The sequence below is a fragment of the Lampris incognitus genome, chromosome 18 (assembly GCF_029633865.1).
Source record: "Lampris incognitus isolate fLamInc1 chromosome 18, fLamInc1.hap2, whole genome shotgun sequence".
Classification (NCBI taxonomy): Eukaryota; Metazoa; Chordata; class Actinopteri; order Lampriformes; family Lampridae; genus Lampris; species Lampris incognitus.
The window spans coordinates 19,223,331-19,367,509 of NC_079228.1; positions in this window are offsets into that span (position 1 = coordinate 19,223,331).

Genomic DNA, 144,179 nt, shown 5'->3' on the forward strand with positions numbered 1-144,179 from the left:
GAATACTAGCCAATTCTGTTCAGAAGCAATTAAGCTGCTGCTGACAGACACGAACCTTAAGCTAACTTAAGTTTGTATGAGAGAGATGTTTGTTTTTTGACATTCATTGTGTGTGCAGTCGTCGAGGAACAATAAAATCAGTATCAGATGACTCAAAGCAGGATGTTATTCTTGTTCATACTGCATTTTGATGTGGGTTGTTTTGGTAATGGTGCTATTGTTGTTAGGAAAGGGCGAGTGTTGCCTCTCTGTCTCTGTCTCTCTGTCTCGGTCTGTCTCTCTCTCTCTCTCGCTCTCTCTCTCACTCACTCTCTCTCTCTCACACACACACACACACACACACACACACACACACACACACACACACACACACACACACACACACACACACACACAGAGTCAAATAGAATAAAAGCTTTTCGGCTTTAGTGAGACCATGGATTGCCAAGTCTTTAAAGATGAATCTTTCCACCATTTTATTTTTTTTAAACATGTTTTGAATGTTTTATTTTCCCCATCTTCTCTTTCGCCCAGTTTTATTTTTGGCCATAGAAGGCATAAATTATATTTTGGATTTAATTTTTGTCACTTTAGATATTTTGACGTTTATCATCAGACAGTCACAGTGATGCAACTTTTTTTGCAGCTCCTGTTCTGCCACTTGCAGAGACGACAGCATCGTAGCTAATCTAGCATCAAACTGGAATCTGTTTTTTTATTGTTTGTCACATTTGGCCACATGTTTCTCATATATTGTATTTGGGTATATTTACAGGATATTGTCATGGTCACGGAACGTTGAATCAGTTCATCTGGGCACAACGTTGTGTCCAGATGAACTGATTCAACGTTGTGTGATTTCCATACCTGGATTATTGAGCATGCATAAAGAGATATTGTCATGGGCAGTTGAGGGCCCACTAAGCACAATTAAACCCCTCCAGTCATTCTGGCAGTTCCCCTTAAAGGACAATGGATACCTCTTTTCTATGCACTGGAAAATATTCTGTTTGTTGCATCCAATGCAATTGTGAGTCCCCGTATTGGAGGAATTGCAAATAACGTGTGATTAATGGAACATTAGGTTGTTTGGTGTTTACAGTCCTTCACACCTCACATCAACAGTATTACCCTTTCTATGCATTGAATGAGCTTTGTCGTCATTTTGGATTATTATGAATTGTAAGCCTGCTGTTGAGTGTTGGCTGGGTTGTGTTGTTTTTCTGCAAACATGCCTGTCGTCAGGAGTTGCATCACCCTCATGTTTTTCGCTGACAATTTAGAAAGACTTTGTGCCTTGAGGATGCTGCCGAGATCTCTGATTTAAGGTGTGAGGGCAAAATTCTTAGTGAAGACACGTTTACTACAATGTGTGTGTTGTGTATTAATGTCGTGCTAGGATTGTGCCCACTTTATAGATTGCAGCACATTGTGGTGGTATAATATCAAAGGGTTGTCATGTCCTCATAAAACAAATGTTTTATTTTATATAATAAATATATATAATGATAATAATATAATAGGCTCCAGCATCCGCGCGACCCTGAGAGCAGGAAAAGCGGTTAAGATAATGGATGGATGGATATAATATATAATAATAATAATAATAGTTTTATATACAATTCTATTTATATTTATTATATTATATTTTATATTATATTTATTTTATATTTTAATTTATTTATTTATTTATGTATTGCCCTGTGATGGTCTGGCGGCCTGTCCAGGGTGTCTCCCCGCCTGCTGCCCAATTACTGTTGGGATAGGCCCCAGCATCCCTGCAACCCTGAGTAAGCATAAGCGGTTTGGATAATGAATGAATGAATATTCTAATTTATTTATTTATAGTTTTATTTCATAGTTCTGGGCTCCAGGTGAAGTAAGGAGAGCCCCCAGAGAAAATCTTACCTCGGGCCCCCTGTTGTCTAGAGCCAGGCCTGGGCATTACATTCCACTTCTTGATCCAAACAGGAAAGACGATGCTCTTCTAATGGGGGGGGGGGGGGTTCCACTGCTAGCTAAGCTTTCTGCCAGTCCTGTGAAATGAATGTTTGCCTTTTTCAACACATCCTGACTGTGATTAATCTTCACCCCTACACCCGCACTAACTGTCCATGCTGGGATCAATGACATTATGCGGAAACAATCAATCAAACTCTTGATGACAACAATTCTCCAAGGGGCAAATAAGAATCAGGATGAAGTTTCATTTTGTGGATGTCCTCTTTATTTTAATACTCAATGATATGAGAAGATACCAATTTATTCTACCCTTTAAACCATTCGAAACAGTTTTAGTCTTTCAAATGCACAAACATGTAGGGCAGTGTTGTTTCCCAACCCAGTCCTCAAGGACCCCCTATCCTGCAGATTTTCTTTGCAACCCTGAATAGGTACCTGTTTGTAGTTGTTCAACCAATCAGCAATGAATTATGTCAGATGTTGCTCACCTTGCATAATTAAGTGTTGTGAGATGATTGGTTGAGTAAGTGCAAGCAGGGCCACCTATGCAGGGTTACAATGGAAATCTGCAGGATAGGGGGGTCCTTGAGAACTGGCTGGGAAACGCTGATAGGGAACGAGACGGCTTGTGAGTTTCACATATCTCTTTGCGACACAATGCCAGATTAAGAAATTTCGGGCATCCGGGTGGCGTGGCGGTCTATTCCGTTGCCTACCAACACGGGGATCACCGGTTCGATTCCCCGTGTTACCTCCAGCTTGGTCGAGCGTCCCTACAGACACAATTGGCCGTGACTGCAGGTGGGAAACCGGATATGGATATGGATGTGGATGTGGATGTGGATGTGGGTGTGTGTCCTGGTCGCTGCACTAGCGCCTCTTCTGGTCGGTCGGGGCGGCTGTTCAGGGGGGAGGGGGATCCTCCCACGCGCTACGTCCTCCTGGCGAAACTCCTCACTGTCAGGTGAAAAGAAACGGTTGGCGACTCCACGTGTATCGGAGGAGGCATGCAGTAGTCTGCATACCTCCCCGGATCGGTAGAGGGGGGTGGAGCAGCGACCGGGACGGCTCAGAAGAGTGGGGTAATTGGCCGGATACAATTAGGGAGAGAGAAAAAAGTGGGGGGGTTAAAAAAAAGGTGCATAGATAGGCCGTCGTTTAACCAAGCCTCTCGTGATTACAAGCATGCATAAAACACACCAAACCTTTTGGAAAACGTTTTGTTTGTTTTTTAATAAATAACAATATTGTAACGAATTCGGGAGGCAGTCTGGGAGACCGTCGCCACAGCCGGGACGCGGACCTGTATCTCCCACTCCACAAGCGACAACGTTAACCAGTCGACTAAACGGTCCGCCCCGTTAGTCAGGGGCCAACGTGTCTACTTATCCATGCACGTTACAATATGAACAAAAATACTGTAGAATAACAAAAAATTAAGAATTGAACCGTGCATCTGCTGGAAATGGATATTTCCGTCGTCTTTCAGAATGGGCAAGGTCTTGAACCTGCAGTGATGTTAATGTGTCTCCAACGTGTTTTTCTTCACGCCGACGGATCGACTAGATGGGGAATACTAGCAGTTCAACTTTTCTAGGAGAATTTGGCAGCTTCAAGGTTTGCAAGCTTTATTTCAACTTGAAATCCATATCTTGATCTCCATCCTCAAAATAGCCCTGGTTACTGCAGAAGCGCCGGTGAGCAGACCTCTCCTTCACACCTGCAGAGCAGGGAACTGAAATCAATCTGAAACTACAAGTATGTTTTCTCAGGGTTAATCTGATCCACTCCCTCGCAAACCTTATCAAAACCGATCGACTTTTCGGTAATGACCAAATCGAATACATTTAGGTGTTTTTCCCCTCCAGCTTAAAAGTTAGATTGGACTGTATACCTGGGCTGTGTTCTTCATGTTTAACTAGCACAACAAGCCGGGTGACTTCTGCATACAGGCAATAGATAAACTTAGGAAATTGAGGCAAGCCGACACGAATTGAAGTGCGATACAAAACGCTAGTTGTCATCTCCGCTGTAATAAAGGGGAAGGCCGAAGGTGTGCTGAACTCCCCCCCCCCCCATTGGCACTTTTAACCATGCCGAGTCAAACCATGCCGCGCTGATGTGCGCTTCCATCAGTGGCGGTTGGTGACTCAAAACATTGGGGAGGACGGGAGGAAAACCAACCCACGGTGTCATGCTGTTTTATACTACTTATCTCTACTTTCTTATGTTAAGCAATAAAACAATGGCTTACAAGATTTTTTTTAAAAACAACATAATTTTATTTATATATTGCAGCAAATTCGGGGGGCATTCCAGGAACCGCCACAGTCGGGACGCGAACTCGTGTCTCCCACTCCGCAAGCGACGACGTTAACCAGTCTACTAAAACCTCTGAGCCGATATGAGGACCAACGTGTCTACTTATTCATGCACGTTACAATATTTTTTTTACATTTTATATCTTATTTACATATTTTAATTCAATTCCATCCATCCGTTTATTATCTGAGCCGCTTATCCGAATTTGGGTCGCGGGATATTATATTCTAATTATTTATTGAAATAAAAAGAAACATGAAAATCTGTAATTATTACAAACAAAGCAGAAATGAAGCGTGTTATGAGTTGCTCTGCCTCGCTTTACATGTTGGTAAATTATCTTCGTATGTGCTGTGAGGCCTGTTGTTGCACCCAGTCTTCCAAGAGCAAGACAGAAATAAAGCCTGGCTGTCTTCTTCGGATCGTGTAAGGTCAGAAGAAGTCTAGTCAGTAAAATATCAACACAAATCAAGCTTTGGCAGTTTAATAGTGATTGACAAAAGCACTGCGGGGGGGGGGTAAACTGAGCTATGAATACTCACCTTTTCTTTGGCTCTTGTAAGGTCGCGAGGCGGCATGGCTGTCGTCACTGATCGATAGAAAGAGGGAAACGTAAATCGTGAATGAAATTTGGACTCTACTGAAAAGGCCTAAATAAAATGAACATTTTAGTGATGTATTTAAAAGTAGTTTGAAATTTGCACGTTATAATTTCATTTTCTAATATGATACTGTATGACTATTTACTGCTTTACCGCCAATTCGTCACACTCATGTTCAGTGGTGGAGAACCTAAGATGAAATTTGGAAATTATAACTGGACTAACGCAACGTCAATATTGTATTCTGGCTGTTGATTGGTTAGGGAGGACGTCCCCCCCCCCCGTTGGAGGATAATTTTACGTGTTTTGGCCAATAACAGATGACACAAGACAAGATTCTTACGCGATATCATTGCTAAGCCCCACCCTCAAAACTGTGATTGGGTATATGAGTCTATGCTGGGTATCTATTGGGTATCTATTGGGTATATGCTGCTTATAACCAATTACTGTAAAATAACATGACACCGTGAGCTGGTTTTCCAGTGGTTTGATTGGGTACCAGCGCAGTCAGCTCCGCTGATTGTTTGAGTGTTAAAAACCAGGACTCACGAGCCGTGGGCTAACAACCGTTTTATAATGGACACCAGCGGGAGGCTTGGGGAGGTCGGACCTCCGTACAGTAATTTTCAATAGCGGTAGGGGGTGCTGTCTGGATTTTGACACGAGGGGATGATTTTTGTGACTTCGAAGTGTTAAAATAGTATTATCAGTATTTTTACAGGTTATGCTGAATATGGAGCTGTCAGGGAAGAGGAAAAGAGGAAGGCCAAAGAGGAGTTTTATGGATGTGGTGAGGGAGGACATGCAGGTGGCTGGTGTGACAGAGGAAGATGCAGAACGGATGATCCGCTGTGGCGACCCCTAACGGGAGCAGCCGGAAGTAGTAGCAGTAGTAGTAGTAGTAGTAGTAGTAGTAGTGGTAGTCTGTTAAATTTACATGTATCTATTTTTCTCTTTGACGTTTATTTTTCTCTGATATTTTAGGGAGGATTGTCCTCCCTTTCCTTAATCCTCTGGTTTCCTTTACCATTTTAAACGTGCCGAGTTGTGCCGAGCCACGCCCGAGATGGGCCATCTCCCAAGCGCGCCAGACCCGTCTCCAAGTGGGCTAGAGTGACGTCAGATGGGGCTTCATCTGTTCAGTGAATCGTCCATCCGCTTACACGGGATCGCCAGATCGAATCCCCGTGTTACCTCCGGCTTGGTCGGGCGTCCCTACAGACACAATTGGCCGTGTCTGTGGGTGGGAAGTCGGATGTGGGTAGTTGTCCCGGTCGCTGCACTAGCGCCTCCTCTGGTCGGTCGGGGTGCCCCCCGGATCGGCAGAGAGGGGGTGGAGCAGCGACCGGGACTGGCTCAAAAAGAGCGGGGTAATTGGCCAGATACACATTGGGGAGAAAAAGGGGGAATATTAAAAATAGTCTTCCATCCATTTCATCATCCGGTCTCCGTTTTTTAAGCAATAAGCGGCAGATGCCAAGCAAAATTGTAACATCCATAGGCGTTGATTTATTTGTTTTTGCCCGCGGGTGCCCAAGTTAAGTGAGGCGGTGACTGTCACACAATCGCTTTCATTGTGCTTGCTTTAGTAATTACCGTGATTTAGGCTTACTAGGCTGCCGTTGTCTGTCGGATGAAGACACAAACCGCAACGAAATGCGACACTGCTCTGCTACAGATTATAACAGGGTACACCCATTCTATCACATCCTTGATGGGTTAGTATGCTGGAGGAGCGCAAAGGCTGATGGGACTGTTAATGTTAATGTGGCGAGCCACATGGGACTGACTGGCTCGTAGAGGGTTGAATTGCCTCTGGTGATGGGCGGGCACTCCATTGGCCGATCAGTGACAATCAGGAACCGTGGACCTATTGGAAGGAAAGGAACGGTAGCAGAGGGCGGGACTTCGGTGACAACGGGGAGAAGGAGAACATGGCGGCTAACTACGGAAGACGGTGAAAGTGTGGATGAGAAGTTGATTTTTGATTGTGATAACGTAACCGAAAGGTTAGTAGCTGCAAAACGGAGTTGTGCGAGTTCGGGTAGGCTGTCGAGACACAAGGAAATGGACGACGGCTGCCGTGTTTGAGGTGAACGGACCGCGCTGCAGTAGGAGTGCCATCATCAGCGAATCTGTTCGGCAAGTTTGGATGTTTCTCCTTCCCGTTTCTCCACCTCCCTCCTGTGAGTATGCCCTGCCACTTGACTTCATCCACTTTAGCACCGGGTTTAAAGAGGAATTTGTTTTTAAAACAAGGCTTTCGGCTATTTTGCGGCGTGGCGCTGCGCTGTCGTTCTTCATCCAGCTTAACGGACACTGTTGGCGGTTTAAACGAATGGAAATTTACGAACTTTATAGGAGGGCTTCTGTGCAACGTCATCACAGAGATGCGTGCGCAACTAGGTGGCAGAACGCAGCTACAGCGCAGAGATTTTAACCAAGATAGAGCTCAGATACAGCAGCGACGACGCGCAGTTGTGCAATAAACTGCACAAACCGACCCCCTTTGGAAGGTTGAACATTTTCATTGTTGAGCCGCTTTGGTAGCTCTCAAAAGAGTATGCATCTCATAATCTTTTGAGCGCTAACAAAGCGGTTTTGCCCCCTGGCTGCGCACGCACCCAGTAATGTTTGTAAACAGGAAACCCGTCTATACGAACTGCAATAGCAAGGTGAAATGTATTGCTGTGAAATGTCTGTTTTATTGCTGGAAGTGCAGATTGAGTGAGGTTGCAGCCCGGGTTTGATGTAACATTCAAAGTCTGGTTTTCAGGGGTAATCAGGGCATTAGGGTTACATTCTGGAGGCGCAGCCTTAAGCTGCCTTCACTTTTTTTCCCCTCAATAGCAGAGTAACGCAGTTGAGGAAGGAATTTCATACTGGAAATAGGATTAAGGTTATTTTATTGTCTTGGGACACTGAAGAAGCTCGACCGGTGTGAGAAAACAGAGTGCATTTATTGATTTGAGTTTATACTGTATCAAGGTGTTTAGAGACACATTGAAGCTTTATTTTTCTTTCTTTTTTTCTCCTGGAAACTATCTACTGGGTTAAGTTTAAATAAATGTGTTATTGTTCCAGTTCTCCGTTCAACCAATTCTGTCTGCTAGCTTGAGAGAAAGGGGTGAGAAGCTGTGAGGTGGCTATACATTCACTTATAGGTCTATCCCAGCACACAAAATGCAACACCCCATTACGTCAGTAGTTTACCCATTACATTTTAATTGTGTTTTAGTGATGTTGTGTTCATGTTTTGGTTATTGTTGTGTCTTTTGTTTGGGGGTTCGACTCAGACTGGGTAGACGACCATTTTACTGACTGACTGTAGGACCATGACTAAGACTGATGTTCTTAATAGTGACCTGGGGGGGGGGGGGATAAAAGAGCACTCCCGGCATCGTGCAGTGAATGGAACATGGGAGCTGCCATTTAAAAAGAGATCTCTGCCTCTTGTCTCCTTCTGCGCCGGCTTGCCACAGTATTTACCTACACATTGGCCACAACATAACACTACGTCGCTCACGTGTATCTGCAGGCACTGTGTGTACTGCAGGTATCCCCCACCCCTTATAAACAGGGTTTTATAATGGGTGAGGGATACCTGCAGTCAGTTTAGACTGCAGGTATCCCTCACTAAGTTGAGTGATGAAACCTATCTGTCAGTGAACGTTGTATCCAGATGAACTGATTCAACCTTCTTTGATTTTCTTACCTGGATTATTGAGCATGCATCAAGACATATTGATTTTGCTGTTTTTGGCACCGTTCTCTCCTGTCATGGACTGTGTTGCAACAGGCAAGTTCTGGTTAAAGTTTTATTTTATGCTTTCTGATGCAGTGCTGCTTGTTTTTTTTAACTGTGTTCTGTAAGGTGTCCTTGAGTGCTCTGAAAGGTGCCCACAAATAAAATGTATTATTATTATTATTATTATTACTATCCATCTAACCATTATCCAAACTGTTTATCCTGCAGTGATCAGATGCCTACTCATAAACAGTTTTAGTGGTGACTTCAGGCTATCCACCAGTGTGTTTCTGTATTCCATTAAGCTGAGGTAAGGGTATGTCTTCTGTGCGTGTGGTATGTCCATGAGGGCTTTGGCTGTCTGGACAGTCTTGTCAGCCAGCCCGTTACTCTGTGGGTACATGGGGCTGCTTATGACATGCTCAAAGTCCCATGCATGAGCAAAAGCTCTGAACTGTAGCAAGGTCCATTATCAGTAACTAAAGTCTGAGGTATTCCAGACCTAGCAAACATGGCCTTCAGCTTTTGGATGACTGTTGAGGATGTGAGGTCAGTGATCTTCTCTACCTCAAAGTACCTGCTATAATAGTCAACTGCAACTATATAGTCAAAACTATTCCATGTGAACAAATCTGTGGCTATTACTTGCCAAGGTCATTCAAGGATAGGATGTGATAGCATTGGCTCCTTTGGGATGGAGCTGCATCACTCAAGGCAAATGCTACAGGACCCTACTAGTGCCTCTATCTGCTTACTCATCCTGTGCCAGAACAGCACATCTGTTGCCTGTTGCTTGCACTTTTCCATGCTTAAATGGCCTGTTTGTATGTGTAAAAACATTTCAGCCCTGAGTAAGCACGGCACAATGATGTTTTCCCCTTTTTGCAAGGTGCCATTCATCTCTGATATCTCATCCCGATGATTCCAATACTGGTTGATGGCAGATGGAGATTGTTTGTTTGACTCGGGCCACCCCGATAAGATAACCTGTCTCAATGCTCAGAGCTGCTCATCTTGGGCTGTAGTGGCTCTGATCCATGCCATTGTATGGTCACTCACTGGAGCACTGCTGATCACAATGTGTATTTGTGAGTCCATGCATTCACTCAGGGAGTCATCACAGCACTCAGTTGGATTCTTGGACTGAGTGTCTGCGACTGGTATTTGTTTTCCAGGCTTTTAAGTATTGGTGATATCATACATCTGTATTTGAAGTATCATCCATCCGTGTGGTGCTGCAGCTGCAAGGGGCTTCCACATGATTGGCTCTAGTGGCTTGTGATCAGACTCGACAATTACCTCTCATCCATACAGGTATTGGTGAAACCGCTTGCATCCAAAGAGCATTACATATACCTCTTTTTTGATCGGAGCATAGTTATCTTTAGTCCCATTTAGTGCCTTGGACACGTATGCAACTGGTTTCTCTCCTTGCAACAGGACTGCTCCTAAGCCACACCTTGATGCATCAACCTACAATTTCACATCTTTGGTGTGGTCGAAGTATGTAAATACTGGACCGGGCTCCTGTGTTAGAAGATCTTTCACTCGTTGGAATGCAACATCATGATTTGTGTCCCACACATCACTGTTTTCTTTTAGCAATTGCCAGAGCAGAGCTGTTGCCTCTGATAGTCTGGAGGCGAACCTGGAAAGGTAAATGGCCATGTACAGTATGGTCTCCAGCTCTGCCTTGCTCCTCGGTGGGGCCATAATCTTTGATCACCTTAATCTTCTTAGGGTCGAGCCTGATGCCTTCTTGGGTCAGTGTGTGTCCAAACTAGCTCACATCAGTCACACAGATGATGCTTTTGTCCTTGTTCAGCTTTATTCCTCTCTCTGGTTCTCTCCAGCATGCCACACAGGTTGGCATCACGCTACTCTTTGGTGCAGCCATACACTAAGATGTCGTCCACTATGGTGGCAATGCTCGGAAGCCCCTCTTAGGCCTCATTCACTCACCTCTGGAACTCATCCTGTGCAGATATGATTCCGAATGGGAGTCTCTTGAACCTATATCTGCCCTAAATAGGGTTAAACGTGGTTAGCGTGGATGACTCTTGGCTGAGTTTTATTGTCCAGTACCCGAACCTGGAGTCTAGTATGCTGACATACTGTGCCCCAGCTAGTCTTGTGTGATGTCGTCCAGAGTAGGGAGTGGACAGTGGGGTCTCTGGATGGCTTTGTTTAGGGGACAGGGATCTAGACAAATCCTAAGCTTTCCTTTTTTAGGCTTTTCCGCCACCACTAATATAGTAACCCATTCGGTTGGTTCGATGACCTTTTGGATAATGTCAATTGGATAATGTCAATAATGTAAATGTTTTCCATTATGTTTGAGCCGACCGAGCAAAGCATATGGGATGCAGCAAGGTGGGCACCCCACTGGTGTTGCCGAGGGTTCAAAATGAAGGCTACATTCTCCAGAAAATAGTCCAATCCTTCAAACATGTCAGCAAACGCTTCCATATTGCTTCTGTGTGCTTTTGGTTGTGTGTCAACTATGTGTATCAGTTTGACCATGTTCAGGTCTAAACATGCCTGCATGCCCAAAACAGGGGGAGCATTTGTGTAGACTGTGTAGAGGTCTAACATGACTGCTTTCTGTCTGTATCTGCATGTTAACCTTCAAGCTCCTTTTGATTTATGCATCTGTCCGTCATATCTGAAAAGCTTGCTAGCTGGTGGGCCTAGTGCTACATTTCCAAATATTTGGTGGGATGTGTTGGTTGGTATTATATTAGCCTGGACACCCGTGTGTCTATTATGAATGAATGAATGATGATTTATTTCAAACATGTAAATAAGCAAGATATAACATAAAGATAATCCATTGCCAATAATCTGAAGTGATCAACAAATCCACATGTCAAACTCAGCGAACAAATCTCTATATACATCAGATTATTGTTGACTTTTTTTTCTATTCTCTCCATTTTTTTATGTTTTGGTGGTGTCGTCTTCTTTTGGATATGTGTTTTTTTTGGTCTTTTGTGTTGCACTGCTGTGGGCTGGGAAAAATGAAATTTCGTCTCTTTTGTGTATGAAAGTACATGAATGAGATGACAATAAATTGATTCCGTCTATTTGTTACATGTTTGAAAAGCAGTAGGAGGAAGTACACTTATTTTTCCTACCCCTTATCACATACTCTTAAGTTAATACAGCTACTAAACATTACAAAAAGAAAAAAATAACAAAGAATATGACAATAAAAAACATATATATAATCCAGTGAATCAAGTAAATTCTTTGAGACAGTACAAACCTTGACAGTTGATGGTTGCTGATGGCATGAAACAAGCTTGTGCTGTCTCATAAAGAATTTACTTGACTCACTAGATTATTTTGCTCCTTATTTGTTGAGCACTTTCCCTACCATGGAATGTTTCTTTTAACAAAGTTTATTTTTATATATATATATATATATATATATATATATATATATATATATATATATATATATATATATATATATATATATATATATATACAAGGTCAAAATTATTAGCCCCCATTATGAAATCAAACAAAACTCTTAACTTTTCCATGGAAATGACCATAACCAAAAGTGTTTATAGTTTAATTGCTTCCAAAAGAACAAAGACAAAATCTCCACTAAGCTTAAGATATTTTAATGATGTGCTGAATTGAAACAAGAAAAAACAAAAATGACAAGGCCAAAATTATTAGCCCTCTGACAATTAATAGTCAATAGTGTAACCTTTCTGACTCACAACTGACAACAACCTCTTATGGTAGTTCCTAACTAGGTCGGCACATGTCTCTGGGGGGATCTAGCCCATTCTTCCATGGCAAATTGTTCCAGCTCATCCGAATTGCATGGTTTTAGAGCATGGACATGAACCTTGAGCTCCCATCACAGATTCTCAATAGGATTGAGATCTGGGCTCTGAGAGGGCCACTCTAGGACCTTGATTTCGGTGTCCTTCAAAAAGTTTTGGACCAACTTGGATGTATGCTTCGAGTCATTGTCTTGCTGGAAGACCCAGCAGTGACCTAAAGCTAGACTGGCAGCAGATTTCTTTACATTATCCTTCAAAATGTCAACATAATCTTCTTTCTTCATGATCTCATGCACCCAAACAAGGTTCTCTGTGCCTGAAGCAGCAAAACAGCCCCACAGCATTTTGCTCCCACCACCATGTTTAACTGTGGCAACGGTGTTTTTAGGGTTGAAGGCCTCTCCCTTCCTTCAACAAAAAAAAGCAGTATCCATGTGCCCAAACAGCTCATGTAGTCTCATCAGACTAAAGGACAGACTTCCAGAACTCATGCCCATGTTTCAGATGTTCACGGGCAAACTTCAGTCCGGCTTTGATGTGCTGCTGTGTGAGCAATGGAGTTTTTCTTGGACAATATCCTCGAAGCCCACCACGATGAAGAACCCTCACAACAGTCTTCCTTGAAACATCAAATCCAGAAGAGGCCAGTTCAGTAACAATCATCTTGGCAGAGATCCGGGGATTGTTGTTGACGTCTCTGACTATTTTCCTCTCCAAAGTTTTTGAAATCTTGCACTTTCGACCACGCCCAGGTTTGTTTCTAATCGAATTTGTCTCCTTGTACTTTGCAATGATGCAACGTACAGCTGTTCTAGACAATGTGAAACGCTTGGAAATGGCAGTATAGCCTTCCCCCTTAAGATGAGCCTCCACCATCTTCTTTCTGAGTTCAGACTGATTTCTTTACTTTTTGGCATGATGAAATTACTTCTTACCAAGAATTTAAGAGTAGTCCCTCCCAATCAAGTGTTCAAGTGCCACTAGCCCTGATCATTGGAGTCCCTTAAGTAAAGTTCAATGCTAATTTATTGCTCAGGTGTGGTTTGAAAGCTGATTGATTGGTCAGGTGTGTTTTGAAAGCAAAAAAAATTACGCGGGGGGGGGGGGGGGGGGCTAATAATTTTGGCCACCTCAATTTTCACTACATTTGGTATAAGGCGAAGCTGAAGATTTATTTTACATTCCAAAATGTACCAAATAGGGGCTTTAACATTGATGAATGTTTTGCTATATAAAGTTTTATGAATGATGCAAACATTGGGCAGAATTTTAGGGAAATTTTCCACAGTTCCTTGGGAGCTAATAATTTTGACCTTGACTGTGTGTGTGTGTGTGTGTGTGTGTGTGTGTGTGTGTGTGTATATATGAGTGTGTGTGTGTGGGTGTGCACACAGGGCGTGTGTGATGCGTCAGTGCAGTAATACTGGGGTAGTAGTGCTTGTAGTTAGTGCATGCTGCATGCTGCTTCTGCTTGCTACTCTCTGCTCTCAGCTACTGCCGCCGGCTAGCCCTCTTTGTGGGGGTGAAAAGAGGAGCCGAGTGCGTAAGTCTCCCCTGCCGGTAACTAGCCTCTCTACCGCCAAGACTCCTGCAGTGCCTCCTCGTGGCCACACACGGTAACTGGGTACCTTGCGGTCCCTGGCTAAACTGTAGGGGATCTCGGAGCTACAGTGGTCCCCAGAGGTCTAATGCGCAGGCCCATGTGAAGTGGATACGCCCTGGCATTGACCAACCACTGTCCCACTGCCTTGTGGGTAAGTGTAGGACGACAAAGGCTAGGGGAGCACACCCTGAGAGAAAAGCAATGTGCATGGCGGCGCACGATAGGCGGTCCTCTGACAGACTGGAGCTCCGGCAGCCTCCTGCAGCTGTGGAAGAGTGCTGGTCGTCTTGGGCTCCCCTTGCCACCAGATCCCACCCTCTCACAGTGAAGAAGTGCTGCTGGGACATGCGCACCCCCAGCGGCACTGTAAATAATCTCTTTGCGCAGGTATCCACCTCTGCCTCGGTGAGACCAGCAACCGGAATATGGATCAAAGTCTGGCGGCGATGGGGTGTCTGGTGACGGGAGCAGGTATGAATGCACTGGAAGCTCCTAATCAGACCCCTGCACGCCAGCGGCACAGGGCTATTCATGGTCGCCAGCAGCTGGGCTTGAGTGGCAGCTGCTCTCGGCAGACCCCTGTGTGTCTGAGCAGCCCTATTTAGGAGCCACACTGCTCACCCCAACTGGGGAGGGGCCTAGAAAAGGTGGCTTAAACATTGCCCACTCAAAACATCCTGGATAGGCTACCGCACCTATTGGGACATTCCACTCTGCGGGCGAAATAAAAAAAAGAAAATAATTCCCTTTAAACTGGCAACATGGAACATAAGAACTCTGCTGGACGTTAATGCCGAAAGACCTCAGCGAAGGGCTGCACTAATTGCAGCGGAACTCAATTGCTACAATATTGACATTGCTGCACTCAGTGAAACCAGGTTCCTGGATGAAGGCTCCCTGAAGGAGGACACCTACACCTTCTTCTGGAAGGGATACCCTGCAGGAGGACAACATCAGCATGGTGTGGGATTTGCAATAAAAAACAGCCTCCTACCAAGACTCACTGAAACACCGATTGGCATAAGTGAAAGGCTCATGTCGCTCAGGATCCCTCTGGCCAAGAAACGTTATGCCACCCTCCTAGGTGCCTATGCACCAACACTGCCATCAGAGGATGACGTAAAGGACCGCTTCTATCAGTCACTAGATGAGGCTCTCCGTCATATACCCAAGGAGGACAAGATCTTTTTGCTGGGCGATTTCAATACCAGAGTGGGGAAAGACAACAAGGTGTGGAGCGGTGTCATTGGTGGGCATGGCATTGGGAAAGTCAATGCAAATGGACTGCGCCTCCTAAGCCTCTGTGCTGAGCATGGCTTGACCATCACAAACACCCTCTTCCAATTAAAAAATAAGCACAAAACATCCTGGATGCACCCACGCTCCAAACATTGGCACCTATTGGACTACATCATTGTGAGACGTGCTGATACAAAAGACGTCTTACTCACTCGTGCAATGAGAGGTGCTGAGTGCTGGACAGATCACCGGCTCATCATGACCAGGCTCCAGGTGGAGGTACGCCCTGCTGTTCGTCTCCAAAGGTCAGGAAAGAAGAGGCTTGACTGTACCCGGCTCGAAAAGGCTGAGGTCCAGAACAATCTCCGCCTCTCTCTGGCTGAAAACCTGGAAGACATTGAGCTTCTCTTGAGCACGGATGATTCCATTGACAGGAAATGGTCTTCCGTGAGCTCCAGACTCTACAAGGCAGCATCCCAATCCATCGGTTACAAGAGCAGAAAACACCAGGACTGGTTCAATGACAACACAGGCACAATAACTTCCATACTCAAAGGCATGCATAAAGCACACAGTGCTGTCCTCAACAATCCCACATCAGCTACACTCCGGCAACAATGGCAAGCATCCAGGAGAGAGGTGCAGTCAAAATTGCGTGCCCTGCAGAATGAGTGGTGGATATCGAAGGCAAATGAAATACAATCCCATGCCGATAGAAATGATATGCACAACTTTTATGATGCAGTGAAAACCATCTACGGCCCAAGAAACTGCTCTGTCTCCCCCCTGAAGTCTGATGATGGTACCACCCTCATAAAGGACCAGAAACTCATCACAAAAAGATGGGCAGAACATTTTGAGACTCTTTTGAACCAGCCCTCCCCAACAGATCCCTCGATCTTGGATGAACTACCTGTCCGCCCCACCATCCAAGACCTTGACCTTCCACCAACCTTTGAAGAGGTTCATTGTGCAGTTAGGTCACTGAAAAATAACAAGACCCCTGGCCCTGACAGTATCCCTGCAGAGATTTTTAAACAGGGAGACTACCTCTGCACCCGTGCACTTTTCCTGTTCATCTCACACGTATGGAAGAACGAAACTGTCCCCTCAGCAGTGGAGGGATGCTAACATCATCTCCATATACAAAGGCAAAGGAGACAAGTCCCTCTGTGGCAACAGCCGTGGCATTTCACTACTGGCTGTTGCTGGAAAAGTCCTGGCCAAACTCATGTTACACAGGCTGGTAAAACACATCTCAGAGGAGCTGTTGCCTGAGTCACAGTGTGGGTTTAGAAGGAATAGGAGTACTGTGGACATGGTGTTCACAGCACAGCAACTCCAAGAGAAGTGCAGGGAGCAACATCAGAACCTCTTCATAGCCTTCATCGACCTGTCAAAGGCTTTCGACACAGTCAACAGGGACATCCTATGGAACATCCTCCTGAAGTTTGGCTGTCCTCGAAAGTTTGTCAACATCCTTCAAAGATTTCATGTGGGGATGATGGCACGTGTGACCATTGGAGGCCAGGAATCTGAGCCCTTCAGGGTGTGCACCGGGGTACGTCAGGGGTGCATCCTTGCTCCAGTTCTTTTTAACATCTTCCTCCTGTGTGTGACATTGCTGCTCCACAAGGAAATCAGGAAGGACAGTGGGGTTACTGTGGACTTCAGACTAGATGGAAACCTATTTAACATCCGTAGGCTCCAAGCGGTCACAAAAATTACATCGGAGCACATCATTGAGTTACAGTACGCAGATGACTGTGCAGTTGTGGCCCACACACCCGAGGCACTACAAGCTACGCTTACAGCTGCTGCAAGGGCGTATGGTAGGCTGGGGCTCTCTATAAATGTGACAAAGACTGAAGTAGTATGCCAGTGGGCATCTACTCCTCCATCTCATTCACCAACCTTCAACATCTCCGACAAACCACTTGCAACAGTGGAATCCTTCAAATACCTGGGCAGCTTCCTCTCTGACGACTGCAGCATCGACAGGGAGATGCAAAACCGGATTAAACAAGCATCATCCTCTTTTGGCAGACTTAGGAGAAGGGTCTTTCAAAACAAAGACCTCAACCTCCACACCAAAATATCTGTCTACTTGGCAGTTGTCATCACGACTCTCCTCTACAGCTGTGAGGCGTGGACCCTGTACAGCCACCACCTCAGGATGCTTGAGGCCTTCCACATCAGATGCCTACAATGCATCCTGAGGATAACCTGGCGTGACCGAGTACCCCATACTGAAATACTCCGCAAGACCAACTGCATCAGCATGGAGGCTACCGTCACCCAGCACCAACTTCGATGGCTCGGTCACGTCATCAGGATGCCAAAGGAGCGCTTACCGCGTAAAGTGCTGTATGGCCAGCTACATCTTGGCCGCCGCTTGGCAGGGGGCCAGAAAAAACGGTACAAAGACCAGCTGAAGACCATCATAAAGAAGTGCGGCCTGAACCCGAGCCAGCTGGAAGACACTGCCGCCCAACGCTCCATCTGGCGGCAGCTCTGTCAACAAGGGGTGCAAAACCTCGAGAAGGACCGCGGTGATCGACGGACCAGAAGACGTCTGAAGAGACATGAAGCCAGTACCACACCTACACCCCCAGTCAGTGATTTCACCTGTTCTGTCTGTGGCAGACATTGTGGATCGCGGATAGGGCTTTACAGCCATAAGAAGACTCATAAGTGACAGAGGCAGGATTGTCATCATCGGACACGACGGACAACCTAAAGCATATATATATGTAATATATATAATGTGTATAATGTAACAACCCAGAGATCACTCGGTGTCATATGAAGGAAAAGGAAAAAAAGAGTAATTAGGAATGTTTAGAGATAAGTAAAACTTAAACGGTTAACACAACTCTTCATCATCCCTATATAAGTAAAACTTTAACGGTTAACACAACTCTTCGTCATCCCTATATCTCTTGAAAATCAGACCTTTGTACTTCTTCTTGAACTGTGTCATGTTTGTACTTTGTTTGAGTTCCATGATTGAAATGCCCATGCTCTTCAAAGTTGTTCGAACACATAATTTATTGAAGTTTAATTTCCCTCTCAAATTATATTCCCCTTCTCTATCCGAGAATATTTTTTGTATATTACTTGGTAGTAGATTGTTTCTTGCTTTGAAGATTATTTGTGCTGTGTTAAATTCTACTAAATCCCTTAACTTCAAGGCACTTGACTTTAAAAATAGCTTGTTGGTGTGTTCACGATATCCTACATTATTAACTATCCTTATGGCTCTTTTTTGTAGTATACATAATGGTTGTAGGTTGGTTTGTAGGTTTTACCCCATAGCTCCACACAGTAGATCAGATATGGTAAAATACATGAATAATACAGATTGTACAATGATTTATGATCAGAATGTGACTTGTTTTTCTCATGACTGCAATGATTCTTGCCAGCTTTGCTTGCACATATGTTATGTGTGGTTTCCAGCAGATTTTTTGGTCTAGTATCACACCTAGAAATGTATTTTCATATACTATTTCTAGATGGATATTGTCTGTCACTACTTTTACTTTGGTATTTATTAAGTGATTTCCAAATAACATAAACTTTTTGTCCAGATTTAAGGTTAATTTGTTCTTGTCAAACCACCGTTTTAGTTTTTCCATTTCTATTGTGGTCACCTCCAAAAGCTGCTGTAAAGTCTAGCCAGAACAAAATATATTCGTGTCATCAGCAAATAAAACAAATTTCAATATTTTGGATAGCTTGCATATATCATTTAAGTACAGAATGAACAGCTTTGGACCTAAAAACAAACCCCTGAGGTACACCACAAGTAATATCCATGCATGACGATGTCTATTATAAATTTAAGTTTGTGCCTCTCTTTTCCTATTTCCACCTTTGCAAAAACCTTTTCCCTAGCTGTGTTTGCATGCTGTTTTGTGATAATATCAATGTACAGTTCATCTGGTGGCTGCTCGGTGCTGTCTGAGATGGCGTGCACCCTCTTGGGTTTGTATTTTGCCTGTCGTTGCTATGTTTATGTCCTACACACCTTGCGAAGTGGTTGAGTTTCTTGCATTTGTTGCATTGATGTCCATTTAGTGGGCATTCCTCTGCACGACTGTGTTCTCTCCCGCAAGCTCCACATTCCTTGCCCCACATAGCACTGTTACCACCAGTCCTGCTTTTTAATCTGTGCCCATGGCGTGTTTGGTTGGACGTAGACGATTTTCTGCTAATCGTGTGAGCAGACTGACTTACTATGTTAGCAGTGGAGCAAACCATTGTCTTTAATTGATGCTATGATAGCTGGTGTGAGCATGCAATGTCAATTGCCTTCTCCAGCATTAGGTCTGTAGTGTGACTTGGCAGTTTTTCATGCACTCTTGGTGAGTTTGTGGCAGAAACAATGTCCCTAATCATCTCATCACTATTAGGATACTTGCAGTCTTTCACTAGCAGTTTTTGCTCAGTAGCAAACTGGTCAAAACTTTCAGTCTCCTTGCATTTTTTGTGGGAATTATAACATACAAAAATAGGGTTTGCTTTGGGCATTAGATAGACTTCAAAACTGTCATAGTATGTTTTCAATACCTTACTCTGGTCTGTCATGAGAGGCCATGTATTAAAGACATCCCTAGTCTTCTCCCCAATCCATAGGAGCAGATAGCTGCACTTTTGCTCTTTAGCGTGCAGGGGGCCTGAAATCATCAGATCTACACATGCTGGCGAAACTTCCTCCATACAGCAGTCGACTAAGTTGGACGAATCCCAATCCATCCTTGGTGTTGGAATGCCTGTATTCTCCATCTTTTTTTTCATCAGGTCGATGTCTCTACTACTACTTCTTTCGGCTGCTCCCGTTAGGGGTCGTCCCAGCGGATCATCCGTTTCCATTTCTTCCTGTCTTCTGCGTCTTCCTCTGTCACACCAGCCACCTGCATGTCTTCCCTCACCACATCCATAAACCTCCTCTTTGGCCTTCCTCTTCTCCTCTTCCCTGGCAGCTCCATATTCAGCATCCTTCTCCCAATATACTCAGCATCTCTCCTCCACACATGTCCAAGCCATCTCAATCTTGCCTCTCTTGCTTTGTCTCCAAACCGTCCAACCTGAGCGGTCCCTCTAATATAATTGTTCCTAATCCTGTCCTTCTTCGTTACTCCCAGTGAAAATCTTAGCATCTTCAACTCTGCCACCTCCAGCTCCGCCTCCTGTCTTTTCGTCAGTGCCACTGTCTCCAAACCATATAACATAGCTGGTCTCACAACCATCTTGTAAACTTTCCCTTTAACTCTTGCTGATACCCTTCTGTCGCAAATCACTCCTGACACACTTCTCCACCCACTCCAACCTGCCTGCACTCTCTTTTTCACCTCTCTACTGCACTCCCCGTTACTTTGGACAGTTGACCCCAAGTATTTAAACTCAAATGCCTTTGTCACCTCCACTCCTTGCATCCTGACCATTCCACTGTCCTCTCTCTCATTCACGCATAGGTATTCCGTCTTGCTCCTACTGACTTTCATTCCTCTTCTCTCCAGTGCATACCTCCACCTCTCCAGGCTCTCCTCAACCTGCACCCTACTCTCGCTACAGATCACAATGTCATCCGCGAACATCATCGTCCATGGAGACTCCTGCCTGATCTTGTCCGTCAACCTGTCCATCACCATTGCAAACAAGAAAGGGCTAAGAGCCGATCCTTGATGTAATCCCACCTCCACCTTGAACCCATCTGTCATTCCAACCGCACACCTCACCATTGTCACACTTCCCTCATACGTATCCTGCACCACTCCTACATACTTCTCTGCAACTCCTGACTTCCTCATACAATACCAAACCTCCTCTCTCGGCACTCTGTCATAAGCTTTCTCTAAATCTACAAAGACACAATGCAACTCTTTCTGGCCTTCTCTATACTTCTCAATCCACATTCTCAAAGCAAACATCGCATCTGTGGTGCTCTTTCGTGGCATGAAACCATACTGCTGCTCGCTGATCGTCACCTCTCCTCTTAACCTAGCTTCTATTACTCTTTCCCAAATCTTCATGCTGTGGCTGATCAACTTTATACCTCTGTAGTTGTTACAGTTCTGCACATCGCCCTTGTTCTTGAAAATCGGTACCAGTATGCTTCTTCTCCACTCCTCAGGCATCCTCTCACTTTCCAGGATTGTGTTAAACAATCTAGTTAAAAACTCCACTGCCATCTCTCCTAAACATCTCCATGCCTCCACAGGTATGTCATCAGGACCAACTGCCTTTCCATTCTTCATCCTCTTCATAGCTGCCCTCACTTCCTCCTTGCTAATCCGCTGAACTTCCTGATTCACTATCCCTACATCATCCAACCTTCTCTCTCTCTCATTTTCTTCATTCATCAGCCCCTCAAAGTATTCCTTCCACCTTCTTAGCACACTCTCCTCGCTTGTCAGCACATTTCCATCTCTATCCTTGATCGCCCTAACTTGCTGCACATCCTTTGCAGCTTGGTCCCTCTGTCTAGCCAATCGGTACAAGTCCTTTTCTCCTTCCTTAGTGTCTAATCTGTCATACAACTCACCATACGCCTTTTCCTTTGCCTTTGCCACCTCTCTCTTTGCTTTACGCTGCATCTCCTTGTACTCCTGTCTACTTTCTTCATCTCTCTGACTATCCCACTTCTTCTTTGCCAACCTTTTCCTCTGTATAATTTGCTGTACTTCCTCATTCCACCACCAAGTCTCCTTGTCTTCCTTCCTCTGTCCTGATGACACACCAAGTACCTTCCTAGCTGTCTCCCTCACTATTTCTGCAGTGGTTTTCCAGCCATCTGGCAACTCTTCACTACCACCCAGTGCCTGTCTTAACTCCTGCCTGAACTCCACACAACAGTCTTCCTTCTTCAACTTCCACCATTTGATCTTCGGCTGTGTCTTCACTCGCTTCCTCTTCTTGGTCTCCAAAGTCATCCTACAGACCACCATCCGATGCTGCCTAGCTACGCTCTCCCCTGTCACCACCTTGCAGTCTCCAATCCCTTTTAGATGGCGCCTTCTACATAAGATATAGTCCACCTGTGTGCACTTTCCTCCACTCTTGTACGTCACCCTGTGTTCCTCCCTCTTCTTGAAATACGTATTCACCACAGCCATTTCCATCCTTTTCGCAAAATCGACCACCATCTGTCCTTCCACATTTCTCTTCTTGACTCCATACCTTCCCATCACCTCCTCATCACCTCTGTTCCCTTCACCAACATGTCCATTGAAGTCCGCTCCAATCACCACTCTCTCCTCCTTGGGTACCCTCTCCACCATGTCATCCAACTCATTCCAGAATTCTTCTTTTTCATCCATCTCACACCCAACTTGCGGGGCATATGCGCTGATAACATTCAGCAATAAACCTTCAATTTCCAGCTTCATACTCATCACTCTGTCTGACACTCTCTTCACCTCCAGCACGCTCTTGACATACTCTTCCTTCAGAATTACCCCTACCCCATTTCTCCTCCCATTCACACCATGGTAGAAGAGTTTGAACCCACCTCCGATACTCCTGGCCTTACTCCCCTTCCACCTGGTCTCTTGCACACACAGTATGCCTACCTTTCTTCTTTCCATCATGTCAGTCAGCTCTCTCCCTTTACCAGTCATAGTGCCAACATTCAAAGTTCCAACTCTCACCTCCACATGCCTACCCTTCCTCCTCTCTAGCTGCCTCTGGACATGCTTTCCCCCTCTCCGTCTCCTTCGCCCAACAGTAGCATAGTTTCCACCGACACCCTGCTGGTTAACAGTACCGGTGGCGGTCGTTGGTAACCCGGGCCTCGACCGATCCGGTATGTAAGTCTTATTTATGATCCGCATATTTGATTTGGCAAAGATTTTACGCCGGATGCCCTTCCTGACGCAACCCTCCCCATTTGTCCGGGCTTGGGACCGGCACTAAGGATGTACTGGCTTGTGCATCCTCAGTGGCTGGGTTTTCATCAGGTCGATGTATAAACATCATGTATCTCTGATACCATGTAATATTTGGGTTTTATCGTCACTATTTTGTCTAAATAAACAGAATATTCAGACCGGTTCCACTTCGCACATACATCTTTATTTTCACCCTGCAGCACACTGCGGTGCACATTGCTACATCATCAAGAGTAGTCAATTGGGCTAAACCAAAATATACCAAGGATATTACAAAACCAAGAGCTTCACTCTGTGCTTCAGCACAGCAATATGGACGCCCTGTAGAAATTATTGGCCACTGTTCTTGGTAGTAGCTTCAATTTTTTTTTTAACAGTACCCTGATCACATTGTGGCATGACGCTGAGATACTCCACAACTGATAGCCTGGGAAAAATACCTCTTGTCAGGCCAAATCCCAACTCAGAAGATAGGCTTTAAAGGTTTTAGATATCTCTTCGGTTTACACTGATGGCTGCTGATTTTATTTGTACTACTACTGGACATGGTTTATTAGTAATTTTGACTCATTCTGGACCAGTAAAGTCTTGGATAAAAGAAACAATATACTTCCTAATGCTACGAGGACCGGGCGGCTAACTTTGACCCCCACACATTTCATATCCACTGCAAAATCTAATGGACATGCACTAAGACACATCACCATTAGGTATTCATCTCTTGCACATGGGGACTTTTGTATTGCACCTGTTTTCAGCATACCTGTTTTTGTTTTGTTTTTTAAATTAAATTTATTTCTAGTTTTTCCCCTTATCCCATCTGATTAACCCAGTGGCATATGGTTAGAACTCTTGTCGAATAACTCCCCTGGTTCACATTTCCACGGGAAGGAGATAGTTGTAACACCAGCTTCCTTCAAACTTGTGTCGGCTGCTCTCGCTATTTTACACACTGAAGCCTCGCATGGATGCATCACCTTCAGGCCGCGAAGGAGACGAAGGGAGAATGCTTTCAGTTACTTGGCTGCAGGTGCCCAGATGGGCCAGAGGGGTCGCTGGAGAGCGATGAGTCCCCAAACACTACACCGATCTACACCCACTATCCCTCGGGTAAGGATGACCTAATGAATGCCTTACCCCGTGGACGCTCTGGCCGTGACCAGTTACGGCGAGTCTGGGATACGAACCTCCCAGCAACATGACGAGTGGATTGCAAGAATGGCGGTTTATTCCGCCCGGCCATCAGAGCGGCAGCATACCTGTTTTAAGTAATGGCAGGGCCTGTGCTCGTGCTTGTAATTTAAATGTTTTACAAAGACATTATTATAAAAATCCCTGTAACCTAGTCACTTTGAAGCCACTCCCTTCTGTGTACACCAATAGATCCTCAGAGGCTGACTGTGTTTAAGTTCTATAAGATGACCTTTGGTTTACTTTATGTAAGGTCCCTGTCAAACAAATTTTTCATCAGCACAGATTTTATGATGTCAAACACAGATATTTTATGTTCATCAATTGGTTAACATCAAAGGTTGGTCGAGTTTAAGTAGACCTCTAAATGTTTCTTTACCAGGCCAGGGTAACTGGTAAAGGTCAAAGAGTATTAGTCATTTAACAGCCATAAAAAAAGTGTCAGTTGCTCAATCATCTTATTGGGTGACTTGTCATCATTTCAGTTTCTGAGCTTAAAATTGGCAATTGTTCAGTTTTACTTTGCGTTGTTGTTTACACACTGCTAATTAAAACAGCACTTTAATTTAGAGCTGCTTTCATTAATTATGCTTAGTTATGATAGAGTTTTAATACCTGAGGACTTCATTATCCCTGTCTGCCTTACACTCTACTGATTTTATTGAGTCTTTTGGCCTTGTCCAGCCTGTAAGGAGGCCTACTCTGGACCTTGTGCTGTTCTCTGGTATCCACATTGAATTTGTAAAATTTATTGATAAGTGTAGCTGACCATGAGGCTCTTACTTTTTTTATGTTCCCATATCCCACTGATCACCAAAAACAGAACTCCATGTCTGTTCAGGTGTTTATAACTCAAACTCAAGACATGAAGTAAGAGTAACTAAGACAATAACCTTTTCTTGCCTCTTCCCCATCAATTCCTTTTGTGGTTATTTCCATCACACCTATCAAAGTCAAGCACTTAAAGTCAAAAGTGCTTCCTTGCCTCAATAAACCTACTTGCTCCTTTTAAATAGAGGAGTGTCATTATGGTAAGTGTAAATGGGGAATAATATGCTACGCGTCTTATGAGATGATGAAAAACTTAATATATGATAGCCTCAAAATGGTTAAAGACAAAATAAAGGCCTTTTTCTCTGACATGCTGGCAAAAAAAAAAACTAATGCAATCCAAAAGTGTTATTCAGCACTATCAACCACACTGATTGATTCTGTCTCTCATAACTTTAAGAGAAACTGTACAAAGCATAATGCCATGTGTTGCTAACCAATCTTCACATAGCGGTTTTCGATAGTCAGTCCTTATATCTTGTCTGTCACTAACTGCTCATTAGCCACTGTTGTCTTACCCCCTCCCCTCCACCCAAACAAGCCATTGTACAACCCTGCTTTTTTTTGCCCCCTATTTCTCCCCAATTTCCGCTTTCCGCTCTTTCTGCTTTGGGTATGGGAAGATGGCGGCACGAATTCATGTTTGCAGCGGCCTCACCCGGTACTGTCCATGCAGTGTCTTTGTCCACGTCTGTGTCTAAGTTTGTCTTCGTTTGATGGCTGGGAGAGCTGGCGCTGGATTGGCTGGGAGAGCTTGGTCTGCTGTGTCCTGTGGGCCCAGGGACCATGACTCTGCGTGGAGCTGTATCCGAAGAGGTACCGCCGAGGGTGGTCTGACAGGACGTGGAAGCGGGGCAGGCTAAGCTAACTGCTAGCCCATGCACACGAGCAGCTCAGATAACACCGAGGGCAGTCTGGCAGCAGTCTCGGCTAGCCTTGACTGTGTTTTTAGTGTCATTGTGTGGAGTGCGGGGAAGTGTGTCGAAGGTGTCTGTGCTGGTGTTGGATTGGCTGGGAGAGCTTGGTCTGCCTCGTCCTGTGGGCCCAGGGACCACGGCCCTGACCTGAGCTGCACCCAAGGAGGAAACACCGAGGGCGGTCTGACAGGATGTGGAAGTGGGGCAGGCTAGGCTAACTGCTAGCCCATGCAGACCGGCAGTTCTGACAGTCAACCTGGCTGGCATTCGTTCTCTTGGACAGTGATTTTTATTTTTTTTAGTTTAGATATATGTATTAGTTTGAATTTATGTGTTCTTGTAGTTTTTGGATATGTGTTTTTGTCTCTGTGTTGCACTGCTGTGGGTTGGGGGAAACAATATTTTCTTTCATTTCATGTGCGCAAGTGCATGAAATGAAATGACAGTATTTCTGATTCTGAATTGTATCTGGCCAATTAACCCACTCCTCCGAGCTGTCCCAGTTGTTACTCCACCCCCTCTGCTGATCCAGGAGGGCTGCAGACTACCACATGCTTCCTCCAATACACGAGGAGTCGCCAGCTGCTTCTTTTCACCTCACAGTGAGGAGTTTTGCCAGGGGGACGTAGCACATGGGAGGATCATGCTATTCCCCCGAGTTCCCCCTTCCTCCTGAACAGGCACCCTGACTGACCAGAGGGAGGTACTAGTGCAGCGACCAGGACACACACCCACATCTAGCTTCCCACCTGCAGACATGGCCTATTGTCTGTAGGGACACCCAACCAAGTTGGAGGTATCACAGGAATTTGAACCAGCGATCCCCATGTTGGTAGGCAATGGACTTGACTGCTATGCTACCAGGATGACCCTGTGTAACTAATAATTAAAGAAAAAATAGAGGCGCTTGGATGGCGTGGCAGTCTATTCCATTGCCTACCAACACAGGGATCGCCGGTTCAAATCCCCATGTTACCTCCAGCTTGGTCGGGTGTCCCTATAGACACAATTGGCCATGTCTGTAGGTGGGAAGCCGGATGTGGGTATGTGTCCTGGTCGCTGCACTAGTGCCTCCTCTGGTCGGTCGGGGCGGCTGTTCGGGGGAGGGGTGAACTGGGGGGAATAGCGTGAGCCTCCCACACGCTGCGTCCCCCTGGCAAAACTCCTCACTGTCAGGTGAAAGGAAGCGGCTGGTGACTCCACATGTATTGGAAGAGGCATGTGGTAGTCTGCAGCCCTCCCTGGATCTGCAGAAGGGGTGGAGCAGCGACCGGGATGGCTCGGAAGAGTGGGCTAATTGGCCAAGTACAATTGGGGAGAAAAGCGGGGGACAAATAAAAAAAAGAAAGAAAAAATAATTAATCTCGCATCCAATCACTGCATAACAGAGATAGCACTTCTTAAAGTGACACATGAATATTGGGGGTATTCTCTCTATGTTTGCCTCGATGCACTGGCATACTGTAAAGTGTGGGATTTAGTATTGCTAACCAATGAAACTTGCCTAAGACTGGCCCCAAAATACCTATCAGATCTCTTCACACCTTATAAACCTACGTTTAGACTGAGGTCTTTGGGACAGGCTGTTTCTGCTATCCTAAGGTCTAGATATATGACTAGAAGAGATTGGGCCATTGCAGCGAGAGCCCCCAGGCTTTTGAATGCCTTTCCCAAGGAACACAGACGAGCAAGCTCTGCATCTTCTTTTAAAAAACTTTTTATGGATTGCCCTTTTAATAGCATATACTTTTATGTCCTTGTTCTCATTTCTTCTTCGTTATATTGTCATTCTTTATTATTCCATCTGTTCTTTATTGGGTTTCTTTGAAGCAGTTTACAACAGTGGCTTTGAAAAGTGCTATGTCAAGAAAGTTTGTTATAACTAGTATAACTAGCATTGTAGGTATAGGATGTCAATCGACAATTTTTTTTTTTTTTAGCATAGACTGTATCCCTCTCAGCTTCCCTGGCACATGTGCACTTTCACCAAACCATGCACTTACCACAACTTCACATCATTGATTGACCGCTACTAGCGCTACAATATTCCTAGACCATAGATATATACACACAATGGCATTGACCACTGGATCGTGCGTCAACATCAACACTATGTTGGACCGGGCAAGACTGGCCTGTAAACAAATACAAGTAAAAATGGTAGCTGCAGTCTTTCTGGATAAAAAGCACTATAAAGTTTATATTTCTCAACTGATTTCAATGAGTCATTTTTATATTCCAGAGTTTAATATCTATGTGGTGTTAACCCAGCCACTGAGGATGTACAAGCTATACTTATTATATTACTACTGTAATATAATATACTCATAAATACAGTAAGGTGTAGTATAGGCTATTATAATTATTATTGTTAATAATAATGATAATAATAATTTGCTATACTGATGTACTATACTGTATATTGTTGTACTACTTCTACTGCTACATTGCAGTTTATACTTTATTACATTTTCCATATATCAGTTTATATATTCCATATTATTTATGCTACGCTACACATTTACTATTTTTTACCATATCATGTAAATATGTTATACTGCTTTAACACCTGAATTTCCCATCTGGGGATAAACAAAGGCATATCTTATTTCATCTTATAGGTGACTTTGTAATTGTCTGTCTTGGAGTACATCTATCCTTTCACTGCTATAAAAATACAGAAAGCAGACTGACTGCCAATGGCTCACTATTTGATTTGCATTTTCCAATTTTGTTCCATTTTTCTCAATGAATATTTCATTATTATTACTTCAAGATGCACTACTTCAGTTTTTTTTTTCAGTACTTCAAAGTGAAAGAGCTGTGTTCTGACCTGGAGCACAAGAAAAGCTAAAATGATGGAGACGTAGACAGAAAAAAGCCTTTTCTAAAATGTAAAAAACTTCCTACACTTTTCATGTAAATCAAATTATACCATATAGGAACATCTCCACAAGTATTAACCAAGGAAAATAAAGCTGTAATCTATAGGAACCCTTTAACTTGCTCTCCTGCTTCCTTCCTTTTGTGCTTTCCCTGCTTATGAATGTCTAGGTTTTGTGCTAAATGGTAGAAACCCAACTCAGGGAAGAAAAAAAAAAGAAAGAAAGCAGTGATTTCTAAATATACTTGGACTTGTATTTCATTGCAGACAGTATGAACTCAAGATATTTCATGTTTTGTCTGGTCAACTTCATTTTATTTGTAAATATACTTCCACTCCTGCCATTCAGGCCTGCAGCACATTAAAAAAAAAAAGTTGGGACGGGGCAATTTAGGGCTAGTAATGAGGTAAAAATATTTAATTATAATTAAATCATGATGTGATTTGAAACAGGTGGTGTCAACAGGTGATTTTTTTTTGTGATTTAGGTGCAAAAGCAGCATTCAGGAAAGGCCTAGACCTTTAGGAGCAAAGATCGGCCAATATTCACCAGTTTGCTAACAAAGGCATGAGAAGATTATTGAAATGTTTAAAAGCAATTTTCCTCAAAGAAAGATAGGAAGGGATTTGGAACTTTTATCCTCTACAGAGCATAACATAATTAAAAGATTCAAGGAATCTGGAGGAATTTCTCTGTATAAAGGGCAAGGGCGCAAGCCTAAGCTGTAAAACCGTGCTCTCCGATCCCTCAGACCACTGCATCAACAACCATCATTAATCTATAAGTAATATAACTACATGGGCTCAGGATTACTTTAGCAAACCGTTGTCAAGCACGACAATACGTAGTTACATCCACAAATGCTAGTTAAAACTTTGTTGTGCCAAAAGGAAACCCCCCCTTTTTTTTTTCTCCCCAATTGTACTTGGCCAATTACCCCACTCTTCCAAGCCGTCCCGGTCGCTGCTCCACCCCCTCTGCTGATCCGGGGAGTGCTGCAGACTACCACATGCCTCCTCTGTTACATGTGGAGTCAAAATCAAATCAAATCAATTTTATTTGTATAGCCCAATATCACAAATTGCAAATTTGCCTCAGTGGGCTTAACAGCAACACAACATCCTGTCCTTAGACCCTCTCATCGGATAAGGAACAACTCCCTAAAAAAAAAAACCTTTAACAGGGAGAAAAAATAGGAAGAAACCTCAGGGAGAGCAACAGAGGAGAGATCTGTCTCCCAAGACAGACAGCGTGCAACAGATGTTGTGTTTACGCAATTTACACAATACAACATTGAAACAGGATAACAGAATTATTTTGGACTTATAAAATTTATCAAGAGTCGCCAGCCGTTTCTTTTCACCTGACAGTGAGGAGTTTTGACAGGGGGATGTAGCACGTGGGAGGATCATGCTATTCCCCCCCAGTTCCCCCTCCCCCTCGAACAGGCACCCCGGCTGACCAGAGGAGGCACTAGTGCAGTGACCAGGACACACACCCACATCCGGATTCCCACCCGCATACACAGCCAATTGTGTCTGTAGGGACGCCCGATCAAGCCAGAGGTAACACGGGGATTCGAACCAGCGATTCTCGTATTGGTAGGCAACAGAATAGACCGCAACACTACCTAGACGCCCCTCCAAAAGGACAACTTATGTTAACCGTGTCCAGAAGCGTCGTCATCTCATCTGGGTTCAGATGCATCTGGGATGTACAGTCACACCATGGAAACTTGTATTGTAGTCAGACAAATTAGTATTTCAGGAGGTTTTTTTTTTTTTTTTTTACTTTGAAAGAAATGGACGCCATGTGATCCGGACCAAAGAAAAGGACCATCCAGACTGTTACCAGCAACAAGTCCAAAAGCCAGGGTCGGTCATGGTATGGGGTTGTGTCAGTGCCCTTGGCAAAGTAACTTAAATTTCTGTGATGGCACCATTAATGCTGAAAAGTACATAGAGATTTTGGAGCAATGTATGCTACCTTCAAGATGACATCTTTTCCAGGGATGCCCATGCATATTTCAACAACACAATGCAAAACCAAGTTCTGCACACATTACAAAGGCATGGCTGTTGAAAAACGAGGGTGCAGGTGCTGGACTGACCTGCCTGCAGTCCTGACCTGTCCCCAATAGAGAATATGTGTGAAATTTTGAAATGCAAAATGCGACAACGAAGACCTCATATTGTTGCACACCTTAAAAATTGTTTGCAGGAAGAATGGGACAAAACTACAACTGAAACACTCTTCAGTCACTAACATATTTTAAGTGTTATGAAAAGGAATGGTAACATTACAAAATGGTAAATGCTTTACTGTCCAAACTTTTTTTGAATAGGTTGCAAGAATCAAAATTGAAATGTGTTTATTAAAAAAAAACAATAACATTCGTGAGGTAAAACATCAAATAATATGGTGCTGTATTGTTTTCAATGTAATACAGGTCTAAGATTATTTAAAAATCACTGTTTTCAGTTTTAATTTTAATTTAATATGCCGTCCCAATTTTTTCTGAAGAGGGGTTGTAAATTACCTGTATTATGTGTTATCACCCTCCAATCCAGAAAGAGTCATTCATGCCTGGATGACTAATATCATCCAGGCTGAACTGCCTCTGACTGTTTGTACAGGTGTGCATGGGCTTTCATCTGTGTGTCTACCTGATTAACCACTGTGTTTTGGGTGTGTGGATGAAGCAAAGAAGCGAGAGCAAGAAGATTATTGGAAATCTTTCTCTGTGCATGATGATTTCCCCCACTACCTACAGACGTTTAAGTTGATGCGCAGAATAGTCAGGTGGTGTCATTAGCCTATTACACTCTTACCTGACCAAAATAACTTTTTTTCTGTTGTTCTGTGTAACTACTTGCTCGGTGGCTCAGTTGAGTTGTGGTGTCCCTCAAGGCTCAGTTCTTGGCCCCCTTTTCTTTTCTATATACATGCTGCCCCTTGGCCAGGTCATTCAAAATCATGATGTGCTCTACCATTTTTATGCTGATGACACTCAGTTATACATGCCACTAAAACCCACAGATCGTAGTGCCCTAGCAAATATCACAACTTGCCTCTCTGACATTAAATCCTGGATGTCTGAAAATGTTCTCAAATTTAATAAGTCTGAGGTCATTCTGTCGAGTCCTAAAAATTCCATCAGCCCTTTTGTTACTAATCTTGGTGGTCTGTCTGCAAAAAGTTGTACATGCTTTTATCTATTCTCAGCTTGACTTGACTTGCACTTTATTCTGGTATCAGCAAGGGCTCCCTCCACCGTCTGCAGTTGGTACAAAACGCTGCTGCTTGGCTCATTACCGGGACAAAGAGGCATGACCAAATCCCTCCTGTGCTTGCCTCCACACACCGGCTCCCTGTTATATTTCGAATTGATTTTAAAATGTTATTGCTCACTTTTAAGGCTTTAAATGTTCTTGCTCCGACATACATTTGTGATTTATTGACCTGGTATATATGCCCCCGTAGATGGAGCCCTGCTAGTTATTCCCAGGTCTGAATTTGTTACAAAGAGTGTTCGGGCCTTTGCTGTTAGAGCCCACACACTGTGGAACTCTCGTCCTGTTAAACTAAGACAAACCAAGTATCTAGCTTCTTTTAAATCTCATTTTAAAACTTTTCTCTTTATGAAAGCTTTTACAAATGTTTGATGTTTGTTTTTATTTTCCAAAGGAATTGAATCAAGTGCAACCGGACTTGGTATATATCCATGAAGACGTTTCGCCTCTCATCGAAGAGGCTTCATCATTTCGTGCCTTTCTGACTAGACCAAGGTAGTCTGACTGGCTGGTGATGAAACTCAGATATTTATCCTCTTTGGAGTAGTTATCAGAGCTATAGATGTCCATGGCTCTTTGTGTTCTGATGTTTAGCAAAGGGGTTGTAATTACCTGCACTTACCTGTATATGGACAAGAACATTAAGTTCACAAGGGAAGACGTAAAGAACAGCAGTTTGCCCTTCTTGGATTGTGACGTCAACATTGGGGAAGACAGGAGCCTCCACATTGGGGTTTACAGGAAACCTACACACACAGACCAATATCTACTTTTCGACTCACACCACCCTCTGGAACACAAACTGAGCGTCATCAGAACTCTGCAACACAGAGCTGACAATGTGCCCAGCAGCACTCAGGCCCAACGGGAAGAACACAAACACCTGAGGGGAGCTTTAAAAACCTGAGGCTACCCCAGTTGGACCTTTGTGAAAACTGCATCACGTTCCAAAAAGACCAGCCAGGTGAGCAATGATGAGAAAAGGAACAGAAGGAATAACATAGTTATCCTGTATGTTTCTGGGGTCTCCGAGAAACTCAGGAGAATTTTTAACAAACACCGCATCCCGGTATACTTCAAACCCAGCAACACACTCTGACAAAGACTGGTTCATCCCAAAGACCGTGTACCACACACCCAAAAAAGCAATCTGGTGTATGCTGTACAATGCAATGAAGATTGCACTGACCTATACATAGGAGAAACCAAACAACCACTACACAAACGGATGGCCCAACACAGAAGGCCAAACTCCTCAAGACAAGACTCAGCAGTTTATCTACACCTAAAGGAGAAGACACACTCCTTCGAGGACAGCAACGTACACATTTTGGACAGGGAAGATAGATGGTTTGAAAGAGTGGTGAAGGAAGCCATGTATGCGAAACTGGAAAAACCATCCCTCAACAGAGGAGGAGGTCTGCGACACCACCTATCTCCCACTTACAATGCTGTCATTTCATCTCTACCCAGGAGACTCAAGAAGCTTAGCCTCCAAGAACAACAGTCGGTCACTAACGGCTCCAATGACTCATGACCACTGAATGGAGCACTAATGAAGTCGAAACTAACACCCCCAACAACCGTCGCTGCTTAACATCAGATCACAAAGAGCCACGCATATCAATACCTCTGATAACGACGGGCGTGGCTAAACGTCCATAAACCTCCTCTTTGACCTTCCTCTTTTCCTCTCCCCTGGCAGCTCCGTATTCAGCATCCTTCTCCCAATATATCCAGCATCTCTCCTCCACATATGTCCAAGCCATCTCAATCTTGCCTCTCTTGCTTTGTTTCCAAACCGTCCAACCCAAGCTGTCCCTCTAATATAATCGGTCTTAATCCTGTCCTTTTTCATCACTCCCAATGAAAATCTTAGCATCTTCAACTCTGTCACCTCCAGCTCCACCTCCTGTCTTTTCGTCAGTGCCACTGTCTCAAATCAAAATACAATTTGTACTGGGCTGTCTGAGGCAAAAGACCTCATCAAAATCAATAACTTTTAGTGAGCAGAGCCAGACAGATACCATTTGCAAGGTTAAAACAATGCATGCCATCCACACTTTCAATTGTATATGATTGGAATCAGATGACATGCTGGCATGTGCAAACATGTAAACATTCATATATGTATATACATATAAGCAGACATATACTATATACCCTGCACACACACACACAAACAACATTTGGGCCCGCCTTTACCCATACAGCGTTATGGAACCAATATCAAGGCCATTGACATCCTGCCTCGAAGCTTTAAACCATCATAGATTGCAGATTTTACACTCATATATCATCCTTGTGCATGTGCTATACAAACTATTAACGTCACAGTTGAACGTGATTCCACCGCAGCCAAATCACTTAGTGAATGCTGTGAATAATATCAAGATCAAACCCCTTTGTTCCCTTCCAGAAGCGTGGAAATGTGGATTTAATCTGCATAAATAATGTTTTCATCTATCCAGTATTTGATGCTGTAGGGTGGTAGATTTGATCAAATTTGATTAATGAATTGATAGATATGAGATTTATTTCAATTTACCCCCGGCCTTCCATTTGCATTACTATCACCAATGCTTATCTTACAGTTCCTTACAAAGGTATGATGCTGACAGGTACATTTAATTGAGTTGGCTAACACAGAAGTTTAACACTTTTTTATTTTATTTGTTTGTTTATTTTTGCTGATGACATCTCTAAACAGACTTGATCATGACTAGACACATTAACACAAACAATGAATCTCTATTTTTCTGTCTCTGTCACACAAACACACGCACGCGCGCACACACACACACCCACATGCTTTTGCTGGTAGTCCGTCGAGTCCGATGATGACATCACTCCTCGTTAATGGTGTGTTCTTTGATGACTGTAGAGAATTCTTGATCCACAAGTTTTATTGCATGTTGGGCATATGAAGTCTTGAGTTAGCGGGGGCAGGCATGGTTGTGTGTCGCCTTAGTATTTTCTGTTGTTTTTGCACATTCCTCTCCCTTTCCAGCTGTTCTATACCTCTGTGGCAGATCTCCTGCCAGTTGGAATGGTTGACAGCAGCTTGCTCCAGTCTCAAGGGGTCGGTACAACACTTGTTCAGTGATGTTTTTAGCTGGTCTTTGTATTGCTTCTTCTGACCACCTGCGGACCGGCGGCCCAGATGAAGCTGTCCATATATAACTTGACATGACAGGTGTTTTTGAGGCATCCTGATGACATGCCCAAGCCAGTGCAGTTGGTTTTCAGTGACCGTGACTTCTATGCCCTTGCAGTTTGTCCTAGCAAGAATCTCACCATGGGGAACACGGTCACACCACATGATCCCCATGATTCGCTGCAGACACCTTATGTGGAACCGCTCCAGCAACCTTAGGTGGTAACTTTATGTGACCCAGGCTTCACAGCTGTATAGGAGAGATGTGATGCAGAAAAAATGGCAATTTTGGTGTGCAGGTGGAGGTGTTGGTTTTGGTAGACCTTACGTTGGACTTTGCCTAAGGCTACAGAGGCTTATTTGATTTTGTTGTGAATTTCGTGATCAGGGTTGCAGCCCTCAGAAAAAATGTTGCCTAGGTATTTGAAAGAGGGAACTGAGAGTGGTTGGTGTTCTATAGTGAAGACAGGCATAGTGGGTGGGGGGCTGGACCTCCATTGGCATAACACCTCAGTCTTGGTGGTGTTGACTGATAGACCCAGCCTGCTGTAGGCATTCACAACTGTGGCACGGATGGTTTGCAGGTCTTCTGATGTGTGAGCTACAAGAGCGCAGTCATCAGCGTACTGCTGCCCAAGGACCTGCACTGCTGACAACTTGGTGGTTGCCTGGAACCTTTGAATGTTGAAGAGGTTTCCATCTAGGCTAACGTCTATTGCGATCCCACTACTCCCTTCCAGATCTTTATGAAAAAGCTTTGTGACACATAGGAGGAATATGTTGAAGCGTACCGGTGCCAACACACACACCTGCCTCACTCTACTGCATAATTAAAGGGTGCCAATTCCTGTCATCCTATGGCCGCCTGTGCCACAACCCCATCATGGAACTGTGACAGAATGTTCACAAATTTGCTCAGACAGCCAAACTTTCTCAGGATTTTTCCAAAGTAGCTCCCAATTCATAGTGTCAAAAGCTTTGGAGAGGTCGACAAAAGCCATGAAAAAGGTTCTGATGTTGTTCGCAGTACTTTTATTGTAGCTGTATTATTGTGAAACTCATATCCACAGTATTCCTTTTCTTCCTGAAACCACTCTGTGACTCTGGCAGCAGATGTTCTGTCAAGTGCTTCACCAGCCTGCATAGATAACCTTTGCTAGGACCTTGCCTGCAACAGCTAGCAGGGATATGCCACAACTGTTGCTGTAGATGGACTTGTCACCCCTGTTTTTTGTACTGGGTGACAGTTTTAGCATCCCTCCATTGTTGGGGGACACACTCCTGGTTCCAGACCTGCAGGATGTACCGATAGATAATTCTTGTGCATGAGTAACATCCTTTTTTTTAGGAGTTCTGCTGAGATACTGTCACTGCCAGGGGACTTATTGTTCTTGAGGGAGTTGATGGCTGCAAGTGGTCAAAGTCTGGGATGGGCGGACGAATTGGCATTTCTTCCAGGATGGATTGGTTGGTTGGTGAGTGCTAGGGCTTGAAAATGTTCAGCCCACCTTGCCAGGATCGGCTTTTGGTCTTTCAGGGTTGTCAGTCTGTCCGCTGATTTTAAGGGTGTGATAGAGCAGTTACGAGGGTCATATATAGTCTTTATAGAGTTGTAGAATTTGTGCATATAATTTCTGTCAGCATATGATTGAATCTTGTGAGCTTTGTTCTTTGTGCAAGGTTGTTCGTATCTTCTTACATGCTGTTTGCCACTGCTGCCAAAAGATGGCAGATGCAGGGCAGTTGAGAGTAGCCCAGTGTGCCTTATGCATGGTTTCCAGCAGGGATATGATGATGTCAGAGTTCTCGTCAAACCAGTCCTGATGTTTTCTAGCTCTGTAGCCTATAGAGGCGATTGCAGCTTGATGTAGCAATGACGTTAGGAAGGTCCATTTCTGATCCATGGAATTGTCAGAACTCAGAATGTCCTCAAAGTCTAATGCCATCATGCCTACAGAGTGATGGAACTCATTCTGTGCTGCGGGTGACTTCAGTTTAGCACAGTTCAGTTGCTTTTTTATAGGTTTCTTGAAGATGCCGTGGGGGGTGCAATTTGATGTGCAGTTTGGTCATGATCAGGCAGTGATCCATCCAGCATTCTGCACCTCTCATGGCATGGGTCAGCAAGACATCAGTAGTTTCAATACATGGTGTTATGATATAATCAATCAGGTGCCAGTGTTTAGATCGTGGGGGTGCATCCACAATGTTTTGTATTTGGTCTTCTGTTGAAACAGTGTGTTTGTAATGGTGAGGTCATGCTCTGCACAGACTGTTAGCAGCCTCAGACCATTTTCATTAACCTGACCAACCCCATGCCTATCTAATACTCCACTCCATGTACCATTGTTCTTTCCTACCCTAGCATTAAAGTTTCCCAGAAGAAGGATCTTGTCCTTTTTTTGCGATACAATGAAGGGCCTTTTCTAGTTGCTGGTAGAAGCTGTCCATCACAACATTGTCAGATGGTGGTGTTGGCGCATATGTACTTAACAGAGTGGCATAGCATGCCTTTGTTAGGGGGATACAGAGGGTCATTGGCCTTTTACTTAGTCCAGTGGCATTTTCAGTGAGGCTGGGTAGAATGCTGTTCTTGATTGCCAGTCCAACACCATGCTGATGTTGTCCGCCAGGGGGATAGCCTCTTCAGAAAAAGGTGTGCCCTCCTCCTTCCTCTCTCAGGGAGCTTTCACAGGGTGAAAGGCTCCCTGGTTTTGCTGAGAGCAGCGATGTCCACATTGTAGCGTCTTAGTTCCTCAACAATCAGTATGGTACTTTGATGTGGTCTAATATCAAGGAGAGTCCTAACATTCCATGTTGCCAATTTGAATGGGATAATTTTCTTGTTTTTACCACAGGATGGAATTCCCAGTAGGTGCGGTAACCTACCCAGGAGATTGCTTGAGTGGACAATTTTTAGGCCACCTTTTCTAGGCCCCTCCCCAATTGGGGTGAGCAGTGTGGTCCGTAAATAGGGCTGCTCAGTCACATGGGGGTCTGCTGAAAGCAGCTGCCACTCAATCCCGGCTGCTAGTGACCATATACCCCATGCCACTGATGTGCAGGGTTCTGACTAGGAGCTCCCAGGCCATTCTACCCTACTCCCATCGCCAGACACCCCAACGCCAGATATTGTACACCATGGTCAGAGGTGGAGACCTATGCAAGGAGAGTTTTGGAGTGCCACAGGGGGTGCACAGTTGTCAGTAGCACTGTCTTTGCCATGACAGGTTGATTCTGGTGGCAAGGGTTTATACCTAGGATGACCAGTCACCCATCTTGCCTGCAGGAGGCTGCTGGAAACTCAAATGGCCGAAGAACTGCCTAATTTGTGTTGCCAAATATGTTGCTTTTCTCTTAGGGTGTGCTCCCCTAGCCTTTGTCTCAACAGACTACCCGCAAGGCAGTGGGGCAGTGGTTGGCCATGAACAGCCTCTGGGGACCACTGCAGGTCTGATATATCATGGTAAGATTGCCTGTGTCCACGAGGCGCCCAGTAACCATGTGTGGCCACAAGGAGGCCTGGCTGAGGTCTTGTTGAAGGAGAGGTTATGTACTGGTGGGGGAAGGCTTACGCACTGGGCTGCTTTCTTGTTCACCACAGGGGCTAGCCAGCAGCAACAAGCTGTAAACAAGAGGTTAGAAAAGCAGGCCGTAAGCAAGAATGTGTCTTCCCTCTAGCTACTGCACTACTGCACTAGAAGCATCACAACTTCCTGTGTGAAACGCACACACGCACGCACGCACACACACACACACACAAATTAGTATGCACACATGACTCATAATGGATAATGTTCTACAAACCATTTGGAGAAGTGTCAAAAGAATTCATTGGGAGTGCATCAGCATCGCACATACAAGTATGCACAAAACAAACACACAAAGCAGACAGAAATTGACATAGCCATCATATATAATGTGACAAAAACATTAACTGTCATTTAATGAAATTGCCAGATAACTTGAACGTTTTCCTCTCCTCCTCCTCTAGCCTTTCTCCTCATCTTTTGTCATGTCAGCTGTGTCTCCAGGGGACCTTTTCACTGACAGTTGAGAACATGGATGCCACAATGCACTAAAGTCACTCATTTCTCTCCCAAGCTGTCACTTAGTACATCCCCAAGCTCTGCTTTTGTGCCTACCTGTCGGATTTGTTGTGTGCTTGCATGTCTGTGTCTCTGTCAGTAGGACTGTTTAAACTTTGTTTCACCCACTGTCACAGCCTTCACCTCATTTTCTGTCATGGCTGCCACGACTGCTGGGTTGAGTCTCTACAGGAAGGTTTGTAAGGTCCATATATGGCCTCGTCTATAGAAACCTGTACCCATAGACTTACGCTCCAGTTTATGCACTCACTCACTTTGGTACACACACACACACACACACACACACACACACACACACACACACACACATGTTTAATCAAAGGCCCGTTTCTCCCTTTTGTCAGATTTTCCAAAGGGACTTCATTCTTTTTTTGAGGGGGGGGGGGTTCCCCCCTTTTTTCCCCCAATTGTACCTGGCCAATTACCCCACTCTTCTGAGCCGTCCCGGTCACTGCTCCACCCCTTCTGCTGATCTGGACTACCACATGCCTCCTCCGATACATGTGGAGTTGCCAGCTGCTTCTTTTCACCTGACAGTGAGGAGTTTTGCCAGGGGGATGTAGCGTGTGGAAGGATCACACTATTCCCCACAGTTCCCCCTCCCCCCCGAACAGGCGCCCTGACTGACCAGAGGAGGCGCTAGTGCAGCAACCAGGACACATACCCACATCTGACTTCCCACCAACAGACACGGCCAGTTGTGTCTGTAGGGATGCTCGACCAAGCCGGAGGCAACACGGATTCGAACCGGCGATCCCCATGTTGGTAGGCAACGGAATAGACTGCCACACAACCTGGTTGCCCCAAGGGGTGGATCTCATTCTTACCTGGTAAGCAGCTGAGTGAAGCAAATAGAATGTACTCTATTCACTTGTGTTGCTCTAGGGTTTGACTTCAGCAACTGGATGGACACAGTCATAATGAGCTTGGTGTTGAGCATGTTTTTCGGCGGCCAACATCATAGCTGATGATGCCGAAAGAAGAAGAAGAGAGAAAGACTTTTTTGGTTTTTTTTGAGTGATGATGGGTTGATGGAGTGTGTGAGGTGTGGTCAGACAATGAAACAACTAAAGTCAATGGCAATGAGGGACCAGTGAGAAATGGTGCAAGAAACTAACAAAAACTGATGGTATGTCTTCTGTTGAAAAGGAGCAGTTTGCTAGCAAGGCAGAAGAGGGCAGGATGGGGCAAGTTAAGCTGATGACCAGCTTCGTCAGTCGAGAGAAAGTTGACCTCGAAAATGACCTCACTTTAGGAAACATTTGAAATGTTACAACCAATGGGGTAATTGATGGGGTAGATTTAAATCCTTGCTTTTTCAAAACAAGCCCCAACCCCTACCTCATTGGTTGTAATGTTTTCTATCCCACCACTGGTTGCTGTTCATCGTAACTACCTACCCCACTGGTTGTAATATTTCAAATGTTTTGTGTCCTCTCGTTGGTTGCTATCCACCGAAATTAGGAACGTGATGCTGGGCAATGTAATATTTATTGACCGTGTATTTTTCTCTGTTGTTCAATCACAGTGGCAGCTGATGAGTGCATGACGCATGAAACAAGCTTGTACTGAAACACATTAAAGTTCTTTCCTACATCTATCTTTATATATATATATACACTACCGTTCAAAAGTTTGGGATCACCCAAACAATTTTGTGTTTTCCATGAAAAGTCACACTTATTCACCACCATATGTTGTGAAATGAATAGAAAATAGAGTCAAGACATTGACAAGGTTAGAAATAATGATTTGTATTTGAAATAAGATTTTTTTTACATCAAACTTTGCTTTCGTCAAAGAATCCTCCATTTGCAGCAATTACAGCATTGCAGACCTTTGGCATTCTAGCTGTTAATTTGTTGAGGTAATCTGGAGAAATTGCACCCCACGCTTCCAGAAGCAGCTCCCACAAGTTGGATTGGTTGGATGGGCACTTCTTTGAGCAGATTGAGTTTCTGGAGCATCACATTTGTGGGGTCAATTAAACGCTCAAAATGGCCAGAAAAAGAGAACTTTCATCTGAAACTCGACAGTCTATTCTTGTTCTTAGAAATGAAGGCTATTCCATGCGAGAAATTGCTAAGAAATTGAAGATTTCCTACACCGGTGTGTACTACTCCCTTCAGAGGACAGCACAAACAGGCTCTAACCAGAGTAGAAAAAGAAGTGGGAGGCCGTGTTGCACAACTGAGCAAGAAGATAAGTACATTAGAGTCTCTAGTTTGAGAAACAGACGCCTCACAGGTCCCCAACTGGCATCTTCATTAAATAGTACCTGTTAGAGCCTGTTTGTGCTGTCCTCTGAAGGGAGTAGTACACACCGGTGTAGGAAATCTTCAATTTCTTAGCAATTTCTCGCATGGAATAGCCTTCATTTCTAAGAACAACAATAGACTGTCGAGTTTCAGATGAAAGTTCTCTTTTTCTGGCCATTTTGAGCGTTTAATTGACCCCACAAATGTGATGCTCCAGAAACTCAATCTGCTCAAAGAAGTGCCCATCCAACCAATCCAACTTGTGGGAGCTGCTTCTGGAAGCGTGGGGTGCAATTTCTCCAGATTACCTCAACAAATTAACAGCTAGAATGCCAAAGGTCTGCAATGCTGTAATTGCTGCAAATGGAGGATTCTTTAACGAAAGCAAAGTTTGATGTAAAAAAAATCTTATTTCAAATAAAAATCATTATTTCTAACCTTGTCAATGTCTTGACTCTATTTTCTATTCATTTCACAACATATGGTGGTGAATAAGTGTGACTTTTCATGGAAAACACGAAATTGTTTGGGTGATCCCAAACTTTTGAACGGTAGTGTATATATATATTTAGTCCCTCCCCTTAGTTCAGGGATGGTCGTTCCCTCTTCACATAGGTGGCCTCCTTGACTCCCTGTCCATACCAGCTTTCCTCCCTATCAAGGATGTGCACGTCCTCATCTAAGAGTTCATCTGTCGCCATCTTACAATGCTGTGATTGCAACTATTCCCCAATCCTCTGTGAGTAGTACACATGGCCATAGTAACTCTAGTAAATGGTCACGTTAATTTGCATATGAAACTGATCGTTGTTTTCGATCGTTACTACTACTACTACTACTACTACTACTACTACTACGGTTTTTGGTCGTTATGCAGCTGTATTGTTTAAAAGGGAGGGGATACCTGCAGTCAGTTGAGACTGAAGAGGTCACTTAGATGAGTGATGAAAGGTTTCTCTTATTTAACGTTGTGTCCAGATGGACCGATTCAGCTCTCTGAGATTTCTACACCTGGATTATTGCGCATGCGTCAAGACATACGGACATTTACGTACATGCACCAGTCTGGCCTAACTCATGCACAAAGCAGCAAAAATAAGCTGGCGGAGGTGAACAAAAGTTTGGGGACGAAAGCTTTCTTTTCCAAGAGGGATACGAAATCAAGAGATGCTTCCTTAAGTGATGAAGGACACAGCACTGCACACTTCCTTCAGTAATGACACTGACATAAAGGAAACATTTTGCACATTGCGGGTCATTCTCACAGGCTGCTGCTTCTCCTGGGTATCAAACAGCGACAAGAGATTGAGAAGGTGTGAGACAAATGTTACTGAACAGTTTGACTATGGAAAAGTATTGGAGCCGAGCAGGAGAAAGCTGCAGGAAGGTGTGTGTTGGAGGGGGTTTCAGGTCTTTACGGGTGCGAGGCATGCTGCGAGAGTGGAGGGAGAGCGAGGGAGGGATAACAGACCGATGAGATGAGAGATATGGGGGGGGCATGTGAAGATGTCCATCAAAGGCCCATCTAACACCAGGCGCTGCATCCCGTCTCTCAAGCAGAGAAGATGGCGTCAAGAGAGAGCAGTGCTGTCCGCACACAAAAAAAGTAGGAGATGAAAATAGGGGGCAGGGGGAAGAGGAACCAGCACCCACTGGTTCTCTCTCTCTCCGTATCCCTGTCTTGGCTTCCCAAGAGCTGCCAATCACGGCTTGAAATCTTACATCATCTGCCTCATCTACCTTTTCCTCTCTTTCTTCACTCTTCATCCTAGAACTGACTTTAAAGTGCTACTTTTAATCCATAAAATACTTAATGGGCTCGCCCCTTCATATTTGTCAGATCTTATACAGCCTTATTTACCGTCTCGTGTCCTTCGTGCTCCAAGTGCAGGTCTCCTGTCTGTCCCCAGAGTTAAACAGAAGTCTGCAGAGCCTTCTCTTACCGCCCCCCTTCCTCTGGAAGAGTCTCCCAGCCTCCATCAGAGAACCTGACTCTGTAGACTCGTTCACATCTAATCTGAAAACCTGTCTGTTCTCATTAGCGTTCAACTAGTTGTCTTCTTTTGTAGTTTGACTTCCTTCTGAGCTTTGTCACAACTATCCTCATTTGGCAGGGTCTCAGTCTCAATGTATTTATAACTGTAGGTCTCTTGGTCTTGTCCTGCTGACGAGAGTGGTCCTAAACTTTTCTGAATGCATCGCACCATCCTAACCCTCTGTTTGTATCTCTGAGCATGTGTGCCCATGTTGTGCACCTGTCCCCCCCTTCTCTCTATCTCTAGCGCTCTCTTTCTCGCTTTCCAGGACAATTTCTCGTCCTTTATGGACTGTCCGATGACCGTGGATCATCTCTTTCTCTCTCTTTCGACCAACCGCCTGATGGCTCTGGAGCCTGTTTGTGATGCGTCCTGTCTTCCCTTGGACACAGTCCCACCCTCCTGAAGATCTATGCTATTGTTGGCGCTCATTTGAAATGGCTTTTAAACTATTTGTTTTAGCTGTGACAACTTCTGCATCACTCTCATCACGTCTCTCTGTGAACGCGGTGTCGAAGTCAGCCTCGCCTCTGTGTGCACGTGAAGTCTACTCCCTCTGCAGGGCTCCACCGAGCAGAGCTGGGTTTGTGGTGAGGGGGGTCCCACTGGCTCTTGAATGCATCTGTGGGGTTCCTGTCACTGTCTTGGATGGACACAGATTCACTGAATTTGCCTTGCACTCTCTTTACATATTACCCAGCACATTTAAATTTGCTTAATTCTATGCATTAACTTAATTTATTCTACAGTACCTTGCTCTGAGTTATCTATCAGGTTACATTATAATGGTTTTATTTTTGTGTATTTTTTGCATTTGACATGCATTGCATGTCTGTCCGTCCTGGAAGTGGGATCCCTCCTCTTTTACTCTTCCTGAGGTTACTCCCATGCTTTTTTCCCTCATAAGGTTTTTCTTGTGGAGTTTTCTCTCATTCGCGTTTATGGTCCAAGGGTAGAGGGTGTCGTGTTGTATATTGTTGTATATTGTACTGACTGTAAAGCCCTTGGGACTACCATGTGAATTTGGGCCATACAAATAAATGTGGCTTGACTCTTCATCTCTCATCGCTGGGTGCTCATGTTACTGTCTGTCCAACAGTGTTAAAGTTCGTGTGTGTGTGTGTGTGTGTGTGTGTGTGTGTGTGTGTGTGTGTGTGTGTGTGTGTGTGTGTTGTGGAACAACTTCTGAAGAACATTCTCCCTCTTTCCCTCCCTCTCTTGTCTTTTGCACGCACACACACACACACACACACACACACACACACACACACACACACACATTTTCTACGGGGTTGGTGTTCGTTACACAGGATGCCAAAACTAGGAGAATAAAACATTATAGGTCTGCTGTTTGTGGTGATTTGATCTGTTCATTTCAGCGACAAGCTGAACGGAGTTGAGTTAGAAAATTGGATTTTCTGTTTCTGGTGCCATTGATTCGGATTTGTGTTCCCGTGTGAATCCAGTCCATAAGATGTTCTTGTTTTTATTGCTATAATTGTGCTATTGTGCTATAATTGGAGCCAGACCTGGGAAGGGAGCTCGCTGACGAGCGTCTGGTGGCTGGGCCTTGGTCCAGGGGCCCGGTCGGGCCCAGCCCGAAAAAACAACAACATGGTGCCGCAACGCCGTGGACCCACCACTAGCGGGGATGAGCATTGGGGTAGGGTGTAATGCAGGCCAGGCGGCAGGCAAAGGCGGGGACTGGGGCGTACCAACTTCCGGCATCGCAGACTGGTCCAGGAGGACCAACTGGGTGGAGACACCGGGCTTGATCCAGAACCCTCTGGAGGGACTACATGTCCAATCTATCCCGGGAATGCGTTGGGATCCCCCAGGAGGAGCTGGAGGGCATTGCTGGGGTGAGGGACGTCTGGAGTGCCCTACTTAGCTTGCCGCCACCGCGACCCGACCCCCGAGAAGCGGCTGATGACAAGAGAGAAATGAGAGAGAATTGTACTACCACGGGTGAAATATGAACACCCGCTGACGACGCTCGGTGCAACGGTCCTAGTAGACTACGAGCAACGAGCGGATGGGGGATGTTTTACAAAGTGGTTCTGTCATGTTTTTCTTCCATAATGGGCTCCAATGGTTTCAATCCAGCCATGCATCACAGACTAAAGAGGATGGGTCAGGTATGCCTCTGTGGTTATCAGACATAAACAAAACGTTGTCTAACCACCACAGTAAATAGCGGCTCACTCACATTGTTTTATGCCTCGGTGTCGATCCACTGCATCTTCATTAGCGGTGCCGTGTAACTCAGATCCATTTTGTTTCATTTTCATCGCAGAAGTATAGATTTTGTCTGCAAGGCTCTCGTTAGCTTGATGGCCTTTTCGTAGTTTACTATCTATCATTCCTGTATGTAAATGAATGAGTTTTTCGTTTGCTTTTTTTAAAAATTTTCCTTTGTAAGATTACACAGATTGATATTAATGGCGTCTTACGGGCGCAGTCAAGCTAATAAGTCCGGTTTGAACATTTCTGAAACGTCTATAGGCACCAATCCAGTTTTCTGTCCCAATGGCCTCCGTCCTTATGAGAGCCCCCGTGACGAATAGCCTCCATCCACGGTGAATGAAAACCAGCCGTGGTTGTATTTATATATCTCCGAGTCGCTCTCTGAGATGAAAGCAGGCCATCGAGAAAGTCGTTTTCTTCTCTTGATTTTCCTCTGTCAAAGATCAATGATGGCAGTTGTTATGTATATGGAGGAGTTGCCTCACCCAGTACAGTGGCAATATTTATTCACTGAGGGGGCAGAAATATGCATTCTCTGATGCTTGTTTTACAACTTAAACCAATCATGTTTGTGAAAGATTGTGTTTTCCATTACACGTAATAGACAGATAGATAGGTGTAGATTTTTTTTTGGGGGGGGGGGGTTACCTCCCTTTTCACCCCCTTTTTCTTCCCAGTCATACCTGGCCAATTAACCCACTCTTCTGAGCCATCCCGGTCGCTGCTCCACCCCCTCTGCCGATCCGGGGGTGGGCTGCAGACTACCAAATGCCTCCTCCGATACGTGTGGAGTCGCCAGCCGCTTCTTTTCACCTGACAGTGAGGAGTTTCACCAGCGGGGGTATAGCACATGGGAAGATCATGTGATTCCCCCCAGTTCCCCCTCCCCCCCGAACAGGCGCCCCGACCGACCAGAGGAGGCGCTAGTGCAGCAACCAGGACACATGCCCACATCCAGCTTCCCACCCGCAGACAGGATAGATATATTGTTTTATGTTCCTCTTCAGCTAGAAATATATAAAATGAAACTTGATTGATTGACTGATAATAAACTACAACTGTTGGTGTCACTGCACTAAGATTTTTTGTGCAAGAAATAAAATTTGTATCTTGCAGTGATTTGATACATACAGTTAACATGATAATACTGCTGTAAATCATGTTATCCCGATGCTGACAATATATCTAAACAGTTGAGGGGACAGACTCCAACTGGGACAGGGATCAAAATTTCTGGAAAATAAATGGAAAATAAGTGTACTGAAATTTCTGACTCCCCGCTCAAATTAATATCTGTTACACAATATTAATTTTTGTGCAATGGATGATCAGAAAAAGTAAATATAGTAAACTAATTTGGTCAGCACGGTGGCCCAGTGGTTAGAACTGTTGCCTCACAGCAAGAAGGTCCTGGGTTCGAACCCCAGGCCGCCCCAGGTCCTTTCTGTGTGGAGTTTGCATGTTCTCCCCGTGTCTGTGTGGGCTTCCTCCGGGTGCTCCGGTTTTTTCCCACCATCAAACTGGCATGCATGTTAGGGTTAATACTCCTGCCTGTGTCCCTGAGCAAGGCATTGGAAAGAAGAACTGGAGTTGGTCCCCGGGAGATGCAGCTGCCCACTGCTCCCATACAATAGGATGGGTTAAATACAGAGGTCACATTCATTGTAACCTGTACAATGACAAAAATAAAGTGGCTTTAATTTAAATTAGTCAAATGAAACAGCAGTAGGCCAGGTGTCAAATTCATGCTAATAGTTCCTTCTCATTGCAATATGGCGGCATCTTTTTTACATCTGACATATTAAGATGTTCGTTTGCACAGGATAAGAAATAGACACAAGTTTACTACAAATTAATCGAGGGGATGAGATCAATGGGCGGCACGGTGGCGCAGTGGTTAGTGCGGTTGCCTCACAGCAAGGAGGCCCTGGGTTCGAGTCCTAGGGTAGTCCCACCTTGTGTGAATGTGTGTGTGGGCCCTGTGACTGCCTGCCGGCCTGTCCAGGGTGTCTCCCCGCCTGCCGCCCAATGAGTGCTGGGATAGGCTCCAGCATCCCCCCCCCCCCGTCCCTGAGAGCAGGACAAGTGGTTTGGAAAATGGGTGGATGGATGGATTGATGAGATCAACCACCTGCCCCGACAACATCCACTTCTGACGGATGTAAACTCGTTAAAACGGCCGAGAGACAAAGAGGGCAATTGGTAATGTAGTTTCATAATTAATTCTGGCTTTCACGTATTTGCGAAAGAATATGCCTTGTAATGCCCCTTTGGCACACAGTTATTATTGTTTGAATTATCCTGCAAGGTTACGAGAAGTGTATATCTTCTCATATGCAAATGAAAAGGTTGTGTTAAAGGTTTTTGCTAATTATGATCACAAATTGTAGCACGGGGACGTCCGATTAAACGTTACGGCAGGAGGATTGTTGTGTTTTAAGTTTTAATTGTGTGAGTGATGAGGAGAACCATGAAGTTCTTGGGGAATTACCGCAGTGTAAATGCCCTTGGCTAGTTATGTGCCTCTTTGAGTTTATGGCTCCCCAGTTAATCAGTGGTCGTAATGACTCTTTAGAAATTCTGTCTTGGTCTCTAAATCTAAAACGTGGCGTCCAGGAGAAAAATTGACAGCCCCCACGTATCCCCACCACACGCGCACACACACACACACACACACGAACACACACAGACACGCACACACACCACTCCATCCATAAACCCATCCATACTTACATCCATTAGTTAACACAATTCAAGTTTGGAGTGCTTCCCATTGGGTGTGAGAAAGAGTGGTGCCATGGACTGGTTGTCAGTCTGTTGCAGGGTTCACACATGTAATCATCTACACAGCCAATAGAGTTTGACACAAACATACACACACCAACATATCAACAAGCAATTTGGATTGATGGCAATAAAAGCTGGTTATGATGCCATCAAACATAAAGCAGAAAGCATCATGAAGAATTGTGAACAGTGTTAACCAAAACAAGAAAAAAAACGCTGTAAAACCAGATACCCCAGTAAGAGCCATGTAGTGAGAGTGTTGTGTCAACTCCGTTCTCTCCAATGGCCCATCTTTTTGTAGTAACGGTAGGTCGTGGAGCAACTAACTCCATGTTCCCGGATAAGCATCACTTCAGTGTTGCAGCAGAACAGACCGTTTGTGATGCACTTTAAAGGGTACGGCGTTTAAAGAATCAGATTGTGTATTATCAGCACAGCTGCATCAAATTAGCATGTGCATTAAAGCACGTTAGTGGATTATCCCCCACTAAATTAGTAGATTTAGGGAATGTTCACAGATTAGTATGGGATACGGGATCAGGTTAGCAACATATAACGTTAACCACAACAGCCTATTAATTGTAAATCACGTTCTCTTACTGCCATTTCATCCAACATTGTGGAATAACAGAAAGGGGCTTCTAGACATGATTTTTGTGGGGTGGGGGGACTTAAATATAACACTGGAGTGTGTAATTGTAGAGTTGTGGGTGGAGGTGGTGAAATGAGGATTTCCATTTTGGAGTAAAAGCTGGTATGATAGAGTTAACATTACACAATATTAAGGAAGAAAGCTTTTTCGTTTCCGCTCTTTTTTTTCTCCCCATTTTTATCCAGCCTTTTACCCCCCTCTTCTGAGCCGTCCCGGTTGCTGCTCCACCCCCTCTGCCAATCCGGGGACGGCTGCAGACTACCAAATGCCTCCTCCGATACATGTGGAGTCGCCAGCCGCTTCTTCACATCTGACAGTGAGGAGTTTCACCAGGGGGATGTAGCGAGTGGGAGGATCACGCTATTCCCCTCAGTTCCCTCCTCCCTCCCCCCCGAACAGGCGCCCCGACCGACCAGTGGAGGCGCTAGTGCAGCAACCAGGACACACACCCATATCCAGCTTCCCACCCGCCGACACAGCCAATTGTGTCTGTAGGGACGCCCGACCAAGCCGGAGGCAACATGGGGGATTCGAACTGGCGATCCCCGTGTTGGTAGGCAGTGGAATAGACTGCTACATTACCCGGGCGCCCTGGAAGAGAACTTTTTTTCTTTTCTTTTTTTTTTTTGGTGAAACATCACTATTGATATGGATTCATTCATTCATTATCCAAGCCGCTTATCCCAATCGGGGTTGCGGGGGTGCTGGAGCCTATCCCAGCAGTCACTGGGCGGCAGGCGGGGAGACACCCTGGACAGATCGCCAGTCCATCACAGTGATATGGCTTTAGAGGCATATTTAAGACTTCTAAAGAGTAAACAAAAAATGCAACTCATGGGTTGAGTGTTTTTAGGCGTTGTGATTCTGTTGACTGTTACCTGTCTATATTGTGTTGCAGCTCAGCTGATTTTGCATTGATGGCAAAAGGAGAGGAAAGATGGAAGACAAGTCAGATTGAAAACACAAGATTTGTTTAAAATAGGCCAGCAATTTTGAAAAATTAATTGTGCTAGGCTAAATGGGGAATCATACTAAATACTTAAAATATTATACTACTGTATTATATAAGTAGTCATCCTAAACAGGTGTCCCATTACTGTAATATATAAGTAATCTTGTTATGGTATATTAGTAACCTACTGTAGGAGTACTGGGGGCTGTTTGGAGGAGGAGCAGTGATGGCGCAGGACTGCTGTGTAACGGAGCATCACTGATGGTGCAGGTCAGGAGTACTGAGTGGACCACGAAGAGCTTGAAAACACAATAAGGTATATGTTTCGAATAAGCCAACAATAAGGACTCATACTAAATGTGTATTATACTGCCATATTATATAAGGAATCATACAAAATGTTTTACATTAATTAGATAAGTAATCATACTGAATATATAAAATCTATATTATAAGTAATTGTTTTAAGGATTCATACTGTAGTGATGCTGTATGCTGCAAATCAGGAGTGCTGCAGGGTGAGGACCAGTGATGTTACTGGTCAGGAGTGATGAGGACCAATGATGTTACAGGTCCGGAGTGCCGAGGACCAATGACGTTATAGGTCAGGAGTGGTGAGGACCAATGATGTCATAGGTCAGGAGTGGTGAGGACCAATGATGTCATAGGTCAGGAGTGGTGAGGACCAATGATGTCATAGGTCAGGGGTGGTGCGGACCAATGACGTTATAGGTCAGGAGTGGTGAGGACCAATGATTTCATAGGTCAGGAGTGGTGCGGACCAATGATGTCTTGGTCAGGAGTGGTGCGGACCAATGATGTTATAGGTCAGATGCACCAATGATGTCATAGGTCAGATGCCAATGATGTCATAGGTCAGGAGTGATGAGGACCAAGGATGTTACAGGTCAAGAGTGGTGAGGACCAATGATGTTACTAGGGAAGTCCCAAATACAATTTTTCGGGCTCCGGCGCTTCGGTAGTAATCGACAGCAAATATTCGAAGCTTCGGCCAACTATACCAGCAGCAACACACAAACGCCAGTATAACATACACATAACACAAATAGTCTAGTGCAACACTACTGTGCTCAAAGTGTCAGCAACATTAAAGTATGTGTGACGCAATATGCGGGCATTTTGCAGATCCATATGAAACTAATGCATCAAACACATCTGCATAATAACTCCAATTAATAACCTGGTTCCAGATTCTTTACAGCAAAGTCATGACAGCACATATAGCTATTTTCCAAACAATCCAATTTCAGCTCCTCAAACTAAATAATACCAGTGCAACTCTCCCCTATACACCACGTTTTCATGTGTGTCAAACACGGATGAAATCAAATCATCAGCAACTTCAACAATGACTAGAGAGCAAATAAAGGTTACCTTTCAGAAGCGTACACGGCAGGCAGCAAAGGTCTTGGCTGCAACCTTCAATTCTCTGGGCCAGTTCTGTTCTATGAACATCATTGCCAGTCCATTAAGTCTGTCTTGTTTCATTGTACTGCGGAGGCAGTTTTTTATTAGTTTCAACCCATTTAGACATGCTGTAGTATTTCCTTATCCGACTCCTCACATTGCATATTTTATTTATCGAAGACAATCAGAATTGGTTTGTCATAGGCTGCCATTGCATAAACAGTCGACCTCAACTTTATGCAAATGAGTGCGTCCAGCGCAACAGAACCGGCTCGTTCTGTTGCGCCGGCAGAGCCAGGCAGTGCTGATCAAACGTGAATCAATATTCTGTTACTGCGTTGCCTATTTCTCGCTTGACATGTTTCCAGAAGCATATTTCAGCAGACTCTTTATCTGTAAAATGAGAAAGTTTGTGACCCGGCTGCCATGTTGAAAACAAACCCAAATCAAGCCCTGCCCATCGGCCGGAGCATTCAGTACTCCGGTGAGGACACATCTGGACGCACCGGATAGTGTGTGTGTGTGTGTGTGTGTGTGTGTGTGTGTGTGTATACCTTCAACAGTGACACTACTTCTCATATGTAAATACGATATATATAAATACGGTGTAATATTTACAGCTAAAAAGTAATGTAAGTACTCTAGAGTTTCACACACACACACACACACACACATATATATATATATATATATATAATACTGTGTAATATTTACAGCTAAAAAGTAATGTAAGTACTCTAGAGTTTCACACACAGACACACACACACACACACACACACACACACACACATATATATATATATATATATATATATATATATATATAATACTGTGTAATATTTACAGCTAAAAAGTAATGTAAGTACAAGTATGCTAATGCTCCCTAACACTGCTCATGTGCAAACGAAAAGGTTGTGTTAAAGATTTTTGCTTAACTGTGATCACAAATTGTTGCATGGGGACTTTTGATTTAACGTCACAGCAGAAGTATTATTGTGTTTTCAGTTTTAACTGTGTGAGTGATGAGGAGAACAATGAAGTTCTTAGGGAATTACTGCAGTGTAAATGCCCTTGGCTAGTTATATGCCTCTTTGGGTTTATGGCTCCCCAGTTAATCAGTGGTCGTAATGACTCTTTAGAATTTCTGTCTTGGCCTCTAAATCTAAAACGTGGTGTCCAGGAGAGAAATGACAGCCCTCACGTATCCCCACCGCAGGCACGCACGCACGCACGCACGCACGCACGCACGCACGCACGCACACACACACACACACACACACACACACACACACACACACACACACACACACACACACATCACTCCATCCATACTTAGACCCATTAACTACTATATCCACTTAACCCAATTCAAGGTTGGAGTCCATCCCATTGGGTGAAAGACAGAGTGACACCCTGGGCTCGTTGTCAGTCTGTTGCAGGGTTCACATACGCCATCATCTACACAGCAAATTAGAGTCTTTATTTAGAGTTTCACACAAGCACACACACACACACACACAAGCATATCAACAAACAATTTGAATTGACGGCAATAAAAGCTGGTTATGATGTGATCAAACATAGGTAAAAAAGAAAGCATCAGGAAGAGTTGTGAACTGTGACCAGTATTCTCCAAAAAAACAAAAAACAAAAGAAAAATGCTGAGAAACCAGATACCTGAGGCAATCAAATATGGAAGGTAGGGGGAGTTCATAATATAGCGCCTCATCTATTTCCCCCTTATAACAGTGTTTCGCTCCTGTAGGTTTTTTGAGGCATAAGAAACATTAATATCAATGCCATCCGTGCTCCCTGCCGAAGTGCTAAGTTTTTTCTCCCACTTTAGCCGTGATTAAAAGCCAGATTGAGTAAAAAATGTCCAGCCCTTCTCACCCCAATACTGCATCTTAATTCGTATTTCCATTAATTCCCGCAGGAAGGCTGCCGAATTTCCTCTCACTCCGTTTTAATGGACGTTATTCTATAATGACTGTCTGTAGCCTGAGCCATGTGTGCGGCAAGTATTTGTGTTTGCTTGTATGGTACCTCTGTGTGATCATATACATGTACTGTAGCGATGTGCATGCGCTTGATATGTGTATGAGCGCCCTTAATGATGCATGCATATCTATACTTGAGCTAGAATGCAGATGTGCATAGTCTATTGAGAGTTACATACAGCCCCCCATCCATACCCCCACCCCGCCTCTGCAGATGTCTGCAAACAACACATCACTTCGCCTAATACATATTCCCCGTCTGCCCCTGGAGGCTTTATCAGCTAAACACCCTTCAGTTGGAGATCTCAGGCATAAGCCCATGTGTAAACTTGCACTGCACCTTGGAGGGAAAAGAGAGCGAGTAGTCAGCCACCATTTAAAAAAAGAGTTTAGGCTTGCTCTTTTGTAATGAAGATGGAGGAACTGCACTCCTGACAGCGTAAGTAGATTAATACGACTTCACTCCATTTGAGCTCGGAGCAGGAACCGCATTGTTCAAAGAGTTCTGGATGCTGGTGGTTTAAGGGCGAAGTGAAAGTGGATAGTGTTTTGGGTACCTGGAATCAATGCGAAAATAAGGTGTGTGTGTGTGTGTGCATGCGTATCCGTGACCAGATGAGCACGGGTGCTCGTAGGTGTCCGTCTTTATCTCCCGGCAGCAAGCTTTAGTCTGCGTGAATCCCTATGCAATCTCTGGCGGTTGTATATTCATGTGTGAGCCTTCAGAAATCTAATCTCGCAGTGGCAGTATCGGATGGTAGCGGCTTGCTGAGAAGAGGATGTATATTTTGTTAAGTCACAGTCATGACCCCCTGCCCTTCTCACTGGTGTTCATCAGGCCTACTGCTGAATTCTAATATCACTTTCCACAGCTGCCTCCACATCCAAGGTGAATAGCGGAGGAGAAAGACTATATCGGGAGGGCAGGGGGTCATTTTGTGAGTCTGCTTGTAGGCATCTGTGAGTGTGCATTGTGTGTTTGTATATACACGTGTGTGTGTGTGTGTGTGTGTGTGTGTGTGTGTGATTCCTACAATGTGCACCATGCTCACAGTCATGATTATATTGGATAACAGATAGGAAAAACCCTTATGAATATTTCTTCACTCTCTGTGTATCCGTATAAGTGTGTTGCATGTTTGTATTAATACATTTCAACAATAATGAATTTGTTTATTCGGAGACGGAGCTACTAAGAAAGTCATGCCTGGAACTGCTTTTGCAGACGGAGAGGCGAGAGAGCTGATTAGATATTGAAAAATAGGGTCACGAGCAGGACGGCATATTGATCTGAGAGGTGAAGTGTGGGTCGGTTTCTGGAAGATTTGCTCGGAGGGAGAACTCTAGATGTTGAGGTAAGACAACAAACATGTTCATGTTCGTGCAGAACGGGATTAAACATTAATGTAATGAACATCAATTTTATTTCAAAGGAGCAAAGCCAGAAACATTCTTGTATGTGTCATCACACTTCTTCCACAGTGTTGCAATGCTTCAGATACACAACTGAAAAGGGGTCCTGTTCAGTGGCAGCTGGTAACTCAAAAAATTGGGGAATGGATCATCTGGGTGGTGCAGCGGTCTATTCCGTTGCGTACCAACACGGGGATCTCTGGTTCGAATACCTGTGTTACCTCCGGCTAGGTCGGGCGTCCCTACAGACACAATTGGCCGTGCCTGCAGGTGGGAAGCCGGATGTGGGTATGTGTCCTGGTCGCTGCACTAGCTCCTCCTCTGGTCGGTCGGGGCGCCTGTTCAGGGGGGAGGGGGAATTGGGGGAATAGCGTGATCCTCCTATGCGCTACGTCCCCCTGGTGAAACTCCTCACTGTCAGGTGAAAAGAAGTGGCTGGTGACTCCACATGTATCAGAGGGGCATGTGGTAGTCTGCAGCCCTCCCCGGATCGGCAGAGGGGGTGGAGCAGTGACCGGGACGGCTCAGACAAGCGGGGTACTTGGCCAGGTACAGTTAGGGAGAAAAAAGAGGGGGGAGAATTGGGGAGGAGGAAAACCATCACACGGCGTCATACTAGTTGGCTACTTATCTTCACTTTCTTATGTTCAACGAGCATTTTAGCAGTAAAACAATGGCTTATAAGATTTTGTTTTTATTTATATATTTTTATTTTATATTTCATTTATATGGCAGCACGGTGGTGCAGTGGTTAGCACAGTCGCCTCACATCAAGAAGGTTCTGGGTTCGAGCCCCGGGGTAGTCCAACCTTGAGGGTCGTCCTCTGTGTGGAGTTTGCATGTTCTCCCCGTGTCTGCGTGGGTTTCCTCCGGGGGCTCCGGTTTCCTCCCACAGTCCAAAGACATGTAGGTCAGGTGAATCGGCCATACTAAATTGCCCTTAGGTATGAATGTGTGTGTGTGTGTGTGTGTGTGTGTGTGTGTGTGTGTGTGTGTGTGTGTGTATGTCAGCCCTGAGTGATGGTCTGGCAGCCTGTCTAGTGTGTCTCCCCGCCTGCCGCCCAATGACTGCTGGCATAGGCTCCAGCATCCCCGCGACCCTGAGAGCAGGATAAGCAGTTTGGATAATGGATGGATTTCATTTATATAGTTTATATTTATATCTTATTTATTTATTTATTTAATTTTTTACAAAATCATGAAAATCTGTAATTATTACAAACAAAGCAAAAATGAAGTGTGTTATGAGTTGTTCTGCCTCACTTTACATGCTGGTAAATTATCTTCGTATGTGCTGTGAGGCCTGTGTTGCACCCAGTCTTCCAAGAGCAAGACAGAAATAAAGCCTGGCTGTCTTCTTCGGATCGTGTAAGGTCAGAAGAAGTCTAGTCAGTAAAATTTCAACACAAATCAAGCTTTGGCAGTTTAATAGTGATTGACAGTAGCACTGGGGGGGGGGGGGGATAAACCGAGCTATGAATACTCACTTTTTCTTTGGCTCTTGTAAGGTCGCGAGGCAGAGTGGCTGTTGTCACTGATCAATAAAAACGGGAAACATAAATCTGAAAAAAGGAAATTTGGACTAAAGGCCTAAATGAAATGAAAATTTTTAGTGATGTGTTTAAAAGTTGTTTGCAATTTGCATGTTATAATTTATTTTCTAATATGCTACTGTATGAATCTATCTATCGCTTTACTGCCAGTTCATCGCACCCATGTACAGTACAGTGGTAGAGAACTGAAAATTAAATTTGGAAATTATCGTTGGACCAACGCAATGTCAATATTGTATTATGGTTGTTGATTGGTTAGGGAGGATGTCCTCCGTTGGAGCAGCATTTTTACATCTTTATGCATGATCAATAATCCAGGTAAGAAAAATCACAGAGAGTTGAATAAATTCATTTTCTGTGATCGTCATACAGGACTCTCGCATGGTGTCATTGATAAGCCCCTCCCTCAAAACCCTGAAAGGGTATTCACCAGCCTAGTCAGCTCCGCTGACTGGTTCTCTGATGTTGGGCACTAAATCCAGAGTTTCTGGCTAGACCCGCCCAAAGGGAGGTTCGTCCTCCCTTACGGCCATTCACCCCACCAGGACTCGAGCCGCTGGGGTAACAACTGTTTTATAATGGGCATCAATGGGAGGCTTGGGGAGGTCGGACATCCATACATAACTTTTCAATTGTGGTAAGGGGTGCTGTCAGGATTTTTGACATGGGGAGATGATTTTTGTGTTTGAAGTGTTCAAAGAGTAATGTTATCAGTAAATTAACAAATTAGTCTGTTAAATTTGCTTTTATTTTTCCCTTTGAAGTTTATTTTTCTCTGAAATTAGGGAAGCTGGTCCTCCCTGTCCTCAATGGACCAACTGCCTCTGCTAAATATTGGCTGCATCTGTCAAATGCCACTGCTAGCAGCAAGCTAACTTGCTTTTTCAACAATATTTGCTTTGGGAGTAAAAGTGAAAACCTACGTCCTCTAGTGGTCACATTCTTAGCAGAGGAGAACTGTCTTTCATCTCTCCATTAACCATCCATCCATCCATTATCCGAACAGCTTATCCTGCTCTCAGGGTTGCGGGAATGCGGGAGCCTATCCCAGCAGTCATTGGGCGGCAGGCGGGGAGACGCCCTGGACAGACCGCCAGGCCATCACACAGGGCCGACATACACAGACGCACATTCATACCTAGGGACAATTTAGTATGGCCGATTCAGCTGACCTACATGTCTTTGGACTGTGGGAGGAAACCGGAGTCCCCGGAGGAAACCCACACAGACACAGGGAGAACATGCAAACTTCACACAGAGGACGACCCGGGACGACCCCCAAGGTTGGACTACCCTGGGGCTCAAAACCAGGACCTTCTTGCTGTAAGGCGACTGCGCTAACCACTGCGCCACCGTGTCACCCCTCCATTAACCAATTTTTCGAAAAATTGTTACGAATCCATTCCAGCATTATTGGAATCACAGGCTTTTGGGGATATATACAGGAATGAACTGCAAATTAAATATGGATGCAGCGCTACCGCTACATACTCATGTATCACGCGCTGTGCATAGGGCATCCAGTGCCAAGGGGTCACCAAAGCAACCTATCGGCCATTCATCCATTATCCGAACCTCTTATCCTGCTCTAAGGGTCACGGGGATGCTGGAGCCTATCCCCGCAGTCATTGGGCGGCAGGCGGGGAGACACCTGGACAGGCTGCCAGGCCATCACAGGGCCAACATACACACACATTCCTACCTAGGGGCAATTTAGTATGGCCGATTCACCTGACCTACATGTCCTTGGACTGTAGGAGGAAACCGGAGCACCCGGAGGAAATATATCGCCCCCGTCTCCCTGTGGTTTGTGCCTGCCCTGATGTCAATGCTGCAGTGACAATTTCAGAAAGAATGGCACGCGGCAAAAAAAAAAGAGAGAAGAAGAATAAGCCTTATTTATATCACACCATTATGAGCAATGTTATAAGGTGCCTTGCACAGCAGTATGGCACACGGCCCCTTATATCTTATGAGAGACTGGCAATGGTCTTGAACCGGCTGATGCGGTAAGAAGAATAACGTTATCCAAGCAGATGTAGCAGAATGTATAATAAACTAAACTTTCATTTCATAGCTGAATTCTATCTGCATCATTTCACAGTCCGTTTAGGTTAGAGCGACTATAAAGTGCTGCTTTATATGCTTTAAAAATGTGTGAGCTCACTTCAGAAACATACCTAAGTAGCACATCACAACAGTTACATCCTGTAGCCCAGTAGTTGGCCCAAAGGTACTGGTACTGTGCTGTTCTTGTTCCTCTTATTATTGCAGCTGCAGCAGCAGTAGCAGTAGTAGTAGTAATAGTAGTAATAGTAGTAGTAGTATGTCTGTGAATGTTCTCATTCATCCAGGTCATGGTTATCCAAAGGAGTTGAATCAAGTGCAACTGGACTTGGTATATATCCGTGAAGACGTTTCGCCTCTCATCCAAGAGGCTTCCTCGGTTCGTGCCTTTCTGACTAGACGAAAGCTAGTCTGACTGGCTGGTGATGAGACTCAGAATTTATCCTCTTTGGAGTCGTTGTCAGAGCTATGGGCGACTCCAAAGAGGATAAATTCTGAGTCTCATCACCAGCCAGTCAGACTAGCTTTCGTCTAGTCAGAAAGGCACGAACTGAGGAAGCCTCTTGGATGAGAGGCGAAACGTCTTCACGGATATATACCAAGTCCAGTTGCACTTGATTCAACTCTTTTGGATAGTAGTAGTAGTAGTAGTTGCACAAAAATGTGCCTTATTACTGAAGCTTCTGCTCCATTAGTGCTATTTATCTGTGTACATAGTTGTTGCTGAATGCAATTGCACTTTTGATTTCTGTTTCTCTGATATTTTTTTATAGTAGTAGTATTTATAAGACAATTGAAATGTTGTCTTTTCATTATTTTTTAATATATAGGTTTGTATGCATTTGAAATGTATTGTGGATTATGGTTTCATTTAGATCAAGGAATTTAAGGTCTTGGTTCAGTTGTAGTATATTATTATTATTATTATTATCAGCCTATTATTGTGTTTTCATTTCCTGTATGAATATAAATGTAAAATATTAAGTGCAATTATGCTTAGGGCACTCCAATGGCCAGCAGCAGCCCTGTACTGATGGGTAATAAATTAAAGGAAAAACCTGAATGCTTGACCCCTACAGTGAGGGGGTCTGGGGTCTCTATTATGCTGTGGGGGGCATTTTGCTACCATGGTTTAGGTCCACTTGTCCCCTTAGAGGGAAAGGTAACTGCAAGTCTATACAATGTTTTTTTTTGAGTGATCACCTTTATCCTATGATGAGACATTTCTATACTGATGGGAGTGGTCTCTTCCAGGATGACAATGCCCCCCATCCACAGGGCACAAGGGGTCACTGAATGATTTGATGAGTATGAAAGTGATGTCAATCATATGCTATGGCCTTCACAGTCAACCCAATTGAACACCTATGACAGAGTTTATTAAAAAAAAATCCCTCTCACCCCTTTTTTTTTTTTTTTGGGTGATGTGTCTTCCTCAAGTTCGGGTCCTCTACCAGACGCCTGGGAGTTTGAGGGTTCTCCGCAGTAGCTTAGCTGTCCCTAGGACTGCTCCCTTCATGACAGAGACCTCAGATGTTGTTCCTGGAATCTGCTGGAGCCACTCTCCCAGTTTGGGGGTCACAGCCCCTAGTGCTCTTATTAGAGGAGGACATGAGGAGGGTTGGACTGTGGGAGAGGGATGCGTCAGACAGAATGCTATGGAGGGCAAAATCCGACTTGATGACCTCTGAGAAACAGGGAACAAGCCAAAAAAAAGAAAAAGAAGAAGCCCTTAGTGTTCTTATTACCACTGCGACTACTGTGGATTTCACCTTCCACATCCGATCTGATTCTTCCCTCAGCCCTTGGTATATCTGTATTTCTCTAGCTTTCATTATATATATATATATATATATATATATATATATATATATATATATATATAGTTTTTTTCTGAAACCGTCAATGGTGGTGTTATAAGTGCTCAACTAATGATGAGCGGAATATCAACACAGATACAGGAATAACAATTTTAATACATAGCAGTATAGGCCTGTTTCGTGTGCCACACACTCATCTGTTGCTATTGTGGTTCAACAAAGAATCATACAGTTTGAATTGCCCAGCGTCACACCCCTAATTTCGGTTGGACAGCAACCAATCAGATGAGGAAAAATTTAAACTATAACAACCAATGGGGTAGGTACTTATGATGCACAGCAACCAATGGAGGGGTAGAAAACATTACAACCAATGGGTTAAGGGACTGGGGCTTGTTTTGAAAAGCATTTAGTGACCAGGGCACTGCTGAAATGACGTACATTTAAAATATAACAAGGTAATTTATGTGAATTATATAGAGGGGTGCTGTTGGGGCACAGTTGGAAGGACAGGCAGTTAAAATATACTGACGAAAAAAAAAACAACTAATGAATGTCATATGTGTATCATCTAATGGGGGGGGGATTCTCTGGGATATTTTTCAAAATGGAGGGGGGAGAGAGTCTAATGGGGGGGGGGAGAAAATCCACAGAGAAAGCACTCATCCACCCTCCATTTTGAAAAATATCCCAGTGAGCATAAACAAGAGACTCTCATGCTTAACATTCAGCGAAGCCATCTTTAACGAAGCAGCCCCCCCCCATAACAGGAAGCCTTACAAACATGTGGATATGATTTCAGACTTAAGTACAAGCCACCACCAATTAGCGACAGCCAGCAACAACAACAAAAAAAGTGCAGCAGAAGGCGGAACATCACCTGGTATAACCCTCCCTACAGCGATACCGTGGCTTCTAATATTGGAAAACAATTTTTCAAGCTTTTTGGATGAGTGCTTTACCCCAGACCACCAACTGAGGGGAAATAGTCAACAGAAACACTGTCAAAATGAGCTACAGCTGCATGCCAAATGTTCAGCAGGTTATTTCATCCCACAACACAAGCATCATGGCTGAAGCACACACCCCCTCACCGCAATCAAGCACCTCCAACTGCAAATGCCGTGTTAAGACATCGTGTCCTCTTGAAGGAAAATGCCAGATAGAGGGAGTCATCTACCAGGCATTGGTGACAAGAGAAGACAACTGCAATGTGGACACTTACGTGGGATTAACAGAGGGCTCTTTTAAAATTAGGTTTAATGCCCATATGAGTAGCTTCAGAAATGAGCATGCAAAAAATGCAACGGCCTTAAGCCGCCACATTTGGTCATTGGTAGACAAGACTATCAGTTATTCTGTCTCATGGAAAATCCTTGCAAAGAGCAATGCATATTCAGTTAGAAGTAAGAGATGTAACCTGTGCTTGGCAGGAAAGTATTTCATTATACGCAGACCTGATATATCCACCTTGAATAATAGAAACAAATTGGCCACCAGCTGTAGACACCGAAAAAAATATCTCCTTTCTAACTATAAGTAAAATGTCTTTATTACCTCCCCCCGTTAGATGATACACATATTACATTTATTAGAGTTTTTTTTTAAATATTTTAACTGCCTGTCATTCCAACTGTGCCCCAACACCCCCCCAATATATGAGTCACATAAATTACCTTGTTATATTTTAAATGTACGCCATTTCAACAGTGCCCTGGCCCCTAAATGCTTTTCAAAACAAGCCCCAGTCCCTTACCCCATTGGTTATAATGTTTTCTACCCCTCCATTGGTTGCTGTGCATCGTAAGTACCTACCCCATTGGTTGTTATAGTCTGAATGTTTCCTCATCTGATTGGTCGCTGTCCAACCGAAATTAGGGGCGTGACGCTGGGCAACGTAAACTGTATGATTCTTTGTTGAACCACATTAGCAGCTGATGAGTGCGGCGCACGAAACAGGCCTGTACTGCAATGTATTAAACTTTTTTTCCTGTATCTGTATTGATATAATATATATATATATATATATATATATATATATATATATATATGGGCGGTACGGTGGCGCAGTGGTTAGCGCGGTTGCCTCACAGCAAGAAGGATCTGGGTTTGAGCCCCGAGGTAGTCCAACCTTGGTGGGTCGTCCCAGGTTGTCCTCTGTGTGGAGTTTGCATGTTCTTCCCGTGTCTGCGTGGGTTTCCTCCGGGAGCTCTGGTTTCCTCCCACAGTCCAAAGACATGTAGGTCAGGCGAATTGGCCGTACTAAATTGTCCCTAGGTGTGTGTGTGTGTGTGTGTGTGTGTGTGTGTATGTTGGCCCTGTGTGATGGTCAGGCGGCCTGTCCAGGGTGTCTCCCCGCCTGCCGCTCAGTGACTGCTGGAATAGGCTCCATCGACCCTGAGAGCAGGATAAGTGGTTCAGATAATGGATAGATATGTATTACATTACATTACAGTCATTAAGCCGACGCTTTTATCCAAAGCGACTTACAATAAGTGCATTTAACGTAGGAAATCAGGAGAACTACTAGTCATCAGAGGTCATAAGTGCATCTTCTCTCTAAACAAGCATCTAAGAGCAAAACCAGCGTTAAAGTAAAAGTGCAAGAAAGAGGGTTTTTTTTTAATGAGTGAATACAATAAGTGAATACAATAAGTGCTAAGAGCAAGTAACAGGGTAGTAGTTCTTGAAGAGGTGAGTTTTCAACCTGCGCCGGAAGATGGGCGGGGACTATATATATCCTTCTCCCAATATACCCAGCATCTCTTCTCCACACTTGTCCAAACCACTTCAGTCTTGTCTCTCTTGCTTTGTCTCCAAACCGTCCAGTTTGAGCTGTCCCTCTAATATACTCATACCTAATCCTGTCCTTCTTTGTCACTCCCAATGAAAGTCTTGGCGTCTTCATCTATTCTTCATGACTACTGGGATAGGCTCCAGCATCCCGTGACCCTAATTAGGATAAGCAGCTTGGATATATATATATATATATATATATATATATATATATATATATATATATATATATATATATATAAATAAAACCCTGCACTGAGGATGCAAAGCCAGTGCATTCTTAGTGCCGGTCCCAAGCCCGGATGAATGGAGAAGGTTGTGTCAGGAAGGGCATCCGGCATAAAACCTTTGGCAAATCAAATATGCAGATCATAAATCAGATTTCAATACCGGATCGTCAAGGCCCAGGTTACCAGGCTACTGTTGGCCAGCAGGGTGCCTGTGGAAATTATGCTACTGTTGGGCGAAGGAGAAGGAGAGGGAGGGGAAAGGCATGTGCAGAGGCAGCGGGAGAAGAGGAAGGGTAGGAGTGTGGAGGTGAGAGTCGGATGTGGTGAGGGAGGGCATGCAGGTGGCTGGCGTGACAGAGGAAGATGCAGAGGACAGGAAGCGATGGAAACGGATGTTCCGCTGCGGCGACCCCTAACAGGAGCAGCCGAAAGTAGTAGTAGGTGTAGATAAAACCCCCTATGGAGAATTCAAGCCATTTCCCACTGAAGTACACTGCTCAAAAAAATAAAGGGAACACATAAGCAATGCAATGTAGCTCCAAGTCAATCACACTTTTGAGATATCAACCTGTCCAGTTAGGAAGCAACACTGATTTGTGAATCAATTTCACCTGTTGGTAAATTGTCTAATTTCCACCAGGTGGAAATTAGACAATTTGCAAGACAACCCCTATAAAAGGAATGGATTTACAGGTGGTGGCCACAGACCATTTGCCTGTCCTCATCTTTTCTGGCCGATCTTTGGTTAGTTTTTCATTTTGCTAGTGCCCTCACCACTAGAGGTGGCATGAGGCGGTATCTGCAACCTACAGAAGTTGCTCAGGTAGTGCGGCTCATCCAGGATGGCACATCAATGCGTGCTGTGGCAAGAAGATTTGATGTGTCTCCCAGCACAGTGTCCAGAGCATGGAGGAGGTACCAGGAGACAGGCCAGTACACCAGGAGACGTGGAGGGGGCCGCAGGAGGACAACAACCCCGCAGCAGGACCGCTATCTGGTCCTTTGTGCAAGGAGGAACAGGAGGAGCACTGCCGGAGCCCTACAAAACGACCTTCAACAGGCCACTAATGTGCAGGTTTCTGCTCAAACAGTGAGAAACAGAATGCATGAGGATGGTATGAGGGCCCGACGTCCACAATTGGGGCCTGTGCTCACAGCCCAACACCGTGCAGCCCGATTGACCTTTGCCAGAGAAAATCTTGGTTGGCAGATTCGCCATTGGCGCCCTGTGCTCTTCACAGATGAGAGCAGGTTCACACTGAACACATGTGACAGACGTGAGAGAGTCTGGAGACGCTGTGGAGAACGTTCTGCTGCCTGCAACATCCTCCAGCATGACCGGTTTGGCGGTGGGTCAGTGATGGTCTGGGGAGGCATATCCTTGGAGGGCCGCACAGACCTCTACGTGCTAGCCAGAGGTACCATGACTGCCATTAGGTACCGGGATGAGATCCTCAGACCCATTGTCAGACCATATGCTGGTGCAGTGGGCCCTGGGTTCCTGCTCATGCATGACAATGCTCGTCCTCATGTGGCCAGAGTGTGTCAGCAGTTCCTGTATGTCGAGGGCATTGATGCTATGGACTGGCCTGCACGTTCCCCAGACCTGAATCCAATCGAGCACCTCTGGGACATCATGTCTCGTACCATCAGCCAACGCGATGTCGCACAACAGACTGTCCAGGAGTTGACGGATGCCCTGATCCAGGTCTGGGAGGAGATCCCTCAGGAGACCATCCGTCGTCTCATCAGGAGCATGCCCAGACGTTGTAGGGAGTGCATACAGGCACGTGGAGGCCACACGCACTACTGAGCCTCATTTTGAATCGTCTTGAAGATTTCCACAGAAGTTGGATCAGCCTATGTTCTCATTTTCCACTTTGATTTTGAGTATGATTCTGAATCCAGACCTTAATGGGCTAATGATTTTGATTTCCATTGATCATTCTTAGGTTATTTTGCTCTAAACACATTCCTCTGTCTAATAAATAAAGATTTTCAGCTGAAATATTTCATTCATCGAGGTCTATATTGTGTTTTTAGGTGTTCCCTTTATTTTTTTGAGCAGTGTAGATGCTGAGCATGGTGGGTTGTTTGCAGCCAAAATAATCAGTCGATTTCAGACGTAATAATTGGCCGTATTTTGCTGTTCCCAATAATTGGTCCGTTTGGTTGTTTCAGAGGTTTATCAGGTAGTTATAGTGGAAGGTAAGGTGGCATAAACTCAGATCTCTCCATCGATGCTGTCTCATTTGGGTTTAAGAGCTGGATTGAGGAGGCTGTTTATCATTGGCAGGCCAGTGTTATCGTTGGGATGGGTAGGTTAAGGGACACATGGAACAACAGAGAGATAGAGGAACAGCAGCAAAATGGTCTCAGCTTTTGGGGAAATGAAATAAGCATGGAGCTCGACAGGGGTAGGATGGGGTGTTAAGTGGAGGTGGGGGGGGGTCAGAGGGTTGAGGAGGAAGGCTGACCGTGGGGGAGGCCAAGTGAGCAGACTGTCCTGCTGACGACTGATAAGGATGAGGGCCCGTGGGTGGTGATACAAGCTGTTTGTTGGCTTCGAATAAAGTTCGCTCCATAAGGGGAAATGGGATGTATTCCTTTAAGAGGTGGTGTTGGTCAAGGAGAAAATATGGAAGGGAGGACGGGAGGGAAAGGAATGTCACAAGAGAGATATAGACAATGTACGGTTATTGTCAGTCTATTTACGTGAAATAATAAAATAAATTGATATCCCTTAGGTTCATATACATTCTGTTTTTGTCTGCTCACTTGAAATGCATGACTCACTCAACTTGTGTACTGAGAGGAATGAATGATACCATCACATTTGATCCAAATTTAATCGAAACCCGCCTGACACGGACCTCAATGGAAAGTTTTGTAGTATCTCAATTTTAAAAGCAGAAGTCTTCTTCTCTTGCTAAAACAAACAAAAAAACTAATTTCAGGCTGTCTGGGTGGTGTGGCGGTCTATTCTGTTACCTACCAACATGTGGATCGCCGATTCGAATCCCCGTGTTACCTCCGGCTTGGTCGGGCGTCCCTACAGACACAATTGGCTGTGTCTGCGGATGGGGAGCTGAATGTGGGTATGCGTCCTGGTTGCTGCACTAGCGCCTCCTCTGGTCGGTCGGGGCACCTGTTCAGGGGGGAGGGGGAACTAGGGTGAATAGCTTGATCCTCCAATGCGCTACGCCCCCCTGGTGAAACTCCTCACTGTCAGGTGAAAAGAAGTGATTGGCATGTCCATATGTATCGGAGGAGGCATGTGGTAGTCTGCAGCCCTCCCCGGATCGGCCAGGTACAAATTGGGGGGGAAAGGGGGGGGGATCAAAAAACAAAAGAAAACCTAATTGCAAACTATGCTAGCCCTTTGATTGACAGCATGCATGTGATTGATATTGGCGCTTGTCTTGTTCGGCTGCAGCGGGATTCAAATGTTGTGACAAAATAATTGACCAAAAATTTGAGTTCAGCTCAGTGACCCCATCTGGCTGTTGACTCCCTAAGCTGTATGGCACATGTGAATATGGGAAGTTAGCTGGTTGAGATCTGGTTATACTCAGTCATACTGAAACTCGGGGAGATGGGAGACCGAGGTCAGTCATCCTCCTGCAGGAACCCAATAGGACAATTCAGGGGTTGAATCAGAGGTCCCCTCAGCACACGCGGTATAAAGTGTATAGTAGGTGGTTCGACTGAATGATGTGGATGAATGGTGTCAAGCAACTTATTTTTCCAAAGTGAAATGAAAATGACCCTGAAGTAATTAAAATTTTAGCTCTGACTCTTTACTGCTTTTGTCAATCATCAAAACAAAACTATGACCTCTGAGAGACTCCCACCATGTTTGACCCCAAGCGCCTGGCAAAAAAAAAATTGTGGTCGTTATGTGCCGACGTCCTGAATGCGATACATCTCTGCATGTGCCTTCCAATCTGCTTTTGAGTTGGGAGAAATTTATAAATGTCATGTTACCGCCCACCAGGTCAGTCCGATCCACAAGTAGCCAAGCCCAAGCCCTGTATTAACCTTTCCTCGTTTGAACCCACATACACTTTCATCGAGTATGATGAGGGAAGAGGAGAGAGAGAAGAGGAGAGATAGCGTCAGAGAGAGAGAGAGACGGAGACAAAGAGAGAAAGCGGGAGAGAGAGCGAGAGAGCTAGAGTCAGAGATGGAGTGATGGACTGAGAGAAATGGATTTTGTTAGACAAATGCAGAAAGTAAGTCAAAAGGACACACACAGAGAGAGGGGGGGACACACTCTAAGTGTCTTGGCCTAGAAATAAAATATATTACCCTCACCAACCTAAGCACATTATTGAACGGGCTTATGCGTTCACAGATGCGAATTCTGCAAGCACACACAAGCGCCATGAAATATGTATCAGCCAGTGATACAGTTTTCTCTCTGAATAATAATCAGCGCCATGGACAGGCGCAGAGTAGTAAAGACAAAATCAAATTACAGAGCCACCCACAGACACAGAGGAAGCCTGGTGCCACGGCGGCCTCTGCCAGCGTGCTCCCAGGGGGAGTCTCAATTATGTTCTGGGGGCACTGAGTTCACGCTGGCTAGACAAAGTTGTCATTGTTACACTAACTGTGCCCGGGAGTCTCCGGTGGCTTCACGCTCGTTTAGCTATTGGAAAATTTACGTTTCTGCCTTGGGAACACTGTGACACATGTTTTGGGGAGGATTTGCCAGGAAACGTCTACCTCTTTATGCTGTGTGTCTGTCGGCTAGTGGGCTTACACGAAGAGATTTACATATGACCATGTTTACGGATGAGCACCGTGTGTGTGTGTGGGGGGGGGGGGTCTGTGTTTTTGAGACTAAGTAAATGCACCTTCTGCTCAAAAATATACTTACAGTACTTTTTTTTTTTTGCAACGTTATTTTCCAGACGTGCAAACGCCAGCATTTCCCTTATCAATATTCAAAGTTGCAATGTAAAGTTGGCACGCAGGATCAAATCCTGCTGGAACCTTTATCAAATACCCTGTAGCATTGTCATCCTAAAGCCATAATCCACCATAGTGTGTTTATTATTGCCTTATTTCTGCATACAAATAGCCTTTTTCTTGCCTTTTCGGGCGATTACTTTGAGATGTGGCACCAAGTCCAGGGATGAATAATAATTGAATTAATTCAACACAGGGTTGAATTAAGTTGTGTCAGCTGAAAAGTTTCGTGTCACTCGTTATGTTGGAATTACATTGGTAAACTTGGGCCATTTTTTTTTAAGGGTAGGTTCAATTTAAATGACAAAAAGAAAATGCACACAACAGTTGGCCAGAGAAACCTCATCAGTGAGCACTTATGCAATGAAGATCCATAAGTTAAGTCTCTTATTACTGCGGCACCAAGTGCCAGCAGTGTGAAATGCTCAAAGTAAGCATTAAATGTGTTGAGTAGAAGGGACGTGCAGCGGTGTGCAGGAGTTTATTTGAACCTCAAAGTGAAACAAGCCACATCAGGATGCACAGAGGAGGACAGATTCATGTAAGGATGCATAGATTCACATTAGCAACCAGGTTAAAAGTAAATTAATCTGGGAGCATCTTCATAATGAGTTAAAAAAAATTGATTCCTATTCAGCTCCTTCACTGCTTCACTTTTATTTACAGAAATGAGATATAACTGCAATATAGTTAACTGATATCTTCATCTTTTGGAGAGTCAGCGTTTGTAAGATTGACAATGAAGTCAAGTCAGTTTTATTAGTATAGCCCAATATACAATATGCAGTATACAATATACAAGCAGCACAATGGCCCAGTTGTTAGTGCTGTCGCCTCACATCAAGAAGGTCCTGGGTTCGAACCCTGGGGTTGTCCAACTTTGGGGGGGTCATCCTGGGTCCTCTGTGTGGCGTTTGCATGTTCTCCCCGTGTCTCCCCGATATTCATTGTTCATCAAAAAAAAGAAAAAAATCAAAACTCGACTTCACTTGAAATGTATGTCCGATAATCAGAATCAGAATACTTTATTTATCCCCGGGAAGGAAATTGGGTAATTTGAGGGGGTGCTAGAAACACTGGCTGTATTGTGCACTGGGCTGCTCCTTGAATTACTCCAATGTGGAGTACACAATATAGATTTTCAGCCCCCCCCCCCTTCTTTTCCCTTTTGATCCCCACCCTGAATCTGAACCGTAAGGAAGGGACCATGACGCTTGGCTAATACCTCAGACGCCGGTTTGCCTGGAGTCATTTGGCTGAGGTGATTTCCTCCGGCTCACGTACTGAAGTCTGAATGCCAAGATAAGTCTCGCAAATCTCAAGCGCACCGTGACAATGCAAAGGATGTTTACCATGCAGTTCAGCTGCGCAGTTAAAGTTTCAAAAGTACAAAAAGGGTCTGCTTTTTGAGATATTATAGAAAACGCTGTTAAAGCTCCGTCAACCTGCAACTTTGGACAGTCCATATCTTAATTGTGTGGGGTTCGGGTCGATTGAAGACATTCTGACTCGCATAACTCCTTCCCTTCGTGTTGTTTTTTTCCCCCTTCATGAACATCTTTTTACAGCAAACTCGTCTATATCTGCTGAAATGGTTGACCTTTACATTAGCTGTAAACGTCAATCCGTCCTGTCATTCTCTCTTCTGCCACCTCCTATTAAATAGGTCGGCATTGTGGTGCTGAAATTAAAGTACACCGCCTTGTGCATTTTCTGTCCTGGCCCCTCTTTTGTTTCAGGCTTGTTGTTTTATTAGCGGTATTGGTATTGATTGCTTTGGAAGTCGGGCTATTTGGCAACCAACGACGGCTGTAGATTAAATCATCAGACAACGATCTTTGGCGTGTTTTATTTTCCAGTATGACAATCAGAGGTGCTGGGTATTCTGTGTTCGGGGGCCCTAGCATTTGGTAGGATCTGCTCATCTCTGGAGACTGAGCAGGAGGAGGAGGAGGAGGCCACTTAGATGAGTGATGAAACGTTTCTCTCCATCACAGAAAGTTGAATCAGCTCATCTGGACATAACATTTATTGACAGAAACGTTTCATCAGTCCTCTAAGAGACCTCTTCAGTCTCAACGGACTGCAGGTACCCCCACCCTTATAAACAACACAGTGGCATAACGACAGAAAACAAACCATCAGTTTCATATGCAAACTGCCCTGACTATTAACTGGAGTTTCAATGGCCATGTGTACTATTCACAGAGGATTGGGGAATGTTTGCAATCACAACATTGTAAGATGGCAACAGATGCACTCTTAGCCCCCCGCCCCCGCCCCCACCCCCTCTCCACATAGATGGCCTCTTTGACTCCCCGTTCAAACCAGCGTTCCTCCCTATGAAGGATGTGCACATCCTCATCCTTGAAAGAGTGGCCACTGGCCTGTAGGTGGTGTAGACTGTGGAGTCCTGGCCTGATGCGTTAGCTCTCCTGCGTTGTGCCATCCTCTTGGACCAGCGTCTGTTTAGTTTCCCTGATGTACAAGTTGCTGCAATCCTCCTGGCAGTTAACAGTGTACACCATATTGATCTGTTTGTGCCGGGGGACCCGATCCTTGGGATGGACCAATTTGTGGCGCAGCGTGTTTTGGGGTTTCAAAGCAACTGAGATGTGATGTTTGGAAAATATGTCTCATTTTTTCAGACACTCCTGCCACATACGGAATCACCACTGGGTTACGCTGAGACAGCTGTGGTCCTTCTCCTCTCTTCCATCAGCTGGTGCACTGTTTGGACATCTTCTATGTGGGCATCATCTATGTGAAGAGGGAACGACCATCCCTGAACTGGGGGGGCTGTATCTGTCGCCATCTTACAATGCTGTGATTGTAATCAATAAACACTGTGTCCAGATGAACTGATTCAGCTTTCTGTGATTTCCTTACCAGGATTATTGGGGATGACAAAGACATCCTGGAAGAAAGGTCGGAGAGAGAGGGCAGTCCACTCCTCTTTGGTATGTTTGCATATAACATGAACATTTAGCATTCTGGTGAAATTCATTCCTACGCCGGCCCGGTGATACACGTGACTTCACAGGTCGTCAACACACCCCGACTAACTCTGAGCTCTGTTTATGAATGTTTACTTGCTTTGATTGTGTCTCGGGTTCCTCTAATCGTTTCATTTGTAGATATATTTATGTTTATATGGGTACTTGTAACGGTTTCTTTTTTCTTTTTCTTTTTGAGGATTTATTATTTGGTCCAATTATTACTGCAAAAATCATTTTTACTAGTATTATAGCAGAGTGGAAGTCATTCAAATAGCATGTAACTGCCTATTTGCATTTGTACATTGCACAATATAGAAAAACAATGCTCAATTTCTGCCTGATATTGGAAGCCTTTTCGTGGGGAGGGGGGGCGGTAAAAAACCCTTCCACCCTGAAAGTCTTTGTCAATTAGGTGGTGCTAATTTCGGCTTTCCGTGGTAGCATAGGGGATTTGTGTTAGGTTGACTTGGTACATTTAATTCCAAATGTCTGCGAAATAGAGTGGAAGTGATGTATCCCCAGCAAGACTCTCTACTGTGTGTGTGTATGTGTGTGTGTGTGTGTGTGTGTGTTGTTACAGACTTGGTATTGTTTCTCCCCCTGCTGCAATCAATCCCTTTAATTACTCTGTCATTGCTGCAACCCAAGCCTTCATGAAATCCCAAAACATCCCAAACCCCGGGGAGTAAGAAAGAAAGAGAGAGACAGAGAGGGCAAGACACTGCGGACAAGGAAATTAAAAATAGAGAGTGAGCCGTGATTGTGTAAGATGCATCATATATATCCACAACAATTGTGCAGCGTCTGTGACTGGCATTGCTTCCCGGGGCTAATGAGTCTCGGGGATGTGTATTGTTTCAATGGGATGTGTGCGCCCGACCTTGTATCCTTTCACAAAATTTCCATTTGTCCTGTCAATTGTTTTTTTGTTTTTTTAAGAGTAGGTGTCACCTTATCCAAATGGTGGCGGTTTCACTTCAGAGCCAAAACTCTTCAGTTATTCCTTTTCTGGGGTAATGGGCTGCCGTGTACACTAACTCTGGCTGACTTGCTGGGGAATGCGTGCGCCTGTAGGCAGCGTTGGGAGGCTGGCCCGGGGGGATGGAGGCGCTTTTGTTACTTTACTTTTCATCATCCTCAACCTTTAGAACGTACCCATAGGAGGTGGCAGCGACGCCGCTGGAAGCTGGGGCTGTTATTGTTCACCTCTTCTGCACCGCGTGCTCTTTGTCCTCGTGGTGAGCTGCTGCTCTGCTCTCATGTGATCATGCAACCATGCTACAGAAACTGCACACGGCGAGAGGGGTTTAAAATATGGGCTTAGTCTGAATAGCTGGACGTCCACGTTCATGCAAACAAGCACACATGCATGTATATACACATATACACACACACACGCACAGAAAGGAGCATTATGTGAGGGTTCTGGACAACGGGGGGGGTATTTTTGGCTCATTAAGTGACACATGCTGGGTGGCTGATTGATTAACTGCTGGATTTGTGTTTGCAAGAAAATAATCATTAGAAGAACAGGATGGAGATCAAGCCATCCCAGCCTGATATCGATCCCACGCGCTCGAGAGAGTGAGCTGCTTTGGGGTGGCACTGAGGCACAACGCTGCAAATATATATCCGACAAGGGTTACGCAACAGGAACACAGAGATGTTAGTGTAGTGGCTCTAATACCTGCGTATGTGCACAGCGCATTAAGCATATTCCTTCACTTAAACACACACACACACGTGCTATTGTGGACAGATAAATTTATCCTCCGAGTTCATAGTTCTTGTCCTCATAAAAAATGTTGAATGATAAAATCCTTAAAGGGGGGGGGGGAGCAAATGGCACATCAATATTCAGTGAGATTCAGGAGAGAAACAACCCAAATAGCCCTGAGGAATGTTTTGGTTCCTGACCCAAATGCCCTTGACAGTAAGGGCAGAGGATTTTTACCAAGTTTTCTTTCAGATCACATTTGCTATGTCTCAGGGAGATTTGGAAATTGCACCTGACTGCATGCAAGTGTGTTTCTTTAAGTATGTGCCCACAGGGAAAACACTCACCGAACCACCCCCTCGCATCTTTTGTGGGGCTGTTGTTCCATGATGCACTGGGAGGGTTTGCTGTATAGCTAAGCTGTCAGTGAAAATCAGCATAAACCTTACCTGATGACACCTCAGACTCTGCCCTTCACATTCTTCTTGTCTCATCATCATCATCATCATCATCATATCATTCGCATGTCAGCTTTTTCCACTTAAAACGAACAAACTCACAAACCTAACACCGAAGACCATATGTATCACCGTATCTTCCTTTTTTGGGGGGGGGTTCCCCCTTTTTCTCCCCAATTGTATCCAGCCAATTACTCCACTCTTCTGAGCCATCCCGGTCGCTGCTCCACCCCCTCTGCCGATCCAGGGAGGGCTGCAGACTACCAAGTGTCTCCTCCGATACATGTGGAGTTGCCAGCCGCTTCTTTTCCCCTGACAGTGAGGAGTTTCGCCAGGGGGACGTAGCACATGGGAAGATCACGCTATTCCCCCCAGTTCCCCCTGCCCCCTGAACAGGTGCCCCGACTGACCAGAGGAGGCGCTAGTGCAGCGACTAGGACACATACCCACATCCGGCTTCCCACCCGCAGACATGACCAATTGTGTCTGTAGGGATGTCCGAACAAGCCGGAGGTAACAGGGGGATTCGAACCGGCGCTCCCCGTGTTGGTAGGCAACGGAATAGACCGCCACGCCACCCGGACACCCCTACTGTATCTTTTAAATCGCTTCTTAAAAACTCACTTCCGTACACTCTCCTTTTAGGCGATGATCTTTCATTAGCTTAACCCCCCTTTTATATTTCACTTTTATGTTTCTGTGTTGATGTTTCTTGCTTTGCATATATTGGCTCGTGCTTTTAGTGTTTATTTTAACGGTTTCTTCTTATTTACGCCCCCTGCAAAGGGCCTCGTCTTGACAAGCGCCGTGCAATTAAAGAGCGTTTCATCATGAAACGCCTTGCTTATGCCTCCTCCTGGCTTCTTCGAGCACTGAAACATCCTGTTGCATTTCAGTCAAGCTGCACCATGTTGCCCCACAGCCTCCTCGTCCCTATTCATTGTCTTTACCCTGGACGCACAAGACCCCTGGCAGATTTAAGTCGTTTTGTTGTTGTCTGCATTCTCGATGATTATTCATTGTATGTTTTTTTTCCTCCGTGTCTGTTTATTCCTGCTGCCGGGGTGTGTGTGTTGCGGTCGGTACTTGCTCCTTTTATGCGGCGGTGAACAGCTGACCGGGAGAAAGGAGAGAACCCGGTTGCCAGGTCTCGCCATCTGACTTCCTAGATGAACATCTGTGGCTGATCGAGACTCGCAGCTGAAGTAAAGGGGAGCTCAGGTGTCTCCAAAGCTTATCAAACAAGAAAAACCGTGGCGCACTGGCAATAAGAGACACACAAATGAACACGAATACTGAAATATGAGAGTGTGTTGCACACTTGTTGCAATTGCGGATAAAAGTGCAATATCTGACTTGAGTCTTACCGGTTTTCCTTTACATTTGACTTTGTTTTTCTGGGTCTGTCTTCCTCTGCTCCTGTCTCTCTCCCAGCACATGCCCACGGGAACACACACACACACACACACACACACCTGTGCATGCACATAAATACACATTCACACATGCACATACGCAAACACACGTGCATGCATGCACCCACACATGCACACGTAAACACACACACACACACACACACACACAATTGCCATGCACCCTGACCCAGAAGTGCCAAGAAACGAGACTTCATTTTTAGCTGCTGTGATGTATAATGCACCTTTGATCACATCTGATCAGATTTTGTGACAGTTCCCAGCTCTCCCTTTCTCTTTTGCCTGCTGGGTATTTGAATAATAGAGGAACAATCTTTAAAAGGTGCTTTTAGTTTCCTCATTTTGTAACTTAGCAAAAACAGTATCTCTATCTCGGTGCTATAGATAAGTCCATTTGAAGCAGGCAAAACTAGAGGGGTTTCCAATTTGGAGCGATCTTTCAAGGTGGAGTAATGTCAAACATGCAGCCTCAATCCGTCAGGTTTTATTGTTCGTGGAAAGGGCTTTTTTTCCCCCACCATTTCACTGTACCCCCCCACCACCACCACACAGCCGGCACTACAGGAACCCACTCAGGACATAAGCCAGGATTAATGGCACTTTTGTCAGAGAAGCCATACAGTGGTACATAAATGCGATGGCAGCACATTCACTGGTAATGAGGCACACACTGCACTTCCACAGGATGGATCTTCAGAGTTGTGTTGCCTTTATAACCCACCTTTACCCCATGCTCGCTCTCTCTCTCTCTCTCTCTCTCTCTCTCTCTCTCTCTCTCTCTCTCTCTCTGTGAAACAATTTTTGAGAAAAGAAGTATGCATGGGTTGCAACCTTCTCATTCTTTACGTTTCTCGCAACACACACACACACACATAGGCAACATGAGTGTGTTAGTGAAAGAGAAAGGGGGAATGTATATGGATATTTTTCTTTGATTCAGGCTTTCTGTAGCTCAATTCCATACCCAAGGCAACACTCTCTTCATAAATACATTGTAGAAGGCATTTGGTCATTCCACATTATTTCCTAGGTCATCTACTTTCTGTTTCTATGAGTGGTAGTGTTTCTCTTGCAGGTGAGAGGGAGCGAGACAGAGAGAGAGAGAAAGAGAGAGAGGGGGAGAGATAGTTTTTTTCCAGTTGTGACTGCAACCCAGTTTTTGTCCTTTTTAAAAAAATTTTTTTTTATTGTAGGACAGAGAAAGGTCAAGGCAAGGCATAATTAACTTCCATGTTGGAAATGCCAGAGTACTACTTTCTGCCCAGGTTTTAATTCGCCTCTTAAAGGGAGAGTGATGCAGGCTTCGTAATCCTTTTTGTTCATCCTCTATAAAATTATATGTGTGAATTGTCAAAGTGCCACTGTAAATCTTAAAGATAAAGTAATGCGTCATGTTTCCTTAAGTAATACTTCACCGTGTCACTTTGGCACTTCATTTTCAGTTGAAACAGCGTATAATTCAGCGTTTACACGGGCGCCGAAATTGCAATTCTGTAATGGTTCAAACTAATCGCAGCATCTCTCGGTGTTGGGCTGAAATGAGTAATTGCGTCGTGTTTTCATAATCAGACATCTCAGAAGTGCATCATCACCTGCAAGCCTCTGAGTAGGGACACCGCAGTGCCCAATGAATATTTGATGAGACGTCTCTGAGTAACAGCTTGGCAGGTGAGGCGCGATGCCAACAAACTCGCTCTGCTGTACCTTTACTGTAGCTCGCAAGGCGGTTTGACTCATTTTGTCGAGTCGATAGAGCCGCGTCAGGACATCTCGGTGAATGCAACTTCTGAGCTTTTCGGGTTTCTGTTTCACCCATTCCACGAGGCTTCTGTGGCCGGAGCTATGCAATCTATGAAGCATCTGTACACTTCTTGCACCATTGTGAAATATGTCGGTGGCATAAGGATCTCGGTTGCTGTGTAATAAAGAAGGCAATACCTGCTGTTCCAGCCCGTGGTAAGCAGGAGACGAGTCGGTGTGTGAGCAGCGGTTAATTGTTGGAGTTGCAAAACATTTGTTTTCACACACTGTGTCCTCTTAGAAGGGTGGCTAAAGAACCGGATAGCAGATGATGAATAGTACCGACGTGTATGAAACTACGCTGCATAAGTACCGTCCTCCTTAAGAGAGGCTGGGAAATGCATCTCACTCTCTGTCCTGTGCACTGATTTCTCTCCATGCTTGCATGAATAAATGATCACTTGGTACAATGACTTGGAAATTGGCTAAAATCTTTAATAACACATTTCTATCACACCTCAGCCTGTTTGACTCACTCAGTGCATCCATTCATCTAGCGGAGGGCTAACATGCTTGATCTGCGCTACACTGGCAGTGATTATGCATGTTTAACATACTTAAATACTGTGCAATGGCAATTTGTCAAAAAAGTTTTTCCAGAGGTGGTGTTGTTATTATTCATTTGTCTTGATTTTATTTATTCCCACAGGAACAAATCAGAATACGTGTTTGTAGAGAAATTATCTGGCCAGTGTGATAATTGGACGTGATAGCTATACGATTTAATTTAGCAGTTGCTTTCATCCAAAGCGACGTACATCTGAGAGGTAGTTCGCTTGTATCTCATTAGGAGTCTAAGCCACGGACTCTTACTGGAAACTCACCCAGCCGGGGTTTGAACCCTCGGATCTCCGGTGGGAAAGCCTGCTGCACTATATACAGTCTAATATGAGGGCATAACATATTTATCATTCCCCCGAAAGCCTACTGTTTGACGTGATGTTTTAGTGGGCGTTCTCGCCTTCTCCAACTATACATCTTTGCTTGTTGGCAGATCCTGCAAGCTGGCACATTAATACATTTTTAAGTATGTATATGTACATATTTAATGTATATAAAACACATATACTGCTGTAAAAAATGTGAATTTTGCATGCATTCTGGACTTCAATGTAATAATTTTAAGATATTAAGGTTACAATCCTGAATATCGTTGTTTTTGCAATGAAATTTGACCCCTCCGATCCCACAAAGATTAATTTGAAATTAAAAAAATAAATAAAATGTGCCTTTGCTGTACATCAGCGCCTTCTCAACTTCCAAACAAGTTAAAAAAAAAAAGTACCTTTTTCAGTTTGTATTTCACCCCTGAAAATGTAAACTGTTATTAGTTGAATAATTTCCCCCAGTTGAGTCCTACAAATGGCGATAACCATAAATATGCAACTGCAACTTCAAAAGCATTTATGATTTGGATAATGCAGATATGGTTTTCAATACATCCCAGAGATAGAAATTATCAATAATGAAAAATGTTTGCATTTGCATGTAAACCTTCAGTAAGAGAAGAGTCTAAAAATCTTCAAGTCATATTATCACCACTTTCAGATGTTTTTATTAGATGCTATTAAGGATTCATGTTTATTTATTCCAGTGGTTAGCACTGTTGCCTCACAGAAAGAAGGTCCTGGGTTCGAACCCCAGGCCGTCCCCGGTCGTTTCTGTGTGGAGTTTGCATGTTCTCCCCGTGTCTGCGTGGGTTTCCTCCGAGTGCCCCGGTTTCCCCCCACCATCAAAAAGACATGCATGTTAGGGTTAATTCTCCTGTCTGTGCCCCTGAGCAAGGCAATGGAAAGAAGAACTGGAGTTGGTCCCCGGGCGCTGCAGCTGCCCACTGCTCCTATACAACAGGATGAGTTAAATGCAGAGAACACATTTCATGGCAGCCATAAAATGACAAAATAAAGTGGCTTTCTACTTCTTGTCTTGCTTTCTTTCTTCTTTTTTTTTGTCTACATGGTGATGGTGGTCATGTGGCTCGGGTCCTGGGCTGTTCCAGTGGTGTCTGGACACCGCTTGGCATCCTCCTCATCATATTCTTCATATATTTTATAATTCTGTTATAATATTCTGTTATCCTCTTTCAATGCTGTATTCTGTAAATTGGGTAAACACAACATCCATTGCACTTTGTCCGTCTTGGGAGAGAGACCCCTCATCTGTTGCTCTCCCTGAGGTTTCTTCCTATTTTTTCTCCCTGTTGAAGGTTTTTTTTTTTAGGGAGTTGTTCCTTATCGGATGTGAGGGTCTAAAGACGGGATGTTGTGTTGCTGTAAAGCCCCTTGAGGCAAATTTGTAATCTGTGATATTGGGCTAGACAAATAAAACTGACTTGAGCTGACTTGCTTGGAAGTTGTTGTGTGTGTGTGTGTGTGTGTGTGTGTGTGTGTGTGTGTGTGTGTGTGTGTGTGTGTGTGTGTGTGTGACTTCCCTCTGCCTCGCTCAAGACCAGACAGAGTTGCTGTTAGTCCGTCCAGACACATTTCTCCCTCTCATCTAACACGCAGCGTGATGCTCATCCAGTCAAGGTGGCGTGCTCTCCCCCTCAAGGCCAATCTAGAAAAATCGAAGCGGTTATTTAAAAGATGAGAAGGCTAATCATTTTCACCTCTTGCCTTTTTATCATCATCTTCTATCCGTTGGCTCTCCCTGAAAAGAAAAAAATTATTGTGTGTTATGGACTAAAGTTGATTCCTGCCCTGTAGAGGCAAAAGCGTTTTGGGGTTTATTTATTTATTTATTGGCAAACGGGTGCACTGGTTACAGGGTTATTTGCTATTAAAGGAATTGTCAGCTTGAGTTACCTTTATTGGTTATTTATTTAATTGTCTACTTATTTTGATTATGTATTCATGAATTTTGTTTGTTTGTGTTTTGCTCTGCTGCCGAGACTGAATATGCAAAATGGAGACCTGATGTGAGAATCAGGAATCAGGAACACTTTATTTGTCATTTCATAATTTCCCCAAGCCTACGGCGGCGCAACACAAAGGCAAAAACAAAAAACACATATCCAAAAACTACAGCAGTGCAACACAAAGACAAAAACAAAAACACATATCCAAAAACTACAGCAGTGCAACACAAAGACAAAAACAAAAACACATATCCAAAAACTACAAGGACACACATCCAAACTAACACATATATCCAAACTAAAAAGAAAAGAAAAAATCACTGTCCAGGAGAAAGAACGCCAGCCGGTGACTGTCGGAACTGCCGGCCTGCATGGGCTAGCAGTTAGCTTAGCCTGCCCCACTTCTGTGTCCTGTCAGACTGCCCTCGCTGTTTCCTCTTCGGGCGCAGCTCCAAGCAGGGCCGTGGTCCCTGAACCCACAGGACGCCGCAGATCAAGCTCACCCAGCCATCAAACGAATACACAAACTTGGACGCAGACGTGGACAAAGACTGCATGGACGGTACTGGGTGAGACCGCCGCAACCGTGAATTCGCGCCGCCATCTTCCCACACTGGAAGCGGATAAATGTAATGTACTGTATAAAAAAACGAGAAAGTCTTGATGCATGCTCAATAATCCAGGTAAGGAAATCCCAGAATGTTGAGTCAGTTCATCCGGACACGTCTCTCTCAATAAACGCTGTGTCCGGATGAACTGAGTCAACTTTCTGTGAAGAAAATAGGAAGGGCATATTATGGACATGGATTGGATAGGACACAAGTCTTTTTCAGAGCTTTTCAACAGGACTTAAAAACACAGCAATAACAAGAACAAAACTGTAAAGGACCCTTTCATTTCCCTTTTCCATACATCCTTCGCACGTCCAGTGTTACGAGGAAGTACCGAGGAGTAAGCCTGAACTTAAAACAGACCATTGTGTCCTTAATTTGAATTTCAGCGATAAGACCGGGACAAAACATGAAAAGGCGAAGCACGGCTGTTCAATTCCAAGCAATTTTGCCGTTTTAAAGTAGGGCTGCACACACACAAACACACACCTGCATGCACATGCACACTCTTGCCTTTTGCACAGAGACACGGTACTTCAACCTGTGCAAAATACGCATGCCGCCACACACAAATAAACACACACCGTCTCAGTTTAAGACAGCCTTAATCTTTCCCCTCTTTCTAATTAAGCCCCACTGGATAATGCTCCCAATCCGCCAAGGTTTTCCACACGGACAGCATCACTGTTGCTAGGAGACAGGCCGCATCCCAAAGAAGTGCGGCTAGTTAAGGGAGTCATTACCATCCTGGTTCTTTTTCCATTCACTCTAAGCTGTTGTTTGGATTGCTACTGCTCTTTGTTATGTTTCAGCTTCTCTTCACACAAATTCTCTCCAGAGAGCTTCATTCTGGGTCATAGCAAATGGATTTGTCCATGAAGAGGACCATAGATCAAAGAGGGAGAGAGGGAGTGAGAGGGAGTGAGATCAACAACATTATGATGGGGTTTCTGGGTTTTTTTTTTCCTCAAAAGACGAGTGGGTGTTAGTACACCGGGCTTGCCTGCGTACAGAACAGGCATGCTGACATCAAACATCATCTCCTAGATAATCCACCTTGGTTGTCCGCTATGCCCTCATGGTGGATGACAGATGCATTGTATATCTGGTGTGCAATCCTGATTCCAAGGCCAGCTTTAAGAAGGGAATTCACCTCAAAAGTTCAGTGTACTAAGCTTGCAGACTACCCGGCATTTGTCAGGACGAAGCCAAGTGCCGGGCTGTCTGGACCTCAGCCACTTTGAGCAATGGAAAAGAGTGCCATGAATTGATGTCCTTGATACGTGGTGGATTTATCCCATCAACGCTGTTTGCCTCTTTTTAAAACGACCAAGGAGTTTGAAGTGCATTGGCATTGCTTCATCCCAGTGCAGTGATTGGACACGGCGCGTAGTTCAACAGGGTTCCCAAATCTAGAAAGCAGGCTATGTGCACATGTGGGGGAGATACGCTTCCAACTGCTCTTTCCATCTATTTTTTTTTTTCACTTCGTCCTGTACGTTATTTATTTTTTTCACAACTGCCACCCATTCCATCCATTATCCAAGCCACTTATCCTAATCAGGGTCGCGGGATGCTGGAGCCTATCGCAACAGTCACTGGGCGGCAGGCGGGGAGACACCCTGGACAGGCCGACAGTCCATCACAGGGCCCACACACACACACATTCACACCAAGGGACAATTTAATATGGCCGATTCACCTGACCTACATGTCTTTGGACTGTAAGAGGAAACCGGAGCACCCGGAGGAACCCCACGCAGACACGGGCAGAACATGCAAACTCCACACAGAGGACGACCTGGGATGACCCCCGAGGTTGGACTACCCCAGGGCTCGAACCCAGGATCCTCTTGCTGTGAGGCAACCACACTAACCACTGCGCCACCGTGATGCCCTTTTTCACAACCTTTTTACTGAAATTTAACAATCAAAATATTGTATATACATATATGAAATCAATGTTTATGTTAAGATAGAAAAAGCAACAACAACCAAAAGTCAATGTAGAACAAAGTGCCAAAAAAACAAATAAACAAACATAGCCTGGCTGCCTAGCCAATTAGAAAAACAACACAACTTGTATACTCGAGACAAGTAAACAACATTGTAAAAAAAAATATTGACTCATACAGAAAAAAAATAGAATGGTAAAAAAATAATAATTAAGGGATGCACCCATATCACCACACATGCAAATAGATTACCCCAAATCCCACCAAATAATATTGGTTACCAAATGCTTTATGGGATGTCAAGGGACCGTAGTTCCTTAACAAATTTAAAGAAAGGCCCTCATGGTTTATGAAATCTGGTTATTGAACCCCTCGTGACACATCTTATTTTCTCCATCTTACTAAAATACAACATGTCGCTGAGCCACATAGAGTGAGACCTTTCTTATCATTTTGCGTGAGCTCACTTTCCCCATAAACGCCACCGTTTACCCACTCAGCCGGCCAGGTTGATTTTGGTAGCCGAGGGGGAATTGCATTTTCAGGCAGATTGCTCTGTTTTATAATGCTTTTAATTGCTCACTTTCCCCTCGGTGACAGTGCCTTGTGCCCAGCTCTGTTTGATATAGATTTTTTTTTTTTAGCCTACAGTACACCGGCTGCTGAGTATTCGGAAATAGCATCTTCACAGCAGCCATCTAATTCAATTTTACATCAACCAACCCCACATACATGTCATTAGATTGATGACGTTTCCGCCGTAGAGCCCGTTTAGCCTCCATTTCCTCTTTTGCAATCGGCAACTAAATCTATTGATATTCTTCCCACTCTTCCATGAGTTTGGCCCCTGACATTCACAACTCTGGATCAATTGACAGTAAGCAGAAACCTTGAATATAACTATTAACATTCACATTGGGTGTTCGAGTGAGCGGCCGACATCAATTTTTACCAGGAACAAACAAGGCACACAAAAAAAAATAGTCCATCTCTTGTTTGTTACAGAACAGGCATTGTTTTTCAGGGAATGGCACAGCCAACTCCTAGTGACCTCCCATCCCCTCCTCCACCCCCTGGTTTCCTGTCACGCCTTAGAAAAACTGAGAGGAAAATGCACCGTCTCTGGGCGGGGAACTCCCCCACCGAGTTCAGTACAAGTTTTTGCTGACTGCTTAGAGTGCAGACAGTTCTCTCCTCGTTCAGTCAGACCAGGAGACAGCGCAAGACAAGACAAGAGAGAATAAGGGATTACAGATGAAGAGAAATCGGCCTCGTGAATTGAGAATTGTTGATTCAGTCGTTTGGGGTATTGTTTTGCCTTATCAAAAGCAATAGAAGGCTGGCTCTGAGCACCTTGTAGGGAAAGTCTCGGTTCAAGTAGAAGGCTCACTGCAACCCCTGAGAATTACAATCTCTCACAAAATAATGCCGGCGGATGGCAGATGAGAGTCCTGCATCTTTGAAAAGTCGGTTTTTCCAAAAATCAAGGAAAGCAATGATATTTTATGACAGGAAATACATTTCTTGCTCTGTATGTGTGCTTTTGAGGTTGGGTTCAGCCAAAACTTTGGTCTATATTGTGCAGGTTCCTCACATGTGATGAACCACATGCAACTGGAGAGTCATTGATTACATTTGGCACAAAAAAGAAAGGAATGTTTCCCTCATTGGATATATTCCAAACTTTTAACTTTATGTCTGTGTGTGTGTCAGTTTGTGTTTGCATTTTCCTGTGTATGCATCAGACTGCTGATGTAGACATTGCCTGTAGTGCTTTTTTTTTTTTGCTAATGAAGCAGTGTTATTTGTAAAATGGTTGTCCAGAATGCAAGCCTTTTAATATTTCTTGCTATCAGATTTCTTCTTTTTTTTTGCCACGATGCTTCAGTTTCCCACAATACATATTCTCCGCAACCCTCTTAATGGTTCTAATAAGTAATTGTTATCGTGTTGTCTAATTTTTGTCGTCAAAGTGTTGACCGTACCCTTCCCAGATTAGAACAATTAGGTGAAAGATATGCAGCGAAATAAACACATTACCATCTGCAAGTCAGGAGATAAATAATTTATAAGTTCAAGCACTTTGAACTTGGTAGTGGGTGGTGTTTGCGAGTGGTATTTCCACTGCAAGTACTTGAAACAGTTGGATGCATTGATAACTTGTTTATTCAAAACCACGATGTAATTTGCAACGAAATACTGCCAAGGACTGTATTTTTTGTGTTTATCCGGATGCCGTCTCTGGAGAGTTTAGGATTGATGGTTTCATGCTGCTTAAACAGAGAAGAACTTTGATGTGAGGCTAACGACAAAACGTCTATACCATATTTCCCGGACTACGAGTTGCTCCGGTGGGTGGTGTTTGCGAGTGGTATTTCCACTGCAAGTGCTTGAAAGAGTTGGATGTATTGATAACTTCTGTTTATTCAAAACCATGATGTAATTTGCAACAAAATACTGCTAAGGAAAGTAATGTTTGTGTTTATCCTGATCCAGTCTGGAGAGTTTAGGATTGATGGTTTCATGCAGCTTAAACAGAGAAGAACTTTGACGTGTGGTCAACGATAACATACCTCTACCGTATCCCCCGAACTACATGTTGCACCGGAGTATACATCGCACTCAGCAAAAAAACGCGTTGTTGCAAGGAAATATACATATTTAATTCACTTCGGTGTGTAAATCGCATTATATTTTCAATTGGGTCACAAGATTAAACATTGCCATCTAGTGGCCGTAGTTTAAACGCAATGTATTTGTCCGACAAAATTACATTGTATAAATCGTCTCGGAATAAAGGAAGTCCCCGGGTTATGAACGTGGAATTTACGAACGCCCGTACTTACGAACTGACCTGCGTAAAGACTATTGTCTGTGAATGTTCTCATGCACCCAGGTCATAGTTATCCAAAGGAAGTAAATCAAGTGCAACTTTGCACTTGATTCAATTCCTTTGCGTAAAGACTATTATTTATAAAAAAAAATAGTTACACACAATGGTACCTCGTACTAACAAACAGACGGACTACTTTGTGTGACGCTCAAACACTGCGCCTTTTAGGCGGTCCGTCGGCCCGAACAAGGCCAAGCCGTCGTCGCCATTTTAAATCGGATCGCGTAAACATTGTTGTGTGCTTTGTGTTTTGACTTAAACTTTTCGCGTGTTGTACCCTCGTAATCATGGCTTCAAGGAGTAAATCTGATGCAAGTGATGGTGATGCATCGAAGAAAAGGAAAACGATCACGACTGAAATGAAAGTGGAAATAATCAAGTGTTCAGAGAGAGGTGAAACGCTCTTGTCTTTTTTTCCACTTAGCCGGTGAGGCGGTGAGGCGAGCCCCGAGCAGGCTCGCGTTTCCGGCTTCAAACGGCCGGCCTCCGCCGGTCGCGACCCGCTCTGGGGACAGTGGCAGGTGGGGAGTTTGAAATGTAAGAAATGTTTTTTTTAGGGTTTTTATACCTATACACACATTCTCTCTCTCAATTATAATTACTATAGTTACATTTATTACTGCATTATTACATTTATGTTTGAAGTAAAATATATAGTACTATAAACTAAGATAAACATTTGACTAATTGACGCTATGCGAGCTGTGTATGTAACTGTAACGTAACTCCCCCTGAGCTGTAACGTGTAACTGTTCTGACTTACTTACAAATTCGACTTACAGATTCAAGAACAGAACTCGTTCATAACCCGGGGACTGCCTGTATAAGTCACAGAACCAGCCAGACGAGTAAAAAAAAAACAGCGACTTATAGCCCAGGAAATACGGTAAGTGTTAATTGTACTGACGTGTGTGGGTGGATGCATTCATCCATTATTTCTCTGAAGTGGTGCGAGACCAACAAGGTCAAGTCCAAGCCCAGTATAGAATGTATAAGGTAGCAGCTTCGACAATAAGAGGCTGCTTGTTTGGACTTGATAGTGACAGCAAGTCTACTTCTTTGTGCTACCATTAAAAACGGATGAGAAATTAATCGTCCACGTGTCAGAATTTAAAGAATTATACAACAATGAATTGACTTCATCTAGTCGTCACTTAAAAAGTATAAGCATGATAAAATATCAGCCTTCAAATGCAGTAAACAGGTTTGTAACAAAAACATTATTTGAGAACTGGTGGTCTAGCTACTGCTAGCAGTTAGCATAGTTTGGGGAGTGTGTCTATGGTCCCCCAACCCTATTTCATTGAACTTACCTAAATTTAACCTGACCTACCTTACCCTGACTTAACCTCTACCGTTACCTAATCCGAACTTAACTTAACCTAACCTTAACCGATAGCTTTCCCATTCGATTCAAAAAGTTGTAGCATGAGGTGTTTGAGTTAATTTGCCTTTATGCATGCACCCATCGCGATGACGAGGTTGAAATTATATATATCGTGCAGTCCTAGCGTGTATCACGCATTTGCTGCGATGACATATGAGTGTGCCATTACTCTACCTGACCAGAAGTAGAAGCAGCAACGTTTAAAACAGGCAGACAAATATATGGCTTCCCTTTTTCATTTTGGCCTTGTCACCAAACAAGTGTAAACTACTAATAAGACACGTTAGTCCCTAGCTAACGGGTCTGGCCCTTTAGCCGAGCGGTTAGAGATGTCGCCTTGTGGTGCAGTACACCCCTTATCGAATCCCGCACCGGGCAAGAAAATAACCGGTTACACAAGCATGAAAATATTTCAGCCTGTTGGCCTTCATCACATTATATCCACTTTGTCACACCATAAGATCTCAGCTGGGACCGTCGAGGTAAAAGGCAAGCAGACCTATATGTACACGACTAAGAATGAATGGAATTGGATGTGTAAATTTGTGAAAGATTTTCCAGTTAATGATATCAACTCTCCATAGCCAATCTTTTCCTCCTTTGGTATATGAGAGGCATTTAGGTTTTGGAACACTTGAGATTGAAAGCTTTATATGAGATTTTATATGGATAGATGAGTGTTAGAGAGACACTGTGGGACATTTTCAGTGCAATAAGATTATCTGGTGTTACAAAACAGCAATCTCAAAAGAGATTAGATATTAGATATTAAAACCATATCCAATCCATTTGATAAGATATTAAATCAATTTCGATTTAATATCTTACACTGATTAGCTCCTGACTGTACACGATACCTTGGAGAGATTGAGAGACACAGTATTGGAAAAAAATCCTTGAAATGAAATATTTGGTGCAGCCACTAGAAACATTTATCAAGGATCTTTGCATGCTGGCTACTGTACTTTCTGAGACGTAGAAAGATGAGGGGAAAACATTATTATAGACTTTCCTTGGAAAACTAACCAGAGTAAGCAACAAAATCACAGACACGCTGCATTCATTTGTTATAGTATATGCATGGCATCACTCGTCGGTTGTCACTCGGGGTTGAGTATGCCTGTCCTCCCTCTGGGTCTTCAGGTGGGCGTAGAGGCCGATCCTGGAGCTGCATAATGACAGCTTTTCATGTGGCATGGCTGATGCGCCTGCAGTTACCACGGTCCTTGGCAGGGGATGGCCAGAGTCCAATGGCATGGAGAACCAAGATGATTGGGGACCACCCTCTGTTGTAGCCTTCATTCACCTTTCACTGCTGTTGTGACCTGGAGACATATTCTGACAGTTCTGTTGTGGAGGTCTTTGTTGGATCGTGCTTCATCTGGAACCTCCCCCTTGACCTATCTGCTCTGGGTGACCCTACCAGGAGCCAAGCTCTGGACGGCATAGCTCTTGGGATCATTGGTACATGCAAGCTTCTCCACCACGGCAAGGTGGTGATCCAGGAGAAGTATTCCCTAAGGCTACATTAACTAACATGATAGCAGCCATGTAGGTCAGGTAAATTGTCCCTACTAAATTGTCCCTAGGTGCGAATGTGTGTGTATGTGTGTGTGTGTGGGCCCTGTGATGGACTAGCAGCCTGTCCAGGGTGTCTCCCTGCCTGCCGCCCAATGACTGCTGGGATAGGCTCCACCATCCCTGCGACCCTGTGCAGAATAAGCGGTTTGGATAATGGATGGATGGATGATAGCAGCCATTCCTCTCCCCTATTTAAAAAGAAAAAAAATAGAAAACTTACTTTAGAGTACCCCTCCCGACATGTTTTACAGTTTAAAAATACTCTGAGATGAATAATATATTGTTTAACATGTCCAGTCAATTTTACTTGTATAGCCCAATATCACAAATTACAAATTTGCCTCAAGGCAAATTTGCTGTAAAGCCTCAGGGGGCTTTACAGCAACACAACATCCTGCCCTTAGACCCTCTCATTGGATAAGGAACAACTCCCTAAAAAAAAACCTTTAACAGGGAGAAAAAATAGGAAGTATTGTAAGTATAAATATTGAATAAAGTATTGTATATTGTATTGTATAAGTACTATATAAAGTATAAGTATTGTAGTATAGCCAACAGGAGACCATTGATGTGTGAAGTGATTTTGGGCACACTACACTGTGTAAGAGTGAAGTTATTGAATATTGTTGTAGTATCTGTTTTTGCTGCTGCACTTTTTGGACGGTCCCTGCACGCTGGTCTCATAGCCGGTTGTACATAGAGACCGTTGTTATTTGGACGGCTCGTTTTGGTGAAAATTATGTTGTAGCTCGTTGCCTACATTGCTACTGTAGGAAAGCGGCATCGTTTGTGTTTTAACAATGTTTCACTTATGAGTTATTGATCCGGGAAGTTTGAATTTGTGAATATATTTCCAACTTTACTGAACTCAGAAAGTTGAGGTATCTCGTTAAATTCAGAAAAACAGCAGAATTTTTTTTTCCATGAAAACTTTTCTCAGAATTCTGAGACAATAATCTTGTTAATTCAAAAAAACAGAGCACACTTTTTTTTCTCAAGTGAATGCATCACGCTTCCATACCTCCTCCAGTAGAGGAAAGTGAAATGTCAAGGCCAGACATTTAAGGAGACACAAATTTAAGAAAAACACATTTTTGAGGGGAGGGGTACTTTAAGTGTGCAATTACACTTTAGCAAAGTAGCGTAGTTCCATCCAGCCATCAATCCATTATCCAAACCACTTATCCTGCTCTCAGGGTCGCAGGGATGCTGGAGCCTATCCAAGCAGTCATTGGGCAGAAGGGGGGGAGACACCCTGGACAGGCTGCCAGTCCATCACAGGACTGACATATAGTACACACACATTCACACCTAGGGACAATTTAGTAAGGCTGATTCACCTGACCTACATGTCTTTGGACTGTGGGTGGGAACTGGAGCACCTGGAGGAAACCCACGCAGACACGGGGAGAACATACAAACTCCACACAGAGGACGACCCGGGACGACCCCCATGGTTGGAGTACCCCGGGGCTCGAACCCAGGACCTTATTGCTGTGAGGCGACCGCGCTAACCACTGCGCCGCCCAGTAGCGTACTTAAGGAGCTCAATTCATATTTTTGGCAACCTGACACTGCATCCATAATATTGACTTAAATGGAATGACATCACATCATGAAGGCTTTTGGTTTTGGCAACTGGTATGGAGCCTGGTGTGCACTCTGAATTCAAGGTGGTTAGTCAATTTGGTTTGCAACCTTTTTGCAACCAATGTTTCAGCAAATTGCATGGGGTGCCACATGATGAAGTTAGACACAGTGGAAGAAGGAAGTGAGTGGGCGAACATTTAATTTTCATGAGGGCTCCTAATTTCGACATTGGAAAGTCAATATTTTGAGTGCTTTTTAAAAATCACACTTTCTACAAAACAGCCTACAATTGTTACAGGGCTTTCAGCAGATATTGTAATGCAGCAGCAGGTGAGGGGGCATCACATACATAGCTGACATGTATAAAGAAAGAATTACTGTGGTTGCATGATCTGAGGGTTTTTCCAAACATGCTGCTACTTGCATGCTGTCAGCCTTGTTTGCAACGCATTTCTCGATTGGAGGAATTGAGCTCGCGACTAAATCTGTCTCAGAAATCCGTAAAAAAAAAAGTGAGCCAATCCACAAGATTTATTAATCACATGCTAGGGATGCCCCCCGAAACCCGGTTCTAAACGGGAACCGGTTCTAAATTAGTAAAAACCGGAGCATTTTTAAGATCCGACGTTTTCGGTTCTGCTATCGGTAGTCGGTAGGTACTCGAGAAATCATGGAGTGAGATTTATATTGTGGCAATTGTGTTTTTCGAGGAATTTAAACGTCGCGAACATAATCTTGTTTGCCGTTTTCTCCATCTCTCTGTCTCTCTCTCTTACTGCACGAGGGGCGGGGCTGTGCTGTGCTCCACACACTCGCTCACACGCGCAGACAGCTCTGCTCAAGCGCTCTTCATGGCGGAGAGAACTAAACGTTCAAAAGTTTGGGTATATTTTTCAAAAGTCGATGACAACAACGCTCGTTGCCACAAGTGCAACAAATCATTTGCCAGTAAGGGTGGCAATACAAGCAATCTGTCGAAACATCTTTTGTTGAAACATGGTATTAATCTGCAGAAATGTGGAGTTTTCCACTGCTTTACTCGTAGTGTTCCATCCACGTCCACTGCAGGTAAGCCGTATGAGCCGTAGATACAGAGTTAGCTAGGCTAATAACGAATTATTACGAATAGGCCAATAAATAAAATATAATTGCTTAGCTAATTGTTTAGCTACAAATATATAAGCCATAGATACGGAGTTAGCTAGGCTAATAGCCGGGGACACTATAAGTCAGGAGAGATCACAACTCCTGCCGGAGAAGGCAGATATGTTGATTTTTCTGCAGAAGAACTGTTAGGATAATATTCTAGGTTCTTGTTTGTTTGAACTTAGCCTTTTGCTGTAAAAAAATATTTTTAATATATTTTTTTTTCTTTATCTACTTTTATTTTTTATCTTATTTGTTGTTGAATGTTGATTATAAAGTCTATAATTCAGACGCATTTAAAACATTGCTGCTGCTGTTGCTGCTGAATAAATATTTGTTTATATTTATATAAAGTTATATAATAGAATAATAAAGCAATGTCAATTCTGTTCTTAATTAAGTGTCTTTTTTTCTTGCATAATAATCAAAAAGAACCGATAAGAGTATCGATAAAGTACCGAACCGATAAGCACTACCGATAAGAGTAGTAGTATCGATAAAATCCTAACGATACCCATCCCTATCACATGCTGATTCAAAACATATACAATGAACTGAGTATTTCTTGTAGACTTGCCCCAGGTCAGCTTCTCCTGAGAGCCATAGTAGAGCCCGTCATATCGCGTCTCTCTTTAGAACAATTAGCAGGGACAACAAGGACAAGTAACTTTCAACATAAACACTAAAGTGGTTCATGTCAAATACGCAGTTTCTGGCTGTCAGTCAGCAAACAGATTATTTGCATGGTCTTCTAAACGACAAGGAGAGCCATAAGAAGTGGTTGAAATTCCTTTACTACGAATGCCAGAGGGTTAGCCTGCATGGTGTGGTGTGCTCGAGTCAAGTCCACACCTCCCTGCACCCTAAGGCCCGTCCATAGCACCAGGTATGGAAGGTAGCAGGAACAAGGGACATGCAACTCAACTGCATACGACCGAGTTGCATTAAAAAATTGTTCACGGCTCCCATCTGCAAACCAGTTGGATGATGCAGGTTGTAAATAGCCTGAAACAGTTGGCAGCTAGTTTACATAATATGGTGAGCAGCGGCCGCATGGTTACCACAGTCGGTTAAGTTTTTGATTGAAATCTAACAGTGGTACAGATAAACCAGTTTGCTGTGAATTAGACTCAAATTACCAACTGTTCTACTATACAAGTACAATTTTAGACAGACATCTGAGGCCCACTTATTTAAGGAAGACCGTTGAGAATTACCCCACACCTATGGAAAATGGCTGTAACCCACAGCCAAAGAAAAAGGTGTCAGTGATGAAATAACCACCGTATGAGTCAACACAAAATCAGTTGCAACTTAAGCAGAATTAACAGTGAAATGTTTTGTTTACGCCACTATGAAATGTCAAACGAAAATTGCAACTGCCTTTCTTTTTATTCTTTTTGGGAGGTTTTTTTGTTGTTGTTTTTTTACCCTTTTCCTCCCCAATTGTATCTGCCCAATTACCCCACTCTTCTGAGCCGTCCTGGACACTGCTCCACCCCCTCTGCCGATCCAGGGAGGGCTGCAGACTACCACATGTCTCCTCCGATACATGTGGAGTCGCCAGCCGCTTCTTTTCACCTGACAGTGAGGAGTTTCACCGGGGGGACGTAGCAGGTGGGAGGGTCACCCTATTCCCCCCGTTCCCCCGCCCCCCTGAACAGGCGCCCTGACCGACCAGAGGAGGCGCTAGTGCAGCGACCAGGGAACATACCCATATCCGGCTTCCTACCCGCAGACATGGCCAATTGTGTCTGTAGGGACGCCTGACCGAGCCGGAGGCAACACGGGGATTCGAACCAGCGAATAGACCACTACCCTACCTGGACGTCCTGAAACTGCCTTTTACGGTAAATGAAGCAGATATGGACAGTCTTGATGCATCTTGTTTTAGGTAATTAAAATTCTATGTTGTCCAACTGGCCGACAGACCCACAAGGTAAAAAAGAGAAAGAGACCAATATGACAAACATCTCAGTTTGTCCTCTACATACCGTTTAGTAACTCCTACACAAGATATATAACTTGTATGTAAAAGATTAACTTGGATTTTGTCGCAAATGACCCTATTTTTTTTTAACTCGGCCACTCACGGTTTCTAAAATACTTAAATTTTAGGGATGTCCAATAAAATGTATAAAAACACATACGTTTATTATCTTATCATGAAATCGTTGATGCATTTCTTTGAGGAGCAATTTCCCCTTTTTCTACCAAAGCCAACTTTTTTTCCCCAAAGTCTTAATGGTGTGTGTGTGTGTGTGTGTGTGTGTGTGTGTGTGTGTGTGTGTGAGACTGTACAGGGGCACCATTACCAAAGCCTAATTGATGTTTTATGTTATATGTCATTAACCAGCTTGATAACAGCTATTGCACAGTGTTAATGAGTGACCCAGCCTCTCTTAGCGAACAAAAAAAAGAAAATATAGCCGCAAGCGGCGATTAATGGGGTCCAAGCAGTATTGCAGCCGCCATGTGTCCGATCTGTTTCATATTTGGTACATGGCTTCTATGTGCCACAAAGAATAAGCCTATCAAGTTTCATGAAGATTGGCCATTCACACTAGCAGATATTAGCTGCTGAATTTTGATTGGCTGTTTGGCAGCCATTTTGGTAATCCAGCCAATCAGCACTTTAGGCAATGTAGCCAAATGGGTCCAAGTATAAGTATACCAAATTTCAGGTTTTTTGATCAAGCGGTTTTTGAGATGTCAGATTACTTGGGTCGCCTGTGTCCTAGACGATTTCCGTAATTTTTAAAAATGTCGTAACTCTTCCTTTGCTTCAGAAACATGTGCCAGAGTTTCCAAAACTGGACCAGACGGTGTCTGATTTCTTGCGTCCTAGCCGACTGCCGTAAGAAGAAAAAGTATGTCGTTATACCCAGGTGTCCTGGCATGTGGTATGTAAAGCTGCAGCGCTTCCACACCAAATAAGTCAAAATAGCGGGCAAACTATATGACTGACATAGGTGGTCCCAATAGTAAAGTTGTTGAGCACATTGAGATGCATGGGTCGATTAAGTTTTGTGTTGATCTGACTTATGGTGTGGGAATTACGCATGACCCTTTGTTATAGCGCCACCATCTGGCTGACATAGGTGATTTGTGGTGCCTGAGTAGTGGGTGGCCATAGGAATCCACCTACCAAATTTGGTTGGTCTAGGACTTATGGTTGCTGAGCCTCAGACACTTTTAGCTGAGAAACCGCGCCCAAACTAATACAAGTCAAAATGGCGGGCAAACTATATGGCTGACATATGTGGTCCCCATAACAAAGTTGTAGAGCACATTCAGATGCATAGGTCTGTGCAGTTTTGTGTTGATCTGACTTATGGTGTGGGAATTACGCATGACCCTTTGTTATAGTGCCACCATCTGGCTGACATAGGTGATTTGTGGTGCCTGAGTAGTGGGGGGCCATAGGAATCCACGTACCAAAGTTGGTTGGTCTAGGACTTACAGTTGCTGAGCCTCACACACTTTTAGCGGAGAAAAATAATAATAATCCTAACAAATACAATAGGGTTCCACCAGCTTCGCTGCTTGGACCCCTAAAAATGAAGCTGCCAAATGAACAGCAAGGGCCCTGACGGAAATATGGCGCTAAGAATGACTGTATCACATGAGCTTTTATTCATTATTATTTTTGATATACTTTTATTAATCACTTTGGGGAACTTCCTCTCTGCATTTAACCCATCCTGGCTGTGTAGCTAGGAGCAGTGGGCAGCTGCCGTGCAGCACCTGGGGACCAACTCCAGTTCTTTCCATGCCTTGCTCAGGGGCACAGGGAGGAGTATTAACCCTAACATGCATGCCTTTTTTGATGGTGGGGGAAACTGGGGCACCCGGAGAAAACCCACCGCAGACATGGGGGGAACATGCAAAGTCCACACAGAGGACGACCTGGGACGACCCCCAAGGTTGGACAACCTCGGGGTTTGAACCCAGGACCTTCTTGCTGTGAGGTGACAGCATTAACCACTGGGCCACTGTGCCGCCAAAGCGTATGTCCTTAGTCTGTTAATGATAGTGTTTATGTATACTCGCATGTGTCATGAATGAGTAATCTTGATGTGTGTGTGTGTGTGTGTGTGTTGTGACTATGACTGGTTTATTGTGCTGCTGTAACATGGGTGTGTATGGGATGCATTGTTGTGGGGTGCTGTGCTGAACTACAGTGGCTTGCAAAAGTATTCATACCCCTTGAACTTTTCCACATTTTGTCACGTTTCGACCGCAAACATAAATATATTTTATTGGAATTTTATGTGAAAGACCAACACAAATTGGCACACAATTGTGAAGTACAAAGAAAATTATACATGATTTAAAAACATTTTTACAAATAAAAAACTGAAAAGTGCAGTGTGCAAAAGTATTCAGCCCCCCTGAGTCAATACTTTGTGGAACCGCCTTTTGCTGCAATTACAGCTGCAAGTCTTTTGGGGTATGTCTCTACCAGCTTTGCACACCTAGAGACTGACATTTTTGCCCATTCTTCTTTGCAAAACAGCTCAAGCTCAGTCAGATTAGATGGAGAGCGTCTGTGAACGGCAGCTTTCAGATCTTGCCACAGATTCTCAATGGGATTTAGGTCTGGACTTTGACTGGGCCATTCTAACACATGAATATGTTTTGTTTTAAACCATTCCATTGTAGCCCTGCTTTATGTGTAGGGTCGTTGTCCTGCTGGAAGGGGAACCTCCGCCCCAGTCTCAAGTCTTTTGCAGACTCCAACAGGTTTTCTTCCAAGATTGCCCTGTATTTGGCTCCATCCATCTTCCCATCAACTCTGACCATCTTCCCTGTCCCTGCTGAAGAGAAGCACCCCCAGAGCATGATGCTGCCACCACCATGTTTGACAGTGGGGATGGTGTCTTCAGAGTGATGTGCAGTGTTAGTTTTCCGCCACACATAGCGTTTTGCATTTAGGCCAAAAAGTTCAATTTTGGTCTCATCTGACCAGAGCACCTTCTTCCACATGTTTGCTGTGTCCCCCACATGGCTTCTGGCAAACTGCAAACGGGACTTCTTATGGTTTTCTTTTAACAATGGCTTTCTTCTTGCCACTCTTCCATAAAGGCCAGATTCGTGCAGTGCACGACCAATAGTTGTCCTGTGGACAGATTCCCCCACCTCAGCTGTGGATCTCTGCAGTTCGTCCAGAGTCACCACGGGCCTCTTGGGTGCATCTCTGATCAGTGCTCTCTGCAGTTCGGCCTGTAAGTTTAGGTGGACGGCCGTGTTTTGGTAGGTTTGCAGTTGTGCCATACTCTTTCCATTTCCGGATGATGGATTGAACAGTGCTCCGTGAGATGCTCAAAGCTTGGGAAATCTTTTTATAGCCTAACCCTGCTTTAAATTTCTCCACAACTTTATCCCTGACCTGTCTGGTGTGTTCCTTGGACTTCATGATGCTGTTTGCTCCCCAATATTCTCTTAACAAACCTCTGAGGCCATCACAGAACAGCTGTATTTGTACTGAGATTAGATTACACACAGGTTGACTCTGTTTAGTCATTAGGTCAACATTCGATCATTCAGCAATCATCAGGCAACTTCTGAAGGCAATTGGTTGCACTCAGAGAAAAGGGGGCTGAATACTTTTGCACACCGCACTTTTCAGTTTTTCATTTGTAAAACATTTTTTAAATCATGTATAATTTTCTTTGTACTTCACAGTTGTGTGCCACTTTGTGTTGGTCTTTCACATAAAATTGCAATAAAATATACACTACCGTTCAAAAGTTTGGGATCACCCAAACAATTTTGTGTTTTCCATGAAAAGTCACACTTATTCACCACCATATGTTGTGAAATGAATAGAAAATAGAGTCAAGACATTGACAAGGTTAGAAATAATGATTTGTATTTGAAATAAGATTTTTTTTACATCAAACTTTGCTTTCGTCAAAGAATCCTCCATTTGCAGCAATTACAGCATTGCAGACCTTTGGCATTCTAGCTGTTAATTTGTTGAGGTAATCTGGAGAAATTGCACCCCACGCTTCCAGAAGCAGCTCCCACAAGTTGGATTGGTTGGATGGGCACTTCTTTGAGCAGATTGAGTTTCTGGAGCATCACATTTGTGGGGTCAATTAAACGCTCAAAATGGCCAGAAAAAGAGAACTTTCATCTGAAACTCGACAGTCTATTCTTGTTCTTAGAAATGAAGGCTATTCCATGCGAGAAATTGCTAAGAAATTGAAGATTTCCTACACCGGTGTGTACTACTCCCTTCAGAGGACAGCACAAACAGGCTCTAACCAGAGTAGAAAAAGAAGTGGGAGGCCGTGTTGCACAACTGAGCAAGAAGATAAGTACATTAGAGTCTCTAGTTTGAGAAACAGACGCCTCACAGGTCCCCAACTGGCATCTTCATTAAATAGTACCTGTTAGAGCCTGTTTGTGCTGTCCTCTGAAGGGAGTAGTACACACCGGTGTAGGAAATCTTCAATTTCTTAGCAATTTCTCGCATGGAATAGCCTTCATTTCTAAGAACAACAATAGACTGTCGAGTTTCAGATGAAAGTTCTCTTTTTCTGGCCATTTTGAGCGTTTAATTGACCCCACAAATGTGATGCTCCAGAAACTCAATCTGCTCAAAGAAGTGCCCATCCAACCAATCCAACTTGTGGGAGCTGCTTCTGGAAGCGTGGGGTGCAATTTCTCCAGATTACCTCAACAAATTAACAGCTAGAATGCCAAAGGTCTGCAATGCTGTAATTGCTGCAAATGGAGGATTCTTTGACGAAAGCAAAGTTTGATGTAAAAAAAATCTTATTTCAAATACAAATCATTATTTCTAACCTTGTCAATGTCTTGACTCTATTTTCTATTCATTTCACAACATATGGTGGTGAATAAGTGTGACTTTTCATGGAAAACACGAAATTGTTTGGGTGATCCCAAACTTTTGAACGGTAGTGTATTTATGTTTGTGGTCGTAATGTGACAATATGTGGAAAAGTTCAAGGGGTATGAATACTTTTGCAAGCCACTGTATGTCTCTGTCTTTTGCTATATCTGGAATTATTGATCAACATATAAACTGTGCATACTGCACTGCTGTAATTGTTCCCTGTAGTACACTGCCTGGAGAACGCCACTTTTCAAGCCCCTTAAAGGTATTTTTAGGCAATTCCCCCCCACATTCCCTTTCATATAAAATATTGTATCCTTTTTTTTCATATGTGGAAGTAAAGGAAAAACAAACTGTAAATATGGTCATTTGTCTATAAAACATCAAAATACCAATATTTTTCTTTCTTAAATCATTACGGAGACAAGAAACTGGAAGTAAACACAAATTAGTGATACACCAGTAAGTCCCTGTTTACTCACAGAAAAGAAATAATTGGTGAATACCACAATACAAATCCTGCTGTGCTTATGGACATGTAATGCACTTTCAGTACACAAACTGAGTCTGCAAGTAAACTAGTTTAATGCTTATTTGTGCTAATTCAACAAGGAGCTCTCCGTTTGCCCTACAGGAGGTGGTTGAAGGCGAGTCAGTCAGCAGTTTGCACCCCGGAAAACAAACAGAAATGTCAATGTCTTGCTGAGGGAAACTTTGACAGATATGATTGCTGGGGGAATTAAGCCGGGACCTCCCAGACGCGCGGGGGGAACGACCTTACAAGCCCCATAGACCACGCTGCCGCCCTGATTACTACGAGATTACCACAGAATGATTAGCATACATCTTTTCAACACCGGCTTTTTGAATTAAATATTAATAAAGATCACTCATACACACATGGTCACGTAGCCGAAGACATGCCGCTGTTAGGCGGTGGGTGCGAGAAACATCTGCCATGCAATCCAGGCGTTGCATCCCCTATATTTATGGCACTCATCAACCACAGCTGCCTGGAGAGAGAGAGAAAAAAAAAGTAATTTCTGCAGCGAACAAGTTGCTCATACCTCTTTTTAATGCATTGACAAGAACGTCAGGAGATGATAAGAATGTCACAGATGCTGTGACAGGAAGTGACAGTTCCATCAACATTTCTCACATATGGGCTCAGATTGCCATCAGTGCCTTAAGGAATGTGGTAGTTATCAGAGGTGTTGCTTATATCAAGGTTAAGTATTCACTGAGAAAAGTTTACTTTTTTTTTTTTTTTCCGTGACAGCAATCTTGGAACAACATTGTATTGATTGTGTTGCTATGCTTTTCAGCTGCAGCAAATTGTAGAGCTGATGAGCACACTTCAGGGTAATGGGCATCCTTTCGAAGTGGAGAATGTCGTCGGTGCCTGTTCAAAGAGGCTGAGCGACATCCCTCTCTGACCTTTCTTTGTCCACTTAAACGTAGTCACACAATGTTCAGCCTCTTGTCAGGACGGATGTTCCCAACTCTCTTTTCAGCGCATTCATCTCAAACGTTAAATTTGCGACTTTCCCAGAATCCTCCTGCACACCTTCTCCCGCCCCTTGTTCTCTTCATCCATCCGTCCATCTGACTGCTTTCAAACCTTCTTCTCTTTCCTTGCCAAATTTTTCTCAACACATCTAGGGTTAAAGGTGCTGTAATTGATATATTTTCGTTAAAATAGTGTTTCATAGCTCTACATTCTGATGGCTAGAGTTTTTGGTCAGTAACATGTGTCTCCACGTCCCGCCACTCTGCAGTAAACAGAAAATGAATATTATAGAGCGTCCGGGAAGCGTAGCAGTCTATTCTGTTGCCTACCAACACGGAGATCGCTGGTTCGAATCCCTGTGTTGCCTCTGGCTTGGTTGGGCGTCCCTACAGACACAATATGCCGTGTCTGCGGGTGGGAAGCCGGATGTGGGTATGTGTCGTGGTCGCTGCAGTAGCGCCTCCTCTGGTCGGTCGGGGCACCTGTTTGGGGGGAGAGGGAACTGGGGGGAATAGCGTGATCCTCCCACGTGCTACGTCAGCCCTGGTGAAACTCCTCACTGTCAGGTGAAAAGAAGCGGCTGGCGACTCCACATGTATCGGAGGAGGCATGTGGTAGTCTGCAGCCCTCTCTGGCTCGACAGAGGGGGTGGGGCAGCGACCAGGGACAGCTCAGAAGACTGGGGTAATTGGCCGGATACAATTGGGGAGAAAAAAGGGAGGGGGGAATCCAAAGAAAAAAAAAACTTCAAACTTTGCTCTGTAAAATTACAAAAATCAGCTTAAAATCTGACCAATCTGTATGTTTAAAAGTTGAAACCTTATCACGGACACGGTTACCTCCAGTTTCATTGTCGTTTACGCTCACATGCACCTTCATTTGCCTCTGGATCAGTCAGCACAAGTACCTTGTCTGACATGTTGACAATCTAAAAATGTTTAGTGCATTCACGTTATTATTCTCTCATCACATTACGACATTTATATTCATTTAGCAGATCCTTTTATCTGGAGTTACTACGAGCCCTGCTGCATCAGAGGTCAGTTGAAATATCTGTATACATGATACATGCAAAAAAATATGTCACTGATATAAATAGAGTTGCACTGTAAAATAAGTAAAGGGAACCAAACCACTAAAATCCAGTGAGCCCCAACATTTACAGGGCACATCCACATTTCTTCCACTGGAAACGTCACCTGAGGAATGGCTTTAATACCAAGTTATTGTTTATTATTGTTCTTGATGATCAATATTGCTAGATGATAACTGTGACAAATAAATTACCTTTCTGAGTCTCTGCGATTGTTCAGAAAACTGAAGTCGCAGCACTGAGCTAGTGAACAGGTTTCTGTAAAAAACAATTAAAATGTATAATTCTAAATTATAGTGCACGAAACATGTAACAAAAGCTAAATAAAAAAAATTTCCACTTGCCTGCTGTGTTTCAATAAGGATGTGCGAGTATGCATCTGAGGACGTGCAAGTATGCATCAATAACCAGCATCACAAAAAATAAATAAACAATAGTCATAGTAACAATAATAAATTAATAATTTTACATTTTCTCTTTTCATACATTTTCAATAGTGCAGTTTAGTCTCTTACGTGATCAGCCGGCCACTCGCTCCCATGCAGCATAGGGAACGATGACTCATACAGTTTATGTAGTCCAACAACTGCTTCTGCATGGCCATGATCTTCTGCAGCCCACAGGGTTCTAACCGAAAACACAACATGAATGTTAAAACACCAGATTTTTTATTTTTAGTAAAATCCTTGTACTGTTACTGTTACATGGCTGAAAGTATATGGACACCTGAACAGCATACTTATATGTGCTTGTTTAACATTTGCTTTCAACCCCATGGCCATCTACGTATATGGAGTTGGTCCTACAAAACTGGATGCACACTATTCTCTAGAATGTCATTGCATGCTGTAGCATTAAGATTTCCCTTCCATGCAATGTCGATGCCTGGCCAAATCCATTAATTAGAAGGGGTAGCCACATACTTTCGGCAGTATAGTGCATTTGACAACCAGTGACCAACGGGTAGAAACGGCCAACAGGCCAACATGAACAGTCTGAACAGGCCAAACCTCCTGCATGCACACAATACACCTGGGTAGGTCAAACAAATGACCAACAGGTCAGACCTCTCAGTAAGTACAACCTCTTTCTTGTATGCTCTCCTTTGTCCATGAGGAATCTTGTGGAGGCCTCAAGAGTCAATAGTGCTAGTCATCACCTACACAGTTATACAACATGCAATGAAATGTAATTAAATGTAAACTTGGCCTATGCTCCAGAGACTGTCTAAGTAAAAATGTGACTGAATAAAGACTAGCTGAATAAACTGCATGAAGGAAGAATACATTAAATAAACCTTGAACAAGGGGCATTATGTTGAAGGCAGATATATGCCAGCTTTTCAGGTAGAGATTTTGCTTTTACCTCCATGGTGACATCTTTTAAGGAGGCAACATGAATAACTGAAGGCCTCTGTTGCATGGAAATATCTTCAGTTGTCTTTTTCCAAATCCTCTCTCATGGTCAAAGAGTGTGGGCTCTAGGAAAATGCACTGGTCTTTCTATTCTGGGATCTTGTGTGATTCCTGACTGGGGACTGGACTGTCGGTGTGGTTGTATTTGTTCTTTAAAGTAGCCCCTTCAGAATTGGACAGTGTAACATGTGTGCCACATATTGACCGACTGACATAAGGTCCCGAAAAATCAGGCTCGATTCTTCCTCCCTTCCTTTCCCCGTTCCCTCGTGTTGAACAGAAGCACCTTATCTCTCCAACGCGATAAACTGTATTTTGGTACTTACTTTCCACTCCTTTCGCATACGCCTACTTCTGTTTGTCCTGAGACTTGGAGATGTTTTCCGCTAAGTTTTTTTTTTTTTGCAGTCTCTGTTGACTCCACGCTGAAATTAAAAAACAACAGTGAAAAAATAGTAACTTGATTACAATTAAAAGTGTGAATAATTGAAGTTGTTATGGACAAAGAAATAACAACAATGAAAATAGGCTCAATTTTAACAACCAATTATTTACAGATCATGTTAAAAAATGAATGTAATAAAACATATACATTATTTGAACGACAGGCTACAACACTGTTTCAAGATATGTTATTTGAAATGGCATGGCTCACTTGTATTGAATACTTAAAACTGGGTCGGAAAATGTAAACCTGCAGGGGTCCTGACTTCTTAAATGGCTGCTTGTTGGTTACAGAATACTGTTTAGAATAAAGCAGGAACACAGATTTATCAAGTTACTGTCATTTGAATTTTTATCAAAACCTGTTACAAAATATACACTACCGTTCAAAAGTTTGGGATCACATTGAAATGTCCATATTTTTGAAGGAAAAGCACTGTACTGTTCAATGAAGATAACTTTAAACTAGTCTTAACTTTAAAGAAATACACTCTATACATTGCTAATGTGGTAAATGACTATTCTAGCTGCAAATGTCTGGTTTTTGGTGCAATATCTACATAGGTGTATAGAGGCCCATTTCAAGCAACTATCACTCCAGTGTTCTAATGGTACAATGTGTTTGCTCATTGGCTCAGAAGGCTAATTGATGATTAGAAAACCCTTGTGCAATCATGTTCACACATCTGAAAACAGTTTAGCTCGTTACAGAAGCTACAAAACTGACCTTCCTTTGAGCAGATTGAGTTTCTGGAGCATCACATTTGTGGGGTCAATTAAACGCTCAAAATGGCCAGAAAAAGAGAACTTTCATCTGAAACTCGACAGTCTATTCTTGTTCTTAGAAATGAAGGCTATTCCATGCGAGAAATTGCTAAGAAATTGAAGATTTCCTACACCGGTGTGTACTACTCCCTTCAGAGGACAGCACAAACAGGCTCTAACCAGAGTAGAAAAAGAAGTGGGAGGCCGCGTTGCACAACTGAGCAAGAAGATAAGTACATTAGAGTCTCTAGTTTGAGAAACAGACGCCTCACAGGTCCCCAACTGGCATATTCATTAAATAGTACCCGCAAAACACCAGTGTCAACATCTACAGTGAAGAGGCGGCTGCGGGATTCTGGGCTTCAGGGCAGAGTGGCAAAGAAAAAGCCATATCTGAGACTGACCAATAAAAGAAAAAGATTAAGATGGGCAAAAGAACACAGACATTGGACAGAGGAAGACTGGAAAAAAGTGTTGTGGACGGATGAATCCAAGTTTGAGGTGTTTGGATCACAAAGAAGAACGTTTGTGAGACGCAGAACAAATGAAAAGATGCTGGAAGAATGCCTGACGCCATCTGTTAAGCATGGTGGAGGTAATGTGATGGTCTGGGGTTGCTTTGGTGCTGGTAAGGTGGGAGATTTGTACAGGGTAAAAGGGATTCTGAATAAGGAAGGTTATCACTCCATTTTGCAACGCCATGCCATACCCAGTGGACAGCGCTTGATTGGAGCCAATTTCATCCTACAACAGGACAATGACCCTAAACACACCTCCAAATTGTGCAAGAACTATTTAGAGCAGAAGCAGGCAGCTGGTATTCTATCGGTAATGGAGTGGCCAGCGCAGTCACCAGATCTGAACCCCATTGAGCTGTTGTGGGAGCAGCTTGACCGTATGGTACGCAAGAAGTGCCCATCCAACCAATCCAACTTGTGGGAGCTGCTTCTGGAAGTGTGGGGTGCAATTTCTCCAGATTACCTCAACAAATTAACAGCTAGAATGCCAAAGGTCTGGAATGCTGTAATTGCTGCAAATGGAGGATTCTTTGACGAAAGCAAAGTTTGATGTAAAAAAAATCTTATTTCAAATACAAATCATTATTTCTAACCTTGTCAATGTCTTGACTCTATTTTCTATTCATTTCACAACATATGGTGGTGAATAAGTGTGACTTTTCATGGAAAACACAAAATTGTTTGGGTGATCCCAAACTTTTGAACGGTAGTGTATATATTTTTTAGCCCAGTCACAAAGAACATGTTCAGGAAACAACATTACTGATAATTATCCAGATTAAAATTAACTACAGAATCCTAAAATAAATGTCCAGAAATGTGCCCACTATCTTGAAACATTGCAGCTAATTTAACAGCTTAACGGTTAATTACCTAAATAACTGTTTCAGCTTTTATGTGCAATTTATATTGGATACAGCAACTAAGCAAAAATAAAAGCTGTGTACATTAATATTATTTTATACTGTGCTGTAGCTCTGGCTGGTGAAGAAAATGTACTCATCTTGCCACAAGCCATTGTGATTCTTTTTTTAAAGGAGTCCAGAAACAAACTGACCGCCATGTCAGCAGGAACCTCAGAGGGGGAAACTGCCCCCCTCCCACACATCAAAAGATAGGGGGAGTGTGTTACGGTGGTGTGGACCTTTGATCTTAATGAAAACAACGTAGCATTCAACAAGACATCCGAGTTGTTCTGCTTCTCATAAGAAACGCAAGATATACAAAAAAAAAAAAAATTTAAGCCTCTCCCAAAAATAGTTCAAAAATTTCTTGCTCCGACCATGCAATGCATAACATATTGATATTAATCATATGAAATGCATATCAATAGTGAATAAATAGTAATTAGATGTTTTTACAAATATACTTTTACATGGGCTTAATAGGTGCCCTTACCCTACGACAGCGTGCCATGGAGATCTTTAATAAACAAGAGAACAGTCAAAGTAGTCTTTCTTTGCACTTTAATATAGCAGTGGGAATCAGCCTATACTAGCAACTATATTTGCTAACTTGTCATAACACATGAAATGTTATAATGAGCTTGCTACATTTGTTTAAAGATAAAACACGCTGCATGCCATTATCATCTCATTTCTACATTCTGCAGCAAAGCCATTGTGTACATGCAGATATTTACATGCTTACAGGGCAAAAGGTCAATAAAAAATGATTTTTAAGAAATGGCTCCCGCATCCCCACGACCCTGAGAGCAGGATAAGTGGTTTGGGTAATGGATGGATGGATGGATACTCAGAAAGGTTGCACAGATTTATGGGAGTGGAACCATGCCGAAATTGTGGGTTTGTGCATGCGCTGCTCATTCGCAGAACCGCTAAGTAGCACATCTCGACAGGTAGCACAGAACACCAACACCTCTGTCTGTCTCTCTCTCTCTCTCTACCACGACCGCGTCCTGGTCCACCTCTGCCCCGGCCTGCAGCTCTCCCTCTTCCCCGGCCACGTCCTGTTGGTTCGTCTGCCTGATGTGAACTGTGATAGAAAATCATAACAAAGTTACACAAATCAAATTATAACAAAATTCTTATTGACAACAGCAGCTTCACAGCTTGGGTGATTGACCATTCAAATAACTTGCTCGCAAGTTGCCATTAGCAAACGTATTGGCTTTAAAAACACTGAACAATTTCCAGGTGCCCTATTCGTGTTTGCAAAGGATGTTGTTAGAATTGGCCGGTTAGCCAGTGGCGTGTTATTCGCTCATTGATAGCTAGCAATGACCCAATAAAATGCCACTACTCAACTATTGATCTAGTTAGTAAGACACTAGCTAGCTAATATTTTCAAACACCATATTCATACTAGATTTATCATACGGTTGTAATGTATTGTTAGTCCCTAACTTCAGACGATGGCTGGCAAGCAACATTTATTGCCAATGTTTGATTTTATTGTACTTACTGGTTTGATGTAGGTGAGCCACTGCTCTCCATTGCTGCTGTGCCTAATGTCGAAAGGTGCTGTGGTGGAGATCACTGCACATTCATGTGGTGAGGTAGAGAGGAGGGAGGGGACTGCTAACTGCAAGAACGGACAGGAAGTTAGCCAAAATGCTGATTTCTCTTACAGCACCTTTAACAGAGAGAGCTGGTAAATAAAAAAATGAGCAGAACCCGTTTTCACCTGTGATGGCCTGGCGACCTGCCCAGGGTGTCTCCCCGCCTGCTGCCCAATGACTGCTGGAATAGGCTTCAGCATCCCTGTGACCCTGAGAGCAGGATAAGCGGTTCAGATAACGGATGGTTGAATGGATGTTGTTGTTTTTTTGGCTGTGACTTTGAAGGTGTAGTCACATCACGCCTCCCCGGGCGCTGCACTACAGCTGCCCACTGCTCCTAGCTACACAGCTTGGATGGGTTAAATGCAGAGGAAGAATTTCCCCACGGGGATCAATAAAGTAATAAATAAAAAGTCATGCTTGCATACTGACTCATCAGTAATTTATCTATTTCAGAGTACAGATTCCCAGGGACCTACAAAACAACGTGTGTCCAACTTCTGAGTGGGAAAATTAAAGTCCTCGTCCCTGGCTGTTATTATGAGGATTAACACTAGCGATTTCGGGGGGCAGCCCGGGAACTGCCGCAGCCAGGACGCGAACCTGGGTATCCCGCATCATGGGCGACTACGTTAATCAGTTGACTAAAGGGTCCGACCCGGGTTCGCATCCTGGCTTCCGCGGTCCCCCCCCCCCCGAATTCACTACGTTGGTGTCAGAAGTAGGATGGCGAGACCATGAGGCCATCGGAAGCATGTGCACCCAGAGGCGTGAGGGAGCTGATATGCTGAAGCATGGGAATGTGCTTCCTGAGGGAGGGGGGTAGTGTAACGATCATGAATAAGTAGACTCGCTAGTCCTTGGCTAACGGGTCGGACCCTTTAGTCGACTGGTTAACGTTGTCATCCGTGGTGCGGCAGATCCGGGTTCGCGTTCCAGCTGCGGCGGTTCCCAGGCTGCCCCCCTCCACCCCGAATTTGCTACAACTCTGTAAGGTTATAATAATAACTTTATTTATGTAGGACTTTTCTAAAAAATAAAAATATTTTACAAAGTGATTTCAAAAGAAATAAAACCAGACAAAGCAAAAATAAGAGGAAGACCAAATAAGGTCATCGGTGAACTAGTGAATATGGTAAATGTACAGCGTTTTGTTAAAAAAAAGAAAAAAAAAAGGATGTTTGAACATTTAATTTGAAAAGAGTGACTGGAAAAAGTTACTTTCATCATTAGGAGTTTCGGTAACACTATAATAACTACACAAATGAAGCATTAGTTAAGTATTAGTAACTACTGAATTCATCATTTGTAAAGCATTTGTAAAGGAAGACATGCACCAATGGTTAGTGAGTGTGTTAATAGATGTTTTACAAATACTTGTTAATACTGCTAGTCATGATTAGTTCAGGTAGTTACTAGTTAAGTATTTTGTATGACCTCATCTAAATGAACACTATCTGTGCCTTACAAAGCATTTACAAATGAGACTGAAAGGCCAGCAGTACTTTGAGACTCACAAAAGTCTAAAGGATCATGAGATCCTTTAGAAAGTGTAAGTGCATGATTAACAAACTATTTAGATGTACATTTGTGCATGAATTAATGATGAATTGCAGTATTCATAAGTATTTATAAAACATCTATTAACACACTAAGCATTACATTTACAAGTGCTTTACAAATGATAAATCCAGTAGTTACTTAACTAATGCGTCAATTGTGTAGTTATTATAATTGTGTTACCGGAGTTTCCAAATACTGGTTTCCATCATGCCCAAACGGATGTGGTAACAGATTTCTGGTCTAGTCAGATCCAGTCGTTTGCTAGCTAACTAGATCCCAGCCGTCACTGTAGCTTGCTTAGAGATAACTTGCAGGTGGCAGGTGAAGGACAATCCCAATCCCTTTCAAAGACAACTGACCTCCGTTCATCCATCCACTATTTGGTCTCTTTAATCCACTCCAGGGTCATGGTGGTTTGGAGCTTATCCCACCATGCACTGGGTGGAGGGCAGGGAGACTGCATTGGCCGCTGGATTGTATGTCAACGTTGCTGCCATATTGGACTGCGCAAGACTGGCCTGTAAACATCCATCCATCCATCCATCATCCATTATCCGAACCGCTTATCCTGCTCTAAGGGATGCTGGAGCCTATCCCAGCAGTCACTGGGCGGCAGGCGGGGAGACACCCTGGACATGCCGCCAGGCCATCACACAGGGCCGACACACACACACACACACACATCCATAACAAGGGGTAATTTAGTATGGCAGATTCACCAGACCTCAGGGTCGCGGACATGCTGCCAGGCCATCCCCGCGACCCTGAGAGCAGGATAAGTGGTTCAGATAATGGATGGATTCACCAGGCCTACGTGTCTTTGGACTGTGGGAGGAAACCGGAGCACCCGGAGGGAACCCATGCAGACATGGGGAGAACATGCAAATTCCACACAGAGGACAACCTGGGGCGACCCCCTAGGTTAGACTACCCCGGGGCTCGAACCCAGGACTTTCTTGCTGTGAGGCAACTAAACGCTGCGCCACCGTTTCTTCAGACTGGCCTGTAAACAAATACAAGTAAAGAAGGGAGCTGCGGTTTTTCTGGATAAAAAGCACTATTGTGGGAGTGCAAGAATGAGGAGACGGAGAGATCGAGTTGAGTCAATCCCGTTTACTCGCCACACAAAACAACACCAATACAGCACAATTTCTTGTGACAACCAGCTAACCGCTAGGCTGCTGCAAACATGGCTCCACCCCGGAAACTCTAAGCAGTGCCTACGTCAGCACTCTGAATGTCTGCCTTAAAGGAGCAGCAGCCCCTGGTGAATCTACCCTCAATTGTGTATCGCCACACTATAACATTTCCATCTCTCAACTGATGTGTTTTTATATTCAGTGGTTAAAAATATATGTGGAGTACAGAAAGGTTTTGTCTCCAGTTACTTAGAATCTCGATAGTTGGGCTACAACTGCTGCTAGACACTCAAGAGGAGGACGTGTAGATAGAGAGCAGTATTGTTGGTCCAGCTCTAGGACGGCTGCTTTTGGTGAAAATGAGGTTGTAGCTCATTCTCTACCTTACTATGGTAGGGAAGAGGCGTCGTTCGTGTTTTAACAACGTTTTGCTTATGAGTTATTGATCCGGCAAGTTCAAATCTGTGAACATATTTCCAACTTTACTGAACTCCCGGGACAAGTGATTTAGTAAAACGAGCGCATGAACTAGAAAATAAATACGATGTGACCTCTCAGGGGCTCCTTAAATAACCGCTGTACTTGCAAAGCTTTTTCAGTGCAAATCAAACTACACGGATAAACAGCATCGCGTCGCGCAGTCCACTCTTAAAGAGACAGCACGATTATCATCAAAAACTAATTTGAAACTTTTTCTGCAACAAAAAAAAAAGTATTTGGCTATGTTCTTGTGTGCTGTGCAAATTGTGCAAAAACTTTTGAACCGAATAAAATATTGTGTGTATTTGGATATGTTCTTGTCCGCTGTGCTGCACCGGGGCCTGGTATTTGCAAGACCGGCACACTTTTTTTTCCAAGTTTAAATTAATTTTTGGCAATGACGTGTGTGTGTGTGCGTGCACACGCGCACCCCATGTCTGTGCCTTGTCACAGAGCCAGAGGTTTAAACGCTGTAATGCATTTGTGCTGCTGGAATATTGTGCGTATTTGGATATGTTCTTGTCGGCTGTGCACGACAGCCTTTTAGAGCTTTTTAACCATGGTTTGGTTGTTTGCATGCTCTTGTCTGCTGTGCTGCAACGGGACCTGGTACTTGCAAGACTGGCGTAAGTTTGAGTCATGTTATAGTAGCCTATTAGAATGTGACATTATGAATGGGATTTTCACAAACTCGTTAAATGAAAATAGATTTATGTGTATGAAGTAGAGTCTATTCATTGTGAACACTAACCTTAACAACCCCCCACCACCACCCCCTCCTGCATGTACAAGAGGTGAAAAATCACCTCTCACTACAGCACCAACCAACTTAAAGCCTCTTCCCACAGCTCTGGGTGTGACCATCCTGCGTACGACTGATTTAACATGCTAATCTGCAACAGCACGATTTCTAGTGTAAACACCATAAAATCGCAGAGACCTGAGTTTAGAAATCAAAGCGCCCAGTATTTCAGCAAAGCAGCTGGAGACCATAGGCATATGACCTAAAGCATGTCGTCACTTATCCCAGCTATTTGTGTGTGTGTGCGCGTGCATATTCACACAAAAAAACAGAAAAAGAAATCCTGCCCCCTCATTGTCTTGATGTGTATTTTATTCATATTGACTTATAAGCCTTATAACCATATGCATCACAATCGATGGTCCACCAGATAAGCCCACTAGCAGAAATCTACCCTTTTCTTCAGAACAGCTGGTTTGCATAATTGGTTTCAGTTGCTTAATTAGTATTGATGTTTTGAGATTCAGGGTGGATTAATAGTAAAAAAGGAAAATTATTATAATGAATTCTCATTTATTACGATATATGCTAAAAAAGCACGTATATGTACATAAACATGCACATGCATGAAAATGTTATGCATGTACAGTCACTGGTGATGTGTTGTTTTCCGAAAGCTGTTCAGTAGTCTGCAGAGGGAAAAAAGCAGCATTTATACTATGACAGCTTCGAAAGTGTGTATTGATATTCATGTTTGCCTGATCTCGGGGACTCTATAAGGGAACTATTGATTGTATCAAGAAACCGTAAGACAGCCGTGGAGATGAAAGCCGCAAAAATGAATAAATAAAACATTTAGGGGAAAATAATGCACTTGATTCGGATCATTCCCATAATGTATTCACTCCCATTCGCATGCTGGAGGACCACATTTTGCTGCTCCGCATGGCTGATGTTATTCAGAGGGATGCTTTTATCTGAATATTAGTCTACGTTATGACGAAAGTGTGTGTGTGTGTGTGTGTGTGTGTGTGTGTGTGTGTGTGTGTGTGTGTGTGTGTGTGTGTGTGTGTGTGTGTGTGTGTGAGAGAGTGTCTCCCAGTGTGTGAGAGGCTTACTTGCAATATGCTGCCTGCTGCAATCACATCATAATACAGGAAATGCATGCTGCCTCACACTCTGGAAGAGCTTGCACGCGCACACACATAAACGCAAACACACATAAATACACATTCACCCTGGAACACAGGCATCTATCTGGCCAAGCACTGGTGGAGGTTTTTCAGCTCTGCCAGACACCCAACCAGCGTCAGCTCACCGTGCCAATGGCTGTCATAATCTGCAATGTAGCCTCGCTGAGAGCCATATTTCTACACTGTGCATTTCTTGTGCATGTTTGCATGCATGAGCGTCTCACTCTCTCGCTCTCTCCCGCTCTCTCTCTCTCTCTCTCTGTGAAAAACAAACGAGAATAAAAACATACTTGTGCTTTCTTTTTCATCATACAGCCTATTTCGATGGTAAAGACAGTAATTACATTTTCTATCGATGAAAAAATAAAACGGATTGAGCCCCATCTTGCTCCCCCAAGAGATGCTAATTGTAAGCACTTCTCCTCATAATAGTAGTGGTGGATCATCCTCTGTTCTATGTTGTGCTAGAACCCCGTTGCGTTCACTCAATCACTCGGGGAATTGCCAAGATGCACAAAAATGGTGGGGATCCTGCTCTCATTCTCTTTCATTCGCAACTCATTTGTCTGAGACACCACACAACCTCTCCTCCCCTCTCCTCTTTGCTCTTTGTGTCTCTGTGTGTGGTGCTCTGTTCATGGATTGTTTTATTTCCTGTTGAGAACTTCTGTTTGGTGCTCCCTCCTCCACTGTCCATTTCCTCTCCTTCCTCCATCACCACCTTTTTTCTTAACTTCTTCTCGCTCCCTTTTCTCTTCCATTCAGAGCTATTTGATCTCTCTCTCTCTCTCTCTCTCTCTCTCTCTCTCTCTCTCTCTCTCTCTCTCTCTCTCTCTCTCTCTCTCTCTCTCTCTCTCTCTTTCTCTCTCTCTCTCTCTCTCTCTCTCTCTCTCTCTCTCTCTCTCTCTTCTCTCTCATCTCAGTGAACTCCTTCAATGATGGCTGCCCATAGCTGCGGTGCATGTTAGTCTTGCCAGCAGCACCACTCCATGCACTTGTCACACTCCTTTTATCCCACCCAACCTCAACCTTCCCTGGGCAGCATTGACACTCTCCCCCACTTCCTATTGCCCTCTTCAGCAACCCTCTCCACTGCTAGAGGACAGTATCCCCTGCTCCCTATTGCCCTCTTCAACAACCCTCTCCTCTGCTAGAGGACAGTATCCACTCCTTTTACTTTTATGTTCAGATTCTCCACCAGTGATTTTCTTAGCCCTTTTTCATCTAACAAAAACCTCTCCCATTATCCATCCGTCTTATTTAACCCCCAAACCCCCCAAGTTCTTCATCCCTGCCCTCTTCCATATCCTTCAATAACTAACACATTCTCATCCCATGGTGTTATATCTCAACTTCTCTGCCAAAGCGTGAATATATGACACACAGGGTACCCTTCCGTGTCTGTATAGAGATACGGCAAGTGTTCTCTAGGCTCCAGTGTTAAACCTCTGGCCTAATACATGTCTGTACAGACGCGGACGGATACCTTGCACATCATCATACATTGACACTTTGGCAAATGTGTCGTTGTATGATGCTATGAGATGAGAACTGGCTCCAACAACCTCCATCCACCCTTTCACGCTCTCTACTCTTGACCCCATTCTCCACCTCCGCCACCACCTCCCATGGTGCCGAACAAAACAGGCTGCCATTGGAGTGAGCCCGGCAATATGGCTGTGGGCGCTGGCCAAAAGCGCTGGCCCAGGACCAGAGCAGTGATCCTGCGAGGCCCGTGCCCAGATTAGCCCCTTCTCAGGGCGGCTGTAGAGCTCCCCGCTTCCCTCAGCTCCGGCTGGAGAAGAGCAGATTAGAGCAAGAGGGAGGAGCCAATTGAGACAGAAACGATTCTGAGAGCCTTTTTTTTTGCCTCCCTGTGAAATTGGACAAGAGATTATTCTGAAATGTCCTCCCAACACTTTATATTAAGTAGAACTAATATCATTAGTCTAATAAACAGCCAAATACTTGAGTAGCACTTTGAAGGGAGGGGAGGATGCATATAAAACTGGGTATGCTCCACATCTAGTAACTAGGCAACTTTAGGGTAACTGACATCTTCACAAATTGGGAACTTAACTGAGTAGTAGTAAGAAGGAGAAGAAGAAGAAGAAGCAAAAGAAGAAGAATATTAACAAATAGGTGCAAGGTGTCGCCATATCATCTGCCCAATGCCTACTTGGGGTCTTCTCTAGCCTTTCACAACCTTATTTTTTTCCAGGTACTTTGGTTTCTTCCCATAGTCCAAAGATACACTGATACAAAGATACAATAATAAAAAAAAAAATTAAAAGAAAAAACATATCATGCAGGACAAAGAATTTGAATTTGAATTTCCGGGCACTAATATCTTTGAAATTGAAAAGCTATTGTCCAAGTTAAAGTGAGACAAACCTTGGGGTCATGACAATCTAGACAGTAGACTCTTAAAGCTGTCAGCTGGAATTGTGGTTAGTCCTCTATGTCATATTTTCAATTTAAGTTTTAATGAAGGGATTTTTCCTCAAGTATGGAAGGTAGGTAAGGTCACTCTTCTACCAAAAAATAGAAAAGAATCATTCACTGGACCAAACAGGAGGCCAATACGTTTTTTTTACCTGTATTGAGTAAACTTTTGAAAACAATTGTATTTAAGAAAATTCAAAATTACTTCTCTATTAATGGCATCAATTCTGACCTTCAACATGCTTATAAAACTGGCTATTCAAATATGTACAGCTCTTACACAATTGACAGATGATTGGCTAAAACAAATTGACAGTAAATTATTAGTTGGAACAGTGCTGTTGGATTTTAACGCAGCTTTTGATATCATAGACCATGAACTGCTACTTATAAAACTAGCAGCATATGGATTCAAACTCTCAGCTATTGACTGGCTGAAAAGCTACCTATTCAACAGACAACAATGTGTCATGTTTAATGGAACTTTGTCAAGACTTAAGACACTGCAATGTGGTGTTCCTCAAGGAAGTTGTCTTGGGCCTCTAATATACTCAATATTTGTAAACAATATGCCACATATTTTTTTTAAAAATGCTTACATGGCAACTTACACAGACGACACTACAATATATGCTTCCACAAAGAATGCCACAGACTTGAGCAGTCTACTTCAAGATGAGTTAATGCAGATTTCTAATTGGGTCACTGAAAATAAGCTAAAACTGAATATATCCAAAAACGAAATGTCTTGTTATTTGTTCAAAGCATGCTCAAAGAAAGGAACATGTTACGTCTCGCCGCTCCACACCCGCTCTGCAGTGTAACCTTGGCCAAGGCTCAACGTCTCCCCGCTCCACACCCGCTCTGCAGTGTAAGCGTACCCGGAGCTCTGCCAACTCCACCTGATGCCTGTTTCCTCGTTACCCCTCCACTCACCTGTTGGCAATCACCTCCCTATATCTGGCTGTGTCACTCTCAGCTTGTTGCCAGTTCGTGCCGTTCCCTGGGAGAGTACTTGTGCTTGTCCTGCTCATCGACGTTTGTTTACTTACCTGGATCTTCCCTGGAGATTTCTCTGTTGGACCTTCCTCGTTGCTCCCCTTCCGCTGTGCGCTGCTTTCCGTTTACGAAGAGGATTTCTTCACTCCAGCGTTGCTGTGATTTTCCGTTCTCCTTTGGTATCCTCCTGTTTACCCCCCCCCCCCTCCTGCCTGGATTAAGGGCCGACTCCACTGTTCCCGGATTAAAGGGCGACTCCACGGTTCCCGGCTTAAAGGTGGACTTCGCGTTTCCTGGTGAGAGTGGACTTCCTGAGTTTTCTCTTCAATAAATTAGCCTGTCGGTCCCGCTATATTGTGCCTTCTGTGTTTGTGCTCTTGGGGTCGGGTGCAAACCCTAACAATACGAACTGGCCATGACGACCCCAGCCAGCACAGACGGCACACCCACAGCCAATCCGGTGCAAGCAGCCCTAGTAAAACAAATTCAGATTACCAACGCCCATTCCCAGCAATTACAAGAGGCTTCGGTTGCTGTGCAGGGTCTCCAGTCTCAAGTTCAACCCCTGCAAGCTTCTGTGGAAGCTTTAGCTGTCCAGCAGGCGGCGATGGCGAGTCAGCAGGCAGAGATCATGCAACAACTGCAGACCATTTCAGCAGCTCTTGCCAACCAGCAGCTGAACCAGCCTGTACCGCCAGCAAGTGCGCCCCCTGTGGCCGCCGCTCCAGTAGATCCTCCGGTTCCTGTTTATTTTCCCCGTGGAACCATCATTACCAGTCCACGCCCATTTGACGGTAACTTTGAAACTTGCTCTACCTTCATTATGCAGTGTGAGCTTGTTTTCACACACCAGCCCACCGTGTTCTCCAGTGATGCTGTTAAGATCGCCTACTCCCCTGCCTCCTGATCTCTCCTCCGTGCCTCCTGTGTATCATGACCTTGGTGAGGTATTTAGCAAGACCCGTGCTAAGTCACTCCCGCCTCACCGCCCGTATGATTGCGCCATTGATCTCCGTCCTGGGGCTACTCTTCCCAGTAGCCGCCTCTACAACTTGTCACTCCCTGAGAAGGCGGCCATGGATGAGTACATCACCGAGTCCCTTGCTGCAGGTCTCATCAAGCCCTCGTCTTCCTCTGTTGCTGCAGGGTTCTTTTTTGTGAAGAAGAAGGACGGGGGACTTCGACCTTGTATTGACTACCGGCAACTGAACGCAATCACCATTAAGAACAAGTACCCGCTTCCACTTATGAGTTCGACTTTTGAGCCTCTCTCACAGGCGACCATCTTCACCAAGCTAGACCTGAGGAGCGCTTACCACCTCGTGCGAATCAGGGAAGGCGATGAGTGGAAGACCGCCTTCAAAACACCCCGAGGCCACTATGAGTACTTGGTGATGCCGTTCGGACTCACAAACGCACCAGCAGTGTTTCAGGCGTTTATGAACGACGTACTCCGTGACATGTTGGATGTGTTTGTCGTCGTTTACCTGGACGACATCCTCATTTTCTCCCAGTCTCTTGAGGAACACGTCCAGCATGTTCGCAGGGTACTGGAGCGCCTCCTCCAGAACCAACTCTACGTCAAGGCGGAGAAGTGCCTGTTTCACTCCCCCTCTGTGGATTACTTGGGATTCATCGTAGAGAAGGGACGGACCAGAGCAGATCCCCGCAAGGTCCAGACAGTGGTGGACTGGCCGGAACCTACCAACCGTAAGGAGCTGCAGAGTTTTCTAGGGTTCGCAAATTTCTACCGGAGATTCATTCGCAACTACAGCCAGCTGGCAGAACCGCTTACTGCGTTGACCTCCCCAGCCAAACCCTTCATCTGGTCTCCTGCTGCCAGCTCTGCTTTCCAAGTCCTCAAGACAAGGTTCACCTCGGCCCCAGTGCTGCTCCATCCTGACCCCAAGAGACAATTCGTGGTAGAGGTTGATGCCTCGGATTCAGGCGTAGGGGGGGTGCTCTCCCAGCGGTCGGCTGAGGACCAGAAACTCCATCCTTGCGCCTTTTTCTCCCGCCGATTTCTGCCGGCCGAGCAGAATTATGACGTTGGAAACCGGGAGTTACTGGCTGTAGTGGCTGCTCTGGAGGAATGGCGCCACTGGCTCGAGGGCGCTGAGCACCCGTTTCTCATCTGGACGGACCACAAGAACTTGACTCACCTGAGGGCAGCCAAACGTCTCAACAGTCGTCAGGCTCGGTGGGCTGGCTTCCTTAGTCGTTTCAACTATGTTCTGACTTACCGTCCTGGGACACGCAACGTAAAGGCTGACATCCTGTCTCGGCTACACCCGAAGGAAGGCGCGTTTGAAGAGCCTGAACCCATCCTCCCTGCGGCTAGAGTGGTCGGTGTGGTCACTTTTGGTCTTGAGTCGGCTGTTCGCACTGCCCAACGTGCTCAACCCGCTCCGAGTAACGTGCCACCCCGTCGCCTCTTCGTCCCAGATGCTGTTCGGTCTCGAGTTCTTCAGTGGGGTCATAGCAGTCGTTTCTCCTGTCACCCAGGAGTTAGTCGTACCCAGTCGTTCATCGCTCGGCGCTTCTGGTGGCCAACTATGCGGGAGGATGTCAAGAGCTTTGTAGCGGCCTGCACTGTTTGCGCCCGCAGCAAGGCCTCTCACCAGGCGCCATCTGGTCTGTTGCAGCCACTCCCTATTCCTAGCCGCCCCTGGTCTCACGTGGCTTTGGATTTCGTTTCCGGACTACCACCTTCTCGGGGAAACACTGTGGTTCTCACCGTCATAGACCGTTTCAGCAAGGGCGTCCATCTGATAGCCCTTCCCAAACTTCCTTCGGCTGCTGAGACCGCGGACCTCTTGATGCAACATGTCTTCCGGCTTCATGGCCTGCCATCAGATGTAGTCTCCGATAGAGGTCCTCAGTTCACCTCACAAGTGTGGCGTGCATTTTGTAAAGGCATCGGAGCCACAGTAAGTCTGTCTTCGGGCTACCACCCCCAAACAAATGGTCAGACCGAGAGGGCAAACCAGAGCATGGAGACAGCGTTGCGTTGTGTATGTAACAGCAAGCCCTCCACCTGGAGTGACTACCTACCGTGGGTAGAGTACGCCACCAATTCCCTGGTCAGCTCTGCATCTGGACTTTCTCCATTCGAGGCATCCCTGGGGTATCAACCTCCCCTGTTCGACCCACAGCAGGATGAAGTGGCCGTTCCCTCCGTACAGCTCCACTTGCGACGCTGTCAGCGTGTCTGGAGGACCATCCGGACAGCACTGCTCAAGGCTAGGGAGCGCGCTCGCAGAGGGGCTGACCGGCGACGTACCCCTGCGCCGGAGTACAAGAAGGGACAGAGGGTCTGGCTGTCCACGAAGGACGTTCCCCTCCAGACAACCGACAAGAAACTCTCGCCCCGCTTCATTGGTCCTTTTGAAGTCCAGAAAGTCCTGAGCCCGGCAGCTGTTCGGCTGAAGCTGCCTTCCTCCATGCACATTCATCCTGTCTTCCACGTCTCTCGAGTTAAGCCCGTCTCCAGCAGTCCTCTTATGCCCCCGGTTCCTGAGCCTCCGCCTCCGGAATTTGTAGATGGTCATCCTCAATGGAAGGTCCGCCGGCTGCTTAAAGTCCGGCGCTGCGGCCGCGGGTTCCAGTATCTCGCGGACTGGGCAGGTTATGGACCTGAGGAGCGCAGTTGGATTTCGCGGAAGCTCATTATGGATCCCTCTCTCCTCGCCGACTTCTACCGTGCCCACCCGGGGGCGCCAGGTCAGTCGCCAGGTGGCTCCCGTAGAGGGGGGGGTACTGTTACGTCTCGCCGCTCCACACCCGCTCTGCAGTGTAACCTTGGCCAAGGCTCAACGTCTCCCCGCTCCACACCCGCTCTGCAGTGTAAGCGTACCCGGAGCTCTGCCAACTCCACCTGATGCCTGTTTCCTCGTTACCCCTCCACTCACCTGTTGGCAATCACCTCCCTATATCTGGCTGTGTCACTCTCAGCTTGTTGCCAGTTCGTGCCGTTCCCTGGGAGAGTACTTGTGCTTGTCCTGCTCATCGACGTTTGTTTACTTACCTGGATCTTCCCTGGAGATTTCTCTGTTGGACCTTCCTCGTTGCTCCCCTTCCGCTGTGCGCTGCTTTCCGTTTACGAAGAGGATTTCTTCACTCCAGCGTTGCTGTGATTTTCCGTTCTCCTTTGGTATCCTCCTGTTTACCCCCCCCCCTCCTGCCTGGATTAAGGGCCGACTCCACTGTTCCCGGATTAAAGGGCGACTCCACGGTTCCCGGCTTAAAGGTGGACTTCGCGTTTCCTGGTGAGAGTGGACTTCCTGAGTTTTCTCTTCAATAAATTAGCCTGTCGGTCCCGCTATATTGTGCCTTCTGTGTTTGTGCTCTTGGGGTCGGGTGCAAACCCTAACAGAACACAGACTGTGTATTTCTTTTCACGGTGCTGATATTGAACAAGTTAAGGAGGCCAGATTGCTTGTGGTTACAATAGATGAAACACTCTCTTGGGCTACTCACATTAATAATATTGTAACAAAAATTAGAAGAAGTGTTTCACTCATTAGAAGGAGTGCCTACTTTCTAACTAACACAACTACTAAGCAAGTCATATAATCCCTAGTCTTGTCATATTTGACTACCGCCCAGCAATCAGGTCAAATACATCTAAACAAGAATTAAATAAAATCCAGTTTACCCAAAATAGAGCTGCGAGACTCGCTCTTCATTGCTCAATTAGAAACAGTGTTGAAAGAATGCATAAAGAATTGTCATGGATGAGAGTCAATGAGAGATTAGCTTGTAGCCTGATACTATTTATGGAGAACATTTATACGCTATGCAAACCTACTTGCCTCTCCTCTCAGCTGTTGATTACTAGTGATGGTCACGACTATGGCACTAGACATGCCGGGAGGAGTCATTTCACCCTGTCTAAACCCAGAACTGATGCCTTAAAAAGACTGTAATGTACAGGGCAATTATGTACTGAGATGGACTTCCGCAACATTTGTTTTCAATTACCAGCACAGTTGGATTCAAGAATTAGCTGAGAGAATATGTAATGCAGGAAGAGACTGTTTTAGATTAGGATTACTTTTCTTTATGCCGGTTTACTGTATTCTGTTAAGTTATGTCTGCTTTATTTTAAACATTTTAATATATTATTTTTATTTTATTTTATTTCAATTAATCCTTTTTTTCCTCATTTACGGGTATTGTTTTTGTTTTTTGTCTAATTGGGTATGATGCATACAGAGAATTTCGTGTAGTACTCAAAGCTGTTTGATAAGTTTAGCTTTGTGTGATGTTTCTGGTTATTGCTGTTGTATTGATATATGTTGTGTTTTTGCTGGTTGACTTGTAAATTGACTATTGTACTGTTAGACCCCAGGAAGAATAGTGGCTGCTGTGGCAGTGATTAATGGGGATCTTAAATAAAGATAAGATACACTGACTTGGGTGAATTGGAGATTGTACACTTGGCGCCTCAGTATGATTGGGACTGGTCCAGTATATTGGACCGTGTCATAGGTTGTATCCAAATACCCATATTACGGCTGTAGTACGTACTTAATTGGGTGGTGCAATATGACAATAGAAAAACAGGGTACTTCGAACAGGAGAAGGACTCCGACCTGCCAAGACAAAACGAGGAGCGTGTATCTAAAAGAGGGGCTGCTTCTGTCTCATGGATGTGGTTTGGCTGTGAAAATCTGACACGGACCAGAAAACCGTACTTTGCAAACTATGCCGCATGCCGGTGTCCCCATAACAGACTCAAACACCACAAACCTCTTACGCAAGAATCCTGTCAAGCAGTACGGAGAGAGTCTATGGATGAGAGACACAAAAAGTAGTGGAGTGCTCAGAACAAACCCCAGACTCAGACGTTGCAAGACGTTTGTGCCCGCAGCACACCATACGGCAGAGGACCCCGGAGATGCAAGGACTGCAGTGCAACTTACATTTGCAAAGATGAGGCCCCAATTTACACGGTGGAGAAACGGCGGTTTCACGAGTTGGTGCTAACACTTGACCCAAGGTAGTGCACAATGCCAAACCAAGAAATACTTCACTCAAGTCGAGGATATAATTCAAAATGTAATGAGAAAGAGGCCTTTCTATGCAATAATTTTATATATTATTCATTAAATTTACAGAAAATGTGCACTACTGTGTGATATGCAACTTTATCTGGATATGAAATGACCTGTGTCAGGATGTGAGATTTTGGTCACGTCGCACAGCTCCAGTACTAAATGGAACATTATTTGAGTATACTACATTACAATTTTTGTAGTATGGAAAAAAAAAGTATATTAAAAATGTGAGGGCAGGGTCAGCACCAGAGCATACGGATGTGCAATCAACTTTGACTGGGACCCTTTCCCCCCCCCAATTGTACCCGTCCAATTACCCCACTTTTCCGACCTGTCCCGGTCGCTGCTCCACCCCCTCTGCCGGTCCGGAGAGGGCTGCAGACTACCACATGCCTCCTTCGATACATGTGGAGTCGCCAGCCACTTCTTTTCACCTGACAGTGAGGAGTTTCACCAGGGGGCATAGCGCTTGGGAGGATCACGTTCCCCCCCAGTTCCCCCTCCCTGAACAGGCCACCCGACCGACCAGAGGAGGTGCTAGTGTAGCGACCAGGACACACACCCACATCTGGCTTCCCACTTACAGACACAGCCAATTGTGTCCGTAGGGACGCCCGGCCAAGCCGGAGGTAACATGGGGGGACATTTTGTTCACCTTGCATAGCTTTTCTTCAGTGAATAATTAACATTATCATGTTTCGTGAAAAAAATAAACTATGACAAAGACGAGTACATAGTCATTTAAATACCGTCACTTATGCACAGGCATGCATACACTACGTTTATAACCAGAGGTTATAAACTAAGATGCACAGGAGGAAATCTGCTGTATATTTTGCATTTGATACATAACGAACGAACCTATACATTGGACCACCACCTTCACAGGCTACACAACAAATTAGAGGATAAGCAAAATCCTTTAGGCCACATCAAGGACCAGTATGCATAATTATACAACCATATGCATGCTCATCTAGACACGTAGCCACAATTACGAGAGTGCAAACAATACCACCCTTAAATAGTACAGTGTACAAAGCAGGAGAGACATTTTCCCATGTGCACAAGTGGATTCATGAGCTTGCCACCTGAACAGCTGGAGTCGCCGACTGTGCCACGGCTTATTGCCAATGTGGGTGCTGTTCCAAACCGCTTGCATACATCCACGTTAATTGAATGAGGCATAAGTTTTGCACACCGCCGAGTTTTAGCTGTGTTTACTGCCAAGACAATGCCCACATTAGTGCCACCCACCGAACGTTTCCACGTAACCACAAGTTCAACCCTGTGACGTAACTGATTGGCTGGTCATACAGTGCAGATATGGTAGTTGTTTTTCATTGGCTAGGCGTGGGTGGGGGTTTCGGTTTAGTAAGAAATGGTTCCCTAAATGCAAACTATCACTGTTTTATGCTTTTTTTCTCCATTACAGCATTGAGTCTTCCATCACCAAATTTTAAAATTATTTCAGTTTGTTTTTTTTTGGGGGGGGGGGGTTTCAGGGAGTGAATTCAGCTGAGGGGGTACAGTGACCTTATTGGACGGGCCTTGGACGCCTCCCCCCAAGACCCGCCCATAACGCCGACACTCTGCCAGGATATAAATATGAATCAATTGGACATATTCGGGCAGAAATTGTGATTCTGCGTGGTTGCCATGGAGATAAAGTTCGTGTGAGCTGTATTCACTTGCTGTCACTTCCACTGGTTGACAGAGGGTAGTATAATAGTTTTGAAATGCATGCTAAATGCATTTTAATAGATAGTATTTAGTACTGGTAGTATGCAGTGTATTCTATTAGTATGTTGTACGTATTGTAGAAGAGTAGTGGGACCATCATGAACCAGTCCCTGGTCCCACAGCCTGGGACCAGGGACTGGTCCATGATGCCTCTCTTCCCTCTTATCCATTTCTTTCTTGGATAGACACCAGTCCCACTGACTATGAGTTGCATTGTTATCATCAAATTAATAAAAAATTATAATAATAACGATATTATCCCCCCCCTTCTCCCCAATTGTATCCGGCCAATTATTCAATTCTCCCCCCCCCCCCCGTCATAGTTGCTGCTCCACCCCCTCTGCCGAGACTACCACATGCCTCCTCCGATACATGTGGAGTCGCCAGCCGCTTCTTTTCACCTGACAGTGAGGAGTTTCGCCAGGGGGACGTAGCGCGTGGGAGGATCATACTATTCCCCCAGCCCCCCCCCCCCCCCGAACAGGCACCTCGACCGACCAGAGGAGGCGTTAGTGCAGCGACCAGGACACATACCCACATCCGGCTTCCCACCCGCAGACACAGGCCAATTGTGTCTGTAGGGATGCCTGACTAAGCCGGAGGTAACACGGAGATTCGAACCAGCGATCCCCGTGACATCAAAAATTAATTGCAGAATGCTACAACAGAAAGTTAGTAAAATGCGACAGGATGCAAAAAAATAATCACATGAATTGAAGTAAGGGTAGTGCAAGCAGTGGGAAGTGGTTCAGCAGTTCCTAGAGAGCAGCTTTCTCTAGGGAGAAAATTGTTTGCCCTTTAGTAGACCGGCAAAGTGCTTATTTCAGTTTGTACCACACATTTTAGGTACAGCCCTTCAAACCTTCCGCACCGAATAATTCACATCGTTCATGCTTTTTTTTTGTCACATTTTTGTCCCTGTGTCCATAAGCAACACAAAAGGGCAAAAACCGCTTGTATGTGACAGCAAGCTTTCAATTTCGTTGAAGCCATATGGTGCAGCACATGTTGCATCTCCAAAAAAACAAAAAAAGGACGCTGACAACACATCAGCACTAGCAACCACCCACACTGTCAATATAGTGTCATCCCAAAATACACACTTGAACTCTACATACATGCAACCCATTCTTTCTCAGCAGAAAGGGCTTTTATCCATTCCTAGTTTGCATAGTCTTCTTTTTCCAAAAGCACAGATATGTCAGGCGCCTCCTCCTTCTCTGTGGCCAACAGCCACATGCCGCCACACACGCGGGTTCTGCTGTCGCATCGGATTCATGCACTGTGGTGATCCATCCCAGCTCTGCCTGCAGAAAAGTCACTGATTGCCAGGAGTTCACCAACCAAATCGATAGCGATTCCTCCACAGGGGAGGAATCGATGGGGATGTAAAGGTTAACCAGCTCAGCCTGTGTGATGGCTCTCAGCACAGGTCTCCTATACTTCTTAACCTTTCCTCGCCACCACTCACTCTGGTTCACAGCGGTGGACCCGTTTAGCCATCGGAATGCCGTTTACCCTGAGCTGCCGACGACATAGCAAGTCCAAAATACTGGCTTGCTGTCGATATCTGCACTCTGTCAAAGGCTCGTTAGGAAATATAAATCAGCAGCACAATGTTTATGCAAACACTTTGTCATTGCACTCTAAATAAATGTTTTGTCACATCTGCCATCAACACTACATGGTTCCCAACCTGGGCCCTCTCTCTCTCTGTTGGCTACTTGTAACATCAGTGATCCCAAAATTAGAGAATGTGATCTTAGTATGATGGATAATGATGTGATATGTAGCTGCAGAAAGTGTAAGATATGAATGAGTGAATGTATGCTACAATTAACGTAGGCAAATGGGCCCCACTTGGTCACTGCTCTTTGCTTATATTTTTTGGTCTAATTAGTGTGTGTGTGTGTGTGTGTGTGTGTGTGTGTGTGTGTGTGTGTGTGTGTGTGTGTGTGTGTGTGTACATGTTTAGCTATCCTAATATGGACTAAATGTCCTCATTAGGATAGAAAAACCAGAAACCATCTACCTTGTGTGGACATTTTAGAGGTCCTCACAAGTAAAAGGGTCTATTTTAGGGTTGGGACTTGGTTTTAGGGTTAAGGTTAGAATTAGGGTTAGGGTAAGGGTTAGGGTTAGGCATGTAGTTTGCGTGGTTAAGGTTAGGGTTAAGGGCTAGGATATGAATGTAGTCAATGAGGGGTCCTCATAAGGATAGTGAAACGTGTGTGTGTGTGTGTGTGTGTGTGTGTGTGTGTGTGTGTGTGTGTGTGTGTGTGTGTGTGTGTGTGACCATGCCCAGTGGTTAGCGCTGTCGCCTCACAGCAAGAAGGTCCTGGGTTTGAACCCTGGGGTTGTCCAACCTTGAGGGTCACCCCAGGTCACCCTCTGTGTGGAGTTTGGATGTTCTCCGAGTGCTCCGCTTTCCCACACTATTAAAAAAAATGTCGCGAATTCAGGGGGCAGCTGCGAAACTGCCGCACCTGGGAATCGAACCCGGACAGCCCGGACCGCTAAACAGTCAACTAAAGCGTCCGACCCGTTAGCCAAGGGCAAGCGAGTCTAGTCACCTGTGGTCGTTACACGTGTGTGTGTGTGTGTGTGTGTGTGTGTGTGTGTGTGTGTGTGTGTGTGTGTGTGTGTGTCTGTGTGTGTGTGTGTGTGTGTGTGTGTGTTAGAGGGTAGAGGTTGTGAAGTGTGACAGTACCAGAGTATGAGAGGCCGTATAGGCCATATTCCATACTTTACCTCTCACATACACTACTGAAAATACGCTCACATACACATGTGAAGTCCTCTCACACTACAGAAAATCCTCTCACATACTACTGAAATGCAATAGTTGTATGTAAGAGGAATTTCAGTAGTATGTGAGAGTAATTTCAGAGTAAACGGTAGGCAATTTCAGTGTAACCGGAAGGCAGTCTAGTTCTCAAATCTTATTGGTCAATTTAAGTCTATTCTATGTTAGCAGCTAATTACTACCACTAAACCAGTGCAAAAATATGCATGATGGAAGAGGAGAGACAAACTCTACAACTTCGTGAAGCTCTTGGCTTGAAATTCCTCTTACATACAACTATTGCATTTCAGTAGTGTGTGAGAGGATTTTCTGTAGTGTGTGAGAGGATTTTCAGTAGTGTGTGAGAGTATTTTCAGTAGTATGCGAGAGTATTTTCAGTAGTGTATGTGAGAGGTAAAGTATGGAATATGGCCTATATGGCCTCTCATACAAGAGAAACACAAACATACACACACACACACAAACACACAAAGAAAGATAATGGGGAAATGCAGTAAGCACGTGGGGCTGAGATGGCCAGAGGCTGCTGATTGGCACTGCTACCGACACTACCGTTAATGTTTTGAAAAACAGTCGACGAACAAAAACTCATAAAAGGTTACCGTATACAATTAACATGGTTTGTGGGTATGAGACGGAGCCCTGGACGGGTCATGCAGCTGCGTTCTGCCTCTTCCAGCGTGCATGTTTTCCGTGTACCCACCCAGGAATATTCCAGTCCCACGGTTACTGTAATGAGCTGCTGTCAGCCGTTCTGCCGGCTGCAAAAAACAACAGGCTGCGTGAGGCAGCGGCTATGACAGCTATGTCTTCCCTTCGCTTTCGAGACGTGGGGTCTTGAACGCACACACGCACACACACACGCACAGTAATCACCCCAAATGTTCTGAATCTGGAGAATCTCAAGGACTTAGTGTTCACTTGTTTCTTCCCTCCTAAGCTCACAAAAGAACACAAACCGAAGTAAGAGACAAGGACAAGAACTCAGACGTCTTAATCAACGGCTGCCGGAACCGTTTTTTTTTTTTTTTTTTGTCAGACAGTTTCCCCCGCTGATCCATAGAGAAGGGCAGAAACAAAGAAGTGCATTGTTTTCTTTCTTTCTTTCTTTCTTTTTGTTTAGGACATGGGAACCTGCTGGGTGTCAAGGTCATAAAAACTACTGACAATTACGGAGGTCTGCTGTGAGTACGAGATGATAGTCACGTGGCTTAATTTTTGCTGATAAAGCCAATGGCCCCCAAGAACGTGTCGGTACCCAGGTTTATGAGGGGAGCGGCCTCTAAAATGGGGCTGTGGCACATTACTTAAGGTCTTCCCTTCAGTCGTAACCTTCCAGTCATCAGTGCGTGTGTGTGTGTGTGTGTGTGTGCTAGAGAGATACAGCCTTAGATAATCCAGGAAAGACAAAGTGAAGCCGACTTGAAAATATGTGTGGAAGAAAAGAAGCTTCAAGTCACACAATTACAGTAAATGGCACATTGTGGTGATACACAATTGAGGGTAGATTCACCAGGGGCGGCTGCTCCTTTAGGGCGGACATTTTGGAGTGCTGACGTGGGCACTGCTCGGGGTTTCCGGGGAGCCATGTTTGCGGCAGCCTAGCGGTTAGCTGGTTGCCACGAGAGATTGTACTGTATCGGTGTTGTTATGTGTGGCGAGTAAACAGAATCGACTCGACTCGATCTCTCTGTCTCCTCATTCCTGCACTCCCACAACATGAAGTTTCCAGCCAGGGGTTGGTTCCTCGTAGTTATCATTGTCATAACGTGCCAAGCCAATCAGGCCCCGGACGGAGTCGCCCCCCTCTCCCTCTCACCACACGCACAAGTACAGGGAACGGTCTCAGCATGGCCTAGCTGCACAAGCGCTTACATGTCTCAATGGCAAATGCCGCTCCTGACATTGAGCTGTGCTCCGTGCATGGTGGGGGGGATTAGATCAATGGGTTTCGGGCTAATGGAGCTGTTAAGAAGATTCCAGAGACGTGGCGCTAATACAGCTGGCCTTTTGTTTGACACCTTTTACCTCAACCTTCCATGCTTGTGTTTCCAGGCTATTTCTGGTTCCATCTGTCCTCAGCCCCCCCTCCCCCTTTTTCACCTCGCTCACCGTTTTTTTCCCAGCTCGACCAAGTTTCTCCGCAGGACGCGCAGTAATGAAGAGCATGAAGACCCGGTACTGCGTTCATCCTAGCACGCCTGCCAAGTTAACACGCTGGGGAAAGTAGACCCTTTGCTTTATTCGGCGAAAAAAACGTCCAGCTAACAAAATGAACTGCAAAAACAGCCAGTATTTCACCCGAGTGACTCCCCCCCCCCCCTTATTTCAGGAATACTAAAATCAGATGTAAGGCCAAAATACCGGGTGAACTGAATTTTAATTGTATTTATAAAAAGTTTAAAACACTTAATATTTGATTAACACTTTTATCGGGCCACTGTGCATCATTATTCATAATCCTGTAATTTTATAAGGAGTGGAAACGGTGTTTTTACCCTTGGCATATGTCTCATTTGCTCGCTCTCTCCCTTGCCTCCATATATTTTTAATCACCGAGGAAGCCTCTCAGTTCACCTTCACCTCCAAAATCATCAGCTAAAAGCTAGGGGATGCCTGACTCACCGTGCTAAGCCAATTGCCAACAATAAAACTCAATGTTTAGCACCTCGCCACTCATTTCAGGGCTTGGTCACATCAGACGAGAGAAGGAGGGATGAGAGAGAGAGACGAGAGGGGGATGAGAGAGAGATGAGAGAGAGAGAGAGAGAGAAAACGAAGAAACGCCCGCTATGTCTGATGAGGGGTATCAAAAATGTATGATGGTACGGCGATGACAAAGAGAGAGTGAGAGAGAGAGAGAGCGTGACCCCAGCTTTGCAGCAGACTCTAGTGTGTACAGACGCAACAATGTGGTAGGCAGACAATTACGTTGTGGTAGCTAATGTACGTTAGGGACGTCAGGCTGTGATGAAGCCAGCCGTGAAATTGATCTGAACATAGAGGCCTTTAAAAGCATCTACACACACACACACACACACACAAAGATACACACATAAACACACACACAGAGATACACACACACACATGGAGATACACACATACATACACACATACATACACACACGAAGAGACACACATACACACACACACGGAGATACACACAAACACACACAGATACACACACGGAGATATACACAGACATAGAGATACACACACGGAGATACACACAGACACAGAGATACACACACACACACACATAAAATGACCACACAAACACACACAGAGTTACACACACACACACAAAATGACCACACAAACACACACGGAGTCACACACACACACACACACACAGTGGCGTGCACCTTGAGAGATGAGAGGGGACGGGGGGCATTAGTAAAGCAATGAGAGCTGACCCTCAGTGCCCACGAATGCAATATCCCACAGACACGCTGCAGAATGTAAATCCATGTTTGGAGAAATGGCCGGGAACACAAAATGTTCCCGCTATTTAGCTTACATGCACATTCCCATCTCTTCAATGGTCTTTATCTATACCCACTACCTACTGATACCATCTACACACATTTTATACACATTTCACAGTGAAGGCATGCATGAAAAATGCTGCTGGAATGGAGCTAATGGCGTGTAAATGGAGTGGTGGTATTATGATACAGCATAACAGTCTATGCATTTATGCTAATAACCAGTTAAAATTCCTGCTGTAATAAGATGGACAGTTTCCGCTGGTAACATTTACATCACAACGCTTTCCATCAGTTTCTGGCTGATTATCGTCACTGGTGAAATCTCCACCTTCTCTTGGTGAACTGCTACAACCAGCAAATCAATATCGTCTATTGATTGATACCAGCCATCGATGGTAATCCATAGATAGATAGACAGACAGACAGGCAGACAGATAGACAACCAGACAGATAGATAGATAGATAGATAGATAGATAGATAGATAGATAGATAGATAGATAGATAGATAGATAGATAGTGGGTCAGACAGACAGATAGATAGATAGACAGACATAGATAGATAGATAGATAGATAGATAGATGGACGGACGGACGGAGGGACAGACAGACAGACAGACAGACAGACAGATGGATGGATGTGTGTATGTAATTTGGGGTGTGTGTGTGCATGCATGCACATGTGTGTCTCCTTCTTTCCTTCAGTTGATCAACATCCATCTCTGTTTTTGGTCCACAGTGGCACTGGGCCAGGCCTTCTCTCGGAATAACATGGCAAATTTGCAAAAATACATTATTAATTTCCCGTCAGGGTTGGCAGCTGCCTCCTTATGACAAGTACTGCTCTCACTCCCTTTTTGCCTTTACCTCATTTTCATTTTTCATTTCCTGTCATGCACCTGAGACACCAGCACTCACTCCATGCTCCCCTCCTACGCTTTCAATCCTGCCCTCTACCTGCTCACATACACACACACACACGCACACGCACACACACATGAACGCACGTGCACACACACACACACACACGCACACTCACAAATCAGCCACAAATGCACATGTGCACAAGTCCACTCTATTGGATATCTACACACTGATAGTAAGCCTATACAAACACACACACACACACATATATCAGCCACAAATGCACATGTGCACGGGTCTACTATGTTAACACTGCCTATATAAACACACAAACATGGGTGCCCACTGGCTGAAGGCTCTCTTAATATTGTGTACATGTGTAAGAAGGCGGTATAAACACCAACACACACAATGATACATCACAGTCGTCGGTTACATGGCCCGTAGACACCTATAGGGTGCCCTCTGAAAGGGGGCATTCATTTTTTCCCTTCGAATAAGCATCTTTGGGGTTTAAAGGTAGCGTAGCGGTCTATTCTGTTGCCTACCAACACAGGATCGCCGGTTTGAATCCCCCGTGTTACCTGCGGCTTGGTCGGATGTCCCTACAGACACAATTGGCCGTGTCTGCAGGTGGGAAGCCGGATGTGGGTACGTGTTCTGGTCGCTGCACTACCGCCTCCTCTAGTCGGTCGGGGCACCTGCTCAGGGGGGAGGGGGGGTAAGCGTGATCCTCTCACGCGCTACGTCCCCCTGGTGAAACTCCTCACTGTCAGGTGAAAAGAAGCAACTGGCGACTCCACATGTATCAGAGGAGGCATGTGGTAATCTGCAGCCCTCCCCGGATTGGCAGAGGGGGTGGAGCAGCGACCCAGACGGCTCGGAAGAGTGGGGTAATTGGCCGGATACAATTGGGGGGGAAATTTTAAAAAAAAAAAACAATAGACACCTTTGAACTGAAGTAGTTGGTGTTAGCTGGTTCAGCTGAACAGGGTGGGTGGGGTGTCTGTATAGTCAGTACTGACAGTTCCTCACAAAAGCTCTCAAAGCCCACATTGGTGCCCGGATTACAAGCCCACATTGGTGCCCGGATTAAAAGGTGATGCTCGATACGTCTGCAGATTGCCTGTCTTGTACACACGTAACATAACGACACTGTTGGACCAGAGCAACTTTTGGTGGACGGGTTGTCTTTGAGAAAGGAACTGTATCATGAAAATATCAGGTTATTTTGCCATTAAGCCTTCACAGTAACTCAAGGAAAGATTTGAAAAATGGGGAGTTTAAAAAAAACAAACGGACAAGAGATGAGAGGAGTTAAATACAGGGGGAGATCGTTTGTTTTCATTGGACTATGGAACATTTTTGACTTGCAAAATCTAGATTGGTGGGTGAGGACTACAATAGATGATCTGCTGCAGTCAGCATTTCAATGTGAGAAATTCAAGCCTGCCCACCACTCAGCTAGAAGTTCGCTTGAATATATGTCGCCACACTTATAATGGTCTGTAAAGGTCTTTATGGGTCTAAATGGTCTTTTCCCCCCGTATTGATTTGCAGCTTTCATAAAGGGTTCAGCAACCCCAATTCTCACATTTTGATAACTCATAACAGTGGAGTGAACTCCACCCATCTAACATCATTCCAGGCTATAAGCTTAATGTTTGCTAAGTCGCCCCCCCCCCCTCTTTGGGTCTTGTTCATGTGAGCTGATATGACCTGAGCTCTCTGCTCAGAGTTCAGTGGCGAAATAAAAAGAAGATTGTGCTGTGTGTGCGCGCGCGCATGCTGGCGTGCGCGTGTGTACGAGGTGGGGTGGGAAGGGGGGGGCGGTGGGGTAAAACCACCGCCAGGTTGGTCTTAACTGTTATGACAAGGAAAACCAATGGCGTGCCCTCACCGCGTACGACAGGAAGACGTCCACGCGTGCGCGCCTGTGCCTGTGCACAGCTCATCTGTTCCTGTAGGATAATTAGTGGCTAATTAGTTGTGACACAATTCGTTTATGATTTCTTAGAGGACAACATCGCCAACACGTCCTTCCTTTGCCATGCGTCATTGGTCACACTTCCTTCAACTCGAGGTATTGAAACAGAAATTAGATGTTAGCCGTGTTGCTCATTAGCACTGTGCTTGTGTAAACTTGTGTAAAGAATGATTAATCCAGCATGTCAGGGGCCCTCCTGCACACGGCAGCAGAAAACTTAAAGAAATATTCAGGGAGAAAGTTCAACATTAATTGCCATGACGCACAGGTCGGTCCTGAGTAATCAAGCTGTTAAAAAAGGAATGAAAAGAAATTTGCTCGCATAATCATATTTTTCAGTGCATTTGTATGAATTATTATTATTATTATTATTATTATTTAGGATTTCCCCCTCTTTTTCTCCCCGATTGTACTTGTCTTGTCTGCCGATCCGGAAGGGCTGCAGACTACCACATGCCTCCTCCGATACATGTGGAGTCGCCAGCCGCTTCTTCTCACCTGACAGTGAGGAGTTTCACCAGGGCGACGTAGCGCGTGGTAGGATCACGCTATTCCCCCCAGTTCCCCCTCCCCCTCGAACAGGCAACTCGACCGACCAGAGGAGGCGCTAGTGCAGCGACCAGGACACATACCCACATCCGGCTCCCCACCCGTAGACACGGCCAATTGTGTCTGTAGGGACGCCCGACCAAGCCGGAAGTAGAATTCATTATTCCTTCTAAATGTTTATTTCTAGTTTTTCCCCTTAGCCCAACCGATTAACCCAATGGCATATGGCCGGAACTCTTGTCGAATAACCCTCCTGGCTCACGTTTCCACAGGAAGGAGATGGGCGTAACACCAGCTTCTTTCAAACTCGTGTCGCTGCTCTCGCTATTTTACACACTGAAGCCTCGCATGGATTGCATCACCTTCAGGTCGCGAAGGAGGCGTAGGGAGAATGCTTTCAGTTGCTTGGCTGCAGGCGCCCGGGTGGGCCAGAGGGGTCGCTGGAGAACGACGAGTCCCCGAACACTACACCGATCTACACCCACTATCCCTCGGGTAAGAGTGGCCTAATGAATGCCTTACCCCGTAGACGCTCTGGCCGTGACCGGTTACGGCGAGTCTGGGATACGAACCTCTCAGCCACATGACGAGCGGACTGCAAGAACGGCGGTTTATTCCGCTCGGCCACCAGAGCGCGGCCATTATTTTTATCTCGCTCATTTATGTCTTTGGCCCTTGTGGCATCACTGCGGGAAATTGGAGGTAGTTTGGAAAAATACATACTATATGGTTTTGCAACTCTCACAATTTCAAACGAAAAAAATGTATTCATTGTTTATGCACCAACTCAATGACATGCTCACACGCTCTATTCATTAGAGGGCTTTGGTGATAATGGGATGATTTGCAAGTGTAATTCAGCACTGAATGATGGGATATGGTGGGAGGGGAAGGGAGAGGAGAGCTTCTTTTTTTTGGACAGGGAGTGTTTGATTAGATAACCGTTCATTAGTTTTGGAGCGTAGTCATTACGGTAATTGTTCACGCATTGCATTGTGTAGGGCCCAACCCTCCTCGGGGACTGGCCAGAGACGGCTCATGGGCAATTAGGCACATTGCAAACTAAAAATTAACAAATCAAGGAAGTGGTAGAGGACCTACTGATCTGTTAAGAGAACAACCGAAAGAGTTTGAACAGACCTCGACACAGATGTTTTAAAAATATTGGGTCACCCTACAACTTTAATCTTTGTGGGGGACCACAATGGAATAAGAAACATGTGTTTGATTAACCAAAGGACCATTCTGTCCCTCACAACACCTACTTCGACTGTTATCAGTCAATTAAATGGCCGTTATCAGCTGTCATCGGACCACAGATATGAGATAGTATGGGCCTACTCTACCTCCTCATTGGCTCGGTAGGCCGGTATCATCGATTTGTTCGTTTGATCACGGGTTAGGGTTCGGGTTAGGGTTAGGTGAGACATGAAAGAATTATCGTAATAATTAACAAACTCAACTTCATATACATTCACTCAACGAAGATTATGAAAATAAAATGCACATTTCTCGAACGCATTTTAATGCAGAAACCATCTTAAAATGTTGCATTTTTCAACTGAAAATAGAAGATATGTTAGCCATTTAACGTTAGTTTGTTTTCGCTGCAAAGAAACAGTGACGTGGACGCAGGTGCCGTGATCAGAACCTTGGCCGTGACCAAACGAAGGAATCTATGATAACGGGCTACTGAGCCAATGAGGAGGTAGAGTTGGTCCGTACTATCTCATATCTATGGTCTGATGACAACTGATAACGGCCATTTAATTGACTGATAACATTCGAAGCCGAGTCATTTCTCATGGCCAGACATCAGAGCTGATGCCTCCTAATATAGTGATGTCTGTGCTACTAAAATGTTTGTCATGCACAGCCTGAGTAGCTTTTAATTGAAATATTTTGAAAAAAAACTACTCGGCATATTCAGACACACATTTTCTTCCTGTATGAAGATATGCTAGAATTTAAAGCTGCAATAAGAAATGTCTCACGGATAGGCTCCAGTATCCCCGCGAGAGCAGGATAAGCGGTTTGGATAATGGAACGGAATTATTTTTCACTATTCAATTTGTATACCTCTATATGACCGACATAAGGAAATGAGACCATCATCAAGAAGACTAGAGATTGTGATATAATGATTCCCAATGTTCGTGTCGGGTCATATTCCCGGTGAATTTTGAAGAAACAATTTACGACACAAAGACGAGATACATAGTGGCTATTAGAGATACATTAACTCTGCACTGTCTATCGTAATGACCTATCGCTGACGGCAGACCACTCAATTTTAGTTCTTTTAGACTTAAGTGCTGCCTTTGACACAGTCGATCACAACATCCTCTTACATTGCTTAGAGACTTGGGTGGAATCAAGGGCTCAGCTCTTAGTTTATTAAGCTCTTACCTCACCAACAGAACTTTTTCTGTTGTTCTGAGTAACTCTACTTCCTTGATGGCTTGGTTGAATGGTGGTGTCCCTCAAGGCTCATTTTTTGCCCCCCCCCTTCTGTTTCCTATATACATATTGCCCCTTGGCCAGGTCATGCAAAATCACAATGTGTTTCACTATTTATATGCTGACGACACTCAGTTATAAACTAAAACCCACAAATCCTAGCGCCCTAGCAAATCTCACAATTTGCCTCTGACATTAAATCCTGGATGTCCAAATTTTTTCTTAAATTTAATGATGATAAGTCTGAGGTCGGGCGGCACCGTGGCGCAGTGGTTAGCACGGTCGCCTCACGGCAAGAAGGTCCAGGGTTCGAGCCCCGGGATTGTCCAACCTTGGGAGTCGTCCTGGGTCGTTCTCTGTGTGGAGTTTGCATGTCCTCCTCATGTCTTCGTGGGTTTCCTCCGGTTTCCTCCCACAGTCCAAAGACATGTAGGTCAGGTGAATTGGCCTTACTAAACTGTCCCTAGGTGTGTGTGTGTGTGTGTGTGTGTGTGTGTGTGTGTGTGTGTGTGTGTGTGTGTGTGTGTGTGTGTGTGTGTGTGTGTGTATATATATATATATGCTGGCCAGGAGAGACAACTGGGTATCCGATACAATACAGAATGAAATAGTGGAAATGTTTGCTCACGCGGTACAGTGAGAGATTGTGTCTGAAACTCAGGACTTCCTTCTTTGGACTTACAGCAGACAGAACGACAGTTGTCAGTACGTGTGAGCAATTCTCTAGTTGTTTGCTGTTTGTGGATTCGAATTTGACCGCACAGAACATGTTTCTTGGATTTTAAAATGCGCGCGACCCATCAGCAGAAACCCTGTTTTTATGCATCAAAGACGTTTTTTTGCCATTTAAACTTACCTCTCGACAGGGGCGGCAGCTGCCACCTCTGGGACACAGTCTTGCCACCCCTGTTGCCACCCCATTTATAAATCAGATAATATGTTTTTAAAGTATATTTTATGTACATGCATGGTGAAGGTCAATGAGACCCGCACCAAACTCATCTCAAACAGAAGTCGCCGATTTAGAATCCCCCTCCCCCTCACAGGCGCGAATCTACAGGGTGGCAAGGGGTGGCAGCTGCCACCTCTGGGACACAGTCTTGCCACCCCTTTGCCACCCCAGGAAAAAATCTCTAGATCCACCACTGCCTCTGGAAAGGTTGCAAGGGTATTTTTTCGACGGTGTGTCGCAGGGGTGGGCAATCTTATCCAAAAAGAGCCGGTGTAGGTGCAGGTTTTGTTCCAACCAAGCAGTTATACACCTGATCCCACTAATCAACCAGTCGAGTCTTTGCTGAGGAACTTGATTAGGGGACACAGGTGTGTAACTGCTTGGTTGGAACAAAGACCTGTACCCACACCGGCCCTTTCTGGATAAGTTTGCCCACCCCTGGAACGTGTCTGGACGTTTCAATGGCGCCGAAGCGAAACTGAAAGCAGAGTGCCCAGACTCCCTCTATATCTATTGCAATAACCACGCATTGGATCTCGTTCTACAGGAGGTAGCGAGGAAAGTATGATTCATTGCAGACACATTCAACTTTGTCTAAGGAATTTCAGTTGTTATCAGAGAATCCTCCAAACGCGAAAGTTTGTTCCAGTCTCTTTTTGGCAGTCAAGAAGAGGTGGTGTGCAACGTCTTGGAGCTATGCCCAACTCAATGGTTTGTTCGCACAAAAGCCATTTCACGAGTTAGCGTCGCATACATGGTACTTCTCCAGACTCTAAAAATGTTGGCGCAAGATAAGACGATCAGGGGTGAGGCTCCCGCAAAGATTTCTGGACTACACAAGCAAGCAAAGAAAGGGAGGACATATTTCGGCTTGGTGTGCTGCGAGGCTCTTTTCGGGCTTTGCGAAGCAGTGGCCAGAAGTCTTCAAAGCAAAACGTTAAGTGCTTTCGCAGCCCTGGAATGCGTCAAAGTCCTTCGACAACCGATCCTGGCATTTAGGTAAAAACGATTCGGTAAAGCAGCTCACAGACAAAGTGAACACCTGTGCAGCCCGGAACAATCCTGAGATGCCCCCTCCATCCAGGGTGAGCAAAACCCCAGCTCGTCTTCGCAACACAACAGAACACGAAGCTGTGGTGTGTGACTCAGGAGTGGCACAGTAGAGGCGTCAGTTCTATGAAGCCCTGGACTTAGTCAAAGCAGAGCTAGATCGAAGATTTGACCAAGAAGGGATGAGCGTGGCTGCCCAGAGAGAGACCACTCTCATCGGAAACTTCCCAGCAAACAAAAAAATGTCCCCAGCACGTCCCTTAAAGGTCCTCTCCGAACGTCCGGTAAATGTCAGCGTGTACGGTTTTCATTACGTCACGGGGATGTTGTTGCGGCACGTTCTTTGAACGTCATTGAACGTCCCGCAATAACGTCCCCGGGACATCACAGGGACGTCTAGAGGACTTTCCCCTAATGTCACTGTAATGTCCTCGAGACGTTCTTTGAATGTCCCGCAATAACGTCCCCGTCACATAATGAAAACTCTACATAGTGACGTCTAGAGGACGTTCCTGTGATGTCCCCGGGGCGTTCTTTGAACGTCCCGCAGTAACCTCCCCGGGACCTCACGCGGACGTCTAGAAGACTTTCCTCTAACGTCCCTGTAATGTCCTTTGGACGTTCATTGAACATCCCGCAATAAAGTCCCCGTGACGTCCCGGGGATGTCTAGAGGACTTTCCCTTAACATGTCTGTAATGTCCTAGAGGCGTTATTTGAACATCCCGCAATAATGTCCCCCTCACGTAATGAAAACCCTAGATGTCTAGAGGACTTTTGCCTAACGTCCCTGTGATGTCCTCGGGCGTTCTTTGAAAGTCCCGCAGGAACCTCCCCAGGACCTCACGCGGGCGTCTAGAAGACTTTGCTCTAACGTCCCTTTAATGCCCTTGGGACGTTCATTGGACATCATTGAACGTCCTGCAATAACGTTCCCGTGCCGTCTCGGGGACGTCTAGAAGACTTTCCTCTAACATCCCCGTAATGTCCTTGGGACGCCCGCAATAACGTCCCCGTGACGGCCCGGGGACGTCTAATAGACTGTCCCCTGTCCCATAACGCCCCTGTAATGTCTTCGGGAAAGAACGTTCCACACTAACGTCCCCGTGACGTCCCGGAGACATCTACAGGACTTTCCCCTGACGTCCCTGTAATGTCCTCGAGAGGTTCTTTGAACGTCCCGCAATAACGTCCCCGTGACGTAATGAAAACCTTACATAATGACATTTACCGAACATTCGGAGAGGACCTTAAGCGGACGTGTTGGAGACGTTTGTATTTTGTTTGTTTGGTTTTTTTTGTTTGTTTTTTTGTTTTGCTGCGTTGTCTGGACTGACTGAAGTTCAACTCCCAAAACGGATCGACAGATCATGCCTGCAAATGTAGCTGACTTTAATGGGTGACCTGGCAAAGGAAAGAACATTCAGCTCTGCCCAAGAGGTTACCGAATTTCTTGCAATGTTACATCCACAAACCAGGGGGCTGTTTTAAAGAGGTTGAGACGTTTGTTGAACTGTGTTTGTGTCTCCCTGTGTCAGCTGCATCGTCAGAAAGGTCGTTCTCCACCCTACGACAACTAAAAACGTGGCTGCGGAGTACGTGAGTCAGAAGAAGTTGACACATCTGGCTGTAATGCATGCTCACAGTAACATTCTGGCCAGATTGAATATACCACACCTTGTTAGGCTCTTCAACAGCAATACACCAGAATGCAAGGCCACTTTTGTTGCCCTGTAAATGCAGGTAAGACATGTTTGTTGATAACACTGCCACCGTGCAGTTAACGTTAGTGTTTGTTTATTCCGTCACGTTGTGTATGTAGGCTGAGTTACCGTTATACAACAGAACTACGTACATCATAATTGAAATCAAGTGAAAAAACGGTGGTGTAAGTGTTTAACCACAGAATATATATCTATATGTATTTAACTAGCTAGAATGTGTTGCTTTGAGCCATTCGCTAACAGAAAATAATATGTCAGATGTTAACGTCACTAGGCAACTTGATGCCAGCTATACACGCACTTTCAAAATAAAAACACAAACGATGCTTTGGTCGAGCTCTGATAGCTAACGTTACTTTTGTCTTCTTTTATTAGCTAGAGAAAACATAATTGTTTTCTTCCCTTTTCTTTCTTTCTTACATTCAGATATACAATCGTGGGATGATTCTGCATGTGCTACTATTTCCAACAATGGATTCCAGTGAATGATTTGGGTTAGAATTAGCCTGCGTCCAACCTCAGAATTCTGGAGCACCGTGTTTTGCATTTTTTATCTTGTATTTAAAAGACTCAGTGGTCAGTTTAACAAAAATAAGACCGTACATCACTTTCATAATTTCGAATACCATTCATTGCCTGTCATCTTTAAGCACCTTTCTGTCAACTATGGTAAACTGGTTTAATATATATATATATATATATATATATATATATATATAATGACGTCACACTTTTACATTCGGTTGGCAGCCCCCCCCCCCCTACTTAGAACGTCTTCCCGCGCCCCTGCCTGCTGGTTACTCCTAGGTCTCGGTTTGTCACAAAGGGTGATCGGTCTTTTGCTGTTAGACTCCCCCCACACTGTCTTTCTACTAGGACAAACCAAGTCTCTAGCTTCTATCCCAAAACTTTTCTTTTTGTGAAAGCTTTTACAAATGCTTGATATTTGTTTTTATTTATTCATATATTCACTCTTACTTATTTAGTCTTTTTCTTATTTTTGCCTTGTCTGATTTTATTTCTTTGTAAAGAACTTGTTTTAGAAACGTGCTCTACAAATAAAATTATTATTATAATCGTGTAAATAGCTGTTTTCCCAAAACACCACTTCATCTTTTACACTTTTCTTCAAAACAAATACAAGAGCTACCAGCGGGTGGGAGTAGATCTTTGTGACAACGTTACAAAGCGTATGTGAAATGAAGTCATTCTTTCATGAAAAGTCCAGAAGTCCCCATAGCAGCTTTAAGGTGTAACTTCTGCGGCTGGTCTGAGCTTAACTCCACCCACTGCATAATTTGGAAAAACGCTAAACAGTGGGCAAAGTGCTGAAAGGGGGCGGGGAGGGGCGGGAGTAGCTGGGGAGATCTGCGAGAAGGACCCGGTGCGAATCGCCGGCTCGCCGCCACACACCGCGGTACCCATTCCCCTTCCGGTGGAAGGGGACCCCGCTAGACGGGCTGAGGCTTTCCGGCGGTGGAGAGAGGCGGGCAACTGCTTCCCCAGCTGCGGCACGAGCCCAGCCCGACTGATCCAGTTGTCCGTCGGTGCTTCTGCAGCCGTCAAAAGCAGAAGTCCGAACCAATGCGCCAAAACTGAAATGCTGAAATAATATAACTATAACTAACTAAATTGAGAAAAATTGAAAAGGTCGGTAGAAAATGTAATAGAGCGAATTCGGGGGGGGGGCGCCGAGAACCACCGCAGCCGGGACGCCAACCCGTGTCTCCCACACCACAGGCGATAACGTTAACTAGTCGACTAAAGGACCCGACCTGTTTGTGTCTACGTATTCGTGCATGCTACAGTAATAAAGGCGCTAGATTAGCGAGTGAACTCCTGTGAATGATGAGTCTCGATCAGCATTCTGTAGCGAATTCGGGGGGCAACCGCAGGAACCGCCGCAGCCGGGACGCGAACCCGTCTCATCCAGTTATCGGAAAATTTATTTCAGAACATGAAGATAATCATATCTATCAATGTAGAGAAGAAAATAGACGAAAATAAAAGAAAAAAAATTAGTTTGGTTAAGTCCCAGGCTTAACAAAACTCTGTTGTTATACATTGTTTATTATTGATACTTTATTTTAGGTTCAAAACATTTCTCTCTTTATGTGAGTATGAGTGAGTCCTTCCTTTCTGTGTGGAGTTGGCATGTTCTCCTCGTGTCTGCGTGGGGTTTCCTCCGGGTGCTCCGGTTTCCTCCCACCATCAAGAAGACATGCATGTTAGGGTTCATGGGTTAATACTCCTGTCTGTGTCCCTGACCAAAGGCAATGGGGAGAAGAACTGGAGTTGGTCAGGAAGTAGCTCGGCAATGCAATCAAACCATTGACCTCAACTGCACAGTGCGTCTTGGGTAATAACCTTTAACTGGCACTTTCGCTTTCACATCCAACGATATAGTTTAGATGATTGGGTTAAATTGGACTTGTTGAATCGTGTCTGACACCCGCACCTAAAATCTCCAAAAGGCAGCCGGTGAATAAAATGATGTCTTCACCCGTATGTGTGATGGCAAAAACTAAGCAAATAAGAGTGATTGTGCAAAAAAAAAAAAATCCCTTAAAATAACAGTTTCGTAGTAGACACTAAATAGTTCAACCTATGGCAGTGTGTTCCCCTTGCAGTGAAGCTCACATTCAACACAAGACCATTAAAACGACTACACCGAGCCCACACCATTAAAACCTGCTATATGCTGTATCTTGCAGGGCACTTGTCTGCACTGGCTGCTGCTGCAGACACGCATTCTCAGCTTCTACAGACAGGTAGCCTTTGACAGGACAGCTAAGAAATACGACAAGGGGTTGGAAAAGCTGACAAAATAATGTGCAAGAAACTGCAAGAGACAAAAAGAGGAGGGGGGAAAAGACATTGTAAAAAGTAGATCAACGGATGGGAATGAGGCCATGCCAAAGGGTGCCCCCCCCCCAACTCCCCTATCAGAATGTGCCAGTGAGCATGTTTGACTCATTTACAAGACAGAATCCGAAGCTACAGGCAAACGCCCAAAGATAGAAACCGAGTTTTGCCGGAGTTAAACTTTAAGAGATGCCCCACATGAATGAATTGATCAACGACATTTTTTGTTGTTGTTTTCACCTTTTTTCTCTCCAATTTTGCACGTCCAGTTACCCCACATTTCTGAGCCGTCCCGGTTGCTGCTCCACCCCCCCGGGGAGGGCTGTAGACTACCACGTGCCTCCTCCGATACATGTGGAGTCGCCAGCCGCTTCTTTTCACCCGATTCACATTTGAGTTTCGCCAGGGGGGCGTAGCGCGTGGGAAGATCACGCTATTCCCCCCAGCCCGAACAGGCGCCCCGACCGACCAGAGGAGGCGCTAGTGCAGCGACCAGGGTACATACCCATATCCGGCTTCCGACCCGTAGACACGGCCAGTTGTGTCAGAGGTAACAGTGGGATTCGAACTGACGATCTCCGTGTTGGTAGGCAATGGAATAGACCGCTACGCTACTCGGAGGTTCCCCTCAATGGCAAATCTTTAGGTGTAATGTGAAAGGCAGGGCGGGATAGGGGTGGGCCAGGGTATTGGGGTGGGCACACATGAATGTTGTGGACGTGCAGCGCTGTTGGATCAGGTAGAACCGGTAAATGTGCACACTGGCTGGAACAGGACAGTCAGCAGAAATAACTTTTTTTTTTAAAAAGTTTTATTTCTATGCATTAGTAAGATGTTATATTTTAACATACTTTTCTTCAAAGGAAATGCATTTGAGGTGGGAATGGCAAGGCCTTATGAGGATGCACCTTCTATCTTCAAATAGTTTCCCCACTTCAGCACGGAAATAAAATTTATTGATGCTTCAATCAGCTGCCAGTGCAAAATAACATAGAAATGCTGTCTGGAAATAGTCTCTGTGATCACAGATATCAAAATAGGTAAACACACAAGGCTCGAGGACATGTAGAATTAGTGATTTTAAAGTGTTTTTAGGGGGGGGGTAACATAGCTGTGGCATAACCTTGCATTGCCTTTTTCCTGAAGACTTGAGGCAAGAGGCTTCAATATCAGCAGTGTTTTGCTATCAAACCAAACATGGACCTGGGGTAAGATGAGGTAATGTAACAAGAAATCGATGTGATATTAATGGGTGAGGGCAGGACCTTGTTGTTTCTTAGGTGGCTCTAGATGGTATTGGGTCAGTGTGAGTCTTTGAGCACTTCTCATCGACTTTGCTGTGCCATTGCTGGCAGAGCACTCACTGACTTTTCCGGTAGAGGACAGTGGCCACAGCATCATCAGATCAGAAACACACACACACACTCTGGAAGCCTCTTGCCCTCCTGAGTAAAACCAGACACTTCCCATCATGGACACAGGCCCTATTGAAACACATTTGCACACATGCACGACACGGCCTCCCACACACGAATGCCAATCAACAAACAGTGTTGTCTGACAGTAACGGTAAGGCTTTCAGTTTGCGAGACCACATTCCTATAGGCACCATCAACATCGTGGCAATCTGACAAACAGCCTGCCAGAGTTGGCCTATCCAAAGAAAGGGGGACATGAGCCAGCAGAAACTGCCCAGAAGCACCGTTCTCCTCTGCAGATGAAATCTGCTCAGTGCCCTGGAAGGCTGCAGAACTTCAAGGACAAACTCTAATCTCAAGACAATGAATCCCAAGACACGGGCAACTTCTTTCATATGAAACTTTCAGCAATGTTGTGGACAAATTTTAAGACTTGAAGTCAAGACAAGCGCCTCAAGAATGCGGCTTCTGACTTCTAACTCACAAACTGACATTTTATTTCCCGCAGGTTTAGCTGTACCATCCGCTCATGTGCTTAGATTTTCATGTGTATGTGTGTGCTTGTGGGGGGTGGGGGACTCCTCCAAAAATGTGAACCCATCTACAAATATATGCTGTGGTAAAATGTTAGCGCTCTTGCGTGCGCTTAGTTAATTATTTGGTTTAATTAAGGGTATAAACCTAATTACTAAGAAAACAGGCAAAATGGGGTTTTTTTCTGCACCCACGCCACTATTCTCTCTTAAGGTGATTAGGTGGCTGTCCATGTAGCGGTTCTCTCTGAGCGCCAGCGTCTTTTCTTCGATGGTTCCCAATGAGACGATAACATATGCGGCCGCATGTGGCCCCCCAGAGGACAAAGTGCCGCACCCAGCGTCTTTATTCAGAACGCTCGGGTTTTTCCGTGCGGCCGCTCCGAGCGCTTCAAGCTGAAAACCTGAATGTTACAGAAAGGCGCTGGTGTCTTCACCAGGGATGGGAATATTGATCGATACTCCGATTCTGAGGGTTAGATTTTGAGAATCAATTTTCATATTTATTTTTTTTTTAAATCGATACCGGATGATATATCGTATATACGGTTTCGCGACCCGGCTGTGGCGACTGTACCCGGGCTGCCCCCCTAATTCGCTACAATACTTTTTACCTTTTTTATTTTTATTTGCCATAATTGTTTAAGATAGGGACTACTTTTCCTTCCGCCTTCTCGCTCAACTCCCCGTTTTTTTATAGAAAGGCAGTACCACGGCACCGCACGCAGAGAAACAGACGGCGGCCTGCCCGTCAGGGGAGGAGGCCGATCTTTGATA